Source organism: Lycium barbarum, chromosome 4, assembly GCF_019175385.1.
Source record: "Lycium barbarum isolate Lr01 chromosome 4, ASM1917538v2, whole genome shotgun sequence".
Taxonomy (NCBI): Eukaryota; Viridiplantae; Streptophyta; class Magnoliopsida; order Solanales; family Solanaceae; genus Lycium; species Lycium barbarum.
The window spans coordinates 146,377,543-146,509,322 of NC_083340.1; the positions used below are offsets into that span (position 1 = coordinate 146,377,543).

At 34.6% G+C, this 131,780-nt stretch overlaps 10 protein-coding genes, 3 long non-coding RNA genes and 1 pseudogene across 23 annotated transcripts in view; 8 read left to right on the forward strand and 6 right to left on the reverse strand.

Moving 5' to 3' along the window:
• LOC132636891 (diacylglycerol O-acyltransferase 1-like) overlaps positions 1-10,021 on the reverse strand; it is a 12,929-nt gene extending 2,908 nt beyond the window's left edge. Inside the window, exons 1-13 of one of the 7 annotated variants that reach the window (XM_060353958.1) lie at positions 9,787-10,021; positions 9,301-9,661; positions 7,236-7,271; positions 5,227-5,307; positions 4,375-4,448; positions 4,215-4,290; positions 3,908-3,975; positions 3,032-3,155; positions 2,764-2,850; positions 1,817-1,918; positions 1,598-1,734; positions 762-843; positions 623-643 (exon numbers count right to left, since the gene is read on the reverse strand). In XM_060353958.1, the coding sequence (XP_060209941.1) occupies positions 623-643; positions 762-843; positions 1,598-1,734; positions 1,817-1,918; positions 2,764-2,850; positions 3,032-3,155; positions 3,908-3,975; positions 4,215-4,290; positions 4,375-4,448; positions 5,227-5,307; positions 7,236-7,271; positions 9,301-9,621 (1,209 nt within the window). In that variant the 5' untranslated portion in view covers positions 9,622-9,661; positions 9,787-10,021. The other 6 variants (XM_060353959.1, XM_060353957.1, XM_060353960.1 and 3 more) reach the window with 6 other exon arrangements.
• Positions 10,022-13,233: 3,212 nt separating this feature from the next.
• On the reverse strand, positions 13,234-15,517 carry LOC132638804 (uncharacterized). The gene is made up of 3 exons (XR_009581895.1): positions 15,315-15,517; positions 14,268-14,392; positions 13,234-13,563 (listed from the first exon to the last, which is right to left on the reverse strand). It is a non-coding gene; the product is annotated as an uncharacterized LOC132638804 (long non-coding RNA).
• Positions 15,518-18,868: 3,351 nt separating this feature from the next.
• On the forward strand, positions 18,869-25,296 carry LOC132636893 (lycopene epsilon cyclase, chloroplastic). Its single transcript, XM_060353965.1, has 11 exons — positions 18,869-19,350; positions 21,253-21,424; positions 22,247-22,382; positions 22,479-22,589; positions 22,682-22,784; positions 23,149-23,292; positions 23,365-23,472; positions 23,559-23,655; positions 23,742-23,867; positions 23,958-24,090; positions 24,889-25,296. Exons 1-11 carry the CDS (start codon positions 19,075-19,077, stop codon positions 25,052-25,054), a joined length of 1,572 nt encoding a protein of 523 aa, XP_060209948.1. The 5' UTR covers positions 18,869-19,074; the 3' UTR covers positions 25,055-25,296.
• A 13,740-nt stretch (positions 25,297-39,036) lies between these two features.
• LOC132638805 (uncharacterized) lies at positions 39,037-40,465 on the forward strand. Its single transcript, XR_009581896.1, has 2 exons — positions 39,037-39,281; positions 40,218-40,465. It is a non-coding gene; the product is annotated as an uncharacterized LOC132638805 (long non-coding RNA).
• Positions 40,466-44,008: 3,543 nt separating this feature from the next.
• LOC132638806 (uncharacterized) lies at positions 44,009-45,570 on the forward strand. Its single transcript, XR_009581897.1, has 2 exons — positions 44,009-44,386; positions 45,323-45,570. It is a non-coding gene; the product is annotated as an uncharacterized LOC132638806 (long non-coding RNA).
• A 1,134-nt stretch (positions 45,571-46,704) lies between these two features.
• On the forward strand, positions 46,705-53,249 carry LOC132636894 (U-box domain-containing protein 34-like; annotated as a pseudogene).
• A 4,391-nt stretch (positions 53,250-57,640) lies between these two features.
• LOC132637999 (serine/threonine-protein phosphatase 7 long form homolog) lies at positions 57,641-58,276 on the reverse strand. The gene is made up of 2 exons (XM_060354998.1): positions 58,134-58,276; positions 57,641-58,043 (listed from the first exon to the last, which is right to left on the reverse strand). The coding sequence occupies exons 1-2, from the start codon at positions 58,274-58,276 to the stop codon at positions 57,641-57,643; spliced, it is 546 nt and encodes a 181-aa protein (XP_060210981.1).
• Positions 58,277-64,569: 6,293 nt separating this feature from the next.
• On the forward strand, positions 64,570-66,291 carry LOC132636895 (protein ANTAGONIST OF LIKE HETEROCHROMATIN PROTEIN 1-like). Its single transcript, XM_060353966.1, has one exon. The coding sequence runs from the start codon at positions 64,703-64,705 to the stop codon at positions 66,065-66,067; it is 1,365 nt and encodes a 454-aa protein (XP_060209949.1). The 5' UTR covers positions 64,570-64,702; the 3' UTR covers positions 66,068-66,291.
• Positions 66,292-78,789: 12,498 nt separating this feature from the next.
• Positions 78,790-79,152, reverse strand: LOC132638000 (uncharacterized). Its single transcript, XM_060354999.1, has one exon. The coding sequence runs from the start codon at positions 79,150-79,152 to the stop codon at positions 78,790-78,792; it is 363 nt and encodes a 120-aa protein (XP_060210982.1).
• Positions 79,153-82,622: 3,470 nt separating this feature from the next.
• On the forward strand, positions 82,623-90,364 carry LOC132636896 (uncharacterized). 2 transcript variants are annotated; one of them, XR_009581484.1, is made up of 13 exons: positions 82,623-83,056; positions 84,059-84,233; positions 84,928-85,011; positions 85,112-85,353; positions 85,439-85,652; positions 86,424-86,503; positions 86,734-86,818; positions 87,432-87,563; positions 87,636-87,749; positions 88,697-88,741; positions 89,172-89,256; positions 89,729-89,881; positions 90,101-90,364. XR_009581484.1 is itself a non-coding variant. In XM_060353967.1 (12 exons), the coding sequence occupies exons 1-12, from the start codon at positions 82,827-82,829 to the stop codon at positions 89,818-89,820; spliced, it is 1,578 nt and encodes a 525-aa protein (XP_060209950.1). In that variant the 5' UTR covers positions 82,623-82,826; the 3' UTR covers positions 89,821-90,094. The 2 variants fall into 2 exon arrangements, 1 of the variants encoding a protein (XP_060209950.1); XM_060353967.1 differs by lacking the exon at positions 90,101-90,364 and having other exon boundaries at positions 89,729-90,094.
• Positions 90,365-91,111: 747 nt separating this feature from the next.
• LOC132636897 (mitogen-activated protein kinase kinase SIPKK) lies at positions 91,112-98,119 on the reverse strand. Its single transcript, XM_060353968.1, has 9 exons — positions 97,671-98,119; positions 96,864-96,948; positions 96,073-96,207; positions 94,898-95,122; positions 94,633-94,815; positions 93,713-93,936; positions 92,988-93,033; positions 92,793-92,894; positions 91,112-91,521 (listed from the first exon to the last, which is right to left on the reverse strand). Exons 1-8 carry the CDS (start codon positions 97,745-97,747, stop codon positions 92,796-92,798), a joined length of 1,074 nt encoding a protein of 357 aa, XP_060209951.1. The 5' UTR covers positions 97,748-98,119; the 3' UTR covers positions 91,112-91,521; positions 92,793-92,795.
• Positions 98,120-105,358: 7,239 nt separating this feature from the next.
• Positions 105,359-108,614, forward strand: LOC132636898 (WD repeat-containing protein VIP3). The gene is made up of 2 exons (XM_060353969.1): positions 105,359-105,753; positions 107,742-108,614. The coding sequence occupies exons 1-2, from the start codon at positions 105,415-105,417 to the stop codon at positions 108,372-108,374; spliced, it is 972 nt and encodes a 323-aa protein (XP_060209952.1). The 5' UTR covers positions 105,359-105,414; the 3' UTR covers positions 108,375-108,614.
• A 4,603-nt stretch (positions 108,615-113,217) lies between these two features.
• On the forward strand, positions 113,218-120,427 carry LOC132636899 (long chain acyl-CoA synthetase 8-like). Of its 2 annotated transcripts, none has more exons than XM_060353970.1 (12): positions 113,218-113,361; positions 114,473-115,042; positions 115,147-115,227; positions 115,314-115,583; positions 116,686-116,817; positions 116,909-117,082; positions 117,170-117,399; positions 117,514-117,631; positions 119,076-119,207; positions 119,290-119,424; positions 119,594-119,800; positions 120,078-120,427. In XM_060353970.1, the coding sequence occupies exons 2-12, from the start codon at positions 114,533-114,535 to the stop codon at positions 120,240-120,242; spliced, it is 2,154 nt and encodes a 717-aa protein (XP_060209953.1). In that variant the 5' UTR covers positions 113,218-113,361; positions 114,473-114,532; the 3' UTR covers positions 120,243-120,427. The 2 variants fall into 2 exon arrangements, with proteins under 2 accessions (XP_060209953.1, XP_060209954.1); XM_060353971.1 differs by lacking the exon at positions 113,218-113,361 and adding an exon at positions 113,383-113,524.
• A 770-nt stretch (positions 120,428-121,197) lies between these two features.
• LOC132636900 (nuclear transcription factor Y subunit A-7-like) lies at positions 121,198-126,549 on the reverse strand. 3 transcript variants are annotated; one of them, XM_060353972.1, is made up of 6 exons: positions 126,403-126,549; positions 123,957-124,186; positions 123,563-123,648; positions 123,414-123,485; positions 122,858-123,019; positions 121,198-121,776 (listed from the first exon to the last, which is right to left on the reverse strand). In XM_060353972.1, the coding sequence occupies exons 2-6, from the start codon at positions 124,084-124,086 to the stop codon at positions 121,504-121,506; spliced, it is 723 nt and encodes a 240-aa protein (XP_060209955.1). In that variant the 5' UTR covers positions 124,087-124,186; positions 126,403-126,549; the 3' UTR covers positions 121,198-121,503. The 3 variants fall into 3 exon arrangements, with proteins under 3 accessions (XP_060209955.1, XP_060209956.1, XP_060209957.1); XM_060353973.1 differs by lacking the exon at positions 126,403-126,549 and adding an exon at positions 126,179-126,327; XM_060353974.1 differs by lacking the exon at positions 126,403-126,549 and adding an exon at positions 125,838-126,086.
• Between the last annotated feature and the right edge of the window lie 5,231 nt (positions 126,550-131,780).

Here is a 131,780-nt window from a genome sequence, read left to right on the forward strand (position 1 = left end):
AACTAATCTAATACCTACAAGGTTAAGCATTTTCTTCAAAACAATTATTTTTATAAATAAACAAACTACATTGAAAAACTATTTAATAATTTATTCATCAGATTTGAAAAAAGAATAATACGTAATAGAGTATGCTACTACATACGAGATGCAATGACTAGTCATTTCTTAAAGGTGCTTGCTGCCACATATGTGCATAGCCCCCACCACCACCCCACCCCCACCCCCAATCCCCGCCAGATTCTCTTGTCTCGGGAGATTTTTCAGGGCTGCCACTTTCATCCTTCAGAGCATTGAATGTCAGACCGTTCAAGCCTCCTCAAGAGCTAGCCAGACAACTAGAAACAAGGAAGACTTCTCTTATAATAGTTTCACATATGCCCAAAATCAAGCAAGACACTATAACATCCACTTGTCTTAAGAAAAATTTACCCCAATGCCAACCTAAGCAATCTAAACATGACGAAAATAGAGTTTATAATGCCATTTATTACAAGACTGAAACATCACTAGTCTTCTGAAAGTTCCACTTCTAGGTAACAAAGAGTCGAAGACAAACACATATGTTTTGCATGCATAAAAAATCAGGCAATGACATCAAAAGAAGGTAAGAGTTACGTACCATATTCCAGAGTCTCCAGTACTGATAACAGCAGCCACAGTGGTGCAACCACAAAAAAGAAATAAATGAGAAATCCTAGCTCTGAAATTGTTGGGATGCAGAAGCAAAAAGAACAAAGCAGTGTGATAGTTTAATCTACCTCATCAATAGTTTTTGCGTTCCACCAATCTTTGTAGAACTCTCGATCTCCAAATCGCAGAAGTTCCGCAAGTATATTTAGCCTACAAAGATATGTATTATGTAAATAGAGCTCATTCTGTTGCAGCAAGTTCTGAAGTATATTTAACTTACAAAGAGATGTATTATGTAAATAGAACTCTTTTTTACAAAATGAGTTCCTTGTTTTAAAGAAAAAAAGAACTCATTTCTTTTGCAGTGCTAGGATACATAATCCATATATGAAAATGGTCCATAATTTAGTAGTTATTCAGATATAACAGAATAAGCTGTGGCATTTCATCCTGAAATGTGAAGCTTCTCATAATCTAACACGAGATTCATTACTAGGAGTACAGAAACAGATAAACTCTTATCCCAATGAAGTCTTTATGGACTTCACAGATTCGTTATTGAGCCAAAATGGACTCTACAGATTCACCGTGGTGATATCATGAACTGGATGGATGGATTTCTCTATTTCACTATAGAGCATGAAAGGCTCACTCCCACCCCATTTTGCACGTTCTGGTCCTTCATTGTTCTCCCCCTCTACTTAGTACTCGTGGCAGTTAGATAATTCATTTGCACTTTAAATGGTTAATAAGTGACACAGAACCGTTTAGTTAAACATATTTGAAATGAAAAACTGGAAAGCGTGATGACAAATACACAGCAAGAATGTTCCTAACACTACTATAAAGTGTAAATAGTTAATTCCTCGCAAATAAGATTGAAACATCAAAAGATATGGCAAGAAAATTAATAATCTACAAATAAAATTCATAAGCATACGAAACTTATATCAAATGGACATACCAAAGATGAAAGAGGCAGTAGAACATGCAGAGCCAGACATATAAAGTTGGAAGTGAAAGCCTCAATACCCTCTCGATGGCGTATAAAAGGTCTCCTTTCAATGGATGTTGTGAGCTTCGCACAATTGGGTTAATATACTGCATTACGATGCAAAGGTTAATATAATTTACTTTGCCAGGAGTGAAGGCACATTGAACTGTCCAGCCAAAGAGAAGTTACCTGTTCAATCATAAATCCCATTAATCCTGTAAAAATTACCAGCTTGATGAGTTGGCGCGCCAGCCAACCCTTCCGAATGCATGCAGAGCGAGGATAGCTAAGCTTCAATAACAGAATAAGCATATTCAAAAACTAATGAGTTACTCAAACAAACATTAAGAGAGAGTAGGTAAAAAAGTTCACAACTTTTCATTGTTAGATTACTGATGATAATTGATTTCCTATTACTGTGAACAGAATGGGACTATAATCCACCGGGAAAAGACCGGAGGGGCCTCAATTGTAGTATTCACTAACTGTTGCCCCAATGCATCTGTGCAGACCACATTCAAGGATTACACGGTATGAAATACAAGTACTTGCAAACATAAGCAGATCGGTATATAAAAAGAAGTACACCATTCTGCTTATGTTCGCAATTACTTGTATTTCATACAATAACATCTCCACAAGAATATCTGCACGTGACTGAAAAATGTGTCCAAGGGCCATAGCAGTATTGATGCTCTAGTTTAATCTTTTGAGCATATTTAAAGTTTTAAATACATCCAATTGCTTCACCATTTAACATGCATCAGAATATTTCAGGCCAGGACATGCTCCAGAGTACAAACTTGAAAGAGAAAAAGGGTCTAAAGCGTAGTCTCCCTAATTTTAGCACATAGACATTTCTGGAAAAAGTTAACACATGCTCGGCAATAAAATCACACGAAAAGTAGTAGTATCAAAAGACCTAAAATCTCTTTAAATTCGTGCAGACTCGACAGAAAATAAAACATAATGGAATGTTATCAAACATCAAACTAAATTGCTCGACAGAGTTATCTAAATGAAATCTTGGTGAATCTAGAGAAGCACAAGATGCTGAACTGTAATGCACTTGCAGTAAGTCCTCTGCCAGGGATGAAATCACTGACAACAACTTCAGAAGGGTCAACTGATCCTACCTGATAGCATAAAGTTGGAGCAACCATGAAGTAAGCCAAACTCTTGAAACTAACATTGTAAGAGTAGTTGATTTCTGAATTTTCACCCTGAAAACATTTAAAAACTTATCTGAGATACTTCATACTTGCGACATCATCTCAGATGCGCAAAATACCAGCAAGAGTACCAAAGTTTAATAGAAAAGTTAGTATCTAGAAAAATTTCAGGAGAATCCTTAATCAAGATCAGACTTCCTGGATCCACGACAAAGAAATAAACTAGTCATACCTTATCCACAGACTTTGCAAGCTGTCTCATATCATGACTTGTATGTGCATAAGAAACCAGTTTCATCCACACGATGCAAGCAAACAGCATCAGTGTGTTACCAGATAGGAAAGCAGAATCACACCTGTGAAATTTAAAATACCTTTAATTCACTAGTTTTTCAATGTATATTAGCAAGAAATTAGAGTTTGAAAACATATTTGAAGATTCTCTCCTCATAGTGGCTATCAGACCCAGTGTAATCAAAGGCAAAAGGTTAGAAAAGCACCAAGTGTCTATCAGACTTTTGGCAATCGTCAGCTATAGTGAAGAAAAGAGCAATGAAGAAAAAATAAAAATATGTCCATGTAACACACAATTGATAATTCTACATAAAACAATCCTTATAAGTTATATGGACGAAATAATTAAAAAGCTGCAATTCGTCGAAAGTAAAAACCATGTCAATTAAGTTAAAAAATGATTTAAAATCTCTGAATTAGCAGTGATTTCACTTGTTCCCTTGCTATATGGACATCGTGGCATGCAACAAATTCCTAATTCAGATCAATGGTTAATTTTCTTTTACAACCTTTCTAATATTCTAACCTAAATCATCGATAAAGTTTCTTTAACAATCCACATATGCAACAGGTTAATATTTAAAAATGATCTCTTAACAGAAAATCCAACTTAGAAATCAAATTAGTTCATAAGCAACGACTCGTATAACCCAGACAATAGTGCACCTTTTGACATCTAACATTCACCAGTTTTTCCATAACATGCCTCAATTTTACAACACACACAGACACATGCCGCCTGGGAAGGCTGGCTTAGCACATTCTTAGGAGTATGTGTTCATCAAAGTTTCATGACAACAGCATGAGAACAAACCTGAGGATGACCCAAACCGGATACAAAATGGTAGCTGTGGTTATAATTATGTGAAGAGTGACAACTACCTACAAGATCAATTAGAAAAGTTACTTGCTATACTTGAAGTCAAACAACAACAAAAGGTAACATCAGTTCAAAGAGTGCGAACACCAGAAAGGACAAGTCAGTAGTCACAAGAGCCAGAATTATTCTGGTGTAAACCTTCTTGAGGACTCTGACTTCCATGTCTGAGCAGTCACTTTCCATTGATATGAAGGATTAACATAAGAGGAAGGGAAGAAAATAAGAGGTTACTCTGACTTACATGTTCAGTCAAATACTTCTTCTGTGCCAGCTTCTCGACAAGAAAAGCAGCGAGAGGGAAAATTGGGAGACTAAGACTGCAAGCATGTCAAAATATTTAATATTTTATTTCGGCAGAGTCAGCATTAAATCCAGATTAGAAAAAGCCTTAAGAACACTACCAGCACAAGAGAAGTGGCCAATCTCTTACGGACGTTGAACTACTCCAGAAGCCTGACCCAATTAACCAGCCATACTGCAATAGTAGTCAAGAGATTGTCATGTGCAACATGAATACCAAGAACCCTCTGATATAGCCATATCTTATAACCCTATTGCTGCTAAAACGTCATATAGGGATTAGAGACAGCAATGGGGCAAGTTGGGCAGGTTCAGACGGGATGAAACTTCCACCGTCACTGCCCACTACGCCCTACTTGCTTTTTCCCATGATAATGTGCCTTCTCACTTTGTCCCTCTCCACCTCCCCCACCAACATTTCTGGCATTTTCAATTTTTATGTGATTCTAATTAGCAATTGACATGTTCTCATTCCATCAGATTCTTCCGAAACCCATTCTCCCCACTTCCCTTTCCATATTTTCATGGTAACTATTTGGATTTTGAGACTACAATCATCCAGCAACATCATAGCACTTTGGGAAGAAGGTGAAGCTGAAAATTTATCAAAGTTCATTTTCCCCAGTAGATTTAAGAGTGGAAATTCTCCAAGACTTCCACGAACATAGAATCCTGAAATTGTGATATGGGTTCCTCACTAATGTTTAATCAAATACATATTCATCAACATGCAATGACAACTCAAAACGTAGGGCCTCAGAGAACATACCCTATGATTTCTTTCAATTCTTTTTTTTAATAAAAACATTAGGATATTAACTTTGTTCGGCCAGCCACATTGCCACCCCTAAGAGGGATACTTTTGACGTGACTAAATATGAACCATACATTGGGAAGGTTTCCACTGTCTAGCCAAATGGAACAGAGGACTGACATTAGAGAAAGAAATGTACCTTCATCAAATTTTCGATAATCAGCCTGCCGTTTACAGCAATAAGCACCACTACACAGAGATTGAGTAGGCCAGCATGACTCTACAACAAGATGCACGAACTAATTAGAATAAACAGCTCTACAACAACTTATTTATGGAAAACCCAACTAACTACGCTAGATATCACTTGCAAGACACCTGAAATGCAACTCCAAATAACACGAATTTGAGATTCTACACCAGAAGTTGTTAACTTCAACTGTCTTAGTTAGTTTATGAAATATTAGCGAATACTGATAATGCAATAATACAGTATATGCCAACTCCATTCATGCTGAGTCACCTACTGCTTTTCCACCCATAAAATAAGCAAAGTACATAGGCATACAACATTATAACTTCAAGTGGCAGCAAAAGCTCTTGTTTGTGATCAAACCAAATGTCGCATCAGGTCATCGTCTATTCCACATGCTTTGTCCTCAAATAGCGACAGACTCTCTTTGTAAATGACATCTTCCTACATCATGCAGGGTCGTACCCTCTTAACAATATTTCGTTGCTCTCTGATGAGGGTAACAATAACTGCTTTTAAGACGCTCACTGGCAGCGATTGGCACGCCTTTTTCGTAATCCTAGAGTAATCTTTTTGACACACAACAGAACTTGGACAAAGAAACCAGAACAAAATTCGGTTCTTGAGATTTTAATTTGAAGGACTTGCTTATGAGATCAAATTAGCAAGCCTGCTGATACCAGTATAAATCTCCAACTAATATGGAGGTAGTTATTGCTTGAAGTACATGTGTAAGAAAAAAATAATTATTTCCATTCATGCACACTTTATCCTTTCTAGTAGAAATTTTCATCCTTGCAAAAGTTTCTTCTGAACAAATTGGCTTCTGTCGTACACCCAACGGCAACTCATACTACCATACTACTCATTTTTCACTTGATTACTCAGCATTATGGTACTCAGATACTTACTGGAACCTAACACATGTTTTATTTAGAATGTGGGAAGGTACTCTTAAACACAACAGGAATGTATGCTGAAAAGAAGAACCATCTTTTTCTGAATCGCTAATCAACAACCAAGAGCATAGCTAAAAAGTTTTGAATCTTTGCTTAGCAAGTGTTGTAATGAACTAAATGAATAAAAATAATCTCATATTCAAAACTTACATCCCATTCTAACTTTGATATTATCTTATTTACCTTCTAACAGACTTCCTTAAGTTGAATTCAACCATAAAACAAATAAGCTAATCATTACACAAAACCAAGTTAAACAGTAAGGGGAGATTTGGGTTGGTGTATAAGAATAGTACTGGTACTAAATTTTAGTACAATGTTTGGTTGCAAATTTAAGTCTAGTACAACTAATAGATATTACTTATACAACCTATTCATTACTATTGTTATACATAGTAACTATGACATTAACAATACCAGTATAATTCCTATTCTCATCCACCCTATTCAGTACTCTCTCTGTCCCAATTTATGTGATATTTCATAAAGAGTCAATTTGACAAATTTTCAAAGCTAAATTGGATTAAGATCAACTCAATATTTTGAAATTAAAATTTGGATATTCAAAAACTATACAAAAAGTAGTACTATAATATACAAGTCTTTTCATGTCAATATGAAGGAAAATAGTTTTAAATTATTGGTCGAAATTTACATAGTTTGAATCTCAAAATACGAGAAGTATAGCACAAGGGAGTACTATTAAGAAATTATGCAATACATATTATTTAATACAACAAACTAGGAGAATGCTTGCATAGGCTTGTAACTTATATCTTACCATTTGGACATGATTTCATCTCATGAGATGAAATCATGTTTGGACATGCAATTTGAATTTCTTAAGTTGCAGTTTTTTTTTTTTTTATAAACATAAAAACCCCACAAGTTGTGAAAACCATCAAAATTTTTCCAATTCTTATACAATAACAACAACATACCCAGTGAATCCCACAACGTGGGGTCTGGGAAGGGTAGAGTGTACGCAGACCTTACCCGTACCTTAAGGAGGAAGGCTGTTTCCGGAAGACCCTTGGCTCAAGAAAAAGCATAGGAAAGGTCAGATACGGGTAAACAATTCAAAGCAATTATGAAAATGAAAACAACGAAAGTAAATAAGCCATGATAAACCATTCTGTGAAAACAGATACTCGCAGAAATCAAGGGACGAGATACTGTAAAAGAATACAAACACTCGTAAGAAAGGATAAATGCGACTACCTACTAGCTTTCTACCCTAATATGAGTCCTCCATACTCTCATATCTAAGGTCATATCCTCGGTAAGCAGGAAATGCGCCATGTCCTGTCTAATCACCTCTCCCCCATACTTCTTCGGCCTACCTTTACCTTTTCTGAAACCGTCGTTAGCCAGCCTCTCGCACCTTCGCACTGGGACATTTGCATCTCTCCGCATCACATGCCCAAACCATCTCAGCCTCGCTTCCCGCATCTTGTCCTCCACCGAGGCTACTCCAAGCTTGTCTCGAATAACTTCATTCCTAATCCTATCGCCCCTAGTGTGCCCAATTCTTATACAATCTTACCAAATGAGTAAATTATAGTTCATAATAAAATTAATATGCTACTAAAAGGCCTTTCTAAAAAATACAACATCAATTGATCAAACTTTAGTTCGAAAAATTTAACATGAATAGTAATGTAACTACTTTTTAATATAATCCTCCCACATGGTACGAACAATATATCTACCAACTTATGGTTGATAAACATGATTGGTAAACATATCTACCAACTTATGGGTCTCTTTTTTTACAAAATATAAACGTATGGGTCAAATTTTACATTTATATTTTTTGAAATCATGATTTCAAATCCCAAATCATGTCTTTTTGGATGATTTGGGATTTTATCTCATAAGATGAAATCAGAGATGAAATCGCATGTCCAAACGCCTACTTATAAGCAAAAGCCATAAGTTAGGATTCCTAACTTCTAAGGCTTTTGACTTATTTTTGTTATTTTGGCTTAAAAACTAGTGTCCATTTTTATTTTACCCAAACACTATAAAAGCCATAAGTTAGGATTCCCAACTTCTAAGGCTTTTGACTTATTTTTGTTATTTTGGCTTAAAAACTAGTGTCCATTTTTATTTTACCCAAACACTATAAAAGCCATAAGTTAGGATTCCCAACTTCTAAAGCTTTTGACTTATTTTTGTTATTTTGACTTAAAAACTAGTGCCCAAAAGCACTTTTTCTCTTAGCCAAACACTATAAAAGTGCTTAAAAGCTATTTTGGCGTAAAAGCACCTAAAAATAAGCCAATTATTACAAAAAAAAACAAGTCAAAACAGTACTCCCTCCGGATCAAAAAGAGTGTCTACATACTCTTTATTATTTTATTTAAGAAGAGTATCCACTTACCAAATCAAAAAGGAATTAAACTTACTTTTTCAAATTTTCCCTTACTAAGAATCCCAATACCTATTTAATTAGGGAGATTTTAATCAAATTACCAATATTTGTCTGGGAGTTAATATTTTCTCAAGGGGTGTGCAAATGGATAACTGACACTCTTGTTTGAACATGAGGAAATTATGTCAGCATAACTGATATCCTTATTCAATAATATTCTTATATAACCTACCAAACGACCAGAGCATACCTGTTTAAAAATAGCATACTCAGTACTATTCTTATACACCCTACCAAACGACCAGAGCATACCTGTTTAAAAATAACATACTCAGTACTATTCTTATACACCCTACCAAACGACCAGAGCATACATGTTTAAAAATAGCATACTCAGTACTATTCTTATACACCCTACCAAACGACCAGAGCATACCTGTTTAAAAATAGCATACTCAGTACTATTCTTATACACCCTACTAAACGACCAGAGCATACCCAATTAAAAATAGCATACTCAGTACTATTCTTATACACCCTACTAAACGACCAGAGCATACCTGTTTAAAAATAACATACTCAGTACTATTCTTATACACCCTACTAAACGACCAGAGCATACCTGTTTAAAAATAACATACTCAGTACTATTCTTATACACCGTACTAAACGACCAGAGCCCACCTGTTTAAAAATAGCAGCAGAGCTAAGAGGACTTTCTTTATTTCGTCGATGAGCTGGCGCTGACGCTCTATAAGCATACTTCAACGGCGTCGTTTCATTTGCTTTTTCAACCTTCTCCTTTCCATCTCCATTACTCACATCACTAGGCGTCGTATCCAATCCTACGCTTGCACGTGGATCATTGACGTCACTCGTTACATCATCCGAGCTACTAGAAGCTTCCTCTACAGCTTTAGCATCACTGCCACGTCGTCTTCGGAGATTGTTGTTGTTATCGTCGCTTGATGACGTCAGACTCTCCGGCAATCCATTCATCGCCATCAATCGATCGCCTTACGAAATCACTAGAAAAGTAATGAAACTTTCCACAAATTAATGAATTACTCTACTCCGAAATAGAATGGAATTAAACTTGAAATGAGAAAAAGAAAAGAAACAATAGCGATTTTTGCTTTTTCCTTTTCAGGATCAATAGGTCTTCCTCACCTGTTCTAGTGACATAGGCCCATCCGGTTAAGGCTGAATCTCAATGGATCGTGTCAGCAAGGCCACTCTGCCACTTACAATAAGTACCGAATTATTGTGTTTGTGTCAACAGGATATGCAGATAATTAACGTGGGCTGAAAAAGGCGGCTTTCAACAGGATATGGAGATAATTAACGTGTGCTGAAAAAGGCGGTTTTCTATTTTTTTTTTAGATATGAATATATTCTACTTCTGGTTCAATGTACGCGTTTTGTTACTATTTATATACTGTTAAAAGGAATATACGGAGGGATGGGTATGTTGAGAGCCGTTGGAAGTTTCATGTGGGGAACTCCAGAACAAAGTCACAAACCCCTTCTGGAAGAACTGAAGGGGTCGTTTTTGTCAATTAAATAAAGAATGCATAAAATGTAGTACTCCCTCTGTCCTTTGCCCTGTGCGGAATGGTTTATATTTACCTCTCGTTATAGTCCACTTATATTCTTACCATTAGAATAGTTATAATATTTATCCCTATATTTAACCTTTGTCCATTGTGGCCAATGTCGTGAGCCAGGCTTATCCACTGTGTTTCATTACATTGCCACGTAAGAGGCTATGTCAGCAATCTCAATTAAATGAGTCTTAAAATTAACGGAAAAGGTCCAAAAATACCTCTAACCTATTGAAAAAGGTTCATAAATATCCTCCTTCCACCTTTTGGTCTAAAAATACCCTTAAGGTTTGTTTTTGGCTCAAATATACCCCTCAACCTATTGAAAAAGGCTCATAAATACCCTCCTTCCACCTTTTGGTCTAAAAATACCCTTAAGGTTTATTTTTGGCTCAAATATACCCCTCAGATTTTTTTTTTAAATCTGGATTTTTTTTTTTAAAATCTGGAATTTTTTTTAAATCTGGATTTTTTTTAAAATTCCGTAATTTAAAAAAAATCCAATTTTTTTTAAAAATTCCGTAATTGGTCAATAATAAAATTCCATAATTTAAAAAAAAATCCAGATTTTTTTTAAAATTCAGTAATTGGTCAATAAAAAATCCAGATTTTAAAAAAAATTCTGTAATTGGTCAAAAATAAAATTACGTAATTGGTCAATAATAAAATTCCGTAATTTAAAAAAAAAATCCAGATTTAAAAAAAAAATCAGATTTAAAAAAATCTGAGGGGTATATTTGAGCCAAAAACAAACCTTAAGGGTATTTTTAGACCAAAAGGTGGAAGGAGGGTATTTATGAGCCTTTTTCAATAGGTTGAGGAGTATATTTGAGCCAAAAATAAATTTTAAGGGTATTTTTAGATCAAAAGGTGGAAGGAGAGTATTTATGAACCTTTTTCAATAGGTTAAGGGTATTTTTGGACATTTTCCGTAAAATTAAAAGACCAAATGATGCCTTCTTCTTCTTATTAAAATGCCATTAAAATGCCTTCTTCTTCATCATCTTCATTTCTTCACCGGAAAACCCACCGGAAAATCCCAAAAAAAGTAACAGCACACATATCTTCTTCTTCATTTTTTTATAAGATAAAAACACACACCATACATTGAAAAAAAGGACACACACAGATTAAAAAAAAAAATAGAGGGAGAGTGACGAACAGAGAAAAGAAAAAACAAAAATATACCATCTCTTCCTATTCTTTTAATCACCGGTAACCAACACCGCCAGGGCGTCATCTCCACCTCTCACCGCCACCATCCTAAACAGACCCATTTTTTTCGTCGTCACACCGCCCTAAACCACCACTGTTTAATGCCACCGTCCAAAACCCCCATAAATCAGCGTTGAAAAGTTGTTCCTTCTAATTTGAGACTCATATTGAATTGTGGGTGAGGTACGGGTTCAAGGTTTCTGGTCGGCGGCTCCGGTGCTCAGTTTAATTCTTCAATCTTCAACAGTAAAAGTTGTTCCAGCAAAGTGGCGGGGATCTTCAATCTTCAACAGTGAAATAAAGAACACTGACATTAAAACCGATAACTATTTCCGTTGGCGGCGCCGGAGAAGGTGCAAAGCTGTCGGAATCAAGCAGGCATTTTAATGGCATTTTAATCAGAAGAAGAGGGCATTTTAATGGTGAAGAAGAACGCATCATTTGGTCTTTTAATTTTAAGACTCATTTAATTGGGATTGCTGACGTGGCTTACGTGGCAATGTAATGAAATACAGTGGACAAGCCTGGCCCACTACATTGGCCACAGTGGATAAGGGTTAAATATAAGGGTAAATATTGCAACTATTCTAACGGTAGGAGTATAAGTGGACTGATAGTATAACGAGGGGTAAATATGAACCATTTCTCAAAGTAGAGGGGCAAATCAAGCCCTTTTCCCCCAAAAAAATTACTTTTTTTTTTGAAATTTTCGAAGTTGGAGTTGTGTTTGGTCATAATTTTTGTAAATAATATTTAGTTGTTGATATGTATTTTTTTTTAAAAAAACATAAAATATGATTTATACCTTTGATTTTTAAAAATAATTAATAAACATAATCAGTGCGAAAAATATAATAATTATATTTGAGATTAGCTTATAAAGTGCTCAAAACTTATGGTTTATTTCCATCAAAATGTTGCTACTGGGAGGCTTACTGGTGTACACAAAAATATAGCATATCTAAATATGATTTTATTGCAAAATTCCCACCTACTTCTTTTCTTTTAGAGACTTTTTAGCGCATGATGTTCAATATTGTTGGAGTGGAGAGCAATTGAGACTTTTATGGCCAAACACCATAAAGTGAAAAAAATGAAGAAAAAAAAAGTTTCTGGAAAAAAGTGAATAATTCTCATGGCCAAACGGGTTTTTAAAGATGTATTTTTTCGCCAAATTAATATGAGAAATGTAGTTTTTAAATATATAAATTTTTATATTTAAGTATGGAGTTAATCTAATTCCCTATAGCTTCAAAGTTTTTACTTTCAAAAAACAAAAGATATCACATAAATTGGGATAACAGGATTAAAGCGTTTGGTCCGTCCTTTGCCGTATAAGGAAAAAATAATGGCGTAACAACTCCTTAAATTTGTCAATAAATTATATTTAAACACTTAAATTATGATTTATTTTAATTGAGTACATGAACACATCATAAAGTATATGTAGCACCCCCCCCCCCCTTTGGAAGGACACTATTACGAACAAAAGTCAATTTTACACTTACACCGTTTAGAAGGAACTTATGCCAAAAGATATTCACAAATATATTTAATAGCGGAAAAAGGCCCATGCGAAAAAATTTGAAAGTACGGCATTTTTTTTATTTATTATTATTATTATTATTATTATTATTATTATTATTTTTCATTGCGCTCTCCGAAAAATTTCTTAGATGAAATACAATAACAGAGTATCATTTTAAAATGGTAATTCCCTTCTCAAATAGTCAACACATTTAAGAAGCTTCGTTTTGAAATTTTATTTCCAAATCAACACCATTACGGGTCCATAATATGCACAAAACTCAAACTAGTGATTTTCACAAAACTATTATCATCCTTTGTACATAATTACAAGACAAAATACAAATTCAGTATATGACATGACTTGGGTTAAAAAAAACACACCCTAAAATAGCAAAATCAGTCATCAAGTTTAAGTTACAAGCACATGGTCTTGTTTTCCACAAGCCTTCAAAATTTCATACGTAAGTGCCACACATGTATCATGTACAAGTCCCCAAAAATTTATAAAAACTAGATGCATATGCAGATGTGATCTTCACAAGGGCTCCCAAAAAGTCTACTCCAATTGGCCATCTTCATACCTCATCTCGCGCATTACCTACGATAGAAAACAACTATCGCTAAGCATGAAGCTTAGTGGTGTATAAACTTTGGGCTTGGAGCCATTAAATTCTCCAATTCCATTGTTCGCTGTAGGTGGCTCAATAAGGTAACAATAAGCCCAAGTGAACAAGTATATCAAAGTATCGAATACAAACCTTGAAGAGTTTCAAAATATCAATACTAATATTCTAAGGCTCAAGTATCAAGAAAGCTTATAATTCAATTCAAGAGAATTTGTCAAATTACCAATTTCGCCCAATATGTACGTCATGCCATCACACCAAGCACAATTAATATCAAGACGGGCCGAAGCCCCGAAATCAAGAAGGACCGAAGCCCATATCAAGAAGGGTCGTCACCCAATATCAAGAGAATCAAGAACCATGTTGAAAGTGGCTTTCCACTCGTACTCGAAAATGGACGAAAATCCATCGTCAAGACGAAATGTAAATCCAAAGTCAAGATGGGCAAGATCCGAATCGAGGGGCATGCCAATATCGATGACTAGTCACCATAACAAGAAGGACAAAGTCCCAACAAGAATGTAAAATGATCAAGCAATTCGTACAAGTGGGCGATTTAGCAAAAATCTTGCAATACTTGAGACAATATAAGATGAAGAGTAAAGAAATAACTCATCAAGATACTTCAAAATTCCAGAAAAATAAAGATATTTTAAGTTCAAGTTTATACACAAACCTTGGCGTTTTACCACATAACAAGTTCTACCACAACTCGAGGAGTTCAAATCATCTACGCCATAGACCGACCAAAGTCCACTTCGTCAAAAAAATTCCTCTTAGCTTGTACAAGAGCATATATACCTTAAATACACAATCAAATATATACTTAAGTTCAAAAGTTCCAGCACATCACAACTAAACACGAAATCAACGAAAATCAGCCCAAACCATCAAAACAGAAATTCTGGACAGCGCTACTGTCTTGTATTGTTGCTCAGTTTCGAAGGGGTAAATGGAAAACCTGGACTTTGTGTCCTCAATGAAAGTTGTATATATATGTCTTAGGGTCTCATAGAAATTCGAATCACCCCTACAGCAATTTTGTACAAAAAGATATGCTCAAAATACTAACAGCAGTCCATGTAGAATGTTCAAAACAGAAATCTGGACAGCACCTCCCCCTGCACTTCATCACCCCTTTTCGGGTATCTAAAGGCAAAACTGGGTTTTACAGCCTTGATGAAAGTTTTAGGTCTATGAAATATCTTTCCAGAACATCTTGAATTACTCAAAACGGAGCAGTATACAAGGAGTTATGCTAAAAACACTAACAGCAGTCCCAATCCAAAAACGGGTTTGCAAAACAAAAATCTGGGCAGCAACTCCCTTGATATTCCAGCCCACAAAACAATTCAAAACAACCACCAACCAGTCCCAAAATATTATCATAAACAGCCACAAAAAAAAATCATATCAACTGCCCCAAAACATTATCACAAAACAGCCATAAAAATCATACAAAACAGCCCAGTATACGCTTTGTATACGATATTTTCATACACTTTATTCTCCCAATTTCGAAAACAGCAACGTATCAAAAACATCAACAATCATTATGCATCATAACTCAACCAATTCCACCCATCTAAATCCAACAAAACAGCCCCCCAATCCATAAATTGCAATAAGGCAACAAACAAGTTTATAACGCTATTTCATCCGTTCTAATCCGTTAAATCTCTAAACAAACTTGTTAACAATGAAAAGGAGACCTCAATCTTACCTTAAGTATGCATCAACCAAGTCACCACTCTCCTTCTTAGCTGATTTTTGGCTCAAAATGAAGGCAGTGCAACGCACAACACTTTTCTCTTCACGAGCTTCGGAATTCGGGGCTCCGATTTTGGTCAAATCTTGTTTTTTTTTGTCTCTACTCTCTTCTCTCTCTTTCTCTAATATTTTGGAAGTTCCTAGATGTAAAATGATCAGCAATTTACTGAATTTTCCAGATATGTTAACATTAATGGGCCTCATGGGCCGAAATGTAAATGCTTGGGTTGGGTCTCAAGTTGCTGTTCCGCCAGCCCAACTTGCATCGTCCATATCTCCTTATCCAGATGTCACCTATAAGCCCATAATATATGGTTGGAAAGTTATTTCAATTATCTACAACTTTCATTTTATGAGTTTTCCCAAATTCCCAAATTCGGATGAGGTTACGACCTCCCGAAGTCAGGTCACCCGAAACATAACTAAATTTTTTATTTTTTTTCTTCTAAAAAATTTGAGGTGTTACTTTCAAAAAAGAAAATTTTGGGGTGTTACAGTATATGTCTATTAGATATTTTCGGTAGCAATTTTGAGAAAATCTTTCTGTGTGTTCTCAAGTGTCCATTACGTAGATAAATTAACCACTTAAAATGTGTCTCCTTCTTTATATCAACATAGAATTGTTTGTATAACTAATTTGAGGTTTGGTTTGCCATATTGGCCCTGTAAGGAAATATTTAATGTCAGAATTAAGTTGCGCGTACAACTAACTAGGGTGTTAACCGATCAATAACCCAACCGTAAAATATGTCTATTTATTTGTTAGCCGATTTATCGGATTAACGGTTGGGGAATAGTTTAAAATTTTCTAGTAAAGGCTTAACGATCCAGGGTGTGGTTTACTCATTTTCCTTATCATTTTAGCCGTTAACCTGCTAAGAATTATAACATTAATATCGGAAAAGGGCCTAAAATACCCTTGAACTATTGAATTTGGTGTAAAAATACCCTCCATCCACCTTTGGCGCCTAAAATACCCTTGATGTTAAACTTTGGGGCCTAAAATACTCTTATTTTTAATGGACCCATTTCATTTATTATGTGGCACCCTTTGATTGGTTGACAATTTAGTTAACTTAAACTAATTAATCTCCCCATCTAACCCGATCCAACAAATAAAACCCGACCCGCCCCAATTAAATCCCCATTCCACCATATAAAAAAAAACATACAAACCCAGCTCATTACAAACCATATATAAAAAAAAAACCACGAACCCATTCCATTACAAATCGTGAATTGTGGTGCTTCAATTATGATGGTTCATTTTTTATCTAAATTATTTATAATTTTCGGAATTTCACTCTGCATATCAACTGTATTCTTGGCCGGCCTTGTTATTTATGTGACTCTGATATATATATATATATATATATATATATATTATCTGATGATACCGCATCACCCAAAATTATGTGAATTTCCAGTTCCATGACTTTTATCTTCATCTTCTGTTACTGCTTATGATGAGTTGTGATATTGTGAAGCCAATTACCATACCCGTGTACCATATGGAGTAAGGTTTTAGTAAACGTTATGAATATGGACATTACTGAGCTTAACATGTCAAAATTTGAGTAGAAATTATGGTTTGTTCTCTTTGAGTTCACGATTTGTAATGAAATGGGTTCGTGAATTTTTTTGATATGGTTTGTAATGACTTGGGTTTGTATGTTTTTTTTTGATACGGTGAAATGGGGATTTAATTGGGGCGGGTCGAATTTTATTTGTTGGATCGGATTAAATGGGGGATTAATTAGTTTAAGTTAATTAAATTGTCAACCAATCAAAAGGTGCCACATAATAAATGAAATGGGTCCGTTAAAAATAAGGGTATTTTAGTCCCCAAAGGTTAACATCGGGGGTATTTTAGGCCCCAAAGGTTAACGTCAAGGGTATTTTAGGCTCCAAAGGTGGATGGAGGGTATTTTTGCAGCAAATTCAATAGTTCAAGGGTATTTTAGGCCCTTTTCCGCATTAATATTTATACCAGTATGTTTCTAAACTTCTAGTTGCATTCTGGTTTCTAGACTTGAAATATATGGTTGTTTTAAAGAAAGTGCAAAGGGTATGTGCTCGATGTCTAAGATTTTGTCAACTTTGATCTATGTTGCTTGATGCTCTAATACGCTCCACGAACTATTGACTTGCATCAAATTTTATTAATCAAGTATCGCAACATGTGTAAAGTTGATCAAATTGAGAATTTCTAGCGATTGATGTTCAAGTGTTCTTCTTGCTGCATATGCTTGCATGCACTATTACCTTTTTCTTACTCTCTTGTGAGACAAAATTTGATTACAGTTTTTAATGTTCCATTTCAGGTTAGAAGTATGTTGATATACTTTGTTGATTAACAAATAAATCAGTGATAACCGCTAAATCCAACCGATACCTTATTGGAGTTGGAGGTTAGTGGATTAGTATATTTAAAATCGTTAAGTCCAAATATCTAAAGGCAAACAACACATTCATGAGTAAGAAATTCACGAAAAATTATTTTTCATTAATAATTTTCACATAATAATCATCTCATTACTAAAGAAGATACACTTATGAATTAATATATGTAAATTCCCTTCATTATAAATTCATACGTAGAGCGGATTTAGAGTGTTAGGTGGGGGTTTGCGGGAACCCACCGACTTTTACGGGAATTTTATATTTGTATTGAGAAATATAGTAATAAGTACATCTATATAAATTATGATTTGAAAACCCATTAACAAAATGTGTTGTTGATCGAGTAGTAGAAATGAACTACTCCTATTAATTTTTTAATTTGAGATGGATACGAACCCACAAACTTCACATTCTAATCCGTCTCCGACTCAGCCAACATGTCAACCAATCACCCAAGGATTAAAAGTGACGGTCAACAATTGAACAACGTGCATTTAATGCATCAAGTTTATGACAGATATTTATGTAGGTCCCTAGATGTACGCAAATATACTCATTTATTATAAAAAAAAAATTAAAAATTAAATATGTCCTTGAAGTATTTAATTGAGTAAATATTTTCTTAGTTAATAATTTAGTTTACATTATTTTTAATTTAATTGGAGCCCTCCAATTAACCCTGTTAGCTAATTAATAAATGAAGAAGAACTAAATATGAGAAATTGAACACATGTGACATAACTTATGAAAGAACCGGGCCTTATATTTGGAACAATATTTCAAACTTCCAAAAAATTTCCAACTATTTGGTTAAAAATATTTAAAACTGAATTAAAAAAAAAATTAAAAAGCACTTTTTAAAAAAAAAAAACAAATGCCAGTGTTGACAAATTTGAATTTTTTCCTAGAGATCTTCAAAAAATCAGACACAAAAATTGAGACTAACAAAAAAATAATTCAAAAAAAAAAAAAAGCGTCCTGAACTATTGTCATAACGAAATAACTCCAGCAAATCACATCCATCCACGTCTCCTTTTGAGAAATGACAGTTGAACACATCATCAAAAAACTTCCCTCCTCCCTATCTATAACTTATTCTCTTTGTTTTCTACTCTTGTCCATCCAAAAAACAAGCAAAACTCACAAAATCCACTTTAAATTTAGTTTCAATTCTTGCAAAATTTCTTCAAGATTTTTCAATTTTCAAACACCCTTTAAACCAAAAGACTGAATGAAAATCTCATATTTTGAACAATCTTGAAAAAAAAAGGAGCTAGAGAAAGAGTGTATATATACACTTACACTAAAAAATGGAATGTGTTGGAGTTCAAAATTTTGCTGCAATGGCAGTTTTTACGTGTCCGAGATTCAAATCATTAGGAAGAAGGAGAATTATGCCAAGAAAAAAGCAAAATTTATGGCCTATAAATATGCAAGTGAAGTGTAGCAGTAGTAGTGGAAGTGTAGTTGTTAAAGAAGATTTTGCTGATGAAGAGGATTATATAAAAGGTGGTGGTTCACAACTTGTTTTTGTACAAATGCAGCAGAAAAAAGACATGGATCAGCAGTCTAAGCTTTCTGATAAGGTGATTTTCTTGATCCCCGTATTTAAAATAATTTAAGTTATATACACTGAAAGTGTAAATTTTCGTTTTAATTCTAACATGTGATAGGAGGTTAATTAACATTTTCACTAGGTTTCTAGGAAATTCTTATTAGATATTTACGTGTAATTAGCTTATAAGTGACCTGATTGTGTAAATGTCTTTTATACCATCAATGCGAAAGACTTAAACTTTATTTTAAAATGGATTTAACTTATATACATTTATTTACAGTACGTATCAGTGTATTTTAACATGTTGTAGCAGGCTACCTGCCTTATTCACCAAGCTATTACAATAACAACAACAACATACCCAGTATAATCCCACTAGGTGATGTCTCTGGAGGGTAGAGTGTACGCAGACCTTACCCCTACCTTGAAAGGTAGAGAGATTGTTTCTGATAGACCCTCGGCTCAAGAAAAGATGAGAGGCAAATAAAAGGCAACAGTAATAAAAGGCAGTAGCAATAAAAGGCAGTGACAACAACCAGATAATAAGATAAACAAAATGAAAGAAACAAGCAGGTAGCTCAAGAGAACTAAGAATTGGCAGATGTACAAAGCTAGTACTACTCCTGGTACAATAAAGAAATCCGCGCGGTCGACTAACCCTCTACCCTGATACTCGACCTCCACACCCTCCTATCAAGGTCATGTCCTTGGTAAGATGACGTTGCGCCATATCTTGCCTAATTACCTCTCCCCAAGACTTCTTAGACCTACCTCTCCCTCTCCTCAGACCCACCACCCCCAACCTCTCACAGCTCCTCACTGGAGCCTCTACGCATCTCCTCTGCATATGTTCGAACCAACGCAACCTCCCTTCATGCAACTTATCCTCCATAGGAGCGACACCCACCTTTTCCCGAATCACTTCATTCTTAATCTTATATCTCTTGGTGAGCCCACACATCCATCTCAGCATCCTCATTTGTGCAACCTTCGTCTTCTGGATATGAGCTTTCTTAACTGGCCAGCACTCCGCCGTATAAGGCTATTGATCCTACTTATTATGGATGGTTACTGTAGTTAATTTTTTAGGTGACCCATAGTGTAATTATTTTAGATTGTCTTGTATATATAGAAGTTAAAGTTTTTACTTAACATATATAATGATGGAGTAAAGCGAATCATCTTTGTTAAAGTACATCTTTGCATTTAATCCATATTTGGCATTTTCATGTACTATTACTGCTGATACAACTTACAAGTATTGGATTATGACCAAGATAAACAATTGGATTCCAGCGGAAACAGAAAATTTGAGAATAAATTTTGAGGAATCCTACAAATTCATGGCCATGTCATGTTAATAGATAGAATATATAGTTTCTTTTTATCAGGATCAGAGTTTAACTAACTTAGACTTATTCATGAAGAATAGATGGTAATTTGAACAAATGATAGGCTTCTAAGGAAAGGAATAGGAGTTGGGACTGAAGGAGTTGGTAATAGTCTTGGGTCTTGCTTCACAACTTGGAGGGTATTTTTATGACACATGTCTATGTTCTATATTAGTTTATTAAGATTCTATGTTACTTTCGTGGAGAATTCAGAAAGAAAAAAAAAAGCGTTGAACTTCTTAAAGCTTCAGACATATTATAAATGTAGGAGTTGTGAAGAGAGAAGTTAGTGGAAATGTTCTTACAGATAATGTCAAAAATATTCCATATTGTGAAGATTGCAGCTGATCACTAAACTATTTCCAAATTACCAAACATTGAAATTCCATGTGAGTTAGAGTTTTTATATAATATGAAAGAAATGAAGAAGCTGGAAAGTTACCATACAGCAACAACCATTGAGCAATTTGCTTTTACCTATCATGCTGTGGCGAATTATATTGCAATGTGCTTGTTCATCATACTATCTCAGCTTGCAGTTGCGACAAATATCAGCTGGAAAAACTGTACTGGACTTAGTGGTTATTGGCTGCGGTCCTGCTGGTCTTGCTCTTGCCGCGGAGTCAGCTAAATTAGGGTTGAACGTTGGGCTCGTTGGGCCTGATCTTCCTTTCACAAATAACTATGGTGTTTGGGAGGACGAGTTCAAAGGTATTAATCCTTATTTTGTTTTTTTATGAATAATCTTTTCGTCTACCTCCTTTCGAGAAACAGGACATGTTAATTTCTGGACCTTAATCAAGACTTTGCATGTTGGATTATCATTGGCTTATTACTGAGAGATTTCTTTCAAATTTAGTAATTTCATGTACCGTTTCTTGAATGGCCGTTATGGTAGAATATTCATGTGGGACTTTTGGATTTTACACATGTGATACGTGTTCCTTCTATTTCTTCACGTAAAGATCTTTGCATCGTAATGCCTATTATGTCGACTTGGACTTTCATAAGTGAAGCAAAACAAAGCATTCATAATAAAGGTGTTTACTGAGAAGCGCGTTGAGATACATTGGACTTTTACATTCTTCCTTTAGCAATTTATCAACTTGGGATTCCTAGAGATTGTTTATTCTCAGACATAATTTGATCCTTTATCTTAATCTGATTTAACATGATAGACCCTCACGTTTAACTATCGTTAATAGTAAATATTAAAAAGGGTTATAGAAAACAAAGTATGATTATAATCACAAGAAAATGTGTACACAAGTGAAATTTGAATATTTGTGATTTATTTTTGTAGTTCAGAGAGTGGAAAACATTATCATTGTTCCCGAGGTATCTCAAAACAAGTCACAGGGTATCAATTGTTCAAGGACAGGAAGATTTGATATTTGAGGAATCAATTTAAACTAATTATATGCATGAGCATTGGATCTGTCATTATCGGTTTTGAGGTTCATGATACTCAACTAGTCTTCCACTGCAAAATTGATGTTTAGGATATAGACTTATACCTTTTTTTTTTTTCAGATCTTGGGCTCCAAGCCTGCATTGAACATGTTTGGAGGGATACAATTGTATATCTTGACGATGATGATCCTATTCTTATTGGCCGTGCTTATGGAAGAGTTAGTCGCCATTTACTGCACGAGGAGTTACTCAAAAGGTTAAATTCACTTAACTTGTTCCATCAATTTATTAATTTACAATTGTTTCATCATTTTATTTTCTTTAAAGGTGTAATTCACATTAATCTTCCTAGGTGTGTGGAGGCAGGTGTTTTATATCTTAACTCGAAAGTGGATAGGATTGTTGAGGGCACAAGTGGCCACAGTCTTGTAGAGTGCGAGGGTGACATTGTGATTCCATGCAGGTATAGTTTGTCTGCTTGTACAAATTGTCACTTTTCAGACTTGAAATTTATAACTAGTTCCTTGTTTTGAAGTTTCTAACTTATGATAACAGGTTTGTCACTGTCGCGTCTGGAGCAGCCTCGGGGAAATTCTTGCAATATGAGTTGGGAGGTCCAAGAGTTTCTGTTCAAACAGCTTATGGAGTGGAGGTTGAGGTAGAGAAATATCATCTAAGCTAGAGCATTTCTGAAGTTTTTCATGTTATGCACCAGAAGAACATTAAATGGTACTATTAGTGTATTGCATTGTGTAACCATATCATCTAAAAACTTAAGTGTTGGAGAGATTGCACATTTATTTACTTAATAATGTTTCATCACGCCCCCTCACAAGTTCATGTGAACAAATTGTGCCTGCTTATTTTTTTGGCCTCCCCTCACAAATTTTTGCGATCTAACAAATTGGTGCTCGTCTCGGATATATGCATTCAATTTGACTATTTCGTTTCTGTTGTAAACTTAGAATCAGATTTACTATTCTGCATTTCCCAATTATCATTTTCTGTTTTCCAAATTTTAGGTCGATAACAATCCATATGACCCCAGCCTGATGGTTTTCATGGATTATAGAGACTATGTCACACACGACGCTCAATCTTTAGAAGCTAAATATCCAACATTTCTCTATGCCATGCCCATGTCTCCAACACGAGTCTTTTTCGAGGTTAGTTTATGATATCATGCTCCACACTTTACTACTTGGCGATGTGTAATTAATAAAAGTATCTATCTGCAGGAAACTTGTTTGGCTTCAAAAGATGCAATGCCATTTGATCTGTTAAAGAAAAAACTGATGTTACGATTGAACACACTAGGCGTAAGAATTAAAGAAATTTACGAGGAGGTAATCCAATCTATCTTTTAGTAGACGCAGTTATTGTTTTAAGTCTGGAGAATGACAGCCAATGACGTTAGTGAAATTATATGCAGGAATGGTCTTACATACCGGTTGGTGGATCCTTGCCAAATACAGAACAAAAAACACTTGCATTTGGTGCTGCTGCTAGCATGGTTCATCCAGCCACAGGTAATAAGAGAATAAAAGTACATTACTCTTAATGTGCTTTTCTTTAAATGCAATGCTTTTGAAACTTCCTCTACTGCATTAAACAGGTTATTCAGTTGTTAGATCACTGTCCGAAGCTCCAAAATGCGCCTCTGTACTTGCAAATATTTTACGACAAAATAATATCAAGGACATGCTTACCAGTCCAAGTACTCCAAGTATTTCAACTCAAGGTACATGTTATCCAACTTTAATGTTGTTGATTGCATCAATAGTATCTTAAACCTTTATGGACTCAGCAAGTAGCTCATCTTATTTTTCAGCTTGGAACACCCTTTGGCCACAAGAACGAAAACGACAAAGATCATTTTTCCTATTTGGATTAGCACTCATATTACAGCTGGATATTGAGGGAATAAGGTCATTTTTCCGCGCATTCTTCCGTGTGCCAAAATGGTATGGCTTGATCTTTGCTCCATCGCCCCGTTATCTTCGACTATGTTGCTCAGCTCTTCAAAATGTGACCTGGTGCATGCTGGATCCTCCAAAGTGCATTTTTGGAGGATCCGACATGGGTGCAGTAACATTTTTGGAGAGTCTGAGCAGCATAGATCTTCAATGATATGTTCAAGAATGAGTTTAAATTCTATACGCTAATAACTGATATACAAACCTGATAAGCTAATAGATAACTATATGTAACTGTTCAAGTTATGCCTCTTTCTGCTCCATCGACAAACAGAAGTAACTAATACTAAGTTAAATGGTTGAGAAACTCAACGCCACTATTCTTGAAAAACTTGGAGCTGGGCCTCCTTTTCGCACTATTACGGTTATGAAAATAATGGTCAAAAATTGAATTAATAGTCAGCTGCATTACACATTTCCACGCTAATAAGTTGGATCATCTGTAACATAGAAAATAAGGAAGGCAACATCCTACAACAGTTTAAAATGCACTAATAGTGTAAAAGTTCTTTAGACTGTCAGTGTATATAAGTTAAATCTTTTCGAATATGACACTTCCGGTTTGAATAGTGAGAATGTTGTAATTTCACTACTAATGAGAAATCAGATCACTCGAAAGATAAATAAGGTAACCATTCATAACAAGTTGGATCACTAACATAGCAAATAAGGAACGCAACATCCTACTAGCAGATTAAAATACACTAATAGCATAAAAATTCTTTAAACTGTCAGTGTATGTAAGTCGCATCTTTCAGTACTTAACGAGAAGTGTTATTCTTTCAGGATGTGGCAGGGATTTCTTGGTTCAAGTCTTTCCTCAGCAGACCTCATGTTATTTGCCTTCTACATGTTTATCATTGCACCAAATGACATGAGAAAAGGCCTAATCAGACATCTTTTATCTGATCCAACTGGTGCAACAATGATAAGAACTTATCTTACATTTTAAAGTAATTCTTCCAACAATAGTTCTTGAATCTGTTCTCTTTCAGAACAGAGGCCCCTCATCACTTGAGATTCAGAAGAGAAATCGCGACGAGGCCTTGTATATAACACTTTCACTAGGTTAATATGCTTAAATAAGTTGCACAGTTTCAATTTTATATCTGCTTCTTTTTGTCCAGATGTATCGATCCATTGAACTCTGTTTAGCATCAATAAATGAGTGATGGTTTTACTGATTGTGGATAAGTTTATATGTAACTCATAGACACATGTCTTGCATTCATTGCGCTTCCTATAAGCATTGAGTGTGGATAAGTTTTTTGTCAACATCGACTCTACAAGAATACTTATATTCCCTCAGTCACTAACTTCTTTAAGTTTGACCATTATACTGATGTTGAATATTCTAATTCTAGAAGGAGAGTGACATGTTCTAAACTACCATTTTATATCAACTTTAAACATCAAACTTTAAATATCTAACTTATGAAAAAAATATATTCTAGAGCTACATTGTATTGACGCACCAATTAATTTGTATGCATGAAGATGCTAATCATTGAATATTATATTACGGGATGCTTGCATTCTTGTTAATATTTGTATCCTTTTGGATAACCTTATTTTAAGTTTAGTTGCATTCCCAGGAATAAAATCTAGCAACAACCTAATAACAAGAGGAAGATGAAAAAAAAAAAAAAAAAAGAAGAAGAAAGGAAAAGAACAAAAAAAGAAAAAAAAGAGGCGGATGTAGCATTCGTTACCAGATTCATATTAACTCAGTACTTTTGCATATGTATAAAAATTTACTAAAATTGCAACAAATACTAGATATAAACGTATAACTTTAAAAATATAATGGGTTCAATACTAAAAACGTTAAATGTTAAACCCATAAAATGTAAATTCTGGATCCGCTAGTACCGTAATGAGGGTCAATGTTGTAAAGGCATATGAGGTCATAGTAATAATGCTCTCCAGTAGGTAAATATATGCTCAGATTTAATGGTCTTGTAAATGTAGTTTTGTTTAATTTAATGCTAGCATATATGCTTTCTGATTAATTTACTGCAAGTATTTGAGCTTTACTGTGAGCTTTTGGAACATAATACTGCTGACTATCTGTTTTTTTTTTATTTTTTATTGGTGGTCTTTCATATATGTCTGTCGAACTTTTACCCCTTGTCTTCCATATATTTATATTAAGGAGAAGAACTTAGTTTTTTCTAATTAATAAGGAGTTTTACCGCGTGTAAGGTCAGGTCACCAAAAAATATTTATATGTAGTACTCTTTAGAATATAGAATTTATAATCTTGAAAATAGGACGCTATCTACTACAATATGTAAATATGATCTAATTAATAACGTAAAATTTCCTTAATACTCAAACATGTTTTCTTGAGGCAATTGAGCCAACCTTTAGGGAAGCAGGGCTGTTTAAATTCTTGAAAGGACTTAAACACATATATACTGACATGCAAATAATTTTTACATATTAGTGTAATTTAACATGTTACGTAGCATATGATTTACTTTATTTTTCATCACTAAATATGCAGATATATTTCAGGAGACTGAATAGCATAAAAATTTGTTTACATAATGTCAATTTATAGAAATGAAACTCTCATGAAATGATTGAATCTGTAATCACTAATGAAAACATTTTGAATTAATCACTATAAATTAACACTTAAATGAGTTTGGTAAGTCTTCCCACCGTGCAATAAACTGAATCATGCCCCCTGAACAATTTTAAAAAGGGCAAAGGGTCAAATTTACCCTCCAAGTATGATTTGTAGTTTAAATTTGTCTTTCGTCAAATTTTGGGATCAAATTTGCCCTCTCTGTTAGGATATTTGATAAATTTACCCTTATATGAATGGAAGTATGACTTTGAGCCCGTTTGGATTGACTTATAAGTTGGCTTATAAGCTGTTTTCAGCTTTTTTGAGTGTTTGGCTGACCAGCTTAAAGTCATTTTATACTTAAAATAAGCTCAAAAAAATAATTGGACCCATTTGACTTAGTTTATCTAAAGCAGCTTATAAGCTGAAAACAGCTTATAAGCCAAAAAAAAAAAGTTGGACTACCCCAACTTATTTTTTTCAGCTTATAAGCTGCAAACAGCTTTAAGCTGTAAGCCAATCCAAACGGGCTCTTTGACTCCACAACACAAATAAATTGGCCACGTCAAATCCACGTAAACTCCCAATCCCAATTATTTTAACCCATAACCCGTTTCCCAATTATTTTTACTTGTAAGCTCCCACGTAAGCTCTTTGAGTGGGAATTTAATTTTAATTTTTAACAATGTATGCAAACTGTGAATTAGAAAATGATTTGCAATGCTTGAATCAATTAGGCGTCACATACTTGAAGAACTCAGAAATTTCATTAACGAGCTCCAACAACTCATCAACCTTAGATATTAGCCGAAGCAACAACATTGAATCCAACATGTTTCCTAATTGCTTGTCAAATTATTTATTACTTGGAGGGTAAATTTGACCCTTTGCCCTTTTAAAAAAATTAAATTTATTCCTAAACAATTTGAAAAGGTCCCAATATATACTCCTATGTGTGAGATCAAATGTTATGAGAAAATTTCTTGTCTGTTCATTTCATCATCTATGTTCCGGTACATATACAAAATCATAGGACAAAAGGAATAAAAAGAAAGATGCTTCTGTTCCCACTGACTGTCCCACTGTCCTATGTCACTATCACTAATTATTCCTTACAATGTATAAAAAGGCATAATAGGAAAATTATGTACCATATTTACTAGGTATAGGATCTGAATAAAATAAAGGCCTGCTTTGTGAGAGTGGGCTGTTGTGAGCTGAGTATTTGAGCTTTCTGAATAATGTGTTGTCTGTTGTGTGAAAAGGCCCAATACTTGCCAAAGACCCAATACCTTTTGAAAGCCCAATCCGTGAAAGAGGGTCAAAGCCTAAAGGCTTCATTTGTGTTTGTGTTGACATACATACAGCCAAACACAACTTCTTCTTCTTCTTCTCTTCTAGCTCATTAATGGAGTCATTATCTTCAACACCCCCCCTCAAGTTGGAGGGGTGGAATAAAACCCCCAACTTGTTAATCAAAGTACGATGCGGAAGACCAGGCAACGGTTTGGTGAAAACATCAGCCAATTGAGAAGAGGAAGGAACAAAATGGAGAGAAATCAACCCAGCTAAGAATTGCTGACGAACAAAGTGGCAATCGAGTTCCACGTGCTTCGTCCTTTCATGGAAGACGGGATTCTTGGCGATATGCAAGGAAGCTTGACTGTCGGAGTGTAGTGGTATTGGAAGCGACGGGGTAATGGTGAGATCTGACAAAAGGCGAACCAACCAAGTCAACTCCACGACTACACGAGACATAGACCGATATTCAGCTTCTGCACTGGAGAGGGAAATCAAAGATTGCTTCTTTGATTTCCAAGAAACCGGAGAACCACCGAGACTGATGAAAAACCCACTAACAGACCTTCGTGAGTCGAGGCAAGATCCCCAATCGGAATCGCAGAAGGCGGCAATGTCGAAAGAAGTTCCTGATTGGAAGAAAAGCCCCAAACTAGGAGTGCCAACAAGGTAACGTAAACAATGTATCGCAGCTTGATGATGTGGTACTCTTGGTGTCTGCATATACTGACTTAAGTGTTGCATAGCAAAACTTAAGTCAGGACGAGTGTGAGTAAGAAAATTTAGTTTCCCTATTAATCTGCGATAACTTGTAGGATCTGGTAGGAGCTTTCCAATATCTGAACGAAGCTTGGTTGAAGGCTCAAGAGGTGAAGGTGCTGATTTTTTATCAAGGCAGTCAAATTCAGAAAGTAATTCCAAGGTAAACTTTCTTTGTGTGACGATTAGGCCTTGTTTTTCTCTGATTAATTCCATACCCAAGAAAAAACTGGCCAGACCTAGATCCTTGATTTGAAACTTAGAGTTAAGAAATTTTTTGACAGAAGCAATCTCATCTTTATCATCACCTGTTATGAGAATATCGTCAACATAAACTGCAACGAGGCATACTCCATTAGTAGTCCTTTTGTAGAAAAGGGAATAATCATTAAAAGAATGAGAGAATCCCTTGAAAGTTAAGGCACCAGTTAGCCTTTCATACCATTGTCGCGAGGCTTGTTTAAGCCCATATAAAGACCTTTTTAGTCGACAAACCTTGTTAGAATCAGAAACAGGCAAACCTGCTGGTACTTGCATATACACCTCCTCTTGTAAATCCCCGTGAAGAAAAGCGTTGTTAACGTCTAATTGGAAAATGGACCAATTTTTCTTCACAGCAACTGCCAGGAGACATCGCACAGTGGTCATTTTGACGATAGGTGAGAATGTCTCGTTATAATCAATTCCCTCTCTTTGCACATCACCCCTGATTACCAAACGCGCCTTATACCTCTCAATTGTCCCATCTGCTCTGTATTTTATTTTATAAACCCATTTAGAAGGCAAAGCCTTTTTTTCTGGTGGGAGATCAACAATGTCCCAGGTTTGATTAGCTTCCAAAGCCTCAAACTCTTTTGCCATAGCTTCTTGCCAATAGGGGTATAAGGATGCTTTAAAGAAACTAGTGGGTTCAGGTGGTGTAAGGCAAACAAAATTGATGAGGGATTTATTTGATTTAGATGGAGCAGAGAAAGGCCAACTAGTAGGGGTAATGGGGGCTGTAAAACAAGAAGTTAGGTCAGTTAAAAAAACAGCATTACATATATAGTCAGCCAAATACTTAGGTTGTTTAGTCACTCTAGAAGATGTCCTGGTCTCAGAAACAGGGTTCAGGAGAGGAGCAGGATGAGGAAGGGGAATAGCATCATTAGAGGAAGGTGGACTAGGATCAGTCTGTGGTGCAGGTGAAGTAGGTGTTAAATCAGGTGAATAGAAATAATCAAAAGGAGTAGAAGTAGGAAAAATAGGAGGTGAATCAGGTGGGGAATCTGCAAAAGGGAAAATCCCTTCATGAAATTTGACATCTCTTGAAACAAAAACCTTATTTGTAGAGAGATTTAAAAGCTTGTATCCCTTTTGATTAAAAGGATAGCCAAGAAAAATGCATTTCACTGCCCTAGGGTCAAGTTTGGTTCGGAATTGAGATGGTGTGCTAGCAAAACATAGACATCCAAAAGTCCTTAGGGAGTCATAATTTGGCTTTCTGGAAAATAACATCTCATGAGGTGTTTTGAAGCCAAGAATTCTAGAGGGCAGCATGTTGATTAGATGTGTAGCAGTCAAAAGACACTCCCCCCAATACACCATAGGCAAATGTGATTGAAAAAGAAGGGCCCTACAAGTTTCTAATAAGTGCTTGTGTTTTCTCTCAACAATTCCATTTTGTTGAGGGGTGGCTACACAACTAGTTTGGTGAATAATACCTTGAGAGGATAGGAATTCTGAATTAACCAAACTGGATCGTAGTTCTTTGGCATTGTCTGTTCTAAGGATCGTAACCTTTTTATTAAACTGTCTTTCAACAAAAACTAAGAATTTCTGTAAAGTAGGAAAGGCATTACACTTAGTTTTTAGAAGGAAAGTCCATGTATCCCTACTAAAGTCATCAACAATTGTCAAAAAATACCTATTCCCATCATAAGTATCCACTTTATAGGGTCCCCAAGTGTCCACATGGATTAGGTCAAATATAGCTTTGGTGGAAATAGTGTTGTCTGGGAAAGGAAGTCTTGCTTGTCTTGCTTTTGCACACATATCACAAGGGAACAAAGTATGTAGAGAAGTCAAAGAAAATTTAGAGATATTTTTCATACTAGAAATGGGCAAATGTCCCAACCTCTGATGCCATAGGCTTATATTGGGAATGGAAAAACTAAAAACAGGATCAGACTGAGCATCATTGTTGCAAGAAAAGGAGACAGAACTAGACTTAATACTATCCCTGGAAAACTGTTCAGGAACTTGATTATGTTGGCTTGACTTGACTGGATTGACTGATTTAGGCTTGACTGGACTGGGCTTGAGTAGATAAAGCCCATCTCTAACCTCCCCAAGAACCACTGGCCTCTTCATTGAAGGGGCCTGGAAAATTGCACAACAAGAAAAGAAAAATAAGAAACAGTCAAATTGTGTGGTAAACTTGTGAACAGAAAGTAAGTTAAACCTGAAATCTGGTACAAAGAGTACATTATGCAAGACCAGATTTGGAAATATGGCAACACTCCCTTTATGAGTTACTTTCAACCTTTGAGAATTAGGCAAACTAACATATAACACCATAGACAAAGGGGTAATGTTTGTTAAAAGGTTTAAGTCATATGTCATGTGCTCAGAAGCACCAGAGTCTAATATCCAAGAAGATGAATCTATTTGTGATAAAAAGGAAAAAGAGGCAGGGTTAAAATGAGGTGTAATTATACCAGCACAGTTGGCAGAAGTATTGGCATCAGAGTTTTGATTGCTCTGTTGACCAAGTTTCACCTCTTGAAGCAGTTGAAAAATCTGGCCCATCATGTTTATATTTTCTGCATTAGATGTTTCAATAGCACTGAATCCCGAATCTTGCATATTGTTCTTATAGTTGTTGTGGTATTGCTTCCCTCCTTGTGCTGCATTATGACTAGAGTACTGATTGTTATGCTGAGTAGGATATTGATTTTTCTTTGATTTTGTGAATTTGAAATTTGTTGGATACCCTATCAGCTTATAACAATTTTCCTCAACATGATTTGTCATTTTACAATTAGTACAAAACAATCCTCCCTTCTGTTGATCATAGTTCCTGTCAAAATTCTGTTTGAATTTTGCAGCTGTTCCAAACCTCTGTTTCTGATTGTTGATGTTGAACTTCTGGTGATTTGTGACCAAGAAGGCAGCCTCAGAAGAATGAGCTGCAACATGTACCTCTCTCTGCTTCTCATCTTGCATGAGCAGAGAGTAGGCATGTCCAATAGAGGGAAGTGGATCTAGCATGAGAATGCTACTCTTAACCCCTGAATATGCATCATTAAGACCCATCAAAAACTGTATTAACCTCCCATCTTGATGAGATTTAACAGTTTTTGCATTTCCTCCACAAGTACAGTTACAGGAACAGTGATCAAAAGTATTTAGTGCATCTAACTCATCCCATATTTTCTTTACTTTAGTGAAATAACCAGCTATGTCATTAGAACCTTGGATAGCATCATTAAGTTCTTTTTGTAACTGGTATAATTTTGCACCATTACACTGTCCAAACCTAGTTGATAGATCTTTCCATATTTGTCTTGCAGTTTTGGAATAAAGGACAGACTGTGCAATGTCTTTTGAAAGTGAGTTAAGGATCCATGATATGACCATATCATTGCACCTACACCAAGATTGATGCTGTGCAGATGATGAATCAGGTTCAGTGAGGTTACCATCTATCATTCCAAGTTTATTCTTGGCTGATAAAGCTATGATGATGGCCCTACTCCAACCTGCATACCCCTTTCCATCAAAAACTGAGTTCACCAATTGCATACCTGGCGAATCAAATGGATGTAAGTAATAGGGGTTTGAAATATCAGCAGCTGTATTAGTCACAAACTGCTCTGAAGTGTTACCTTCATTTGTTTGATTTGCATTCCCAGTCATTGTAAAGGCTGAGAATTACAAGTGATAAAATAGTGAGAAAAAGCAAAGGAAAATGTTCCTTAATGCCCTGATACCATGAAGGAAATTGAGATCAAATGTTATGAGAAAATTTCTTGTCTGTTCATTTCATCATCTATGTTCCGGTACATATACAAAATCAGAGGACAAAAGGAATAAAAAGAAAGATGCTTCTGTTCCCACTGACTGTCCCACTGTCCTATGTCACTATCACTAATTATTCCTTACAGTGTATAAAAGGGCATAATAGGAAAATTAGGTACCATATTTACTAGGTATAGGATCTGAATAAAATAAAGGCCTGCTTTGTGAGAGTGGGCTGTTGTGAGCTGAGTATTTGAGCTTTCTGAATAATGTGTTGTCTGTTGTGTGAAAAGGCCCAATACTTGTCAAAGACCCAATACCTTTTGAAAGCCCAATCCGTGAAAGAGGGTCAAAGCCTAAAGGCTTCATTTGTGTTTGTGTTGACATACCTACAGCCAAACACAACTTCTTCTTCTTCTTCTTCTTCTTCTTCTTCTTCTTCTTCTTCTTCTTCTTCTCTTCTAGCTCATTAATGGAGTCATTATCTTCAACAAAACGAAGAATATGTTTAAATTTTATTAGTGAAATTCCTAATTGGCCAGCAGCCGCATTTGAAAGGGAATTAAGAGCCCGTTTGGACTGGCTTATAAGTTGCTTATAAGCTGTTTTCAGCTTTTTTGAGTGTTTGACTGGCCAGCTTAAAGTCATTTTGTGCTTAAAATAAGCTGAACAAAATAATTGGGCCCATTTGACTTAGATTATCTAAAGCAGCTTATAAGCTGAATAAGCAAAAAAAAAATAAGTTATACTACCCAACTTATTTTTTTTAGCTTACAGCTTATAGGCATAAGCCCATCCTAACAGACTTTAAACCTCATCAAGTGATTCCAAAGTCGTTAGTGCTGTTAAAAGGAGAAGGGATAAAAGGATTTAAAAAAATTACTTTAGCATTAGTGATGTGGTCAGTAAACAATACTGAAGCATTAATCTAGTTCGTCATTACTGATTGATTCCCTTATTCTGGACTAGTATGATTGGAGTGTAAATAAATAAAAAGGTTAAAGAAGAATTAGACATATACGTACACAAGTCGAATAACTAAAATCAATGCATATATTCTCTTAATTGACTGTTTAACAGTACATGTTATTGTTGGGATCGAAATAATCAGGGCGTCATGCGGAAGCTAATAATTTACAAACCTTGAATGATGATAAATCGAACAACAAAGAAAATATACTAAAACGCATAAATTATAATATGATTTGGTCAAGTGACTTACATATTAAAAAACTTAATTTAAAAGAAAGCATTAAAACTGTGGAGAGAATAATCTCCCCATAAACAAGACTCTCTAAACGACTATATTGTGGATGCTATTATATTCTGTTGTATGAGAGGGATTCTTTAATTTATAGAGGTCTAAATCTTTTCTTCCAAGACAAGGATTAGTTAAATATGGAAGAGAATTATATTTTTCTTTCAGGAAAAGTAAAAGCAATTATGGTAATACTTTGACTTTCATTCAACGGAAAAGTAAAACTCAAATTTGGTAAGAAAATCAGGGCAAAACCCCTGACAGTTATATACTGTATACAACGTTAGTGTAAGATTTCTTACACCAAAGAGGTCACCTTGTCATTAAGCTGTCTTATTTTAAAATTACAAATTCCACATTTTAAAGAGATTTACCTGTAGATATACGCTAATGGGATTTATACTTTATACTATTTAATTAATCCACTACTGAAAATAAGGAGGGAAAGGGAATATGAAAAGTAACAGAGGAAGCACCAATTTTAGCCTTCTATAAATTAAAGCTCAGCTCCAAGCTGGAACACATCATTCATCATATTTAGAAGCAAAAAATAGCTTAGTGTCCAGCCAGAGCCCTAATAGGTTGCAAGGAAAGAAGAATAGCTTTGACACAACGGTAAAAGTTATCATAGTAAGATTTGAATCATAGGTTCAATTGTCAAAATAGTCCTTTAACTTGTAGAAATAAAAGTTAAAACTATGGTCGGGCTGGCTTTTTTCAGACCTGAACATAACGGAAGCTTAGTGCGTCCGGTCCATCTTTGTGGTTTCCATCTTGTTTACAGGTAACAAAACAAATTCACTTCACTTAGTGGGAAGGTAGCTAGTGACAGAAGAGAGTGAGCACACAGGGTTCTTGCATGAAAATTCCATGTTTGAAGCCCTGCGTGCTCGCCCTCTATCTGTCACACGACAACCCCTCCTCCCAAAAAAAAAAAAAAAAACAAAGCTCACACATCTGTCTTTTGTGTTCTACATACATCTTGTAACTTATATATACTGACAATGCAAATAAGTGTTACAATTAGTATAAGTATTTTTAACCAGTAACAGATAACTGCCTTGTTTTTAATGTTGATGTTTTCCACTTATTATGAATTGTTGTTACTTGTAATTCTCTTTTAGATAACATGCTAGTGTAAAAATTCTTTTACATCATCGGTACTATATAGAATTTAATTAGTAGTGCATGCATGTGAAGTTGCAACTCTTATATTTAAACTCCAATCTATTTAATCACTTGCAGTGAATTATGATCACGGATAATGAGATATATTAGTTATCTTCACATATAGCTACCACAAGAGAGATGTGTCATGTATGTGAGCTGTTCAAGCTTGAAACATTCTTTTCAGCTTCTTTTTAATTTAATTAAAACATTTAAGAGAAGCATTTTCCATGTCTTTGCAATATTTTCATCAATCCAGTATTATATTGCTATTGTATGTGGGATACGAATAGGATATCTTCTCTTTGCTTTGATGATTATTCATTGGCTTAATACCTAGATAGCCCCTTAAATTTGGCATGTTTTATAAGATAAACATATAAATTTATGAAGTGACCAAATAGACACTTAAACTTATTCAAAATGTATTTTTAACACATTTGCTATCCTGGCAATTCACGTGTCTTGTATTTTGTAATGAGCGCGTGAAACTTTTGCAAAATTGGTGAGTCAGCAAAATAACAGTAATGTTTTTTGGCGTACTTGTTTCTTTTTTTTTTTTTGGGCGTAATTGTTTCCTTAGTTTCTAACCTTTACACATAAGGTAAGATCTCATCCAGTATAATGATATACTTTCTACACTATTAACTCAACTTGATTAGATTTTGGTAAAATAAAATGTAATTTAATATAATAGCTTATTAAATCTTTTTCTAAATTTTCTCAATTTTTTTTTATAGTATTTCGTCTTTAAAAGGTACTCACGTAGGAAATAGAAGTTCAAAATATTTTTGATTTTCTTAGGAATAGAATTTAAATATGATGTTGAAAAGAGTGAAAAGTTGCTCTTTTTTTTTCTTATATGCTTGAATTTTTTGCTTTTTCTTAGACGTTTGATGTTATTATTAATGAATAAAGCAGATATGTTATATGTGCACCACTCGAAAAAAATATCAGTATACTTTGTCTTCAAATATCATGATTTTCTCTCGATTTTGTTGAAGTTTTGATGAGTTTTGACTTTACATTTAGAGGGATGTGGTTAAAACTCAAGGAATTTGATAATGAAAAGGAGGAGGAATGCAGCAGTTCACTGTTCGAGAGAATGAAGAAATCGTGGGAATGAACAAATTAGGTGTACAATGGCTTTCGACTATTATTTGCCTACATGGAAATAAATTACACGTGGTTAGCCTATATTTTCTTACATGGACTATTATTTATTTATTTGCTACATAAATGACACTTGGACCTCACGCACAGGGTCTTCAATATAAATGTATTTAAAAAATACACTTTTGACAAGTTTAAATGTCTATTTGGTCACTTCGTAAGTTTATATGTTTATCTTACAAAACATGTCAAGTTTAGGGGGCCATCTATGTATTAAGCCTTATTCATTTGTCATAGATAAAGAGATAGCTTTAAAAGTCTATATATTTTTTCCTTCTTTCTCTTATGAGAAATATAAGGGGAGACATTTCACTTTCAATATGTTTTATATGCCTTAATTTGTGAGTTCATTATTTTGTATTTGTGTGGTTACATATGTACTAGGGTTAATTACTTTATGGTCAAACAACTAATACATGAGCTAGAACAAGAATCTCTTGCATATTACATACCATCAACTATTTATTGAAGACTTGCATTCTCCAGTAATACAAACACTAGGTTAACTTAAATTTTGATCATTTTTTATTCTCACTTTATTGATTGCGTGATCACACTGTTAAATGCTTCCATTTCATTGTTCAATGGACTTTTCCACTATACTACAACCCAACAATGACCACAACAAAATAAACCCTATTTTTTTTTTTTCATAAATTATCGTCTGTATAATTATTGCATAACCTGTTCACAATCATTGTATATACATTATATGTTGATTATACACTTATTATATACTGGAGACGGTTATAACAATTACTGCTAAGGAGGTGAATTCTTTTTAATCGCCTGACTAAAAATATTAAGATCCTTTTATTTTATTAGTTGACACCGAAATGATTCGAGCCCCCTTGATTTTCCTTATTTTCCTAAGTTTAGCACAAATAGTCTTCGGCCCACTTCAACAATTTGAAATAATTTTATTGTAACTAAAGATATTAAGATCCTTTTTTTTTAATTGGTTGACAGTGAAATGATTGAATCCCCTTGATTTTCCTCTTCTTAAATAACATTCTTACTGGAAAATAATAACAAAGAAATAGAGGGAAAATTCTAAACAACCCAACTGGTTTATTGAAAATCTGGACCAAGTGGGCCCAGAATCATCTCACCGACCATTGCACGTCTTGGGCCGTGTATAACGACCCGGTCCTCTTGTGGCCCAATGTCAACTGAAAATTGACCCCCAAAGTACAAGTCAAATGTACTTATTTCTGAGAAAATAACAAAATGATTCCTTATGTTTGAGGATAAGTTTAAAATAGTCCCTGAGTAATTTTTGTTATATCCCATATTTTTATACATTGGGACGTTTTAAACTAAAAGTGACAAGTTAAAGACAAGACTATTTTAAGATACGAAGTAGAGATTTTAACTTCCGGTTTCGTTTCAAGTCATAATTTAACTACAATTTCGTTTGGCATTGATATATTAATGGAAAAATTTGGGATTAAACTAACTATAAGTGGGATTGGGAACAAAAAAAAATCTGCCCACATTTTTCTCCATGTGTAGCCGTGCACTATAGTGCCTTGGTCAAGGAATCTTGACCCAATTTAGTGTGATCCACATGTCCAAGGCATGGAGGGGACAAAGAGACAAAAAATCTGTCCACTCCACATTTTCACAACTCATTACAACATTCCAAAGTGTAGAACACTTAGAGAGAGAAAGAGAGACTCACGGCTAGAGCTAGCCGAAAATGGTGAAGAAAAATTGATCCAAAAATTTCAGTTTCTCAAGCAATTTAACTCCATTGAAGGTATATTAACATGTAGCATCCATTGATATAGCAAGAACAAGTGTTAAAAAAAAATTCCAAGAGGTGAAAGTGAAGGCTAGTCGATTGAAGTGTAGTTACAAGGTAAGAGTTGATAATTTTTTTCATGTGTTGTATGATGATTTGAATGCATAGTTCATGCATGTTGTTGTTGGATTGTTGTTGTAGTTGAAGTAAAGAGTTAGCCGTGAGTAAGGTGAAGTCATGATTGATTTCATTTTGCATGTATTGTTGATGAATTGAATATGTATCAACATAGGCAAATGAACAAAGATTTGTAGAAGTTTGGTTGTGATGTTGTATGTTGGATATTGGACTGTTTTTCTTGAAATGAAAATGAGCCGTGCGTTGAAGGTTCTAATGAAGTCATGCTTTATCTTCTTGAACATGTATTGGAAATGGATTGAATGTATTGTAGTTGGATAAACGGATGAAAATCACGAAATTGTGGAAAGGGTGTTGTAGCCGTGTAGTAGGGACTGTTTTGGGGAGAATTAGGGACTGTTTTGAGTCACATTTGGGTTGTTGTTGTTATGGACATTGTGGTGTATTGTATGCATGTTGAATATGTGAATTGAGGTGTTAAAGAAATGAATTATGTTGAGGGGTAAAGGCAGTCCAAAACCGTGGACAGTTTTGATGTTAGAAGTGAATTTGTGTGTGTTGAATGTTGATTCTTGTTGCAAACGTTTAGTGAAAGTAAAGTGCATTGATTCAAGTTGAAATTGAGATGAATTGTGGGCTGTTGTAAGAATGAAAATGATGCTAAAACAGTTCCAAAAATCATGAAAGTAATGTCATTAAACGTGTTGTTGTTGTTGCAAATTAAAACTGGAAAATTGCTAAGTGAGAATGGAAATGCTATGTGTGTTGTTTAGCCATGTGTATGAAACAGTTTTGAATGGTGCATGGACTGCCCAAGTTCCCTAAGTCATGTTTAAACAAGTCTTGATTAATATATGAAAGAACGATTAGCAATGTTAGCTTGTAACGCTAGTTGGTTTGAATGCGAACGAAACGTCGTTTAATTGTTAGAAAGGAACTGTGAGTGTCACAATACGTATTGAATGCCCTTGTAGACTAATTGTAGTTCTTCACATCTTGATATAGGATAAGTGTTTTTGGGCAGCAAGTACAAGTTAGAATACAACTAAACGCAAAAGGTATGTAAAGCCTATTCCTTCTTCTTTTGGCATGTCCTAGACGTAAGTGTGAAACGATATGAACCTTGGGGTAAATTCTATTCTCTAGTTTCATGTATGACTTATGATTCTATATTTCATTAAGGTTATTGTCATGTGCCTACAATATGATTGACTAATGAATAATGCATGAAAGTTCCTATACTTAAAGAATTGCACAACTAGAGACATACTTGACTTTCAAAAGCTATACCATGTTGAAGCGATATACGTACATGAAATCTGAAACGTTTCTTGTAATAGTTAGTATGAGACTTAAGATGAACTGAATATGAATATTATTTTTACACTTTAGAGCTGGTTAGTTGCTTATCCATTGAGTCTCAAAAAAGATGAATTGCATATATGTGGTTGCCTATTATTCTGCTCGTGCTTACCGCTATATCCTTCACTGAGTCCCGGGCCAGGGTACGTTTTCGTGCGCACATTTACTATATTAATCACCGAGTCCCTCACTAGAGGGCCGGGACACGTTATATATATATATATATATATATGATGATGATGATGATATGATGATATGGAGATGATGGTGGCCAGGAGGGCATATTCCTTATTACCGAGTCCCTTAGGAAAGGGCCGGGACACGTCTATGTTTATGTTATGATGCTATGATTTTAAATTACCGAGTCCCTCATTAAAGGGCCGGGACACGTTATATATGTTATATACAGAATGATTATGCAGCTTTGATTACAAAACTCTATAATGACAATGACATGAGAATGATACATATGAATTATGTTCAAAGGCAAGTTTTATGAAATTCTGTTGTTGCATTGTGTCGTATACACCGTGTCTCAATATAAGTCTATTAATGTGTTTCAAGCTTTACATGCTCAGTACATATTCCGTACTGACCCCCCTTTCTTCGGGGGGCTGCGTTCATGCCCGCAGGTACAGACGCTCGTTTCGGAGATCCGCCAGCTTAGGACACTATTTCAGCTATTTTGGACTGCTCCTTTGTTCCGGAGCTAGCTTGTGGTATAACTCCCTTATGTTGTATTCGTATGTGTTTATTTGGGTATGGCGGGGCCCTGTCCCGCCACATAATACGGTCATTACTCTTAGAGGTCTGTGGACATCGGTGTGGGTCTGTTTGTAGTTGTTGATGCGTTTTATGTCTATGACTTATGTTTGGGGCGTACCCATTCGTAATGGCAGCCTTGTCGGCTTGCATATATATGTATGTTTGGTATTTTGTATATCGTGGCAGCCTTGTCGGCTTGCGTAGTAATATATATATCTATGTGGTTATTTAAAAGTGCAACTCCTCAGGAGACAGGTGCCTAAGACACACAAAACTTTGACAGATTTAAAATAACTCCCTATCTTTTTATATACAAATGAGATCATGACATGATAATTGTAAATGCCTATAGTTAACAGATAATATGAGTGTCCAATTCGGGCACGAGTCACGGCCCACGGGGTTGGGTCGTGACAAATGTGGTATCAGAGCGAGTTAATCCTCGGAGTGTCTACAGACCGTGTCTAGTAGAGTCTTGTTTATCGGTGTGTGGTGCACCACATCGATAAACATGAGGCTACAGGACATTTAGGGAGTCTCCTTTCTTTGAATCTTAGATCGTGCGATAGAGCTGTGCTATTAGGATGATTCTGTTCTGATCCGCTGTTGTTTTTCTTTCAGTGATGCCTCCAAAAAAGGCGACGGCCGCCCAGAAGAAAAAGGGCGTGGTAGGAGAGACCAGCCGGGCTCAAAGGGGTACTCAGACCCTCGCTCAGATGATGCGTGATATTGCGTCCCGGCCAGCAGACTCTGCTACGTCTTCATCATCAGAGGAGTCTGGAGCAGCTTCACCATTAGCTCCAGAGGCTCCAGCTCCCGCGCCTCCAGCACCTCAGCCAGGGGCGGAGGATAGGACATTGAGGGAGGCTGTACAGTTATTGACTACTTTGGTAGCGTGACAGGTTCGCAGACGCGGGGAGAGAGATGATGATGATGATGACAGGCGTGATAGCCTGAGGGTTCGTGATTTTCTGACATGCCGTCCCCAGAGTTTTTCGGGTCTAAGCCCGAGGAGGACCCCCACGACTTCATTCGGGGAGTGCGGCGCTCATTGGATTTGGTCAGGGCTTCAGAGACCGAGTCCGTTGAGTTAGCCTCACACAGATTACGAGATGTTGCTGCCAATTGATATAAGTCTTGGGAGCTGTCCAGAGGTGAGGGGGCTTCCCCAGCTACTTGGGATGAGTTTGTGACTGCTTTTCTCCGCCACTTTCTGCCCCCGGAGTTACGGCGGGCACGGGTTGATAAATTTTTACAGTTGCGGCAGAACGGCCGGAGTGTTCGCGAGTATAACCTGGAGTTTGATTCTTTGGCTCGATATGCCCCTGCTATAGTAGCGGATATGGCTGACCGTATGCACCGGTATGTGATAGGATTGGACCGCTACTTGATTGACGGTTGCATGGCGATGGCGTCACAGACAGATATGGATATCGCCCGGTTACAGGCCCATGCCCAGGGTATGGAGGACCGATACAGGGCCGATTATGCTGGTAGGGATCAGTCGGGCAGAGATCGTGATAGGAGACCGCCCAAGCGGGCCAGGTCATCTGGGTATTCTGGTGAGTTTCGGGGCGGGCAGCCCCAACAGCAGCATAATAGCTACCCTTCTCAGCCGGCACGGAGTGAACCTCCACGATTCACTGGTAGGAGGTTTGATAGCACAGGGTATTCAGAAGCTGGTCAAAGCTCCATGACTTCAGGTTTCCAGATGCACAAGGATTCAGGCCAGACGAGGCCATCTATACCACAGTGCCCTCGATGTGGCAGGCGCCATCTGGGGGAATGCCGCCGCATTAGTGGTGCTTGTTTCTCTTGCGGCCGTCAAGGCCATACTATGAGGGAGTGTCGATTTGGGGGTGGTGCAGATGGTGCAGCTCAGCCTACGGGGTCAGTTGCTGGTTCTTCTTCTTCAGTTGCCATGCGTCCTATGGGACAAGGTATTCCGACACCAGCAGGCCATGGCAGAGGCCGTGGAGGGGCTTCTAGTTCTGGCGGTCCTTCAAACCGCTTATATGCTTTAGCTAGCAGACAGGATCAGGAAGCGTCGCCGAATGTTGTTACAGGTATATTATCGATTTCCTCCCAAGATGTATATGCATTGATAGATCCAGGCTCCACACTGTCATATATTTTTCCCTTTGTTGTTAGTAAAAATAGGGATAAATTATGTCGAGTTTATAGTAAAAAGGAGTAGTAGTATGATTAAGATGAGAATACAGAGGAAAATGAATTGTGACGGATGCAAATGTATTGGTAAGACAGGCTGTGAGGTTGTGAAGGATAAGATTGACCAGGAACGGTGAAAGGTTAAGTATGCTTAGGCAACACTAATGTAACATTCGAGGACGAATGTTCTAAAGGGGGGAAGAATGTTATATCCCATATTTTCATACATTGGGACGTTTTAAACTAAAAGTGACAAGTTAAAGACAAGACTATTTTAAGATACGAAGTAGAGATTTTAACTTCCGGTTTCGTTTCAAGTCATAATTTAACTACAATTTCGTTTGGCATTGATATATTAATGGAGAAATTTGGGATTAAACTAACTATAAGTGGGATTGGGAACAAAAAAAAATCTACCCACATTTTTCTCCATGTGTAGCCGTGCACTATAGTGCCTTGGTCAAGGAATCTTGACCCAATTTAGTGTGATCCACATGTCCAAGGCATGGAGGGGACAAAGAGACAAAAAATCTGTCCACTCCACATTTTCACAACTCATTACAACATTCCAAAGTGTAGAACACTTAGAGAGAGAAAGAGAGACTCACGGCTAGAGCTAGCCGAAAATGGTGAAGAAAAATTGATCCAAAAATTTCAGTTTCTCAAGAAATTTAACTCCATTGAAGGTATATTAACGTGTAGCATCCATTGATATAGCAAGAACAAGTGTTAAAAAAAAATTCCAAGAGGTGAAAGTGAAGGCTAGCCGATTGAAGTGTAGTTACAAGGTAAGAGTTGATAATTTTCTTCATGTGTTGTATGACGATTTGAATGCATAGTTCATGCATGTTGTTGTTGGATTGTTGTTGTAGTTGAAGTAAAGAGTTAGCCGTGAGTGAGGTGAAGTCATGATTGATTTCATTTTGCATGTATTGTTGATGAATTGAATATGTATCAACATAGGCAAATGAACAAAGATTTGTAGAAGTTTGGTTGTGATGTTGTATGTTGGATATTGGACTGTTTTTCTTGAAATGAAAATGAGCCGTGCGTTGAAGGTTCTAATGAAGTCATGCTTTATCTTCTTGAGCATGTATTGGAAATGGATTGAATGTATTGTAGTTGGATAAACGGATGAAAATCACGAAATTGTGGAAAGGGTGTTGTAGCCGTGTAGTAGGGACTGTTTTGGGGAGAATTAGGGACTGTTTTGTGTCACATTTGGGTTGTTGTTGTTATGGACATTGTGGTGTATTGTATGCATGTTGAATATGTGAATTGAGGTGTTAAAGAAATGAATTATGTTGAGGGGTAAAGGCAGTCCAAAACCGTGGACAGTTTTGATGTTAGAAGTGAATTTGTGTGTGTTGAATGTTGATTCTTGTTGCAAACGTTTAGTGAAAGTAAAGTGCATTGATTCAAGTTGAAATTGAGATGAATTGTGGGCTGTTGTAAGAATGAAAATGATGCTAAAACAGTTCCAAAAATCATGAAAGTAATGTCATTAAACGTGTTGTTGTTGTTGCAAGTTAAAACTGGAAAATTGCTAAGTGAGAATGGAAATGCTATGTGTGTTGTTTAGCCATGTGTATGAAACAGTTTTGAATGGTGCATGGACTGCCCAAGTTCCCTAAGTCATGTTTAAACAAGTCTTGATTAATATATGAAAGAACGATTAGCAATGTTAGCTTGTAACGCTAGTTGGTTTGAATGCGAACGAAACGTCGTTTAATTGTTAGAAAGGAACTGTGAGTGTCACAATACGTATTGAATGCCCTTGTAGACTAATTGTAGTTCTTCACATCTTGATATAGGATAAGTGTTTTTGGGCAGCAAGTACAAGTTAGAATACAACTAAACGCAAAAGGTATGTAAAGCCTATTCCTTCTTCTTTTGGCATGTCCTAGACGTAAGTGTGAAACGATATGAACCTTGGGGTAAATTCTATTCTCTAGTTTCATGTATGACTTATGATTCTATATTTCATTAAGGTTATTGTCATGTGCCTACAATATGATTGACTAATGAATAATGCATGAAAGTTCCTATACTTAAAGAATTGCACAACTAGAGACATACTTGACTTTCAAAAGCTATACCATGTTGAAGCGATATACGTACATGAAATCTGAAACGTTTCTTGTAATAGTTAGTATGAGACTTAAGATGAACTGAATATGAATATTATTTTTACACTTTAGAGCTGGTTAGTTGCTTATCCATTGAGTCTCAAAAAAGATGAATTGCATATATGTGGTTGCCTATTATTCTGCTCGTGCTTACCGCTATATCCTTCACTGAGTCCCGGGCCAGGGTACGTTTTCGTGCGCACATTTACTATATTAATGACCGAGTCCCTCACTAGAGGGCCGGGACACGTTATATATATATATATATGATGATGATGATGATGATGATATGATGATATGGAGATGATGGTGGCCAGGAGGGCATATTCCTTATTACCGAGTCCCTCAGGAAAGGGCCGGGACACGTCTATGTTTATGTTATGATGCTATGATTTTAAATTACCGAGGCCCTCATTAAAGGGCCGGGACACGTTATATATGTTATATACAGAATGATTATGCAGGTTTGATTACAAAACTCTATAATGACAATGACATGAGAATGATACAGATGAATTATGTTCAAAGGCAAGTTTTATGAAATTCTGTTGTTGCATTGTGTCGTATACACCGTGTCTCAATATAAGTCTATTAATGTGTTTCAAGCTTTACATGCTCAGTACATATTCCGTACTGACCCCCCTTTCTTCGGGGGGCTGCGTTCATGCCCGCAGGTACAGACGCTCGTTTCGGAGATCCGCCAGCTTAGGACACTATTTCAGCTATTTTGGACTGCTCCTTTGTTCCGGAGCTAGCTTGTGGTATAACTCCCTTATGTTGTATTCGTATGTGTTTATTTGGGTATGGCGGGGCCCTGTCCCGCCACATAATACGGTCATTACTCTTAGAGGTCTGTGGACATCGGTGTGGGTCTGTTTGTAGTTGTTGATGCGTTTTATGTCTATGACTTATGTTTGGGGCGTACCCATTCGTAATGGCAGCCTTATCGGCTTGCATATATATGTATGTTTGGTATTTTGTATATCGTGGCAGCCTTGTCGGCTTGCGTAGTAATATATATATCTATGTGGTTATTTAAAAGTGCAACTCCTCAGGAGACAGGTGCCTAAGACACACAAAACTTTGACAGATTTAAAATAACTCCCTATCTTTTTATATACAAATGAGATCATGACATGCTAATTGTAAATGACTATAGTTAACAGATAATATGAGTGTCCAATTCGGGCACGAGTCACGGCCCACGGGGTTGGGTCGTGACAATTTTGATCCTTTAAGTTCATCAAAAGTTAACAGTTTTGGTCACTGTCAAATATTTACTGAACTGTGTCTGTTAGATTTGATGAAAATAGTGACCAAAAAATAAGATTTAATCATAGATGTCAAAAAAGTCCTATCAAATCCTAAATATACAACACACAAATTAAAAATTGCACTAGACGCTAAAAATTATTTTAAAAAAAAATATAGCTAAAATTATCTCAAAAGATACACTGCCTGGTGCATAAAGCATCCTTCATTGGCAGGATCAGGAAAAGGACCGTACCTCAAAGAATGTGATGTAGACAATCTAAACGCAAGCAATAGTGGCTACATCCACGGTTCGAACCCGTAACCTATAGGTCACGCAAAGACAAATCGCTGCTTAAAGGCTCCCCTTCTAAAGCTAAAAATAAATTTTAAAATAGCATAAATTATAAAAATTATACCTGCAAATATGAGTCCTCTAATATCCTTTTTCTCATAGGTACCCTTCATGTAAAAACTAACTGATACGGACACTAAAAATATTAATTTTTGGCAACTTTAAAGGACTAAAATTGTTCCTTGCATACTTAAGGGACTTATGCTTCTTTGGCTGTGTCCATTTTACCACTTTAATGCCGTTATTTTTCTTTCTATCCTCCCAGACTCCACTGATGAAATTATATCAGGTATGTTATTGTTGTCATTTGCATACTTAAGGGACTATTTTAAACATACCCATCAAACATAAGTGACCATTTTTGTCATGTTTTCTCTACTATTTCTTCCATACATTTTATTCTTACTCCATCATTCTTGATTGATCATATACGTAGTATTATATTTCTTCTGTGTTCCAAATATGAAAATGAACGTTGACGGAGATACTGGTGGTTCTTCGCCATCAGAGACAGTCAACGTGGCGGTAGCAGTTAAGAATGCTGAAGGGAGAGGCAGTCAACGTGCAGTAAAATGGGCTGTGGAGAAGTTGTTGCATAAAGCTCATCGGTTTGTATTCATTCATGTTATGCCTACAATCATCACAATTCCAACTCCATGTAAGTTCTCTTGCATTCTACTATTATGTTAAAATTAGTATATGTTAGTTATGGACTTATGGTCTACTGTGAGAAATATATGTAAGGATAAGTGTGTGAAACTTATTAGCGTGTGTTGGTATGAAGGAAAATGTTATCTTGAAAACATTTCTAGGAAAATAAGTGAGTTTCTTACTTATTTTTTTGTGTTTGGTACGTAAGCAAGAAAATATTATCCTGATAGCATTTGTAAATAATCTACACAAATACTGTGGGAGGTGGAGGTGGAGGTGGAGGTGGAAGTGGAGGTGGGGGTAGGGGGTAGGGGTGGGGGTGGGTGGGGTGGGGTGGTGAGGGTGAAGATGAGATGTGTTGGAGGGTGGGGTGGACAGTGCGGAACTAGGATATGCCTACAATCACCACAATTCCAACTCCATGTAAGTTCTCTTACATTTACTCTCTGAAAGAAATATATATTTCTTCATCCGTCCCATTTGACATTATTTCCTTTTTAGTATGTCAAAAAAGAACGATACATTTCTATATTTACTAACAATTTAACTTTAAACAACCCATTGAGATGATTTATAACCATACGGATATATATTTCTTATAAGACCGTAAGTTTCAAAAGTATTCCTTTCATTTTTAAAGTCCGTGCCCAGTCAAAACACCTTCGTATAAATTGAGACGGAGGGAGTAGTATTATAGTCTATTGTGAGAAATATATGTAAGGATAAGCGTGTGAAACTTAGAGCACTAGGCATTTGGACATGAATTGAGAGATATTTGAAGAAAAAGTGGTAATTGAAGTTAAGTTAAAAAATGATATTTGGAAGTTGAAGTTGTGTTAGGACATGCATTTCAATGTTAAAATTTTGTGGGTTCAAATTCTTTTTTTCAAGTTCGGAGTGAAAAATTGACATAATGAATAACCAAATAGGTTTTTGAAAAAAAAAAAAAAGCAAAATTTTTAATATCCAAACGGGTAAATAAGAGAACCTCTAATTCTCCTTAAAATATGACAAATTTATTTAACTCTATTTGCCCGAAAAGAGGGAATGGATGGCGGATTGATATAGCCGATCCCAACTAATTGTGGATTGAGGTTAGTTGATTGATTGATAGATTGATTATAGTGTATTGGGAATGGAAATTCAAAAATTTGTTCTTCTTAATTATTCAAGGAGAAAGATATCACTTTTTTTTTTCATCATCTTTCCTTGAGCAGAGTATCTATCGGAAACAACTTTTCTATCTTTGCAAGGTAGGGGTAAGGTCTGCGTACACTCTACCCTCCCCAGGCCCCACCTAGTAGGGTTAGACTGGGTTTGTTGCTGATGTGGTTGTCGCTTTTTCATGGAAGTGAGCTGAGTGATTGGATTTGTATGAGGTAGTTGAGGTTGAATTCCTCTTTTCCAGTAGTAGTTTGAGTTTGACTGTACAATTTGGTAATTTATTTAGAGGTGGTATCATATATGATAACTATTGGCAAGTTGCAATTATTTTAGTTTTGTCTGTTTGGTGATAATATCTGTATCTGATCAATATTATAGCAGGAGAGTATATTCCTGTTGATGGGCTTGAGGCCAACGTCGTGAAACTATATAGGGAGGATAAGAGGGCTAGATGTGAAGAAATCTTTATCCCATTCAAGATTTTATGCAAAAAAAGAAATGTAAGCGTTTTTTTGTTTTTTAAATGACATGTTTCTCCTCCTTTATGTTTTGGTTTATTGAAGTAAATTAATTCTCAAGTGTATTTTTGTTTGAACTTCCTTTAGGTTGAGACTTTGGTGCTAGAAGGGAATAATCCTGCAACAGTGCTCCTAAAATATGTAAATGACTCTGGGATTAAAAGTTTAGTCTTGGGCTCTTTCTCTCCAAATTATTTTGCCAGGTACTTAGGGACTAGGGTCAAGATGACTTGGATTTTGGTTTATCGCTATTCACTCATTGTATTTGCTTTCCATGCCAGGAGTATTAGTATTATTCTTATGTTTGCTTAGTGCTACCTGATTGTTTCTTTCGCTTCGTTTATCTTATTATCTTGCTGTTGTTACTGCTTCGTTTTTCATCTTTTCTTGAGCTATTGGAAACAGTAGGTAGGGCTAAGGTTTGCGTACACACTACCCTCCTCAGACCCACTTGTGGGATTACACTGGGTTTGTTGTTGTTGTTGTTTGTACTCATTATATTTGCTGGTTGGAGTTTTCCACTGGTCATGATTTCAAGGGCTTGTTCTTCTAATATTAAATTTCATCAAGAGTTACCCAAAATTGTAGTCCATGTTTATTCTAATCACTTAATGTCCATTTAGCACTCATGTTTTCTTTAGAGTATGTTGTTGTTTTCTTTCGTGTATAGGTTCTCTAATCTATGGCTGCAACATGACCTGTTTTGATGATGATTTTTTTGGTAGAAGAAAGTAATTTCTCCATAATTTGGTGGAGACGTTTGATTTCCATTCGCTAGTTGTGCTAAACCTTTAGATCGAATTTTACTAGGAAGCTGAAGGGATCAAGCGTGCCATCAATTATTCTAAAGCATGCTCTCTGTTGTGATGTTTATGTGGTGTCCTCAACTAAGCTTATGACAAATTCCTTAAATCCCTTCTTGGCTTCTGGTACATTGAAAATCTTTTGGACTCTCAATCATTTATCCTTCTCTCTAAAGTTCTCTCTCTTTTCTGACTTCTAATAAGTGCTTGTATACTGTGAAACAGAAGGTGATCTTCGTACAATCAATAAACAACAATCCAGTGCATCTTCTGCCTCCACAGAAAGTGTCTTTCATAACAGATCGTCGTCACTTGCAGTTAATCATATGAGTTCTCCAGAATTTGTCCATGGGAACTCTTCCAACAATGTCAATCCTCAACACCAAACTAATCGAAATCTGGAAGATGTTACCACAGGTCTGGAGGCAGTGAAGGGATGTCATTCTTCCACTTGCTCAGAGCAGGTGACTTTATAGCTTTTCTCTAATGCTTTTCTTCAAGTTCCTCTTAAAACTTGCATTCGTTTATATTTAAAATGTCAATTTAGAGTAGTATAACATTATTTAGTACAATCAAAACTCTATATATGTTGATGTTGATGTGGTACTTTTATCATAGCATTTATGTTTATGTACAGTTAGACATTCAGGATGAAGTGGAGAGGTTGCGCCTAGAATTACAAGATACTTTAGCAATGTACAATCAAGCATGTGAGGACCTGACCCATGCCCAAAACAAGGTAAAGCTCTTTATCTGCTTATGTTACCTCAAATCATTTGGTAATCTTGAAGTGCTCGTCTGGCATATCGAAAACAACAAAATATATGCTACTGATTAGAATCACGATCTCGATAATCTATTTTAGTTCCATTTAGTTAATGGCTTTACAGCATTAGTGAGATATAGCTCTGACATTACCTTGCACACTGTCTTTCAGGTCCAGTTATTTTCTTCGCAATACCTTGAAGAGTCTGGAAAAGTGAATGACGCCAAGAAAAGAGAAGAAAGTCTAAGGAAAATTGCTGCTGAAGAGAAGGAGAAGCATATGGAAGCTGAGAAGGAGGTTGAGATAGCAAGAAAATTGCTTTCCCAAGAGGTTTATGACAGGCAGATAGCAGAGTTGAAGGCTCTTCAGCAGTCCTTAGAGAAAAAGAAAATTGTCGATGCACTATTATCATCTGATGGCAGGTATAGACGGTTTACTAGAGAAGAGATTGAGGTTGCAACCGATTACTTTTCCGAGTCTAAGATGATTGGTGAAGGGGCATATGGGAAAGTTTACAAAGGCGATCTTGATCATACCCCTGTTGCCATCAAAGTTCTTTGTTCTGATGCATCAGAAAAGAAAGAGGAATTTCTACAAGAGGTGTTTCTTCAAGATTTTGCGGTTTTCTCTTTCATTTCAAGTTGTGCAATCTTAGACATGCCTCCTTGCACTGAAAAGTTAGGCATAGGGTGTGTTTGGTATGAAGGAAAATGTTTTTCATGAAAAATGATTTTTTGGAAAATGTTTTTCAGGAAAATTAGTGAGTTTCTTACTTATTTTCTTGTGTTTGGTACGTAAGCAAAAAATATTATCCTAAAAGCATTTGTATATAATCTAGACAAATACTATGGGAGGTGGGGTGATGGGGATGGGGACTATGGGGGTGGGGTGAAGATGAGGTGTGTTGGAGGGTGGGGAGGACACAATCAATGTCGCATTCCACTTGTGGAACCTGTTTTCCCTACTTTCACTAGGCAAGTCATTTTTCCTCATTTTTAAGAACTTGTTTTCCCATAGAAAATGTTTTCCAAACATTTTGAACATCCGAACATGGAAAAATTGGAAAACATTTTCCTCCATACCATCACACTGGCACATGCTATACTATTTGTCCTGCTAATTCTCTTCATGTTAAATAACTCTGGTTATTGACAAGCATTCTTACAAACACTCCACAGCATATATCATGTGTTTGTCTTGTGCACAACTATTTGTTTAAAAAATATACGGATTGTCTACCAGATATAGTTGGTTGCAAGCAAGTCTAATGTTAGTCGTTTATCGAAGATTTTTTCAACTACTGTTGATATGATAGTAGTCATTTGTAGGTGGAAGTTCTAAGTCAGTTACATCACCCACACATTGTTTTACTGCTTGGAGCCTGTCCTGAAAATGGTTGCCTTGTTTATGAGTATATGGAGAACGGAAACCTTGAAGATTACATTTTGGAACGGAACAGCAAATTGTTTCCCTGGTTTTCTCGATTCAGGATACTTTTCGAAGTGTCATGTGCTCTTGCATTCCTGCACAACTCAAAGCCTGAGCCTATTATTCATCGAGATATGAAACCAGGAAACATATTGTTGGACAAAAATCTTGTTTGCAAAATAGGAGATGTAGGTCTAGCAAAGATTATATCAGATGTTGTCCCAGAAAGTATTACAGAATATAGGAACTCTATTCTTGCTGGCACCCTTGGTTACATGGATCCAGAGTATCAACGAACTGGCACACTCAGACCAAAGTCTGATCTGTATGCATTTGGAATAATAATACTTCAATTATTGGCTGCTCGTCGTCCTAATGGCCTTATAACGAAATTTGAAAATGCTGTGAATAGTAATTCATTGGTGGATATACTTGATAAGTCAGTGCCTGATTGGCCATTGATTGAAGCAGAGGAGCTAGCTAGGATGGCGCTAAAATGCTGCAAGCTTAGATGCCGAGAAAGACCTGACCTCGAGACTGAAGTTCTTCCACTGTTGAAAAGACTTGCTGAATTTGCGGACATGCATACCAATGTAGAGAGGAACCCTATCCAGGCACCTAGTCCGTACTTATGCCCAATTGTTCAGGTGAGAACAGGAATTCCGGAGGATGACCTATAGCTTGTTTGGCCAAGATTCTGGGAATTCAAAAGTGCTTATTTTAGAGAATTGAGGTGTTTGGCCAAGCTTTTAGGGGAGAAATAAGTGTTTTTGAGTTTTTCATAAGCTAAAAAAAATAGCTTTTCTCCAAAGCACTCTTAGAACCTTAGTCAAACACAAATTCCTGCTCTAATAATGGGTAAAAGTGTTTTTTTAAATTGATTAGTCAAACACAAACTGCTCTTTGAAAGTACTTTTGTGAAAAGTACTTCAAAAAGTTTTTTTTAAAATAAGCAGATTTTAGAAGCTTGGTTAAACAGGTCATTCCAGTGCAGTGTTTGTGCATGCATCTCATAGCTTTCTGATCTTGTATCATGCAACATCTCTGCAGAAAGTAATGGAAGATCCACAGATAGCAGCTGATGGATTTACGTATGAGCGTAGAGCAATAAAGTTATGGCTCACCAGACATAGTGTATCACCAGTAACAAAACAGAGACTGCAGAACAAGTTGATTACACCAAACCACACACTGCGACTTGCTATACAAGAGTGGAGATCACATTCAACATCGTTCAGATAGAGAAAAACTCGTGACTAGTGTGGGGGGAAAGGTCTGTTTAAGATATAGTTCAAGAAAGTTCAGTTGTCTCATTTCCTTACTTATTTCTAATTCATCACTTCAAGATTGGTTCTGAAAATCGCGTAACATCATCTTCAATCAATCTCCACCGTATTCTCAGTGTGAAGGGTCAAAACGTTCATGACGATATCAAGCCACGAGAAAAGAAGGAAAGGTAATAGGATTGTTTTGTACACAAGTGCCTTTAGAACATAATCAAGTGTGTTATGTTCATATACATTACCCGAGTGTACATTAGCAACTGTAATCTTTTGAAGTATTGTATAGCTCCTGATGTTAAGAAAACCTGTAGAAAATGTGAATAAAATGTAACATAATTCTGAGAATGACACAGTACATTCTAATTCATGATATCTTCTACTGGTCGAGTCTGAAATATATCCTAGCTTTCAGTAAGGATAAGCAGAAAGTTGTTAACTTGTGAATGTAGCTGAATATGTTGATCTTAACAACTGGGGATAGCTGTTAGTATCTGTTATGGTCATGAGAAACCGAAAAAAGAATTAGTCCTGAGAGACACCTTGACATTGCCATACTAAATGATCTTGAAGCATTAGATGCACAGAATTATTTTTAGCTAAACTTAGTGATGTGCTGCATGAAAATGGTTAAATATTGATGGGAACGAAAGTTTGGTGGAAAGTGAAATTGGAGGAAGGAAAATGAGACTCCTTGATCAACGGCGAAGTCAGGAATTTCATTAACGGTGTTTAAGATTTAACATATATGCATAAAAAAGTAATTTTCTATATACTGTATAATTCTTGGATAAATAGTGTCAACTGACAACACCCTTCACTCTATGTGGTTGTGCCCCACTCTATCTTAGTCGAATAAATGATTCTTCACAGGAAAAAATTACTACCTGCACCTGGAAAGGAAGACCCTATGAAGCTTCATTGTTTCTTAGGTGCTTTGCCACTTTCCCCGGGAAACTTTAGATGGAAAGCGAGGAAGGCCTCCTTCTAAAGAGGACCCGAGCCATAAGTGAAATACCACTCTGGATAGGTTAGAATTTTAATCTTGTGTCAGGACCTACGTCTCAAGGGATGTTCTTAGGTGAACAATTTCTATGGCGCGTATGCCTCTCAAAAAGTAACCGTTTCTAGGGGTCGTACACCTCCCAAGAAGTAATGGAAGCTTGTAGAGGGCAATCAATTATTTAATTTGTCAATAATTTCTTAGAAAGATCTGTGCACATCTTACCAGGAGGAAGAAAAATACATGGTAATTGATAACAAGAAACGTTAATTCGAAGTTCGAAATCAGATATTATATATATTAAACTCTTTATTCCAATCATCCAATGTTGATGTGCTTGTACTTCTTTATGGAGTTAATGGGATTTTTACTCATGATGTGACGAGTTGATACTCATTGAATTTTGTTCCCTCCTATAGAAGATTAGTCACTATTTGCAAGTAACTGTAAATTTGTACTAATGCTCATTTAGCCATTAAAAGCTTACTCGCACCCGTTATGCAATACATAAACATATCTATTTACTATGGTTAAATCATTTTTAATAAGAAAAAATATAGACTAATTAACGATGGTTAAGTGAGGATAATCTAAGTGCAAATAAAATGTCATGCATTTATTGATTTAATGTAAACATCCGGTACGAATAAATTCTAGCCTTTCAACCTACTCAAAAAAAGGGATAGTTGGTTAGGGAGATTGAATGAAGAAAAGGAGATGGTTAAATAGAATATTAATTTTGAATCAATCTTCAGTGGTAAATACAGGCTTTAATCATATAATCCAAGGCAATTAAATTTTGTATTCCAATCCAATGAAGTCAACTTCTTTTACACTCTTATTAGCTGACAGTTAAAACCCACATTTTTCCCAATCCAAGGCAATTAAATGTTGTATTCCAATGAATCCATGAAGTCAACTTTATTTAATCTTTATTACTCTTATTAGTTGACAGTCAAAAACCACATTTTCCCAATTAATTGGCGTCTCAAATAGTGCTCAAAAAAATTAGTTTGTACGTGCATATGCCATTCATGAGAACAGTATTTTAAATTGTATTCCCTCCGTCCCAAAATATTTATCATATTTCGCTTCTCGAGAATTATTTTAATATTTTCAAAAAAAATAAAATGGATGAGCATGAAAAGAGCTAAAACGACACTTATTTTGGAACGGACGGAGTAACTTATTATGATTAAATCATTTAATGAGGAAAAAATATATATATTAATTCATTATGATTAAGTGAGAAAAATCTAAGTGCAAATAAAATATCATTCATTAATTGATTTGATGTAAACATTCGGTTCGAATAAATTTTAACCCGTTCAACTTACTCAAAAGAGGGATGGTTGAATGATGAATAGGAGATGGTTAAATAGAGTAGTGGAGTATTAATTTTGCATCAATCTGCAGTGTAAAAAAATCTACATGCTTATAATCCCAGGCAATTTAATGTTGTATTCCAATGAATCCATGAAGTCAACATTTTTTAATACTTACTACTCTTATTAGTTGACAGTTAAAAACCACATTTTACCAATTAATTGGCGTCACAAATAGTTGTGCTCAACAAAATTTGTTTGTACGTGACACAAGCCAATTGAATCCGGAGCCAAAATGGCATGTTTTTTGAGCTAATACCTCAAAATAGGATGCCTTTTTTTTTTATATACCAAAATGGGTATTTCGTTGGTTATCCAACGAAATACCCGCAAACAACACTGTTCCGGTCCGGTATTTGTTGCATTTCGCTACACTTGTAGCAAAATGTAACAAATATTTTTTTTTTTTTTTTTGCATTTCGTTGGTATATGAACGAAATATGATTTTTTTTTTATTTCGTTCATATAAAAACCAAATAGGAATTTTTTTTTTTGTATTTCGTTGGTATATGAACGAAATAGGATAATTTTTTTTTTGTATTTCGTTTATAAAAAAAGTAAATATGATTTTTTTTAATTTCGTTTATATAAAAACGAAATAGGAAAATATAATTTATTTATTTTTTGCATTTCGTTGGTATATGAACGAAATAGGATAATTTTTTTTTTTTTGCATTTCGTTTATATTCCAACGAAATAGGAAATTATAATTTATTTTTTTTCGTTTATATAAAAACGAAATAGGAATATATATGTATTTCATTTATATACCAATGAAATAGGATAAAAAAAAAAATTGTATTTCATTTATATAAAAACGAAATAGGAATTTTTTTTTTTCGTTTATATACCAACGAAATGTTTTGTTCCATTTCGAAGGTATTTAACGAAACCCCCCCCCCCCCCCCTTTTTTACCGTTTATCTGCTCTCCATATCGCTATGGTTTTAATTTTATTTTTTTGTTCATTTATGTTGGTTATCAGTTTCAGACGAGCATTGAATAGTTGCCAAAATAATATCTTTTACATTTCGTGACTTAATTTGCGAAATTTTTCACTTTTCTCCGTTTATAAATATTGTCTTATCTTTACCTATGGTATATCCTTTGTCTTTCAATTTTTTTTTATCCATCTCATATCTTTCATCTATTGTTTTTCTCTTATCTGTTTCATATCCTTCAACTTTTATTTTTTCTCTCATATATTTCATAAAAGATGACGGAAACTCATGTTAAAGTGTATTTATTTTGGGGCGGTGAAGTTGTGTATGAAGCAGGTTCGGTTAGATACAGCCGTGGTCCTGAAATAGGGCAAAGGTTTCCAATTTCCCTAGGCAAAATACTAATTATGCTAAAATAAGAAAAGCTAATAAAAAATATCACTACCAGTAGCAAGTTGTAGCAAATTAGACATAACAAATTAAAACAAAATCAACCCATTATCACAGTACGAGTTAGCAAAAAATGAACAAATCTATAAAAACTCTATTGTTGTTATATTTTTCACATTTCTTATCAAAAAAATTCAAAAGGAAAAATACCTGATCATCAGTTAGGGTGTCTAAAACATCCCTACAAACTACTAGCAAAGCTCGTGCCTCGCTTTCACGAACTCCATGACGAGTCCACTTCTGGGCAAATACAATATCTCGTTCGTTTACTCTTGGAGGACGAAGTAATTGCTGCATCGGGATTATTCGCTCCCAAGCCCAAACCTGTATAAGTAAATTTAATTATGTAAATATTTTTTTAATTAAATAAAATAACCCGAAAATACACATGAAAATTGTGTTGTTATGGTTGGGTTCCGATAATGCGCTAATATTGTCATGCAAGTCATTCGACAATATTATAATTTTTAATGATTTATTATACAAATTATAACACTAGGAAATCTAAAATATTATTTAAAACGTAGCAGAGAAGTTGACTATTTAAACGTGTATCAAGCAATACTTTTAAATTGTTAGCATCATAATTCAAGGAAATATGGTTAGCTGACATTTAGATATATACACAAATATTAATAATCCAGATTGCATTATATATAGTGGTGCATTTAGTGTTTATAATAAAGCTCAACTTTCGGTTCCTAATTTCATTTTTCAAAATTTGGGTAATGGTGGTTATAAGAATGTTGTTTGATCTCTTATTTCTACTGAAGTAGAGCAATATAATATTGAAATTCATGTATCTGTAACAAAGCAATAAATCTACAAACATCACGGCTATTAGCCGTCGAAGCACGGCATAGACAATTGTACAAGTATGATAATGCTGCTGCTCCCCAAGCTTTCCCGCCGATTGCATCAAGGTCTATTATGTCAAGCAAAAAGTGTAAACTAAGCTTTGAACCAGTATCATCAGGGAATATAGTGCCACCAATCAATCAAAGCAGGTACAACCTGACCCTCTTTTGTAACTCAGCCTTATCAGTGTGTTCATCAATAATATCATTCTTGGCAATCAAGGTTTCCAAATGATTAGATAATTGTGTTATTACCAACAAACTATTACCTATAATTTCTTCTTCTCCGGGCAACCAACCAGTAAGGTCGTACATCAATTCCCGCCACGTTGATTTAGTTATATTTTTAACATTTCTCTGCACCAATGGGTGGCCATCCACGAGAATGCCATATAACACCTCGACATCCTGCAGTGTGATGGCACATTCGTCAGTCCGCATATGAAATGTATGCGTCTCTGAACGCCATCTCTCAATAAGTGCAGTGATGATTTCTTCATCATACTGCACATTACCTACTGCTAAAACTCCCCCAAATCCACACCTCTCAAAGTAATTAAGGATGCGATTATGTAAAGGGCATTGCCTCACGTGATTCTAAAATTCATGATTCGCACAACATATAGTTAAACACGCGTTCTGTCCAGTCAATTGTCCATCCCACACAGCCTGGGATCGATGCTGTTGTTGGAGTATTAATAAACTATAGTTTTCTGGACCTGGATGTACAGTGACTTTGGGGCGATCCATATCTATAACATTGCAACACCAAGCCATTGCTGTTAGAATAATTGACAACACATTACACAATTGTTTACTATATATTCAATAGGAAAGTCAACAAAGGTCAAACTATAAGATATATTATCACGTGAGAAAAGGAAAAAAATTAATAAGAGTACAACTGTCAAAAAATAATTGCAGCTCCCTATGTGGTCAACGAAATGTAATTAAACTTTTGGTTAAGCTCATAGTTAATTGTCATAATAGTATTCATCTTACATATAACTACTTCTTTTCTATTTAAAACAAACCATATGATTGGAGAGGGGATGCAAGGACAGTTTATTTTTTATCGGATCGGAACAGTATTTCGTTAGTTATCCAACGAAATATCCATTTTGGTATTAAAAAAAAAAGGACATGTTATTTTTGTCTATTAGCTTCAAAAATAAGTCCAACTTCCTCACAATTTCTTGATCTTATACTTTTAATTTGAAAAGTAAAAATTCTTCATGTTTATCAATAGAAAATATTCTCCAACGACTAGTCACAATTTGAACATAGAAAATGACCCAACAAATGATACAAATATCTTTATGTTATATTTAACAATCTTACTTTCCTCACAATTTCTTCATCTTTTTTTTTTAACTGTTGTTCTATGAAAATGACTAACTGAAAGAACATTTTATAATATAAATTTAGACCTTTTTAATCAGTAGCTTCAACGATCTTTTCAGTATTTTAATTGTAGTTCGTTGACCAATAAACTTTACTAACATTTTTTAAAGCTTTTTTTAATTGAAGCAACGACTGAAATTACCAACTATTGATTAATTAAACTTGTAACTTTTGTTTTATTTATTATAGTCTACTACACTAAGTATAAGATATAAATAAATCAAAAAAATAAATGTGAACTAATTTATAATGACTAAATCAAAAAATATATGTAAAAACTTATAAAATTAATAAATTACCTCAATTTGAAGAAGATTATGGAGCAAAAATTGAGGAATCCTTGTGATAGGATTAGTAGAAAAAGAAGAAAAGAATGAAGAACGGAAGAAGAGGAAGAATGGAGGTAGAGGAAGAACAGAGAATGGAGAAGGGAGAATGGAGAAGGGAAAATGGAGAATGGAAAATGGAGAGGATAAGGTAAAATAATTTAGGGTAAAAGTGGAGAGCAGAAAAAGGGTATGAACGAAATAAAAAAAAAAATCCTATTTCGTTGGAATATAAACGAAATGCAAAAAAAAAAAAAAAAAAAAATTATAATTTCCTATTTCGTTGGATATAAATGAAATGCAAAAAAAAAAAAATTATAATTTCCTATTTCGTTGGAATATAAACGAAATGCAAAAAAAAAAAAAAAAGAATTATCCTATTTTGTTCATATACCAACGAAATGCAAAAAAAAAAAAAAAATAATAATAATAATAAAATATATATATATATATATATATATATATATATATATATATATATATATAATCCTATTTCGTTTTTATATAAACGAAATAAAAAAAAATATTTTCATATTTTGTTTTTTATAAACGAAATAAAAAAAATTTATCCTATTTCGTTCATATACCAACGAAATGCAAAAAAAAAAAAAAAACCGATTTTGTTTTTATATGAACGAAATAAAAAAAAAATCATATTTCGTTTTTTAATAAACGAAATACAAAAAAATAATAATCATATTTTGTTCATATACCAACGAAATGCAAAAAAAAAAAAAATTGTTACAAATACCAGACCAGTGTTGCTTGCGGGTATTTCGTTGGATAGTCAACGAAATACCCATTTTGGTATATAAAAAAAAGGCATCCTATTTTGGGGTATTAGCTCTAAAAACATGTCATTTTGGCTCTGGATTCCAAGCGAATTCATGAGAATAGTATTTTAAACTGTACTCTTCCGTCCTGAGATATTTTTCATGTGTCGTTTTTCGAAAATTAAATTATATGAACTTTAACCAACATTTTAAGATACTCATAGTATTTTTTTCCCCGTATATTTTGAAAGATTGGTGCACATCTTACCAGAAGGAAGAGAAAAATGAAATACATGATAATTGACAACATGAAACTTAAGTGTAAGAGCCCGTTTGGCTTAGCTTAAAAAAATGGCTTATAAGCTGATTTGATCAAAAAATAACTTATAAGTCGAAAAAATTAAGTTGGGCTACCCCAACTTTTTTTTTTTTTGACTTATTCTAAGCATTTTTTTTTATTTTATAAACTGGTTTGTCAAACACTTAAAAAATCAAAAAACAGCTTATAAGCTGGTTTGACAACTTATAAGCTAATCCAAACGTGCTCTAAGTTAGAAATCAGATGTAATATACGTTAAACTCTTTAGTCCATCCAATGTTGATATGTTTGTACAATTGGAAAAACTTTATGGCGTGTGAGATATGCCATGTCATACTTGTGTGAGGGTCTCTATTAATGGACAAGTGCACATTTATGGGTCCCACTCCATTTTAACTTTTTCTTCTCTCTTCACCCACTTTCTTGAATTCACCCTCGTACCCCTCCAGCCATAACTTATTACTCCACTTACTAATCTCTCTTTGCCTAAGCTTGACAAAAATAATGTTAATTTTTTAGTTTGTTTACACAAGCCTTTTAATTATATTAATTTAAATAGCAAAACAAGACACAGTGGAAAAGATAACTTAATGTCTGGAAATTAGTTTTTCCGTATTTAATTAATTAATTAAAGTCATTCACAAGAAGAAGATAATGATAAAAATAAGAATGTCGAATTTTAATTATTAAGTTACATCTGTACAACAATAAACATTCATTAAAGTAACTTTTCCGTTATTTCACTAACACAGTGCACAAAAATAACATTATACCAAGTAGGAGTATATAAAGGAAATCGATAACTCATAACCAAATTGATAAATTGAGCTAGTTGAAATAATAATAATTTATTGGTTTTGATAATGAGGAAAAAAAATTAATCGTAATTTGATTTAAACTTGAAAAAACAAACCAACCTAACATTATATATATTCAGTTTTTAAAATTACTATATATTAAATATTTATTATAATCTACTTTGTAAAAATCTTTTTTTTTTTTACTTTGTCATAGTTTTTGTTTCTTAACATTTTTAACACCATATTTGACCTTGCAATTTTATCCCTGTGCGCGCGCGCGTCTCTCTCTCTCATATATTAATTTAAATGAATCCATTACACCTATGATATTTTTGTTATCCTTGACAAAAATTTATTCATTTTTAATCAAGTTTCTTATGGTATTGTAAATTTAGTTCTGTGTGTAATTGATTAACATGAACTGGAGTAGATATGATTGTATGAAATAGTATGGCAGTTGCATCATATTTCACAAAAAGCAAATTAATTTTGTTATAAAATATTTCACATCGAATCAACAAAAAATAAAAAAAAACCCAAAAAGCAATAAAACTCGATTTTATAGATTTAATTTATTTATAGATATAAAACACCGACACAATTGATTTGATTTAATAAATAAAAAAATTCAAATCAATCAGATCTATTTACACGTACCAAGCATCATATGAACAATATAAATATATACATGAATATAGAAAGAATTGGGTGAAGAAAAAAAATTATGACAGAAAACTAATTTAGAAAATAAAACAATGAGAGTAAAATACATAGAGAAGATGATTGCTGATGGTGAAAGCTGAGGTTGGAGAGAGAATTAGCACTAGGAATGAGAAGGGGTCATAGAAGTGGGACCTATATATATTTTTTAATAAAAAATTACCCTCACATGTCAAGTAATATTTATGTCTCACCCACCATAAAATTTTTCGTACAATTGTACTCCTGTCTCCTTTATGGAGTTAATGGGATTTTGACACATGGTGTGAAGAGTTGATACTCATTGAATTTTATTCCTACCTATAGAAGAAGATTACTATCATTGGGAACTATTTGCAAGTAATTGTAAATTTGTAATTTATGCACATTCAGCCGATAAAAGCTTACTCGCACCCTTTCATTATACCATATATTTAACTTGTTATGGTTAAATCATTCAATAAGAAAAAATATATATTCCATCCGTTCACTTTTACTTGTCCACTATTGACTTTGCACACCCCTTAAGAAATAATAAATGAAGTACATAATTTACCATAATACCCGGTTGATGTATAGTTTTATTGAACTTGAAAAATGATTTAAAATGAGTAATTAATGTTATGGGTAAAACAGGAAAAAAGAAATTGTCTTCTCTTGATATGCTAAAAGTGACAAGTAAAAGTGAAAATCTATTTTTAGAATACTGGACAAGTAAAAGTGAACGGATGGAGTACTAATTAACTATGATTAAGTGGGAAAATCTAAGTACAAGTAAAATGTCATGCATCTTTTGATTTGATGTAAGCATCGCGTACGAATACTTAAATGTTTACCTTTCGACTTATTAAAAAAGGGAAGTTGGTGAGAAAGATTGAATGAGAGGAAAGGAGATGGTTAAATAGATTATTAATTTTGCATCAATCTGCAGAAGTAAAAAAATCTACATGAAATCTACATGATTAATCATATAATCCAAGGCAATTAAATGTTGTATTCCAATGAATCCATGAAGTAAACATTATTAAATCTTTACTACTCTTATTAGTTGGCAGTTAAAAACCACATTTTCCTAATTAATTGGCGTCTTAAATAGTGCTCAACAGAATTTGTTTGTACGGGACACATACCAATTCATGAGAACAACATTTTAAACTGTACTCCCTCCGTCTTAAAATATTTGTCATGTTTCGCTTTTTGAAAATTAAATTATACTTATGAACTTTAATCAACATTTTAAGATATTTATAATAGTAATTTTCATATATTTTGAATATCTACATTTTAATTTTAATGTCAACTTCTAATAATTTTTAATGACAACTTCTAATAAATCCTTTTCAACTTCAACCAAATATGTCCAACAGTCTACTTGCACTTAAAATACTCTTTAAGATTTAATTTGCTTTGCAAAAGCTCCCTTGTTTTAATAATTATATATTCAACATCAAGTTTGGTTAACGTAATCCATTTTCGTTAATCAACGAAAATCCCCTCGTCTTTCCCATTTTCGAAACGTGGCCTTTAATCGTTTTATTTTTCCTAACCGCGTATTTGTCTTTTAATATTAAGCCTTATTTAAAATTAGCACTTTTAGTCCCTTTAGTATCCATATATTGTGATTTTTTCCCTCATAATTTTTGCTTAAATATATTTAATTTTCAATTACTTGACATATACAGTTTTTATCCTCTCATTGTCAAATCTTCACAAATTGCATAATTTATTAAGTGTTAAATCATTTAATTATCAATGTACTATGTTAATCATAGTCTATTGTTACTCTATGAGCCCATTTGGATTAGCTGGAAAAAAGTGACTTTTAAGCATAAGTGCTTAAAGTACTTTTTAAGTACTGAAAGTTATTTTATAAATAAATAATTACGTGTTTGGATAAAAGTGCGTAAAGGATTTTTAGAAGTAAGGATAGTATTGGAATTAACAAAAAATATAAGGGATAAAAGGTAAAGTTGTTGATCAAACCAAAATGGCTTTTAATCCAAAAAATAAAAAGTTGGGGTTGAGCAACTTCTTGATTTTGACTTATTTTAAGTATTTTTTAATTTAATTTAAGCTGTTTTCTATTTTACCAAACACCCAAATAAGTTTAAATTGGCTTATAAGTTGGTTTGACCAACTTATAAGCCAATCCAAACGGGTTCTATATCTTAACTTCTTAAGGTACTCCCTCCATTTTAATTTAGTATCTTAATTGGACTGTGCACAGAATTTAAGAAAATAACTGATTGAATATTATGATTTTAAATTAATATTCTCCTTGAATTTTGTGATCTCAAACAAGCCATGTCGAATGTTGGAATATATATAAATATTCTTTTTGAAACAAACTAAAAACATAAAAGTAAGAACATAAATTGAAACAAAAAAGTGTAATATAGTTCTAAAAATAATCCAAATATTACATGTTTACCTTATAAAGGGATCGAAAATACACATTTTTAGTTAATTAAATATTAAATATGCTTAGTCAAATAGTACAAATTATAAATGAGGGACGAAAAGTGTAATTATCTATTAATTTTATTCCAAATTTGTTAAAGAAGAAAACACCGACCAACCCCCGCCCCCACCACTCCCCACCCCCACCCCCCGAGGAATCTTCCTCTTCACCGCGTTATTTCCTTAACAACCCCCCCCCCCCCCCCCCACACCCCCCCATTTTCACCGTGTATTACTAAAATCTAGTACATGTGTATGTATATATATGTATGTAAAGCTCCACTTTCATTTCATCATGTCATACTTTCTTCTGTGTTCACACAATCTTCCTTTTCCATTGAATATTTTTCCTCTCTTTCATACTTCAAACTTCCAATACTTTCACACCTAAAAAAAAATCTTTCATTTCTTTCATTTTATTAATGGAAATATCTTCTTTCTCATTTCCTTCACAAGAAGACTTTAATTTCCCTCCTAATCCCAATTTCTTCACTTTCCTTCATCAAGAACTTGAAAACATGCCCAAAAAAATAAAAACCGACGATTTTGATCACACCCCAGTTGACGAAATCCTAAATAAATATCTTGGTCTCGAAAATTCAGTTGACAATCACGCTATTTTTGATTTTGAAAATCAAGAAAGTGACTCAAAAATGAATGATCAAGCATCTGTGTCTAGCACCAAAAAACGTGCTAGAGAAAATGTTGTTGAGATGCCTTTACAACAAAGGAGATTATGGGTTAAAAACAGGTCAAATGCATGGTGGGAACAATGCAACGGTCCTGATTTCCCTGAAGACGAATTCAAGAAAGCTTTTCGTATGAGCAAATCCACATTTAACGTAATCTGTAGAGAACTCGAATCAGTAATAACTAAAAAAGATACAATGTTACGTTTGGCTATACCTGTTAACCAACGTGTAGCTGTATGCATTTGGAGATTAGCTACAGGTGCACCACTTCGTGAAGTTTCTAAGCGATTTGGGCTTGGTATATCTACTTGTCATAAGATCGTGCTTGAGGTTTGCACAGCTATAAAAGGAGTACTAATGGGGAAGTTTGTACAATGGCCTGATGAGTTAAAGATGGAGGAGATTAAAAGAGAGTTCGAGGTTGTTTCTGGAATTCAAACTATTTGTGGATCAATGTACACTACACATGTACCAATTATCGCGCCAAAGGAAAATATTACAGCTTATTTCAACAAAAGGCATACTGATAGGAATCAAAAGACATCTTATTCGGTTACAGTACAAGGGGTTGTTGATCATAAAGGGATTTTTACTGATATTTGTATTGGATGGCCTGGATCAATGACAAATGATCAAGTCTTGGAAAAATCAGCACTTTTTGAAAGAGCGAATCGAGGAAATTTGAAGGATATTTGGGTTGTTGGGAATTCAGGATTTCCATTAACAGATTGGATTTTGGTTCCATTTACTCACCAGAATCTAACTTGGACTCAACATGCTTTTAATGAGAAAGTTAGTGATGTTCAAAAAGTTGCTAAAGAAGCATTTATGAGATTGAAAGCTAGATGGAGTTGTTTACAAAAAAGAACAGAAATGAAACTTCAAGATTTGCCTGTTGTTTTTGGAGCTTGTTGTGTATTGCATAATATTTGTGAGATGAGAGGTGAAGAATTAAGTGAAGAATTAAGGTTTGATTTGTTTGATGATGAAATAGTACCAGAAAATATTGTGAGATCAGTGAATGCTATGCAGGTTAGAGATCAGATTGCTCACAAGCTCTTGCATCATAATCATGCAGGCACCAGCTTCCTATAGAAAATTCAAGGTTTTGTTTACATTTTTAGAGATTATATCAATTATGATTTTGGGGGGTTAATTTTTTTCATGGCTTATTGTATTAAGTCATGTTATAGAATAATTTATTTTTAATCTTCATAGAAAATTTGGTTTTGCTTTTCAAGTATTGGATTGTTTTGGACATGGATTGGACTCATTTCTTTATCAGAGAAATTTTGCAATAGCAATTGGAAATTTCCTTCTACTTTTTTTTTTTTTTAAATTACCTTGGAGTTATCGATTTCCCTAAAATAATGTTGCGCTTGTATGGGATCATTAAAAAATGTACTACTTTTGAAGGATCCGGCACACACTCATAGGCACTAATGACCATAATCTTAAATCAAACACATGTGCAAGTGGAAATGTGACATCATTTGTACAAATTTTGCATATGTCACTATTTATTGAACCCACCTAACTTTTACATTAATCTTGTGAGTTAGCACTACTGAATATTTTCATTGACCTCATTAATAGCCTTAAGGCCCATGGGGGACTAGGGGAGCAATGAGGTTGACTTGTTACAAGTTTATTTTACTCCTCTGTGGGTTTCAGAACGGGACACCTGCAATCAACAATGTATTGACTACATGACTTGTGGAAAATACTCTCATAATCTGAAATTATCAGGTAATCGCTTGTAAAAAATGTTAGAAAACAGGATTTTCACTAATTAAAAGGATTCAAAATATAAAGAAGTAAACAATACAAAAGATTCAAGAAAATTTAATATATAATATATATTTGTATTATAAGGATTCATCATGAATTGACTAGTTTTACGTTAGCCGCCGACCTATAAAAAAAAAGTTAATCTATCACAGGATAGCTTCATACCTGCTTGTTAAGTACATAACTGGTGATTGATCGACATGCTTGGTTTTTCATATATACCTTATATTGCTAGTTTGGGTGTGTTTGCTTGAATTTGTGATTGATGTTCATTCCTCTTGTATACCATTCCATATGAAAATTCATTTTAGTTTTATTTGCAACTTATAACCATTTATGAGATTGAAAGAAAGATGAATCTGTTTACAGAAAAGAACAGAAAGTGAAACTTCAAGATTTGCCTGTTGTTCTTGGAACTTGTTGTGTATTGCATAATATTTGTGAAATGAGAGCTGAAGAATTAAGGTTTGATTTGTTTGATGATGAAATGGTTCCAGAAAATATTGTGAGATCAGTGAATGCTTTGCAGGCCAGAGATCAAACTGCTCACAAGCTCTTGCACCATAATCATGCAGGCACCAGCTTCCTATAGAAATTCAAGATTTTGTTTACATTCTAAGAGATTGAATCAATTCTGATTTTGGGGGGGTTAATTTTTTTCATGGCTTATTGAAGTCATGTTATGGAATAATTTATTTTTTATCTTCATAGAAGATTTGGTTTTGTTTTTCAAGTATTGGCTTGTTTTGGACATGTATTGGACTCAATTCTGTAATCAAAGATATTTTGCATAAACAATTGAAGTTTCCCTTGCAGAGTTACCTTTTCTTTTTCTTTCTTTTTTATGATAACCCTTGCAGAATTCTACCGTTATGTTGCTCGAAGTCTTTTAAAATGTTGCCGCACTCATATCGGATCATTCAAAAATGCAGTATTTTTGAAGGATCTGGCACATACCTATAAGTACTAATGAATATAATCTTAAGTCAAACTCAAGTGCAAGTATAATTGTGACATCATTTGTTCAAAATTTTGCATATGTCAGTGTTTATTAAAAAGAAAAAAAAAATGAACCCAACAAAATTTTTAATTGATCTTGTAAGTTACAGTAGTACTTAACATTTTTATTGATCTCATTTAAATTTAATTGCCTTAGGGCCCATTGTGGGACTAGGGGAGCAAACGAGGTTGACTTGCTTCAAAGTTTAGTTTACTTACTCTTGTGGATTTCAGAAAAGCATACCTGCAACCAACAGTATGTCGTCGACTGTATGACTTGTGAAAGTATTCTCTGACTCTACAATTATAGGAAATTACTTGGATCCAGATTTTTATCAAAAGGAATTTAAAAATATAAAAAAATAAACATATAAAAAAAAATCGAGATGCAACGTATATATATATCAAAAGAAAAACTGGTAAATTTATAGTTATATAGTACCTTTTAGTGATAGTTAGGATGGAACGTGTGACTGCTTGAATTTGTTGACTGATGTTTATATCCTCTTTGTAACAATTCTATATGAAAATTCATTTTAGTTTTATTTGCACCAAAACTATTTATTCTTGATTGCCATTGGTTCCAACTCTATGCCCAATAAAAAATGACGTTCACCCGAGGCTGATTCAGGATTTAAACTTATATTTCTTAACTGATTTCAGAGGTGAATCCGAAATTTCAAGAGGATGGGTTCACCATTGTTTCATCTAAGTATATTTTCTTTTTTGCCTTTTGGGACTTGGGTAGTTAGAAATAAAGAAAAAAAAATATAGTAATTAGATGTAATATAAGAAAGAAAAACGTTTTTGCCTTTTGGGTAATAAGAACTAAAGAAGAAAAAGAGTTTAGAAATAAAATAAAAAACGAAAGTTAATGGTTGCTTTAGAAATAAAATTAAAAAAAAACAAAAAAGCACAACAAGCAAGGTTTGATCCTCGATCTTAAGGAATTAAACTAAGCCCCTAACCAATACTGCACTCGACTTAGTTTAACCATGTATTCCTCAAGTTAATATTAGATATATTTTCAGAATTATACATATAATATATCGAGTTTAGTCGAGTAATCATGTATTTACGTGACTCAATTTTTGTACATAAATTTGCCTCTGACTGATTTCATTGCGCTCTTATAATTATGAGTTTAGAAATCACATACATATACACATTGCGTATAAAAATTATAGGGTTTTGTTGATCCTTTGAATATATATTGCATCAGCCCTAATGTCAGCCAGCGACAACCCAAATAAGATGTACAATAAGTTTAACTTACAACAGCAAGTAATCAATAATATAAGTAGATAATTTCCATAACTAACTAAAATACATTAATCTTAAGAAAAAATGGTTAACTAGTTTTGTGTGGAAGAATTACTGGTAATCTATTTTTCACAGGTTTTCATACGTAATGGTTGTGTCATGATGATATAACAACGAGTATTGTCATTTTCCTCAATAATTTGTTGACTTAGACTAGATCGACAGATACAATTTGGTCTAAGTTGACTGGATTATGATAATCCAACAGGATAACAAACTGTATTGACAGTCAAAAGAAATAATTTTAAGGATTGCACCGCCATTGACTGCCTCAAATCTTCCCCCCAAAATGTCAAATTACCTTGAATTTGGTGCCAAGTACATAAATCTAAAAATTCCCCATAAATAAACACAAGAAGGCAAAGTTCCAAATTTGCCACTAAATCATGTGATTGATTTTAAATTTCCATCGTTAATAGTTGGGGTCAGATTTACCATTCCAATTACAAAAATGGACTTGCTTTATCCTGGTAACTAACGGTCAACTATTAAAGACTAATTTTTACTAGTAACACATATTTCAACGGTAAATTTGAATTATTTCGTATAGTTTAAGGATAAATTTGAATACTTTTCAAACCCTTACACCTCAAATTGTAAGCCGCCTCAATGCCTCCTAATTTGATATTAAACCGTTTGAAATTGTGCGATGAATAATTACTGTAGTGAAATTGTAGTTTGAAGCATTTTGATGAATATCTCGATTAAGAGAGTTTGGCTGATCAAAGTTTGCTGAAACTTTAGGAATACGAAAGAGCTGAGGTTTCTCTAGATGTTTTGACGGTTCGTAAAAGTTATCACAACGGTAGAGCTTCCACTGTCACAGGTGAGCTCCACATCGAAATTATCCTAATTGGTTGTTCAAATTTGCCCTTAACTATAACGATCTTTATTTTTCCCCTAAATTGTGCATTGACGATACAAATTACCTTTTGATAGTTGACACTTTGTCAATAAGAATAAATCTAACTCATTTTTGTAACGTTAAGGATAGATATGATCTCAACTATTACAACAACAACAACATACCTAGTAAATTCCCACAATGTGGGGTCTGGGGAGGGTAGAGTGTATGCAGACCTTACCCTCACCTTGAGGCTGTTTCCGAAAGTCCCTCGGCTTAAAAGAGAACAAGACAAAAAGTTAGATAAGGACAAGCATAACAAAACAATATGAAAACGAGAAGCAACAAAAGCGAGATAGTCATGATAAACAGTAGCTACCATAAATAAATAAGATACTCGAAATACAAGACCCAACAATATAAGCAGAAATCAGATGGCAATAAACGAATGAGCAAACTACAACTACTAGGACGAAAGAAGTAAGCGAGACTACTTCCTAACCTTCTATCCTAATCTGAGTCCTCCACAACCTCGTATCTAAGGTCATGTCCTTGATAAGCTGAAACTGCGCCATGTCCTGTCTAACCACCTCTCCCCAATACTTCTTTGGTCTACCTCTACCTCTCCTGAAACCGTCCATAGCCAACCTTTCACACCTCCGCACTGAAGCATCTGTGTCTCTCCTCTTGACATGTTCAAACCATCTCAGTCTCGCTTCCCGCATCTTGTCCTCCACCGATGTCACTCCCACCTTGCCCCGGATATCTTCATTCCTAATCCTATCCTTTCTAGTTTGGCCACACATCCACCGCAGCATTCACATTTCCGCGACTTTCACCTTCTGAACGTGAGAGTTCTTGACTGGCTAACACTCCGCCCTGTACAGCAAAGTCGGTCTAACCACCACTTTGTAGAACTTGCCTTTAAGTTTTGGTGGCACTTTCTTGTCACACAACACTCCAGAAGCGAGCCTCCATTTCATCCATCCTGTACCAATGCGATGTGAAACATCATCGTCGATCTCCCCATCACGCGTATTCCACTGCATTGTTCGCCGTGCCTCGATGTGAGGGGGCAGGTATACATGTACATGGGTTGTGGAGTATGCTGTGCCATGTACACACATTCTGATATATGATAATATGATATGATATGGCCATCTGATATGTTTGATATGTGCACATTCTGATATGATATGATATGATATGATATGTTACGGAGCTATTCCCTACTCTAGAGTATGCTGTGTTGTGGCGCCAGTGACGGGGTGGCGACCACGTTCTGTTTACCGTGTCCCATAATGGGGCCGGATATAGCATATGTTCTGACATGCATTCCCTATGTTTTGCAAGTAAGCATTTTGATATTTCGGTTATTGCACTTACTTTTCTGTACTCCCTGCTCAGATTATGATTCTGTTTATTGTATCTCATGCTTTACATACTCAGTACCTATTCCGTACTGACCCCCTTTCTTCGGGGGCTGCGTTTCATACCGCGCAGGTACACCCATACGATGCGAAGTTATTATAGAGGATGTTCCAGCAGAGTTGGCAAGCTCCATTTGCTTCTGGAGTGTTGCCAAGTCAGAGTTTGTATGTGTGCTTCTTCTGGATTGATGTTAGAGACTTTGCAGACAGAGTCGTGGGTATAGTATGTCAGTTATGTATGCGGCTTCATCAGCCGATACGTCATTCTGTATTATGTGTTAAATTCTGTATGATCATAGATTCTGTTTGATTTGGAAAGCATCAAACAAGCATATTTTGAGAGTTTATTATATATTTTATTTTTATCTGATTTAAAAAGTCTACTCAGATTACGTGTGTCCCAAAGTTCTGTGGGTTCGCTCGGCTTCGGATGTGGGGCCGGGTGCCCATCACACCCTAGTGGAATTGGGGTGTGACAAAGTGGTATCAGAGCAGGTTTGTCCTAGGGGTTGTCTGCAAAGTCGTGTCCGGTAAAGTCCTGTTTATGATGTGAAGCGCGCCACATTTATAAACAGGAGGCTACGGGGCATCTAGGGATTGTTGACCCTTTTTGCTATCTTAGATCGTGCGATAGAGCCGAGTCATAGGAAAATGAAATCCCTTATATGAGCTTTACGTACGACGGGAGAAGGTAAGGGATGACACGGAAGGTTACGAAGGTATTGTTGACATTTGTGGCGTGCAGATTCTGAATAATAAGAACGGTAAAGAAGACTCGATTAAATTTTTCAAAATATGGTAAGCCAACCAGGTATATCTAACAGGAAGAAGCATGGAATGGAAACACTGTAAATAGACGATAAGTGGGATGTGACATTTTAGAAAAGCTACAGATTTGGGCACGACGTAAAGAACGATTGTATGACAGATGATTAACAGTCCGAAGAGTTAAAAAGGGATAAAAATTTGAAGTTAGTAAGAACAAGGTTTGTTGGATGATTCAGAGAAAGTTAATAATCAGTTTTGCTGTAGATTAGTAGGTGCGGATGGTAAGAGGAAATCTGTACATATGGATACCTGAGTACTTATAGGTAGTGGCGACGAAGGTATGTCCGCCACCATTAGTAATCCGGAAGCCCAGGACAGGCAACAATGATACACATAAGCGAAAAGGGTAAAATGGTAATTGTACAAAGAAGGACGTAATACGAAAATGCTTCGGAACCTGTAAGACCTCGACTGACCTCAAATCATGTAATAAAGGTCGTACGAGAAAGCGGACGCGATTATATCAGTATTAAGGCATTGAATTCCATCAAGTTTCGAGGTTAAGCGTGCTAAGGTGGGAGGATGGGTGACCCCCTGGGAAGGATGCAAGAATCCTATATATTCAGACATAAGAGACAGATGAAACGCTAGGATAGTTTGAGTGAAATTAGAGTATATGGGATGGTTGGAGACCATGAAAGGCCACACAGCACGCGACAGACTAGACTAGAAGAGAGACAGAAAGTACGCCACAGCTTTGGAATTATGATAGGATTGAATAGCGTTTGGAGGTATTTTGTGGGATAGTTGGTAATAATTATATATGTATGTATGAATAAGTACGACATCCCATATGTGATCGTATCGGCGGACATGTGAGTCCCAGCAACTGGCACTATGGTGTAGAAGGTATTAATTGAGTAAGGGCACCGAAGTTTAAATGACAACAGGAATAAATGGTGCAAGTGCTATAAGGCAAGCTGTTATTACTCTCACTACAGGCTAAGACTGGAAAGGTTATAAAACAACTATATTTGAAAAATGAAAGAGAGTGAGTAGATGGAAGACAAAGAGACCAAAATGTCAGAAAAAGGTAAGAAATTCCGGTAAGGGAAGCCCGAGAGAAGTTATCGGCAAAGTACGAGATTATTTGAATAAAAATTCGAAGATAGGCTTATGAAAAGGATAAGATGCGGTCATATGGAGCAAAAGAGGAACGTGTGAGGTTCGAGAACCAATTTCAAAAAAAAAGTGGGACTAAAGAAATAGTGACTACGACAAGGAATGTGAAGTAAGAAAAAGAACGATAAAGCCGTGTGACGATGACAGTAGATTTGGCATATAAAGGGACAATATGCAGTCGCGTTAATGTGATTACCTCGAATGTAAAAGTGTTTGCCTGGAAGGATGATCTAGAAATGAAACAGATTTGCGAGCCTAAGTGAAAATTTCGTAAACTTCAGAATCGATGCCACAAATGGCAAAATCAGAAAAGTATTCGAGGATGGAAGGCACCTTAAGAGAACACCAAAAGCCGATGGATATTTATATCATGATAAGCGAGGCTGCAATACTGTAGATTAGATAAAAACAAGGAACAGCTTGTGGCCATATCGGATCGTCAAGTGGAGATTACGTACCAAAGATGTGGCTTTTGTTAAGGTATTGTGACGAAACAATAACAGAGTAGAGATGACTTGGGAAGGACAAGGATACTAACTTGGTATGGTGGGTTAGAAAACCAATGACACGGAATAAGGATTCACGTAAAGACCGAGAAGTTTGATTATAAAGGAAAATATGGTAGAAGATAAGGAATGGGCATGAAGAGAAGGATAACTAGAAGAGGGACCCCCCCCCCCCCCCCCCCCGGGAAGTGTTATAAGATCCCATAAGGGCAGCTGAACATTCGAGGACGAATGTTTTAAAGGAGGGGAGGATGTTATATCCCGCATTTTCAGAGCATGAGCGTGACACGTGCTTCCTAAAAAAAATTGACAATCATGTTGTTGCTACATAATTTAAACTCACGTTGATAGTGTTGTATCCCGTATTTTTGAACGTCGAATTATTTGTAAGCTGAGGTGGGGCCCACACGTCAAGATTTTTTTTGGAACATATGACAAGTTATATGAATCACATATGTAAAGTTAAACACAACTCACGAAGGACTCTTGGGCCAAATCAAAGTGGAAGCCCTCCAAACGAATATTTTTAAGAAAACGTTTTCGGGTGACCTGACTTTGAGGGGCAAAAACGGTATTATAAGTTTGGAATTTGGAAAAATACCAAGAAATAGAAGTTGTAGATAATTGAATTAGCTTTCCAACCATAGGTCGTGGGTTACCAGGTGACGTCGGTACAAGGAGATATGGACGTTTTAAGGTCGAAAGGTCAGTGGGCTAGGCCCAACTCGGGGCCAACCGGGTTAGGCCCGTGACAAAAAAAAGAAGAGAAGAAGAGGCCCAATAGGGGTCATTCGGCCATGGTCCATAAAAAGGACCCAAGCCCAAGTGAATTCATCCATGTGATGAATTAATAAAAGGACCATTTAATTAACATATTATCCATAGAACTTTCAAGACAAATTGAGAAGGAGAAAAACAAGAGCAAGAACACCAAAAATAAAGGGCCATTCGGCCAAGACCCTCCAAATTTGACCCCTTAAAATCTTGTCCCCAAAATTATTTTCTTGTGGTATTCCTACTAATTCAAGGGTCCTCTACAACGTGGTGTAGTTATTTCGGAAGATAAGTCGTTTGTTTCGTAGATTTGGCACTTTGGTCAAGTGAAGAAGTTAGGAAGAAAAGGTAAGAATTAATTCCTTTTTATGTGTTATGAAGGTTTTATTTATGTTGTGGAATGTAGAAAGGAGAAGAATTCATGAAAATATGAAAGTTGCATGATGAATATATATATATATATATATATATATATATATATATAGCCGTGGGTATGTATGTGTGTAGAAGGATAAACCAATTTTATTTGTTATGTTAATTGTGTTGTTGAAGCCTTGTAATGGAAATGGAAGGAAATGGTTCAAGTTGGTATGGAAAATTGTTGAAAATGATTATAGGAAATTATGTGATTTTAATGTAGTTTTTATGTAATTATGGAAGTGAAGTCTAAATGTGAATTATTATGTTGGTTGGTGGATTTGGAGGGATGTAAGTCCATATTAGCATGAAAGATTGGTTGTTAAGTTGTTATGGGAAGTTTTGTGATTTTATGGTAGATTTATGTAATTATGAAAATGAAATTGTTAAGGTGCAAATTATGATTATTGTTGATGAAATTGGAAGATGAAAATGTGTTATGAATATTTATGTCGAAAATTAGAAGTTTCGGATGAATTATGGTTTTGGTGGAATTTTTGTATATTTTGTAAATATTTTGTAGAATGATATGAAATGCTTCCGAATTGTATTGGAATGATCTTGATTAGTAAATGGATATGAAAACATTGATATTAGTTTGGAAGTGCGAAGTTAGATTGGGAGTTGTCGCACTATGTTGGAAAGAAGATTATTTATGCTAGAATGTGTTTTGTAGTGATTGTTGATGTTGTGGGTATTGTTGTTGGTTATTTTGGCCGAGTTAAAATCTCGGGGATGTTAAATTTATAGGGGAGATGCTGCCCAAATTTCTGTAGAAAAGTGTTAATTTAAGATCCAGGTCCTAAAGTCTTATAGTTAACATTTGGTAATTGCGACCAATTGTAGATTTTGGAGGAAACGGGAATTGAGTTTGGAGAGGCGCAAGGAGCGAATAAGGTATGTAAAGCTTTACCTTTCCTTCTCTTGGCATGTCTTAGGTTTGATAGGTTTGGATACGAGCCTCGGGGACGACTCTACTCTTAGGAATCCGCATTTAAATTTGCCCCTTTTTCATTCAGTAGAATTGAATTAAATATTTTATGAATAGTGAAAAAATTGCCTAAACACCTAGAACTTGCGCAACTAGGACCCGACTACTTTAAAACTCTCACAAGTGACGTCATGAAGTGTAACGTACGTAAATTGTGTACGCCACCTCAGTTGACCCGAGGTGGGCCCACTAATCCCGATTTATCTCCTATTGTATTATTGTCTCATTTTCGAGCGATATTAAAGGAAACATTTTAACTATCCTTCTAACTACTAAATGACAATTATTTTAAATATTCATTTAAGTCTTATAAACTATTTTGGAACATGAAAACGATCCCAGAAAGATTGTTTCTACGTAACTCACTATGACATCCGAAATACACCTACTATGATTATTGTCCGATTTCATTATTACGATTTGTCATTCGACATGTCCTATCGAGTCTTTGTAAATGTATTGTATTTTACATTGCATTTAGTTTCTCACTACTCCACTCGTGGACGCCTCAATGTTTCCCTCACTGAGCCCGGGCCAGGATATGTTATCACGCGTATTCCACTGCATTGTTCGCCGTGCCTCGATGTGAGGGGGCAGGTATACATGTACATGGGTTGTGGAGTATGCTGTGCCATGTACACACATTCTGATATATGATAATATGATATGATATGGCCATCTGATATGTTTGATATGTGCACATTCTGATATGATATGATATGTTACGAAGTTATTCCCTACTCTGGAGTATGATGTGTTGTGGCGCCAGTGACGGGGTGGCGACCACGTTCTGTTCACCGTGTCCCATAATGGGGCAGGATATGGCATATGTTCTGACATGCATTCCCTATGTTTTGTGAGTAAGCATTTTGATATTCCGGTTATTGCACTTACTTTTCTGTACTCCCTGCTCAGATTATGATTCTGTTTATCGTATCTCATGCTTTACATACTCAGTACCTATTCCGTACTGACCCCCTTTCTTCGGGGGCTGCGTTTCATGCCGCGCAGGTACACCCATACGATGCGAAGTTATTATAGAGGATGTTCCAGCAGAGTTGGCAAGCTCCATTTGCTTCTGGAGTGCTGCCAAGTCAGAGTTTGTATGTGTGCTTCTTCTGGATTGATGTTAGAGACTTTGCAGACAGAGTCGTGGGTATAGTATGTCAGTTATGTATGCGGCTTCATCAGCCGATACGTCATTCTGTATTATGTGTTAAATTCTGTATGATCATAGATTCTGTTTGATTTGGAAAGCATCGAACAAACATATTTTGAGAGTTTATTATATATTTTATTTTTATCTGATTTAAAAAGTCTACTCAGATTACGTGTGTCCCAAAGGTCTGTGGGTTCGCTCGGCTTCAGATGTGGGGCCGGGTGCCCATCACACCCTAGTGGAATTGGGGTGTGACACAACCCCATCAGAACAGAGAAGTGCTTCGAGTCTCCTCCTACTGTCCTTACCCTGGTCTTGACTCCATCATACATGTATTTTATCGCTCTAATGTGCACCACAGGTACACGTTTAGCCTCCAAGCATCTCCAAAGAACCTCTCTCGGCACTTTGTCGTAAGCCTTTTCTAGGTCGATGATTACCATGTGCAAGTCCCTCTTCCGCTCCCTATACTGCTCCGCCAATCTCCTTACAATATGAATGGCTTCTGTAGTCTAGCGTCCCGACATGAATCCAAACTGGTTCTCTGAAATAGATACACCTCGCCTCACCCTCATCTCCACCACCCTTTCCCACACTTTCATAGTGTGACTTAGCAGCTTGATACCTCTATAGTCGTTGTAGCTTTAAATGTCGCCCTTGTTCTTATACAAGGGAATCATTGTACTCCACGTCCATTCTTCGGGCATCTTTGCCGTCTTGAAAATGACATTGAACAACCCAGTCAGCCACTCCAAGCCTACCCTGCCCGCACTCTTCCAAAATTTCCCCGGGATCTCGTCAGGTCCTGTCGCTCTTCCCCTGCGCATCCTATGAACAACTCTCTTAACCTCCTCAACCTTTATACTCTTACAATATCCAAAGTCGCGACGCCTATCGGAGTACTCCAAATCTCCCAACACAATGTCTCTGTCCCCTTCTTCGTTCAAGAGTTTATGAAAGTATGATTACCATCTCCTTCTGATGTGGGCTTCCTCCACCAGCACTTTTCCATCCTCGTCCTTGATGTACTTCACTTGATCCAAATCGCGTGCCTTCCTCTCTCTCGCCTTGGCAAGCCTGAACAACTTCTTATCCCCACCTCGATCCTCTAGTTCTGCATAAAGGCGTTCGAAGGCTGCCGTTTTTACCATCGAGACCGCCAACTTCGCCTCCTTTCTCGCCATCTAATACTTATCCTTGTTCATCCGCTTCTCTTCATCATCCTTACTGTCTACCAACTTCGTATACGCCTGCTTCTTTGCTTCCACCTTCCCTTGTACTTCTCCATTCCACCACCAATCCCCTCGGTGCCGACCACGGCGACCTCTTCAGACCTCCAGTACATCTTTAGCTGCTTCCTTAATACAACTGGTCGTCCTATCCCACATACTGCTCGCATCCACCCTACTATCTCATGCTCCCATAGCCATCAACTTCTCCCCCATTTCTAGGGCACTAGACAACGTCAAACTCCTCCACCTAGTCCTCGGTCGGTCATCCACGACCCTCGCTTTCTTCACCCCTTTATCTTCAAATCCATCACCAATAACTTAGGTTGGGTCAAAAGATTCTCACTCGGAATTACCTTGCAGTCCTTACAGAGACCTTTATCATCTTTTCTAAGGAGCAAAATTTATATCTGCGTCGCTGCCACCGAGCTACTAAAGGTTACCAAGTGCTCCTCCTTCTTTGAAAAACTCGAGTTGGCTATCACCAATCCAAAGGCCTTTGCGAAATCCAGGAGTGAGACTCCTTCTTCATTCCTGTCCCCGAAGCCAAACCCCTCATGCACATCGTCATAACCCCTCGAAACAGAACCAATATGCCCATTGAAATCTCCTCCTACAAATAACTTCTTAGAAGGCAGTATACTTCCCACCACTTCGTCCAAGTCCTCCCAAAAGCGCCTCTTTTCCTTCTCGCCCAATCCCGCTTGCGGCGCGTAAGCACTAATGATGTTCAAGGAGAACCCTCCAATGACTAACTTAATCGCCATCATCCTGTTATTGACCCTCCTAACCTCTATCACCTGATCTCTCAACTCACTATCTACTAAGATCCCTACCCCATTCCTATACCTCGACTTACCCGAGAACCAAAGCTTATACCCGTCCACATCCTTAGCGTTAGGTCCTATCCATTTAGTCTCTTGCACACAAGCAATATTAATCCTCCTATTCCTAAGCGTCTTAACTAACTCTATAAACTTCCCCGATCAAGTCCCAATATTTCAAGACCCTACTCTGAACCTAGAAACTCCCTTAACCCCCTTCGGCCCCCCAAACCCTAGCCCCCGTCCCCAACCGAGAACATGACCCTAGTCTACCATCCCTTACCAAAGCCACTAAAGCAAATAGACGCTAGTCAAAGGTCAATCTAAAACAAACAAAGGATTAATACTAAAGCACAAGTTAGCAAGAGTCTAAAGGCAGTGCAAATAAGTAATCAAGTACGCGGAGCAGGCAAAAGTTTATAAGGCTAATAGACAGGGAATGGATATGGGCTACCGGAGGTACCAACTCCAAGTAAATATGACCAGTTCACCACCGAAAAATCCCTATTTGCCGCCGGAAAGTACTGTTCACTAGCCGGAATTACTATTCACCACCAGTACCTGTCGAAAACTTGGTTACCTATGATGAAACTGACCGGAGACCTCCTGGGGAAGGAAACTGACAAGGCTCACAATGTAAGTGGGTCCCACCAGTGCCACGTAAGCAATAATGAAAAATTATACACCATTTAAAAAGCTAACTGCCTTCAATTAACAATTTCCATTTTCTATTTTTTTTTTCCTTCAAAGTTCCCTCCGTTCAACTCCGTCTTCATTCTCCTAATACAATCTACGTATCAAAACAAAAAAGTTTAAATAATTTCCCTCTCTTTCGGTTTTTAATATTTTTAGAGTTTAGTGTGGAATTTTTTATGTTGTGTATTTTAGGATTTGATTAAACTTTCTCATTATTTCCGCCAAATGTAACAAATACTCCCTCTGTCCCAATTTATGTGATCACATTTATTTGTTTTGATCGTGAATTCGGACATACTATCTTTATATTTTTTTTAAAATAATGTACATATTTAGAAACTATATAAAAAGAAATATAAGTCACAATGATTAACAATTTTAAATAATTAAAAGACATATGAATAAATCGCGGTAAATTTTTTCTCGAAATTTGAATTGTGTCACATAAATTGAGACAGAGAGTGTATATATATTGTATAAAATATTTGACAAAGACTAAAGAGATTATTTGAACCTACCCGCGAATATAAGGGACTATTTTTGTCTAATTTCCAATTACTTGTTTTTTCTCAAAGTTCTCTCCGTCCAATTCTGTCTTCATTCTCCGATACAATCTTCATATCAATAAAATAAAAGTTCAATAATTTCCCCTTCTTTCGGTTTTTAATATTTTTAGTATTTATGCTAGTTTTTTGTGTTGAATATTTTAGAATTTGATGAGACTTTTTTGGTGTTAGTGATTAAATTTTTTTCACTATTTTCGTCAAATATAACGAATATAAATTGTTAAATATTTGACATACACTAAGGGGTGTAGACAAAATTATCCCAGGATTATAATCTCGGGACTAATTTATCCCATCTAGGAGATGGGATAAAATAATCTCAGGATTAATGGGATAAGATGAGATATCCATGTTTAAGTTTGAGATGCCCTTTATACTTTGTTTTGTACAAGATATAAATTTATCCCAGAATAAATTTATACCTTATACCAAATATGATATAAAATTAATCCCACAATTAGTGATGGGGATATATCCTAGCTAATACCGTGTACCCAAACGACCCCTAAAAGTATTACTCCCTCCTTCCCAAAAAGATTGTCCTGTTTTGACTTGGCACAAAATTTAAGAAATAAAGGAAGACTTTTGAAATGTGTGATCCAAAATAAGCTTTAGATATTTGTGTGGCTGTAAAAATCATCTCATAAAGTTAAATTGTTTCTAAATATAGAAAACAAATAATCTTTTTGGGACAGATTAAAAAGGAAAGGAGGACAATCTTTTTGGGACAGAGATAATATAAAGGACCAAAACTGTGCAGTGAAAATAAGAGACAATTTTTGGTCCTGTGCAGTACATAAGAGACAATTTTTATTGAAAACCTTCAGAGCACAACGGGGCCCACAATGTAAGTGGGACCCAGCTGAAAATACAGTGCCACGTTGGCAATAAACAATAAATTAACGAGTGAAAAATAGGACCAATTTCACATAGTTCAGGGACAAGTACGAATACTTTCCTCTTATTCTGACGTGGCATCTCCACCATCTTAGTAGGCGTTTGGCCATGAAAACCAAATATTTTCACTTTATTTGGTATTTTGAAGTTAGAGTTGAAGTTATGTTTGGTTATAGTTTTGTAAAGAATATTTGATTGTTTGAATGTATTGAAAATGAAAACAAGTTTTTTAGTGTTTTACAAAATCATTGTATTTGAAATTTCCATGACCAAACATTAATTTTCAAATAAAGTGAAAACGTTTTCTGGAAAAAAGTGAAAAAATTTCATGGCCAAACGGGCCCTTAATAACTCAATTGTTTGACTACCTAAATTTCCACGTTATTCATAAGAGTTTGAATCCTCACATTATATAATTCCCTTCACCATTTCCTCTTTCCTTACCCCCAATTTCAAAAAATAAAATAAAAACAGAATATAAGTGGGACCTACCAGTGCCACGTTGGCAATAAACAAAAATTATAAACCATTTAAAAAGCGCTAACTAACAGCCTTCTTTAACACTTCCCATTTGCTGTTATTTTTTCCTCAAAGTTCCCTCTGTCCAATTCTGTCTTCATTCTCCGTATACAATCTTCCCATCAAACAAAAAAAAAAAAAAAGTTCAATAATTTCCCAATCTTCTACTTCGCCAATTCGCTCAATCGTCATTCGACGATTGATAGAATATTAATAGAATTTAGAGCATAAGATAGTAAAGAGAAGTTTCCACCATAGAAATAGTAAAAATAGTTTAAGTAAAAGAAACAATAGTAGTAATATAATTTAGAGCATAAAATAGTAGTACTTAATAGAATGATAGATATAAATATCATTCATTTTTGTATCGACAAGGGCATATATGATTTCAACTTGGCATAATACATAGATAAACATCTTAAATTAGCCTCACTTTGTCTCTATTGTATCTCGTGGACACCCGATATTGACATGACACATAAATTTGAGAGGTGTCTCAATGATTATTCTGTAAGGTGGAGTGTTCAACCGACAAAGTGGACACCAATACAGGTGTCTTGAATGATTCAACGACAGTAAAGCAAGTTTAAGAGCATTTATGTATTCCGCCTTTCAACTATTAATTAACAAATGAAAAATATGAACAATTTCACAATATAAGTGGGACCCAGCCGAAAATACAGTGCCACGTTGGCAATAAACAATAAATTATAAACCATTTAAAAAGCGCTAACTAACAGCCTTCTTTTAACACTTCCCATTTACTGTTATTTTTTTCTCTCAAAGTTCCCTCCGTCCAATTCTGTCTTCATTCTCCTTATACAATCTTCCCATCAAACAAAAAAAAAAAATCAAAAAAAAGTTGAATAATTTGCCCTTCATCTTCTTCTTCGCCAATTCGATCAATCATACGATTGATCGAATTTTAATTAGAATTAAATGGCGAAGAACAGAGATGAGGAAGAAGAAGGACAACAACAACAACAACATAATAATAATAATAATAATAATAATAATAAAGTGGTTGTAGCATTGAAAGAGGAAGAAGAGGAAGAATTGGAGGAACAATTAGGCTCTAGTTTAACTCTTGAACGTGTCGCTGCTGCTAAGAAATTGATTGAAGATCATTATAAATCTCACATGAAACTCATCCAGGATCGTAAACAAAGGTTTAATTTAATTTAATTTAATTTAATTTCCTCATCATCATCATCATCATCATCATCATATATATCTTACTTTTTATTATATGATTTTGAAATTTTAATGTTTATGTAACGTGATTTTTTAGAATACTTCAGATTTTGAATTGAAAATGTGTGCATTCTGTAGAAAACTTTAGAAATAGCATATGAAACTCATCAAGGATCGTAAACAAAGGTTTAATTTAATTTCCTCATCATCATCATCATATATTATTTTTTATTATATGATTTTGAAATTTTAATGTTTATGTAAATGCGTTTGTGAAGCATTTATTTTTAATGCGACGTGATTATAAATTGCACATGAAACTTATCCAGGATCGCCTCGTCATTTCTCTTAGATTATATTATATGATTTTGAAATTTTAGTGTTTATGTAAATGCGTTTGTACGATATTTATTAGGAATGCTAAATGTGATTTTTTAGAATACTTGAAAATGTGTGCATTCTGTAGAAAACTTTAGATTTTGATCGAAGATCATTATAAATCGCAGGATTATGAACTTTCATTTCGGATTTCATGTTTGTATGGCATTTATTTGGAATGCAACCTGTGATTTTGTTAGAATATTTTAGATTTTGAATTGGAAATTTGTGCAACATGTAGCTTGATAATCTCAATATGGTATGGCAGTGGCGGAGCCAGGATTTTTTCATTAGCGGATTCAAAAATATAAAAAAATAAGAAATGAGGAAGCCAAGGGGGTTCAACATCTACAATTTATACATAAAAAATAATTTTAACCTTGTGTATACATGGTAATTTTCCGCCGAAGGGGGTTCGGGTAAACACCCTGGCCACCACTTGGCTCCGCTCCTGTGGCATGGAGGTTGATAGCTAGGTAAAAGTGATAAGTAGTAATATGAACTTTTTTATTTTTGAACCAAAAATACATAGGCACAGCATCGGAATTTTGACAATTCTTTTGTGTATCCCCTCATGTATTATTGTGTATAAACTGTAGGCGTTTACTGCTAGAAAAGAAATTGGAAAGCTCTGGTGTACCAAAGGAGGAACAAATGGACTTTCTAAAGGAATTGGAAAGAAAAGAGACAGAGTATATCCGACTGAAGCGTCACAAGATTTCTGTTGATGATTTTGAGCTTTTGACGATCATCGGTAGAGGAGCTTTTGGAGAGGTTTGAGATTCTGTAATCTCTTTAGATTGAAAAATATTTCATTCTTCAGGGATTGAGTTTTCCCCGCTATGTTTGTGTTATCTGGACCGTTCAACTTGTTTAAGACTGAATTGTAAAATATGAAATTATCACAACTTCTATAGAGTTGGTTTCTATGCCATCCATTTCAATGATCAACTGCTTCATATGCTTAACCAGGAGGAGCATGTTCAATGAATTCCTTCCATTCTCATGCAACATCCATAATCAGTCTGTACCATCTCAAGATGCATCATAAAAAAATATTTAGACATTAAATAATTGGGGCCACTCATGATGCTTTTGCTTTTGTATCTCTCCCTATTCTAATGTAGCTCTGTGTTATAATAATTGATGTTTTTGGAGCATCCTAAGTAAGTTTGAAAATCTTAATTGCTTCCCAAGGCTACTGTAGTATTCAGGAAGATAAATTTCGTTGGTCCTTTTATTGGACACTAAGGCAGCCTGGTGCATTAAACTCCAGCTATGCATGGGGTCCAGGGAAGGGATGGGCCATATTGCGTCTATTTGTACGTAACGTTACCTTATATTTCTGCAAGAGGTTATTTCCACGGCTTGAACCCGTGACCTCGTGGTCACATGAAATGTGTTTCCTGTTTACCGGCACTTGCTCCTGATAATGAGGTTCTGATTCTTATTCAAATCTATTTTGCAGGTCAGGTTGTGCCGGGATAAAATATCTGGAAATATATATGCAATGAAAAAGTTGAAGAAGTCTGAAATGCTAAGTAGGGGGCAGGTGGGACCAGATCCTTCATAACAAGTTTAAGGGGCCAACAGGAATTTGCTTTCTGTTTTAAGAAGTGGTCTGAGTTTCTTACCATCTCTTTATGTTGCAGGTCGAACATGTTAGGGCCGAAAGGAATTTGCTTGCTGAAGTAGCAAGCCACTTTATTGTTAAACTTTTTTATTCTTTTCAAGATGCTGATTACTTGTATCTAGTAATGGAATATTTGCCTGGTGGTGATATGATGACGTTGCTGATGAGGGAGGAGACGTTAACTGAGACAGTCGCAAGATTTTACATTGCTCAAAGTGTTTTGGCCATAGAGTCTATTCATAAGCATAACTACATTCACAGGTAGTTAATCCTATACACTGGAGTCTTACAAAAGATTTGAAATGATTTCAAGGGTTTATGTCTTTTACATAATGTTTTTTTGCAGGGATATTAAGCCTGACAATCTTCTTTTGGACAAAAATGGACACATGAGGCTGTCTGATTTTGGTCTATGCAAGCCCCTTGACTGTTCTAATTTATCTCCTATAAATGAAAATGAAGTGATGGATGGTGAGGACTCAAGCGGATCTGCTAACAAGGGAACTGGTTGGAATTCCCTTGAACAACTGCAGCATTGGCAAATAAACAGAAGAAAATTAGTAAGTCGGACATTATTAACAGAAACACAGCTTATCTCATGAATTATAAACTTAATCAGAATCCTTATTTTTGTTGATTTTTCAAGGATCATAGATGTGCAGTAGAAAAATTAATAATCGGAAGAAAAGTACTAGTAATATCTAGAACAAGAACAATTGGTTTCGGGAGAATAATGTAGTTCTCTCCGTAAGTTTCGGACCTGGAGTATCGAATTAATCATATGCAGAACTATCTACCACCATTATTCCAGCTTTAGATAGTGTGAACTTTGTAATGTAATAAGGGAAACACAGCTCCAATAATTGGGTTGCTAAATGACATATCAATCAAGTCTATTGTGAACTTTAACCTTCCACTTAAGATTGAGAAATAATATAAAATCAGTTTTGCTTTCCTGTTATTTTGTTGAATTTAGCACCGATACGTTGCTGCTTAAAAGTGTTACGTTTTGTTAAAACAAAAACCTTTTACCCAGTGTGGACCATCTGAAAAAATTGAATTACTTAGATGAACGTTGTTAAGACTGAAAGATAGAGCAGAATAACTAATGTTGTGTCTTACTCTTATTTATATTCTGAAGTAACAGATCTTGGTCAATAACTGTTAAGACAAGACTACCCTTTTCTATTACTCATCTTCACATGAGTAATGGAAACAAACTAGAAACATCATTTACTATTCCAAGAAATGACCTTTTGCTGCGATCTTAATTCCATGACATATTTGTTAATTAGTTACCATAACCTTTAATATTACCTGTTGTATGGCAGGCATTTTCAACAGTTGGCACTCCTGACTATATTGCTCCTGAGGTCTTACTGAAGAAAGGCTATGGAGTGGAATGTGATTGGTTAGTTTTCTTACTCTTTGTGATTAACGTGGATTTTTAATTAGCTGGTGTTTTAAATTTTTTGATATCTTTCCTTTTCAAAGTTTAAACATGACTGTTTCATGCACTTGTTGCTGAACATAGCTCACATGTTTCAATTATGTTTTTTCTTTTAGGTATGATCCCATTGAATAGACAAAGTAAATTTAGTAGACTTAATCCATTTTCCTCTTTTCTCTTGCTTCATTCAGGTGGTCACTTGGCGCCATCATGTACGAGATGCTCATTGGTTATCCCCCTTTCTACTCTGAAGATCCGATAACGACATGTAGAAAGGTATAGTGATCCGCAAGAGTGTGTGCCAATTCTTTTAGGAGCATTGATACTACATAATTTACAACTTTGGAAAGGATATCTACTTTCTCATGTTCAACATTGATGATGGCACTGGGATTATTTATCCTGTGTATTTAGTTAACAATCAAATTATCTTGTGAATACTTTGAAATACTTGTGCAGGGCTGGAAAAATGGTTAAAAGAACAAGTAACCATCCAATCCAACCCATTAGACATGGGTTGGATAACCAACTTCTTAAAAATGGATATCCAGATAGATAATAAGAATATCCATATTATCAATACCCATTTGTCTGCTTGTTATTTTTCATGAGTTCTTGCTTTCTGGGAGTCTAAGCTTATTTTGGCTTTTAGCTTGTATTCTTAGCTGGCTATTCCTGAAACCATTGTTTATTCGGTTATCCATATTATCCGTTGGTTAACCCACTTTTTATTGTTTAACGCATTTTCGACCCAACCATATGCGATCCGACCCGCCCGTTTGCCACTCCTAATCCCTGTGCAACCTGTCCGATCCAATGGTAGTTCAGTTAGGATGCTTATGTAGTATGATTTAAATTCTACGCCTTGACACTTGTTCTGGTTCTACAGATTGTTCATTGGAGAAATCACGTAAAATTTCCGGAGGAAGCAAGATTGACTCCTGAAGCCAAAGACCTGATCTGTAGGTTGCTTTGTGAAGCTGAAAGTCGTCTTGGTTGTCGAGGTGCAGATCAAATAAAGGTTGGTGTAACAAGGAAAGTCTCATTTTGAATCAATTATAGAATCTTATGTTTTATTCATGAATATAATCAGGCTCACCCCTGGTTCAAAGACATAAAGTGGGATAAACTTTATGACATGGAGGCAGCATTTAAGCCAGAAGTCAATAATGATCTAGACACACAAAATTTCATGAAGTTTGATGAGGTGAATTACCATCTATATCTTATTCCATTTCTGTCTTCTTTTTCCAAATTTTAGAGTAAGTTTGTGAGAAGTGATATTTCATCTTCGTAACCTAATCGTGACAGTATGTCCACATGGTTCACTACTACACAAGCTACATTATTGTTTATGCTGTGATCAATAGTTAACCTTGGTGATCTTATGACCTTTGGTATTTTGGTAGCGGATACAGAGTGTAATATGTGGGTTCACGGGACCCAATAGCTTTTGCCTAGACCGTATATATGTATTAAAATATCCACTAAATAACTATAAATATTTGATTGTGAACCCAATAATTATTGTACACTAACTTGCGGTTGTTGTGGGAGAACCCATAAACTTCAAATCGTGGATCTGCATCTGCAATGGAACATGTTATCAACTTTTTCATACTTAAATCCTACTCTTTTTCATTTGAGTGGAAGGATATTACGGAGAGAAGGCAGGGCTAGCTAATCCTTTTTTCTCATGTTTCCCTTTTCTGATGACAGTTCCATATTGATCTGATTCAATTTTAGTTGTTATTCTTCTACAAAAGGCTTAAACTCTATGATTTGATTAGTACAAGTTTATATGGTTATTCAACCATGACGAGACAAAATTCCACTAAGAGTATGTTTCCACCTAAGTGTTGGAGGTAAAAAAAAAAAAAAGTAGTCCAGAAGAAGTGAAAAAGTAAAAGAGGAGAAATAAAAGCAAAATGAGAATGAAAAGCAGAATTGAAGGATCAAAGCTAATTCTTATCACCAAATGCAGAGGACCATTTTCTGGATAAAACTGCTAAAATTAACACCTTTTATTTTCATTTGAATATCCTTAAGCTTTGGTTTGGATGATCAATTTGATGTTCATGTTTAACTGCTGTTGATAACAATGCTTAGTTGAGAATTCTTTCGCAACTAATGTACATTTGCAACTCACTGCAGGCAAATCAAGCACCTGCAAAAAACAGTTCAGGACCCCAAAGAAAGGTGAGTTTTCTTTTGCCATGATGAGTTAAGTAGTCTTATTTGAGCAAATCTGAAAGTTTTAACATTTTATTTTGGTTTCTATTATGTATGTGAGAAATTTTACATGAAATTTTTCTTAGAATTTTGAGTTTATGGGATGTCTAACAGTTTTACAAGATGAGTCAGGAATCTAAGTTTCAGATATGTGCTATTGAATTTAGACTCATAATAGCGTAGATGACTAGTGCTTATGTATGACTCATGATGATATATCTTTTGCATCTCTATGTTCCATACTGAATGAAATCATGTTTTGCTGTGCGTCTTGCTATAATCGTCTTTGACATTTTCTTCTCCAGCTGACTTTTCTAATTCTCCTTTCCCGCACACCTTTTCTTCCCATGCCATGCTTAAGTAAAAAAAATTTCTGTTGTAATATTTATTTTGGCAGAAGCGTCTGATTCCCGAAGATTTAAGTTTTGTTGGCTATACCTACAAGAATTTTGAGGCTGTCAAGGGATTGCGACATTCTTCAGGTATTGACTTCGATATACTCTCTGACTAATAGTTCTATAATTTTATTTTTGAAGTGAGCTCATGTTGCATGCTCTATCATCTATTATGTCACTGCTAATTCTAATGCATGTTGTGACATGTTTAAGTACTTGGCTGGTAAATTATTTATATATAGTACTCACATGTATTGATATATGTCTTAATGTCTTCATTGAACTAAAGTTATAAGTAGGTTTAACTTTCTGTGTACCAGCTTCAATTTCTCGAGGATGATTGGTCATGGCCTCAACTCGACATTTATGTACTTGCTGGATACAGAAAACTTTGATATCTTGCTGATGGTTTTAACTTTCATGTATAATGTTGTGTATGTGCTGGTTTCTTGAATGAGCTGTCTATAGTAGGTTTAAACTGTTTGGAGCCCTAGTTTGATTGCTCTCCTCTCCTAGCAAGTATATTAAAATGTTGTTAACTGCCATTATATCCTTGTAGGAGATTCTGCAGTGGATTTCTCAGGCAAGTGTTCAATCGATGAGAACGAAATGCTTGTCCATGCTGCATCAGCAGATACTGTATCTCTGTGATGAACGCCAAGTTTTGCGATAAAACTGACTGATCAACATGCCATTTTTATGGTTTCTGGAGGTAATACATTGTGTCTTCAATTCGAGTTCCGACCTTTGCTCCTTTGTCCACAAAGCAGATTGCCATTTACAACACTTTTAACTGTAAAAGTGACAATATAGGATCTCTGGGTAGGTTTCTTGCAGCTATCAATAGGAGTTTTTTTTTTTTTCAAACTTGAAAAGTTGTGTACAAACATTAAGAGATCATTTAACTAGAGACCCCTTTTCTTATCCCCAGATTTTGTAGATTCACTCACACAGCTGGACCAAGAAAATGGGGAATTCAAATAGTTTGCTTCCGCCTAAATCAGTGATTGTATTTTTTCCGGTAGCTAGAGGTGTCAAATGAGCGAGTTAGTTTTGAATGGGTTGAATCTATGAATGTATCAACCACAACATACCCAGTGTATTTCCACAGGAATCTATGAATGGACCGTGACCAAAATTTCGATACGCCTAAAGTTTGATTGGGAAAAAATGGATAAGAGTTATACCCCAACCTGCCCAACTTAAAAGTGTCTCTCCATTTGATTGTTTCATTTCTATCAATAATTCAATCTAGCTATAAGTTGATGTTGATTAGAGGTGATAAACAAACTTGAGTCCTACTCCTAAGGATAAAAAATCACAAAACGACATAATCAAGTAAATCATTATTGTATTTTTCCGGCAACTAGAGGTGTCAAATGAGGGAGCTGGATTAGAATGGGTTGAATCAATGAATGCACCATGACCGAACAGTTCGATACAACTCGAGTTTCACGGGATAAAACATGAATTATAACCCCAGCTTACCCAACTTAAAAGTGTTTATCCATTTGTTTGCTTCATTTATTTCAATAATTCAATTTAGCTATGAGTTGCTAAAAATGGTCAACTTGAAATCTCAAAGGAAGTTCCAGAAGAAAATGTAGCGCTGGATATTCCCAATTAGTCACATTGTGGATGTAACTTGCAAGTCATGATAAAGTAAAAGGGAAATATTGCATACTTTTAGCCTTCCATTTTATGAAAGCTAGCTCCATACAGGATTAGCTATATCTATATTACTTTCAATAATATTGGTGGAATGTATTACCATGATAACCATTATGACTAAAAAATATTCTAGTTGAATGATTGATTTAATATGCTTCACGAGAACTTTTAGTGTTCTGATATCCTTAAATACTGCCCTTAATTTCCATATTCTACATGCAAAAATTTCCATATTCTACATGCAAAACTTCAATATAGAAAACAAAATTGATTCATTAAAAGGTCTCTAAATTGATCATTAGGAGAAATGAGAGCTCAATAATTTTACAATCAATTCAACACTAACAATAAACAAGTTTATGTGCCACAAGATAGAGGTCAAATTGTAAACCAAAACACTTGCACCAAGGATTAATGTCAAAATGACGCATATGAAGAGGGATATCTGGACTACTTGTTCCCCTTGAATATAATATATTAACAGAAAATGTCATAGTTACACTCCCAACGCTACCTAACACAAGCTTGAGACGTACAATTATGGCTGCATCTGCTTCACTTGGTTCTCGACACCTCCTTAAAAGGCTTTTAATTTTTGGAACGTCACAAACTCACAATTAGAAAAGCTACTTGGCCAAAGTTCTGGTTCATGACCATCACTTGCAAGGCATTCTAGAAAACCTGTGAGAATAAGAAGTCAAATAAGTTTTAGGAATGGCACACCTAAAAGCCATTTTGGGCAATAGGATACAATTGCAATCTTGGAAATATCAGACTGGATAAAGAACTGCACATACATTACAAGGCTCGTCACAATATAATCACTGAAATCACACCAGTAGAAAAGATTCTGAAGCTCTTTCAGTTACATATATAAGTGAAATGAAACAAATCAAAAAAAAAAAAATGAGCACAAGTACAATAAACGAGGACGATTAATCATGACTTTAAAGTAAGATCTGAGTAGTAACAGAAAATCCAGTGAAGGGGACAAACAAACAAATATTTATAGAAAAAAAATTCACCATTTTCTTTCATGATAAATTGTCAAAAGCCAGACACTGGCAAGGAGTTTGTATGAGTAACAATATACAGTTTATGAGAGAATATTGAGAGGCTAAACCAAACTTGTGAAACGATGAAGCAGCATCATATTTAAAGATTCCAGTTTCAAAAACAATAAAGGAGTTTCTGGAATAGGGATTTTAAGAATTCATTTCTAATTTTTTCCTTCTAGGCATTTTGCTCTCTAATGCCAGTGTACATATTCATTTACTACAAGAATGTGTTGGATGAAAACAAATTTATAATCGAGCCAAAACAAGCTATACAGTATTTGCCCCTCATGAAAAAACAAAACCAAGTAGAATAGAGGGATTGAAGTTGCCGATTCTACAGAACAAGTACATCTATAGATTGAGGGGGGGGGGGGGGGGGGGGGGGGGAAGAAGAAGCAAATGCAGGGCTTAGATATCAGTGGCAGCACTGATACAGTTCTCTTTTTCTTTTCCTGTTCATAAATTATTGCATACAGTAATAGTTATCTGCAACAGTTACGATGTTGAATAGATTGTTGATATAGATGCTGAGGCTCTTGAGATGAATCTGAGAGGGTGATCCTTTTCTGACTTATCTTTTTTCTTTTACCCTCTCTCCCCAGAAAGAAGTTGAGCTATTGCTTTTTACTTTTCACTATGATTTCATTTATTACGTATGAAAGGTGGTCTATGATTTTACGAATTGGTTTCTTTGCGATCACTATTCCTTACCCATGTTTCCAGACCAAGAGAAAAGAAAATTTGCACCAAAGACCCTCAAATATATAGTAGAGTATACTTATAAAAGACACATAAGAATTTCCTGCCTTAAATTAATTTCTTTTGTAAAAGCTACAAAAGGAGTAAACTACCGAGGATGTGAAAATGAATCAACAAAGTTTTATGCAAACATACCAATTATAGCTCATTGAGTGTTGCCAATGGAGGTCCTGCGGATGTGAAGTAAGATCCAAGATCAACATCCAGGTCATCGTACATGGTGATGAAAGGGTGACTCTGTATTTCATGAATCCCAAAACAGCCACTAAATTAGTAATTGATCAATACACAAACCTCGAGAAAGACAAAAAAAAAGTGATTTTCACCTACCATGAGTTCATTTGCTGACAATCTGTCATTCCGGTCCTTCTGGACACTGAAACAAGTTATTGTGTAATGAGCCACCAAACCAGAAAAACAACATCTAGCAGACACTCATATGGCAATCGGATTAATAGTTCTAGACAGGAGAAAATGACAAAAATGGTTTTTATCTTTGGTGGTAGGTTCAAAATAGTCTCTTAAGTATCACTTCAGCAGTTTTGGTCCTTTAAGTTTGCCAAAAGTGAGCACTTTTGATCTCTGTCAGATATTTGCCATAGTTTGATTGTTAAATTTAATTTGAAACTGTGAAAATGAAAATATTTAATGGGAACTCAGATTTGGAAGTACATATTTTGTAGTTTATGTTATGTTTGGTCTATTTCACGAGTCTAGTGCAACTTTTTGAGGTGCAATTTCTATTATTTTTGGTCTATTTTTGTGTCAGGTGTAGTCTTTTGAGTTGCGGTTTCTGGAATTTTGATGGGAATTTCTTGTGTTTTTGGTTAAAAAGAATTTCTGCAGTTTTGGTTAAATTTAACAATCAGAGTATGGTAAATATTTGACGGAAACCAAAAGTGCTCCGTTTTGGCAGACTTAAAGGACCAAAACTGCACATTTGGTACTTAAGGGACCATTTTGATCATTTTCTCTACATAACTACATTGCCAGCTCAAATCTAATGAGGATTGTAGATTTGGAAGTAAGCTGAATCTGAAACTATAGGTGCTTACCATGCAGATATGAATGAGCAGAAGTGAGGAGAAAATTGGTCAGGAGGTGCACAAGGTGCTGGTTGGTCAACTATAGTTTCCATAAGTTCATAAACATTAACCCATCCTTCATCTCCCTCGGGTGGGGTATATGGGAAATGACCTGTTGCACACTCGAGCAAAACTAAACCCAAGCTCCAAATGTCACTTTTGTAACCATAGGCACCTCCTGAAATTCTCTCTGGCTGTAGCAGACAACAGAACATCAGCAACTTGGAGGTTTTTACCATATGCAAGATTGTACTAATAAAGTTGTAGAAAAATATTTCTGTCTTATTTATGACTAAGAATTAGAGAAAATGACAAAAATTGTCCCTTATGTTTGAGAGTAGGTTCACAATAGTCCCTTAAGTATGCACTTAACAGTTTTGGTCCTTCAAGTTTGCCAAAAGTTTAACATTTTTACACTCCGTCAAATTTTACAGAACTTTGTCTGTTAGATTTGACAGTAAATATGAAAAAAAGATTTCATTATAAAACATGAAAAGAATCCCATCAAATCCTAAAATATGCAACACCAAAAACTACATTGTACACTAAAAAAATAATTTAGAGGAAAAAAAAAAAAAAAGCAAAAATTACAACTTGGAAAGCTGCACCAAACTCTAAAAATAAAAAATAGCAGAAACTACAAAAATTGTACCTCTTAATGTGAATTTCCGCTAATTTCCTTTTTTCATAGTTCCCGTCAAATCTAACATAGTTCGGTAAATATTTGACGGAGACAAAGTGTAGCTTTTGGCAAACATAAAAGACCGAACTTATTAAGTGCACACGTAAAGGACTATTTTGCACCTACCCTCGAACATAAGGGATCATTTTTGTCATTTTCTCGTAAGAATTGCCTACTCGCTTTTACAAATCAGAATGCAGATACTCACAGACATATAGTTGTACGTGCCGACAAAGGTATTAGCCAGTCCAGATGTGCTTGCCAGTACTGCACTCACACCAAAGTCGGTGATTTTGACATCACCTCTGTGATTGATTAGCAAATTCGAAGGTTTCAAATCCCTGTGAATAATATGCTTCTCATGATGAAGATACCACAAGCCTTTGAGAACCTAATTGGTAAAGGAACAAGGTTGATAACATTAGTACTTGAACAAATTCTTTCTTGCGGAATTCAAATTGTTCACTGGCTACCTGTTTGCAGATGGCAGCAAGATACCGTTCGGGTATCGTATTGACTTTTTTCAGAAAATCTGCTAGGGAGCCACCGTCCATATACTCCAAAATGATTGAGATAGCACCATTATCAAAGAATGACTGATAGCATACGACAACATATGGACACTGGGATGACTGATTAATTCTCAGTTCTTGAGCTATATGCTTGCGCATGGACTCTTCAATATTCATCTGAATAACCTGGATGAAAGAAAACTGCTGGTCATAATGGGAAACAAGAAAGTATAGTTGGTAAAATAAGGAGGCAGTGATATGCACATGAAAAATCAGACACCAGAGAAACTTAATGCATTTATTCATTTAAGGTGTGTTCGGTATGGAGGAAAACATTTTCTTCCAATTTTCCCATGTTCGGTTGGTCAAAATTTTTGGAAAACATTTTTTCCTAGGAAAACAAGTCCTTAAAAATGAAAAAGTGACTTCCCTAGTGGAAGTAGGGAAAACAAGTTCCATACGTGGCATTCCACATTGATTGTGTTCTCCCCACCCTCCAAGACACCTCATCTTCACCCACCGCCGTAGCCCCCATCCCCAACACCCCACACCCGTACCCCCCACCCCCACCACCCATAGCATTTTTTCAGATTATATATAAGTGCTTTTAGGATAATATTTTTTGTTTACCTACCGAACACAAGAAAATAAGTAAAAAACCGACTTATTTTCCTGGAAAACATTTTCCTTCATACCAAACACACCCTTAGAGGACAAATCTTTTAAGGTAGTCCGAACACAGTAAGTTGAAAAACAGTTCAGCCAGTAGATTGATGGAGGTCGCAGGTGACATTTATTTAAAATATTTAAGTGAATAAAACTCTGATAATTAAAGATCTGTTGACATCTGCTGAAGGATTGTCCAGTAGACAAACCCCTCCATCAGCATTGCAAAGAACTAATCATCCTTCTTCCCCTGCTTATGCAATCAAGAATTCAAGGCTTGAGTGTGAAAGAAGGGCTCCCTTTGTCCCAATTTACGTGGCACCATTCGGATTTCAAGAGTCAATCTTTTTAAAAGGACTATCTCACCAAATTATTGAAACATATCAAACTGATATGTAAACAATCTGCTGCTAGTCAAAGGAATCACCAACAACCAAGATAAGCAGAATAGAGATGGAAGCCATATATACCTTGAGAGCGAAAAACTGCCCAGTCCATTTATGCTGAACCAGCCGCACAATACCACCATTTCCCTTTCCAATAACTTTAACTGCTTCAAAATCAGCTAAGCATAACTGGTTGTCTGATGGCTGTATAACTGTAGGCTGAAGAAAAAATTGCAAATGCCTGAATAAATACGCCATGATAGTTGGAATTGATTGCAAAAGTACATACAAATGAAGATGTAAAACACAAAATGTCCGGTCTGGATTACTACACTCAATTCCAAGCAAGTTGGTGTCGGCTAAATGATTGACTATCCTTGTCACTCCATTTAAGCCCGTCACAGTCCAATACTATTAAAAAAAGGGTAGTTGCTCTAGCACTAGAAGTTCTCTGCATTTTATACCGGCATATAAATACCTAACAAGACTAAAAGACTCCTATCAAATGTTGGACTTAAAGTAAACATACTAATGTGATTAAAACTGAGTCCCAACTGATTGGTATTGCTTATATAAAATATATTTCCAGGTCTAGATTTAAATGCTTAAGTTACAATTTGGACCCTTCATATAAGATGAGTTCCCAATGACAGCTTTAATATCAGGATTCCAACGAGCAGCTCAATATATTCAGATCCCTCTAATTTAGCTTGCATTTCAATTTCTTTATAAGCTGGTTACGAATACGCATTCAAAAATTTGAATTCTTTGTGCATTTAAAGCTGTTAGCTAAACATTTGAGTAATTCAAACCTAAAAATTCCTATGGCAAGTTAAATAGTAAGATGCGATAAAAAGCAATTCAATCAAACCCACAGCTGCAACTTCACTCTGCGAGACAATTCGAACTCCATCTCTATTCACCAAAAGATCCCCATCCTTAAATGTCCCCGATTCAGTCCTATACAAAACAATCCCAAAAAAGGAAAATCATCAAAATACATAAGCATAGCAAAAGAGACACAAAAATAAGAGATATAAGAAGTGGATCTTAGGTTAGTAGACACACAATACCACTGCACAATTTCTTTTTAATTTTTAGTTGATATGAATTTAGCATAATAATATATTCTTGGAGACATACACACACACACACACACACACACATATATATATATATATAAGCATAGCAAAAGAGACACAAAAATAAGAGATATAAGAAGTGGATCTTAGGTTAAAAGACACACAATACCACTGCACAAACTTTTGTTTTTTATTAGTTGATATGAATTTAGCATAAAAATATATTCTTGGAGACATTTACACACACACACACATATAAGCATAGATAAACAGACACAAAAATAAGAGATATAATAAGTGGATCTTAGGTTAGTCGAAACACAATACCACTGCACAAACTTTTGTTTTTAGCAGTTGATATGAATTTAGCATAAAAATATAATCTTGGAGATATTCACACACACACACACATGTATAAGCATAGCAAAAGAGACACAAAAAGAAGAGATATAAGAAGTGGATCTTAGGATAGTAGACACACAATACCACTGCACAATTTATTTATTTTAGTTGATATGAATTTAGGATAAAAATATAATCTTGGAGACATTTACACACACACACACACAAAAAACACACATATATGGAGAGAGATATTACAGGAATTTGGAGAGATTAACTTCATCAGGAGGTGGAAGAGAAAGTTTAAGATTAGGAGCAAAAGATCCTTTCTTCATAGCTAAATCTTTGTAAAATCACAGTAAAAATTGCTTCTTTTAGCAACTTGGGGTTCTTGAATTCTTCTTAAAGTTCACTCTTTTATAGAAATCTTGAAGGAAAAATGCTTCTTTTGGCAACTTGGGGTTCTTGAATTCTACTGAAAAGTTCACTCTTTTATGGAAATCTTGAACAACCAAAATGGAAGTTGCTTCCAGGCAACTGGGGTTTTGGTAATTCTTCTTAAAGTTTGGTTTTTCTTTATGGAAATTTTGATGGTTCAAAGTTGAAATTGCTTCCAGGCAACTTGCTATTTTTGTATTCTAGTTAAAGACCACTCTTTTATGTTTTTTTTTTTTTTTTTTTTTTTTTTTTTGAAAAAATGGGAGCTTTGGGCATGTGTGTAGGTGGGTCAACTGGAAAGACTCGTGCAGCAAGTCTTGCAAATAATAGCAGAAATTATGAGGTTGTTGTATACTTGTATCTGTCAGCTTGACTATGAATAAAAAATTATACAAGAGATATACAAATGGTGATTTAAAGAAAAAGAAAATAGTACTCCATCCAAGTGTGTTTGGTACGGAGGAAAACTATTTTTTTTATATTTGATTGGTAAAAAAAATTTAAAATTAAGCGAACAAGTTATTTAAAGATTTAGAAAATAGCGAAAATAAATCGCATAGGTGACATTTCATAGTACAATTGTGTAATACTCACCAACCAACACACCCCATCTCCACTACTACTTCATCCTTAGGCACTCATGCCAACCCCGACTTTTTGCTATAAATGCTTTTCGAATAATATTTTCTGCTAAAAATATTGTCGTAGTAAACATTTTTCTTTCAATTTACGTGACATTATTTTCTTTTTAGCCAATTCAAAAAAACATAAATTTATATATTATAATAGTTTAAGTTTAAAATACCAATTTTATCTTTAATGAGATAATTTATAGTTGGATATCTATGATTTATTTGAAAAAATAATTGTATCAATTTGATCTTTTCACTAATACTTTCATTCTCCCTGCTATGATACTGATAAAGAGCCCTATTCCTTCTACGACACGGTTGTTGAGACAGACGTTGTAGTCATGGAAAAAAAAAAGTTATGTGTGAAGGCAGTGACACCCTTTTGTCAAAAAATTATATTGTGTAAATACGTAAAAAGAATTTTTTTTTTATGTATATATATTATATGTTGAACCCCCTTAATTTTATCGTATATTTACTTTTTTTATATTTTAATATCTCTTAGTAAAAATATTAGTTTCGCAACTGTGTAAAGTATGTTGAGATAGCTTCTTCCTTCTCCGTGCGTTATACCGTCACATAAATCGAAAGGGATAGATAGATTTGAAGTAAATAGATGATGGGGGATCTCTGTGTTTGTGAGAGAGAGAGAGAGTGAGTGGGGAAATGAGTGGGAAGCAAGAAGAAAATTGATTAAAGCACTAGTCTGAATAATAGGATTACTCTTGCTGACTTTTATTCTGTTGTGTTGTGTGGACAATCTCCTTTCATTTTCCTTTTTCCCATTTTTGCCTCTTTCTTCCCCTTTTCCTCTTTTTACTTCATTGTTCATTTGTAAGTCTTGTTTGAACATTCTATTCCGGATATACATATATTGATTAGAAAAGCTTTTTAAGGGGGGTGGGGGCAGTCACCAAAAAAACAAAAACTATTTGGATAATTATTTTTAAAACACTTTAACACAAGTTACTTTCACCAAAAGAGAGTGACCGTTTGGACAAAAGAAGAAATATTCTCAAAAAAATATTTAAAAATATTGTTTGATTATATATCGGAATGTTTTTGGTTCGTTTTTGTAAGATGAATTTTTCAAGTTTGAATGAAATATTTAATTCTATTCACAAAAGTTCAAATTTTTTCAAGTGTAATGCATGTTCAAGTACAATTTCAACTTCAACTTCAACTTCAAAAACATTTTTTTCAAGTTTCACTCAAATATACATGCAAACTCTTATTTCGTCTAATAATTTTAAGAAAATTCAATATGGCTGTCAAATGTCATGTCAGCTAAATGGACAAAGCTTACTTGTTCCTCCCATATTTATACCAACTTAATGTGCATATTTACATACATAAGTTATTGTCAATTATAGTTAATTAATGCTCCATCTCAACTCATCTATATAGTTAATCATGATAAGTTAATAGTAGTATAATTTAGTGTAAATACGAGGGTGAATAATATTTTTCGACCTAATTAAACTGAGTCTTGAAAGCTTGTCATATTGTGAAACAGCTTTCCCTATCTTTCTATTTTGTCCAAAACACCACACTTTGTTCATGCCGGCTATTGCGCAAAGGACCACATTGAATCTCAACACCGACTCAATTGACTTCACCAATCTGCACATATAATATTAAAAAACTAAAAAAAAAAAAAATTGAAATTGATTATTCGCTAATTTGTGTTGGAAATCTTATGAAAAATACTTTAAAATTCTCGTAGCTTGAAGGGTGTCAAAGACACTGCCCTTAAAAGTATTTCATGAAAACAGTATATTTCCAGAACTCAACAAGCTCTTCTAGCATAAAACTAAGAGAATAAGCTACAAAGATTTATTTTGGTAGAAAATCCAGCAAAAGAGAATGTTTTTGTATTCTTGGTATTTCTCACAAAAGGAAGGGTGTGTGTATAAATAGGTCAAGGAGATTAATAAGGTTAAAATGGGTGAATAAACAATATTGTCATAATTCTGATAATGGCTAGTAACGGCAGGAAATAAAAGCTCAGTTATATGGTTACTATGACGCATTAACTTATGGTGGATGAATGTAGATATTTCATTCACATTAATCTCTAGAGAATCTGGAGATATTCTTAGTCAATGATGACACTTCCCTCTTGGGATATATTCTTATATTTTTTTTCTAATAATTTGCTCGTAGCTAACAGATTTTTATGATAATTCACCGTTAAATAGAATAGATTTTAATGTTTAGCTACAAAATTTGTTCGTCTAATTCCTATTTTTTCAGTAGCATGTACTTTCTACAAAGATCTTCTTCTCTCTCCATTGACAACAAAGATAACGAGGCATTGACCATTTTGGCACAAATCTGATGTGCCCATGATGTTGAGTACTTGAATTGTGGTGCTGCTATTTGTTTTGATTGGACACAATTTTCACATCCAAGTCAAGATCAATCTGTTGGTCTAAAAATCTCCAACTGCAAATGCTCATCCCCACAAAAACTTCTACCAAATTATAGAAATTCATCTTATCTCTACACTGAACTTGGTTTTTCCAACATTGTGCGTGCAATGATCATGGAGCAATAGTTTAGAAATTCCTCTTGTTTGTAGTTTGTACACAACTTGCTCCATGCTATTATTTAATAAGAAAAAAGAAAGAGCGCTACGGCTTTGGTACAGTGATAAGAGAGTAACAAATGACAGGTGTATTAGGCGCACAACACCACCATCAAGAGTTGTGGTGGGATGAATATTATCATTCACCTTTAACTGCAGATTTCAGGTTTGAGTTTTGAGAATGGAAAAATCCTAATAGGGATTGCTTTCTCCTTTAATGAGACTTATGAGGTGTGAATTTCGAATTAGGGCTCAATACAAGTGTCGTGGACCGAGTAGAAACTAGGGGGAAAAAATAGGCGCCCATTACAAATTCGAATCTTATCGCACACAAAATCTTACGGGCCTTCAAAAATTTATCGATTAAAAAAAAAAGTGTATATAAGACTTATATATACCTGAAAGATAGTAACATTGCACAGGTGAATTGCGATTCATTTCTTGGACAATCATCTTTAGAATTAAAACTTATGTTTCATTTTATATGAAGTGTTTGACTTGAATTGAAAGCGAAAAACTTTGACATATATATGCTAAATGTATCATACTTTAGTATTTTGTGATCTTCAATAATACACCATGCAAAATTCAATAAGGCTGTTGATAATGGCAAAATAAGAATATGAAAGGAGTAACATATTCCGAATTTTCATTTTCCTTCATTATCTTCTTTTAAATTTTCAAAATATATGGAAAATATAGGTAAAAAATGGAGTAACATTTTAGACGATTTGAATTTCTTATGAAAAAGTTATAATTTTTGTACTTCTACTCGGAAAATTTGATCTCATAGCTCATTATAAATGTCATTTTAGCTATATACTTTTTTCAAATGAAATCAACAAAAAGAATAACACAAAGAGATCATTTCATCTATTTTTCTCTCACGGGTAGACGGGTACAAAGCAAACCGACAACCGCACTATATCAATAATTTGAGTCAAACTGAGAAAAAAACTCAGCTAGTAATTTGGTTTGACTTGGTTTGGTATGGAAAATAAAAACCCGATCATAATTGATTTGGTTTGATTTTAACTAAAAAAATTCAAACCAAACAAAACCAACCCGACGTTACACGTATACACTTTTAAAAAATATTTTATACATAAAACATTTACTTGTGATGTAATTTATAATTTTTAAAAAAAAAAATTCCACATATTATTTCAAGCTTAAACTTAAAATTTGAATGGTACAATAAATTTTATTGCCCATACATGTTAGTAACTCAAATAAAGTTCAAATCAAAATTAATCACATACTAATGCTAACAAAAAACAATTCAATTCTAACGCTAGGAATAACAACAATATCTATTTCTTAGTTTTGCATTGGTTTAGACAGTGTAAAATACATAATTTAATTTATTTTTTCTTAATATTTAGTCGTAATTTTAACATGACTTAGTACCTTTAGATTTTGATCATTTTCATTATGGTTTAGCGATTTGATTATAATTTTTGTTGAATATTTTAATACAATGTCATGATCCATCTCACATTTTGTGTTATTTTGTTAAGAAATACCAGATAGTTGCATCTTACTAGGACTAAAGAAATATTTGAAGCACAAGTTATAACTTATATGTTTTGTATAAAGACTTTACCGGGAGAAAACTGAAAAACTCGAGAAAACCCAAAGTCGAAAACCCCGACTTTTATTGATTTGGTTCTATTTATAAATTTCAAAACCCGACATAATTGATTTGATTTGGCATTTGAAAAATACGAACCAATCCGATCCATACTTAAACTCACGAGGATCACATGTTAAAGTCCGAAAACTAATTGAAATATCGAAATATAAGGGACGCAATTGGAAAAAGATATACAAAATTCTACAGTCTCAATCTCCGTTAGTGAAACTCAAAACAGAGACCTTCAAAAAAAATTTCTTAGTTTTGAATAAGCATGTATTTGCACATGCTGTTTTTTAACTTTTATATCAAAATATGCTCTCGAAATCTATGGCCAAACAGAAGCTGTACTATTTTTGTAACCTCTTCCATTTTTTATTTACTTCTACAGTCTGAATGCATGCAGCTATTTGATGTGTACTTTAAAAAAAAAAAAAAACTTTTTATTGTTTAGTGCAGTTTTTTGTTTTGCATATTTTTAGTGTGTAGAGTCTGCTGCATATTTTTATATCTTTTTTATATTTTGTTTCTCTACATTTCTTGTCTAGTAGTATTTTATTTATTTATTATTATTTCATAACATCGCATTATTTTAAATTATTACAAAAAAAAATCTATCATCTTTAAAAAATTCTGCTTTACATACTACTTATACAATTTTCCTCTCATGAGGTTCACATTTTATTAGAATCGGAAACCTAACGACAATGTGAAAACACGAAGGACCCAATTGCAAATACCTAACGACAATATCAAAATATTGAAGGACCCAATTGCAAGACTATGAGCCTGTTTGGATGGGCTTAAAAAAAGCAGTTTATAAGTTGTTTTCAGCTTATAAGTTGCTTTAGATAAGCTAAGTCAAACAGGCTCAATTAATTTTTGGGCTTACTTTAAGCACACAATGTAGGGGTGGGCACAGTTTGGGCCAACCCGAAATCCAAACCGAAATTCGAACTTTTTAAATATTTAGTTTGGATATTTGGATTATGGATTGGACTTCGGATTTTATTTTTAAAATTTATGGATTTCGGATTGGATATGGATTTAGTACTACGAATTTTTGGATATCCGAAAATCTGAAATTTTTATACCTTATATCTAGCCCAACGTATATCATATGTGCTCAATACTAATAAGTTTAGTTTCTAAAGGTCCAATAGCTTAGTACCTAAGGCCCTACCCATTAATATATTAAGTCCAATATATAATTCTCTACTAAATCAAATATAATATAGGGTTTCTTACTTCTCAAGTCTCAAAAGTCTCACGTTAATGTCACCAATGGCAGAGTTCTTTGTTATTTTTCCAGATGACTACTTAGATTTTATTTTGTTCATTTTCGCTTTTTCAGAATGCTTTTATTTGGTATGGATTTATTATGTTGGACATGACTTGGATTTGTTAATCCTAATTTGAACTGGAAGAATTTTTTTACTGAGCAATTATGATTTAGATTTACCTCTGTGGAACTAACACATGAATTTCGTTTCTAATAAGTTTGCCTTAAGTCTCAAGAGTCAAATCCGAAACTCCGAAATATCCAAATCGAATAATCTGAAACCGAACTTAAAATATCCAATCCAATCCGAACTTATTTGGATTGGATTTGGATTGTAATTTCTTCAATCCGAAAACTAAATATTCAAACCGAAAATTTTATATCCAATCCGATGACCCGAATGCCCACTTCTAACAAAATGGCTTTAATTTAGCCAGCCAAACACTCAAAAAAGCTGAAAACAGCTTATAGGCAACTTATAAGACAATCCAAACGGGCTCTATAGATACGAAAAATTTGTACCATCTCTGTCACGATTAACGAAACTCATAATTCACAACCCACAAAGACCTTCAATTTCCCCTAGGGTTTTAATCCACCACGAATGAGTAATTTTACAAAAAAATATACTGTTATAAAAATAATTGTTGTTATATGTAAAAAAAATTGTTATAAAAAAAAATATAACATAAAAAGTCGATTCTGAAAAAAATTAATAGTTATAGTGAGGTGTTGCTACATAAAAATGCTGTTATAGAGAGTAAATGTAACACAATATCAAAACATAAAGGATCCAATTGCAAAAACGTATACTCCCTCCATCCTCATTTATATGACACTTTTCACTTTTCTAGAGTCAATTTGACTAAATTTTTAAAGTTAAACTGGATTAGATTAATCCAATATTTTAATATTAAAATTTATATATTTGAAAACTACATGAGAAAGTATTATAAGTTGCAACTTTTTTCATATCAATTTGGCCCCCGTTTGGCCATAAGAATTATTCAATTTACTCTGAATTTTTTTTTTTTACTTTTTTCCGGAATCAGCGTGTGGCCATGAGAATTCCAAATACAACTTGAAGTTGTATTCCGGAATACCAAAAACTCAAAAAAATGGTTTGAATCTCGAAAAATAAAAAGTGTGACATAAATTGGGACAGAGGGATTGTATAATGTCTACCCTCTCTAGAGGTAAATGTAACACGATATCAAAACAAGAAGGGCCCAATTGCAAACCATCTCCATTGTAACGAAACTTCACAAATCACAACAGAAAACACGAAGGACCGAATTACAAAATACCTAATAACAATATCAAAACATTAAAGGACCCAATTGCAAAACTATATATACAAATTTGTACCAATCTCTTTCACCATTAACACAGACCTTCAAATTTTTTCTAGGGTTTAATCCGCCATGAAATTAGCTCCACTAGAAACCCTACAAAATGCACACGAAGACTCAATTTGGTCAACAGCATGGATCCGATCAACTGAACAATTACCGCCGTTACTTTTAACCGGCGGTTTAGATGAAACCGTAAAATTATGGGATCCGAGTAACTTTACTTGTATTCAAACTTATACAGGTCATTGTCTTGGTGTTGTATCTGTTACGGCTCATCCTACTCGTAGAATTGCTGCATCTGCGAGTATAGATAGTTTTATTAGGGTTTTTGAAGTTGATACTAATAAAACTATTGCTACACTTGAAGCGCCGCCATCTGAAGTGTGGCAATTGCAATTTAGTCCCAATGTAAGTAAGGAAAATGAAAATTTAGCATTGAATTGAATTGCTTGTTCACTTTGTTTGTATAGTTGTTACATAGTGCTTCATACTGTATCGTATTGTATTATACTGTACTGTTTTGATGAGTACAGTGTTTGGATAGTTGTTACATAACGTATCGTATTATGCTGTATTGTACTGTATTGTCTTGATGAATATAATGTTTGGATAGATTATATTGTTTCTCGTCGTTATATAATGCCACACATCAGCAATTTGAAGGATAAACATACTAGAAAAGTAGGGTATGAGCTGGAGCTAGTATAAAAAGGTAGAATAAATGATAAAAACAAAAAATAGATTGCATTTGGATGAATTGTTGTTTGAATTGAAATTTACACTTCGTATGGTTGTTACGTATTGTTTCATAATGTATCATATCATATTATATTGTATTATATTATATTGCACTGTCCTACATTGTATCGTTCTGTTGGATAGATTTTATCGGTTTCTGTGGTTACATAATGTCACACATCAGCAAGTTGAAGGATAAACCTAGATGAAAAGCTATAAGAAAAGTAGGATATGGCGTAGAGCTACTAGAAAAAGGTAGGGTAAAGTTACTGTCTTTATTGGGTTAGAGACTTGTATACTAGTGCTAAGACAGCCTTTAGTTTTGTAAAACTTAAAACTTTTGTTCTAAGAGACAGATTATTAACCAGTATTGAAATGACATGGTCTGGTCCAGGTCTGAGCGGAATGGGTATCAATGATTTAAATAGGCTATTCCAACTAGTCTAGGATTGACGCTTAGTTGATTATATTGATTGATGTTTATTGGTAGTTAATCATCTAGTGGTTTCTCTTTTTCTTAGCTTTGTGATTGGCCTGTTGGACAAATATGAGTTGGTTCTTCTAGTGCTAAGCAATCTGTTAATGTTTGTCCTAGGAATTGTATAGGTTAGGGAAACATGGATGTAACTTGCATTGCTAGAGAAAATCCAGATTAGGAGCTCGATGAAAATATCCTCCTTGTTCTTCTATCTTTCTGCCCTGCTCCCTCAAAAGTTACTTAAAGTCAGTATAATTACATGAGTTTCCCTTATTTTAAATGGTTTAGATAGGAATAACTGCTTTTATTTATTTAGTTGATGAGCTGTGATGCCAAAGGTACTCATATATTTCAATGCGAAGACATCTGAACTTTTTTTTTTTATATGAAATGGCTCTTTGAAATATTTGTTGGTAGAAGGCCCTAAGATCCTTCCTGATTAGAAGTATTCAGATCCCTAAATTCTCTTTTTGACTGATTTCTGATTGCGAGGAGTAAGGCAGACCTAGCTCTTGAAATGTTGATGAAAACAGCACACACCTATTTGATGAAGTGGTGAATATTATTAAGAACAAGGCTCTATATCAACCAGTGCCTCGTCCTGTCTCTGTCATAAATGTGTCTTGAAAAGGTCTTAGTGGTTTTGAATACTTAGTAGCTGCTATATGAAGTTTTGGTGCTCTCCTCATACTCATCTTCATGGTTTGTTCATGTAATTGGACATAAGATGTTGGAACCACAACAGCAACAGAGAAGTGCGTTGCTTACTTATTGAGGCAACAAAGAACCTTTTTTAATTAACCTATCAAATCAATCATCTAAGTTCGAGTCCTAAATGAGTTTGGGTCAATTAGCCTATCAAATAAAAGACGATAAAGAACCAGAAGTTTTGTTTGATTATGTTCTACATGGTCTCTTCTGCAATTGGTTCTTTTTCTTTATTAAGAGTTAATTGGGTTATTTAGATGTTCCCTTGTCATTCTGATATGTATCTTCTTGTTTGACTTTGAAATCTATCTCATTATACATCACACTTGCTTCCGTCAGTATGTATGTTACTTGATCTATTTTCTTTTGGTAATCAAGGTTTGTGAGCAATGTTCTTTCTATGATTTAACTTTTTGGCACACATCTTTATGGGAAGTTTTAGGCAGTCCCTTATGGTTCTTGCATTTTCCAGGGTAGCACTCTGGCAGCAGCTGGAGGTGGTAGTTCATCAGTCAAGCTATGGGATACTACTAACTGGGAACTTGTTCTCACATTGTCAATTCCTCGTCAAGGAGCCCCACAACCATCTGATAAAAGCAGCAACAAGAAATTTGTCCTTTCAGTTGCATGGAATCCTGATGGTAGGCTTCTTGCTTGTGGATCAGTTGATGGGACTATTTCTGTTTTTGATGTAGCTCGTGCCAAATTCCTCCACTTCTTAGAAGGCCATTCCATGCCTGTTCGGTCCCTTGTGTTTTCACCTTCACTTCATGATTCAAGAATACTCTTCTCAGCATCAGATGATGGTCATGTGCATGTGTATGATGCTGAGGGGAAAACATTACTCACATCTTTGTCAGGTCATGCAAGTTGGGTTTTGAGTGTTGACGTCTCCCCAGACGGGGCAGCAATTGCAACAGGGTCAAGTGACAAGACGGTTAGGCTGTGGGATCTTAAAATGAGAGCAGCTACGCAGACTTTAACCAACCATACAGATCAGGTTTGGGCTGTGGCTTTTGGACCAACATCAAGGACTGATGTTCGGTCTTGTATGCTTGCAAGTGTGTCTGATGACAAGAGTTTATCGTTCTATCAGTACTCTTAATTTTTCCATGCTTGTATGTCTGTAGGATGTATCGAGAAAATATTTGGCTTCTTTTTAGTGGCATGCCATCATCCTTGCGTGTGTGTTTCAGAGTCACATATATATACAATGCTATTTATTCGATCTCTAGAAAACACATGAATTTGGTACCCAGTGGGGTGACCTCTTGTGAAGCGGAGCATGCTCACTTTCGTGATGTTCTTCGTTGTATAACTAGTGATGGAGCCGATGATTATTTCTTGTTTGGTGCTTCCGTTGAGTTTTATGCGTTTCAGTTTTACTCCCTTCGTTCACTTTTACTTGTTCACTATTCATTTTATAGATTTCATTTTTACTTGTCAATTTTCACATATCAAGGTAAGATAAAAATTCCCCTGTTTTACCCTTAGCATTTATTACTCATTTCAAATCATTTTCCCAACTCCAATACAATTATATACCATTTAATAGGGGTATTGTGGTAAAATACCTATTTTAATCATTGTTTCTTAAACAGCGTGAAAAGTCAAAACGTGACAAGTAAAAATGAACAGAGGGAGTAGTAGTTAATACATGCCAGAAGTTTTCGAAGAAAAGCTACTGAATTAGAAGCATTCATTTCATTCACAATCCTCGAGTTACACCTCAGATGAATATAAAGGAGAGACTATTGTGTCTTGGTAGACAGAGATTCAATTTCAATTTCGTTGTATAGTCACTATAGGTGTCATTTTAGGTCTTTGGTGGTTGAAGTATGTGGCAAAATACAGCTGAAAATTGTATAAGATTTCATGTTTAAGATGTGAAGGGGTGGAGGACGTGGTATTTTTGTACTTGTTTTTCTTTCCTCTTTGTAGCAGACGACTAACACGGCCTAAATTACTACTTCTAAAATTGAAGAAGAAAGGGCAAATCAAATATAGAATGCAATTAATAGATGCCAAGGATAATCAAGAAACTTGATATAACCAATTAAGCATTCAATAAATGATTTAATTCAAAAAGGAAGTTAGAAACAATGAAGAACTCATACAGGAACTACTTATAATGAGATAATCCAAGAGAGGTTGATCGAAGATAAAACGGAAAAGGCTCAAATATGCCATCGAACTATCAGAAATGTTGCTTATCAATAGTTTTGGGTTCATTAATGCCATTGAATTATTAGAAATGACTCATTTATGCCACTCATCAATAGTTTGACTCATTTATGCCATCACCGATACCAAAATCACTCATCCAGGCCATTTTTAAGCCGGTGTTAGAATACCAGATATGACACATGGCGTCCAATTAGAGGTCTACGTTGTTTAATTAAACCAACCCAATTTTAAATCCCAAATTAATAAAAAATTCTTCCATACACCAGACCCACTCACAACTATTATCTAGTTGGAGGCCACGTGTCATTTCTGGTATTGTAATATCAGCGTTAGTGAAAAATAATATGGATTAGTCATTTTTGGTAACGACGATGGCATAAATGAGCCAAACAATTGATGAGTGACATAAATGAGCCATTTCGATTAGTTTGATGGCACTAATGAGCCAAACTATTGACGAGTGGTATAAGTGAGTCATTTCCGATAGTTCGATGGCATATTTGAGCCTTTTCTGAAGGTAATCACCCATTTTGACTTTTTTATCCCATATTATAGGATGGATCTACATACAGACTTTCATCGATATGAGATAAACCCTAAACAACTTACACGACTCTTGATTATTGTTCAACGTCCGAGAGTTGCTAAATTGCCACACTAATTTGACCCAAAATTGGCCACACTTATGTAAAAATCACCATAATCTCTATTGTACAATTTTAAATTAAGATAAACTTTGAGAAGAAAAGATATTAATGTCAAAAAGATAAAAATGACATTAAGTAAGCATAAATTATTAAATTTGACCTAAATAGTCATATGAATTTATCTCATTTGAACTATTGTGACCAAAATAATATGGCAAAAAGACCTTATTGATACCTCAATGAGTTTCTAGAAGTAGAATGCAAGACGATCTAATTATTTTTTGGGGAAAAGGAAAAATTATTGTCACTAGGAATTTAATACTAGTAGAACTTATCATTTAAAGCCTCTCATCTTCATTTAATAGAATTGAATTGGGAAGTGGTAGCTTTTAATTCTCATTGAGTTTCGGAAAGAAAAGATTATAAATACAAATACAAAAACTAAATAAATAAAAAGAAGGGCAGCTAACTATTTTGTTGTCAGTCAGCTCCATTAATATTCTCCAGCTAAATTTTAATTTCTCCTCCTATGTTTTACTAATTCCTAAAAGATTGAACCTTGGAAAGTGAACCTGGTGTTTAATTTGGGAAGGGAAAAAATAAAAATGAAAACTAGTTCTAGATTCATACAGTTCTTCATTGGATAGGTTTTGAAAAAAAAATGAAATTATCATTTAAAACAAATCATAAATATTATTATATAATTAAACGTCATCTAACTTAAGGTAAAATAAGAAGTATAAAATTAAAGCTCAGCTGTTCATTATCATAAAACGTTCTCATAAACTCAAGTAAATTCAAAGCATACATAAAAGTTAAACGTTGAGTCATAACGAAAGTCAAAGACTCAGATACATGGCATAGACCAATCATAACTCATGAAACAAAATCTTTTTTTTATTATTATTTTGCGCGGATTGCCCTTCATTTGGGGTGGTCTTTAATTTTTGTCCTTCAAATTGGTGGTCTTTAAATTTTGCCCCTCGCCTAACACCATGAGGTTGTGGGTTCGAACTCCAGCTCAATAAAAAAAAAAAAATCGCAAGGCAGAATTTTGCAAAACTGTCATGCAAATTCTGCTTATTTGGACCTTAAGGCAGAATTTGCATGGGCAACAACAACAACAACAAGCCCAGTATAATCCACTGAGTGGGGTCTGGGGAGGGTAGAGTGTACGCAGACCTAACTCCCACCTTGAAAGGTAGGGCGGTTGTTTCCGAAAGACCCTCGGCTCAAGAGAGGAGAAAAAGAGAGGAAAAGGCAAAATTTCTGTCCATGCAAATAATGTCTTGAGGCAGAAATTCTGCCTTAAAGTAAAATTTAAAGACCACCATTTTGAGAGGTAAAAATTAAAGACCACCTCCTCCGGTGAAGGGCAATCCTGCACATTGCCCAAACAAAATCAAGGAACATATAATGGACAATCAAAATTCACAAGGTGCAACTCCATAATTAAAGCACAAAAATAAAAACAAAAATAAAAACACAAATTCTGCCACCAAGAGTAGATGTGGTTAACTCACCTCAATTGAAATCAACTTAAGTGTTAAATAATTTAAGAGATTCCGCCTTGACGTTAATAAAATCTCACATTCAAACTAAATACACAACTTATCTGCTGATTTTCGTGTTCAATCTTAATTGAGAATTCCAAACTAAGCACGCAATTTTCTCTACTAGTTACGTATCCAATCTTTAATTGAACATCTCCAAATTTGTACTTCCATCGTCCCATATTACTTGTCCACTTCCGCCCTTTAAGAACTCATAAATAAAAATGTATTTTTACTATATCACCTTTATCTCTCTCCAATTAATTGCACTCTAAAAATTTTGGTTACTTTAAAAACAATTAATTTTGGTAAAGTAGGAAAAACTTAATTAATTCTATCTTATTTTATAAATGAATAAGTATTTTGGACCTGATATTTACAGTAACGTGGACTATTAATATGGGACGAAGGGAGTATTTCTATATTGAAATTATCCCATTTGGAATAAAAAAAATTGAGAGCTAAGTCCCCAAAATAACCAAAAGTTTCGAAATCACAGATTGATAGCCATGTGTCTGTAACTTGTGGTGCAATGATTCAACTTGGTATTGATTATAGCCAAACAATTACAAAGGTGTCATCAAGTCACTAAATTGAAAAACACCTCCTCATTATGTTGGTGTTGACAATTCGGAAGCATATATTTACTATGATCTCTTTTATTTTTATATATTATCTTATCAAAATATGATTATTCTTTTAAAGAATTATGTTTGAGTCACTTTAAGAATAAATCATTAGTACATCTTACATTTTAAGAATCAGATGAGATATAATATGTACACGAACATGATCATTCTCCTTGGCTAAAAAATTCCTTTCAAATTAAAGTTGGGTTATTTGATGCGTCTATAAAATGAGATTAGTGTTCAATGTTAATTATTAAATATGAGATATACAAAAAAAAGCATGATTCCTCTTTCAATTTCTACAACATCATGACTACTTAGATAATCAAACATGTCTTGTTTCAACAATTTTTCATATCTTTTTTTAATTATTTGTAATTATAAAAAGAAATATATTATTATTGATGATAAAACTTATAAATATGAAAGTACTGTTCAAACTTTTGATGTATAGATATTCAATAAGATTGTAAATTAAATAATTTGACCCTCACCCTTGAAGTCTCATTGTTTACTACTCCCCCTGTCCCAATTTATGTGATACAATTCGAATTTCGAGGGTCAAACTTTTTTATTTTGACCATAGATTCAGACACACAATCTTTAAGTTTTTTGAAAAATCATTTACATTTCTAGAAATTACGTAAAAAGTAGTATAAGTCATAATAATTAACAACTTAAAATATTAAAGGGCACACAAATAAATTGCGGCTAAAGATTTTTTTGTTTGACTCTCGAAATCCAAACTGCATCACATAAATTGAGATAGAGGAATTATTTCTTTTGGTCCTAATACATAAAAAAGAACACAATAAAGGGAAAGACTGTTAAAAAATTCTTGGAGTGAATTTGCAATACCAAAAAGTATTGGCATTGAAACACAAATATACAAAGTTATGAGCTATTTTTTTACCCTATATATATTCTTCTGGAAACTGAAAAGTTTTCATCAACTTTCCTCATTTATATCATTGCATGACTTTTACTATAGAAAACCAACAGCAGTACAGAACCAAACGGGGAAAAGAAAAAGCTTTTTTTGATCAACTTTTATACGTCCATAAAGTCTTGTTAAGGTACCCTTTTCTTGAATTTTACAGTTTCACTGTTACATGATCTTTCTTTAATTAATTTTCAAGATTGATCCAAAACTTTAAACCAATAGTTGTGTGAACTTATATGTGGATGTGAACTTAGTGTACTTTCTTTGCAATTTGGTGATTTGTTTTCATTTTAACTGTAAGTGTTTGAGCTGTTTTTTAGAAGTGATGATGTAGTTTTTTTTTTTTTTTTTGAGATAACGGTAGTGTGGTGTCCGGGCCAGTTTGTGTGCACTTTGACTAATTTCATTGGTATTTGTTACTAACACAGGTAGTTGATAACTCTGTTCATTAAGGCTTGGACAAATAGGAAAAAATCACGTAGTGTTTTTGTAGGAGTATGTGTTATAGTGTATTGATGATATTTCAATGTTTCATTTTGATATTAACAGGTTGGGTTTTAAGCTTTTGGGGGAGTTCTTCTTCCTATACTTTCAGTTATGTTTAATTATATAGGAACGCGTATTCTTCCGTGATTTTCAAATAGTTAGAATTTCAAGCAGAGGTTTTGGGAGTACTCAGGTCATAGTGGAAGCTTTGATTTTGTGTGACTGCTAATGACAGAAACATTCATGTTAAAGGTTGATGGTGATTGTGTTTTTCCCACGTCCCATCCCTGAGGTAGTATTTTCACCATGGGAGTTCATCTATTAGACAAACATAAAAATAAAATAAAAATATTACCCTATAGATACAGTGTGATTTTTCGACGAAAGGAGTGTGGATGAATCCCCTTCTGCCCCTCTAGCTTTTCCCCTGCTCCCATCCTCTCCTTAGTGGTTTTTATGTCTGTGAAAACTGAAAAATATAGCCTATAGAGGAAAAGGGCTTAAACTAGTGAGGCTGAAGATACTGTGTATGACAGTGAGGTTCGAACACTTAGTTTACTCATTTTCGCATTTGAAAGTATTCATGATGCTTACCTTATGAAATTTTACTTATAAGGCACAAATCTTAGTTAATTTTGTAGTTTAGCTCATTGGCCATTCACTTGATGTATTTTTGGGCAGAGTATGCCATAGTAGTTGCACTTATCGGTAGCATCCAGAGAATGATTTATGGTACTGATTTATATATTATGTCTTAGGTATCTCTTTGTTCTATTTTGAAGAGTATTGTGTGAGCATAGAACCGTGCATCATATAAAATGGAAGCTTCTGAAGGAAGTAGTTATGTCTCTTTCTTCAAAGACAAGGGGTCATTTGGGGTTGTCGGTGCTGCTGTAATTGCGATTATAATACCTTTATTCCTCTCCTTGGTTCTTATGGGGAAGAAAAAGGCAAAACAGAGAGGAGTTCCAGTTAACGTTGGTGGTGAGGCAGGTCTTGCAATGCGAAATGCTAAGTCAGCCAAATTAATTGAAGTTCCTTGGGAAGGGGCTACAACTATGGCAGCTCTATTTGAGAAGTCTTGTAGAAAACATTCGAGTAAGCGCTGTCTTGGAACTAGAAAATTAGTTAGTAGGGACTTCATAACAGCAAAGGATGGAAGAAAGTTTGAGCAACTTCACTTGAGCGAGTATAACTGGGAGAGTTATGCGCAAACATTTGATCGGGCTTGCAACTTTGCCTCTGGACTTGTTAATTTGGGTCACGATGTGGAGACTCGTGCTGCTATATTCTCTGAAACTCGTGCAGAGTGGATCATTGCCTTTCAGGTATTCGAGTTAATCCCATTTTATATTAAAATAGTTCATGTTTGTTTGTTATGTGATTACTAGAGTAGTACAACAAGTTTTATAGTTGAAATTATTGTTCTCAGGGATGCTTCCGCCAGAATATAGCTGTTGTTACTATTTATGCTTCTTTGGGAGATGATGCCCTTATACACTCGTTGAATGAGGTGGGGCATTTAAATATTTTTTTCTCTTGGATTACATAAAGTGCCAGCAAATGTGATGGATTGAATTCCATTGTGATCATTGACAGACTCAAGCGTCCACATTGATTTGTGACGCCAAGCAACTTGAAAAATTGGCTGCAATTGGTTCTAACCTGAAAACCATCTCCAATGTCATATATTTTGAAGATGACAAGACTGCAATAGATTCAAGCACTACAAATACTGACAGCTGGAGGGTGACATCTTTCTCGGAAGTTGAAAAACTGGGTAAAAGTAATCCTATTCAATCAATACTGCCTATAAAGAGAGATATTGCAGTGATCATGTATACAAGTGGCAGCACAGGCATGCCTAAGGTATAATGAAACTTGCTTTTAATTTTTCCTTCTGATATGATATTTAACTTGGATTCCTCAATAGGATAGAGTATCAGAGCTTTCCACGTGGCCAGATCTTGTGTATCATTTAATGGTTACAGGCCTGAAGTATTATAACAAACATGACTCATCAATCTTGACTCCCGGGGTAAAAGCTTGGTGATGAATGAGTAAAATTGAGATTCCATATAGATATATAGACAGCTATGTTTCTGATCACCTTTGCAGGAGACAAAAAGTTGTCTCATTATTGCCTATTCTAGAAAAACCACCTATCGTATCCATCTCTGACCAATGATTCTTAAGGCATATTGACAAAATTCCTTTACTAGATTTGACTTGACTCCACCCTAAAAGCGATAATGCACTATGTTCCTACCAAAAGAAGGCTGGAAAAAAGAGGGCTCCTTTCTTTTCTACCTTTTTTTAGGACATAAATCTTATTCGATTTTGTAATAGTGGATTCTATAACTGCATTCTGCCTTTTCGAAGACAAAGTAGTCATTGCACACACTTGGCATTTTACCTTAGGAAAAGCTCAGCTCTTGTCCCTGGACAACATTTCTTTTCCAATTCATCTATTACACCAAAGAAGCTTCAATCTGGTGAACAAAAAGAAAATGAGTACTCCCTTTGTCCTAATTGATATGATAGTCTTTCCTTTTGGTCAGTCCCATAAAGAATGAAATCTTTCTATATTTAGTAACAATTTAACTTGAAAATTTCTATTTTACCCTCAATGAGATGATTTATAGTCACACGAATATCTATTGCTTTAGACCACAAATTCCAAAAGTCTTTGTTTTTTTCTTAAACTCCATGCCCAGTCAAACACCATCGCATAAATTGGGATGGAGGGAGTATTAACTTTTGTCATGATGTAATCTCATGAGTCTTATACTTTAGGTATTTGTCTCATCCAATGCAATGTTTTTTCCTTTGTGAAAAGAAAAGTGTGTTACTTGTTCTCTTTGGCTTTCAGTTTAAACAAACTTAATTTTCTTTTATGTTATCCTCTTTGTTGGTTAAAAAAATTAGCTTGAATTAATCTCACTTAAGCTCTTTCTTTTTTATGTTTTAGGGTGTCATGATAACTCATGGCAACATTGTAGCAACTGCGGCTGCAGTTATGACTGTTATTCCAAAACTTGGAAGCAGTGATGTCTATTTGGCATACTTACCTTTAGCTCATGTTTTTGAGTTAGCGGCTGAGGTATTCTTCAGAGTTTTTACATCGTTTGTTTCATTTAGTCTTTATCTAGCAATGAAGCTTGTTGTAGTTCTGAGTGATTCTGGTCCTGCAGACTGTTATGTTGACTGCTGGTGCTTCAATTGGTTATGGCTCGGCTCTGACATTGACAGATACATCTAATAAAATCATGAAAGGGACCCACGGAGATGCCGCGGTTTTAAAACCTACTTTAATGGCAGCAGTTCCAGCCATTCTGGATCGTGTTAAGGATGGTGTTATAAAGAAGGTTTAAGTTGGACCTTCGGGGCATTTTAGTTGGAGTATAAGGCCTCATATGAGGTACTAATCTCGTGATAATGTTTTTCTATTCTAGGTGGAGGAGAAGGGAGGATCTGCAAAGAAACTCTTCAATATTGCCTTTAACCGTCGATTGGCCGCTATGGAAGGTAGCTGGTTTGGAGCATGGGGTCTAGAGAAACAATTGTGGGAGGTGATTATTTTTAAAAAGATACGTTCAGTACTCGGAGGAGATATCCGTTTCATGCTTTGCGGTGGTGCTCCTCTGTCAGGAGATACACAAAGATTTATCAACATTTGTATGGGGTAACTTTTCTTCTGTCTTGACATCAAGAAATTCTTCTGCATACACTTTACTTTTCAATACTCCTCTCTGGATGGACTGTTTTATTCTAGAATTTTGATGATCATTTTCGACAGAGCGCCTATTGGTCAGGGATATGGCTTGACAGAGACATTTGCAGGAGCTGCCTTTTCCGAGGCAGATGATCCTTCTGTTGGTCGTGTTGGTCCACCTCTTCCTTGTTGCTATATAAAGGTATGGTGGATACTTCTTTGAATAAAGCTTGATAATATTTCAAATGTGGATAATCTGGGTTTATCCCATTCAGAAAATGTCTACGGAATTCTTTTGAGGCCATCGCTACACTCAATCATTTATTAAAAAGATCTATGTTCCAAACATTGAGCTAAGTTTTCTTGAATAGTTACGTTTTGTGGAATTCATGCAGTGGGCAAAATGACCTGTCTCCTAGGAAATTAGCGTTCAAGTAATTAGAAGAGTAATCCCAAGAGGTCAATTAATTTCTGATACATTAGAGGATATAGCTTCCTGTGGAAATCGACGTGTTGTATAAACTGCATTAGCAAGTGTCATTTACTCAACAAAAACATGAGTCTTCTCGCCCTTCTATTTTCATCCTAAAAGCTAAGGATAACATCATTAATGTTCCCTGAGGTTTGTCCCCTATGGTGCAAATAGAAAGCTGCTAGCTAATGAGCTGTGTTAGAAGTTACTGAAAAGCAAGTGTCCCATAAGTAGTTCTTCCGTTAATTAATTGTCTCATTAGAACAAATTCAAACAATTAAGAGGTAAAGCAAGAGGAGAATTTGGGAGAAAACAACTAATGATGCTCCCGGTGCTACCTTTGCCACCCGGAAAATATAGTTAGTCATTCCTCATGTATTCACAATGATTCCGTTCCTACTTCTTACATCTCACATCATAGACTTCCCATCTTCCAATCTAGAATGAACAACTGAACATCCTTGTACATCCAACCACTACTCCTAAAGACATTGCTAACTCTTTTCCTTAGTTTTCACATTGAGTGGACCGCGTTTATTTTTGATAAATTAAATGGTCCCAGTTCTCCTCAGATCATTGTTATCAGCCTTCTTTGAGTGACGTTTTCAAGCTGCTATAGTCTTTGAGACAGCTGTACATAAACCTTTGTTTGATATAGAAGTATATACTTAAATGTCTGTCTGTGCATGTGCATATATGACCATTCAGTTGCCTATAAACATTGTTGCTAAATAACTTGGTTAAGGCACCACTTAGTTTGTAGATATTTGAGGAGTGATAGAAGGGAAAAAGTGCCTACTGACCTATTTGAATTTTTGTTTGGTTTTGTCGTTCCAATGTCTATGACGTATGAGCTTGCACATTTGTAATTTTTATTAGGATTGAATTCACACTGCAATCTGATGAAGTTTGGTTTCCAAGAGGTATTCAAGTTTAAATGCAGCAAGAGTAATTTTCTCTTCTGGAGACTTTCTCGTAATCCAATCAGAAGGAAATGGACAAAATAGACAAAGCTAATATATCCAGAAACTAAAGAATAAGTGTTGGATACTGTTATTCCCTATTTATTCCTTTTCTTTCAAACTTTATTAACTTGATAAGTTTAGGAATTTTCTGTTTTTTATGACGGTGTATGCTGGTTTTTTCATAAAATGTGCTGTGTTTAACAATACAGCTTATTTCTTGGGAAGAAGGAGGTTACACGAATGCTGATAAACCGATGCCTCGGGGAGAAATAATTGTTGGTGGGAACAGTGTTACTGCTGGTTACTTCAACAATGGCGACAAAACTAATGAGGTGTACAAGGTAGTTCTGAGCCTCTTCTTGTAAATGGACTGAATTTGTTTGTACCGCAAGCCTGTTGATGATGTTAATACCTCTAATGCAGGTTGATGAGAGTGGCATGCGCTGGTTCTACACTGGTGACATTGGAAGGTTTCATCCTGATGGATGCCTTGAAATCATTGACAGAAAGAAAGATATTGTTAAACTTCAGCATGGGGAGTATATCTCACTTGGAAAGGTATTTACTTCTGTTTATATATTTTTGTATAGATCGGTATTCACCATTTTCTTTTTTCCTTCATCATGGCATTTGCTTGAAATTTATATTTAATGGTTTGCTTGGGGCTACAATGAACATGATCTGCTTAAATTTATGGGAATTGTATGACAATTGATGCTCATTGCAGGTTGAGGCTGCACTTATATCAAGCAATTATGTCGATAACATAATGGTCTATGCAGACCCCTTCCATAATTATTGTGTAGCACTGGTTGTTCCTTCACAAAAGGTGCTTGAGAAATGGGCGCAAGAAAATGGCATCGAGCATAGAGCTTTCTCTGATCTGTGCAACAAAGTCGAAGCAGTGAATGAAGTCCAGCAATCCCTTTCAAAGGTTTGTCGCCTTTTCATCCGAATTATCATCATGATGATCCGTATTGAAAATTAACCTGGCAAGTATATAGGCTTGTGACAGCTCGGTGTTAGCTCTACATAGGATAACTCGGTGCTATCAGAGAAAAGTGAATCGAGTAATGGAGCATATCTTTGCCGATACAGATTTACTCCGTTGAAGCTAAAGACCATCTCTAATTTTCACGGCATTAATTTGCGTGTTGGAAAGTTTTCAACTATAGAGTGCTGACTGTGTAGTTAATGTGACTCAAATGCAGGTAGGCAAAGCTGCAAAATTGGACAAGTTTGAGATTCCTGCAAAGATCAAGTTGATACCCGAGCCATGGACGCCTGAGTCCGGATTAGTTACTGCAGCTCTCAAATTGAAGCGCGAACCCTTGAAAGCGAAATTTAAGGATGAGCTTCTGAAGTTGTATCAATGAATTATTATCTTAATATTGACTGATTTAGCCTCTATGTAGCAGGAGAAATATGTAGTTTATAGGCAGTTGAAGAGTGGTAATGTGTTAGAAAAACATCAGTTTTCCTCGTGAAGTGAAATCACACGTCTTATTTCCCTGTTGTATTAGACTTCAATCATTTATGCTAAGGTCAGTTACTACTTCATTACATTGATGTTCTCCATATGCTTGTTCTTCTGAGTGATGTTATGTACATAGTGGTAGTGTATTTTCTTTATCAACTCGCAAAGATAGCCTCGCTAATTGAAAACTCTCCGACTAAACTCCACTCATATGTGGCTGAACTTTGGGCGTATATGCCTGAACTTCAGGCATATATGACTATACTCTGGACATCTCCTGTCTCTCAAATATCCATATTCCTCTAGTATGAACTATCGAAGACATTGATAATATTCCAAACTCAAGAGTGGGTTACTATGGTTTCCTGTATGCGATTTCTTGTGGATTAAGATGAGTGAATGGTATATCCAACCAGTAGAGAAAATTGTCAAAAATTTCTGTGAGGGATTGATTCAAGTGCCTATTGGTTTTATTGATGCAAGGAGAATAGCTGCCTAGCTGGACCATCAAGATTTGCTATTATATAGAAGTGGCTTTGTTATGTTTTTTCGGACATGCTTGGACATCTTCACCCTCCAGAGGAAAAATGGTGAAAATGTAGAAAAGCATGTGAAAAAGAACATTGATCTTTGAATTAATGAAAGGCAATGACAGAAGAAGAATCCAAGAAGTAATGTCTGACATTTGTGAAACACCAACTACAAGTTTAAATATTTCGAAAAAAAAAGAGAGTAAATATAGCTTAAATAGCATTGCCAAAACTGACTGTCGGGTGTCAGTTTTTACGTGCTAAGTAGTTCCAAAACACAAAAGATAGATTCAATTCAAGAAAGTCCACTGAACACATTGCATATCAAGTACACAACCAGCAACACCATTACGTTTCTTTTCTTTTTCGGTTAATCATTAACAACTTCCACTGCATACACAATTCCACGCTAGGTACAAAACGTGCAGCAAAACAGAGAACTAATTCAGAACAAAAAAACTTTTTTTCTTCAATCTAAGGTTCGACAAATCTAGGATTAACAACCAAATTCACTGTTATAACACAAACCAGGCGATGCTTGCAAAAACCAGAGACTTAATAGGAAAGGGTAAGTTAAGCCAAGGATGAATTGCCTGCCGGTGACCGTCTTTGCCAGTTAAGAACTTATAATCACCGGACAATCGGAGCACGTTGCTGAGTTCCATTGCCTTGCATGGTAATAGCCATATGAGAGGATACCCTAAAGGCCCTGTGATCAGGCTGCTGCTGGAAGCTGAAAGCAGAAGTTGAACCGTCATGTTCAACTGAGTCTCGAGAAGAGGTTGAGTTAGCGGGGTAACTATTTGGATCAGATTGATGCACTTTCTTTGAGCTAAGAAAGCGTCCTCCGGAACCTCTAACTCTATTCACTGCATGAAGATGCCTTGACTCGTGAAGATATGGCTGCACGCAATAAAAATCCAGAAGAAGAATAAGTCCAAATTTCATCTTGAAGAATAAAGTAAAAGTTGAGAAGTCTAAAGCCTATTATTGGGGAATAGTAAAAGTCAAGAAGTATAAGTTATACACCAGCTTGAGTAGCTCATAATATTCTCTCCCCCAATGAAAATGCAGAGTCGATAGTACTTTTTTTCCTTTCGTTAGATCCTTATAACCAACTTATTTTCATGTTTCATCCCACCATAAATGATCAAAATGATGAACCTTTCCCTACTTGAATACAAAATTAGATACTACTCCCTCCGTCCCATTTTAACTGTCGCTTTAGCTCTTCTCACGCCCATTAAGAAAAATAATAAATATAAGGTATAGTTTACTAGGTTACCACTATTTATTAGATTTTTTGAGAATCGAGCAATATTAAAAAGGACTATTTTAATGTTAAGAGTATAGTTGAAAACAATTGCCAATTTTGATCTTGAATTCTAAAGTGACTTATTTTGGGACAATATTTTTAAGCTAAAGTGACAGTTAAAATGGGACGGAGTACTCTAAGAATAAAGTAGGAGCATGAGAAAGTTTCATTTGTCAAGACAACAATGACAAAAAAATTGTACACCATAAACGAAGAACCATTGTAAATAGAGACTTGGGAAATCATGACTTCTACAGTAATATTAGAACACTAAATGATATTGTATAATGCCTGATCACGTATTTATTATTCCTAAACATGCACGAGAAAAAACTGCACCTCAGAACTTCATAGGATTTAATTGCAATATGCTTTTCGCTTTCCTGTATTACAGTTATTGGATTTTTTTATGCAGATATACATATAGTTTGCTTTTTTCTTGAGGAAAAATCCTTTCTTAAGTTGTTACTACGAAAATATTGTTATGCACATGTTAGAAACAAAGGATAAGACAGTTCAGAGTTTCCATCATCTTGCTACTTCAAATCTATCTATCATCTTTTTCTTCAATTTGTGTTGGTCATAGTGCAGTTCATTGAATGAAATCAGACAGAAATGTGAGTTTAATGAACTACTAAAACTGGGGAAGAACAGAAAGTACCCAAATACCTTTCTATTTTTGACAAGTTTGTTCTGAGCTTCAAGTTTTGCACGTATCTGTCTACGCCTCATGATCCCATGGTACTGTTTTGCATTTACATAAATTGGTCCATCCTCTGCAAGATCTACAGGAAGTGGGACCCGAGCAGGTGCTATGCCAATCATTTGAGGCTGCATTGTCCAAATAAAAGAAAAATTTCAAAGAAAAAAGAGAAAGGAAAAGAAAAAGAAAATAGAAAGAAAAACGAGTAGTATGAGAGAACTGAAAAGGGCCAAATTGCCCGTAAAAAATAGCCCAACGGAGGACAAAAGTGTCCCTCGGCGAAGAGTACTGGGGCAATTTTGGTCCTTTTCCTTAAATAAACAGACCGAGTTCTATTCAGTGTTTAAAGTGTGACTCATGAAAATGAAATATCGTGCGTCCGTGTATCACAGAAGTTACATAGTCCACATACCAAATCCGTAAAATTTTGAGATCAAGCAAACATGTCACCATTTGGAGATAAAGAGAGGAAACTTCAAAGCAAGCAATACAATAAACAAAAAACGGAAGCAGAGTACTCACAAAAGCCTGAGGTCCATAAGCAGTATATAAGCCACCGATATAGGGATCAGCATAACCAAAAGGAGAGAAACCCTGCAACGTAAAAAAATTGATAAATTAGATTTTGCCAAAAGCAAAGGAAAAAAGTCTCTAGAAAAGAAACAACGTACAGTTGAATGGGCCACTTCATTTTGCGAAGAAAAGAGAGCAGGCTTTATTTGAACTTGCATATCTCTTCCATATCTTTCATCATGAACTGAAAAGCAAGATGTAAGATAGCCATCATTATAAGCAAAAGAACTTTGTCAAGTAAAAAGCTAATCCTGTTGAGAGACATTCTGTCAAGCTACTTATGCATCAGAAAAAGAAAAGAAACTTGCCAAATAGACAGAAGAGTTTTCGATATTATATATTGGAGGAACAGCTTGGTGAGACTAAGAAAATGATTATCGTAATTTGAGTAGTACAGTTGTTGGTCAATTGATTAAACTGAACTAGTGAATATTAGATTATATACATAAAAGACTTGCAAAAAAAGCTTGACAATATTTAAAGTATCGGTACCATATTCTGAGGAAACACATTGAACTTGAGAATTTGTTTTCCCCGAGGCAGTCATTTTGTCTGGGGAGTTAAAAGTTGAATATGTCAACTGCAATGTCTCGCCTTGTAAGTCTGGATGCAAAGACTTCATCTCCTGACAGCAAGGAGATGGAAATTCCACTTCTGAGGAAATTTTTTTATGTGAAGTTTCTTGTTGATTGGAACTCCGCCATAATTAGCTAAACAGCAAACTGATACATAAAACAGATACTATAAGTTTGATCTAAGCATTTCTTTGGTAAAGTTGTAAAGGGCGATAAAAGACACAAGGACAAAAAGGCTTATGCAATGCTAAGCATTTCTGCAAGAACATTTAATTTTATTAGTACTGATGATGATTTACATGCAGTAACTAGCAACTCATCATATATTAACAAAAGACATTGACCTACTCAATATAGTCTACTCATCGATATAGACGCTAAAACCATATCAAAAAGGATTTGATCTGATAGAAAAATGACCAGCTAAACTGAAATCAACAAAAATACCATTTAAAATGTGAAAAATTAAGAGAAAACCCAGGTCACATATAGTATCAGAAAACTCTTCTCAATGGTCAATAAAAACAAAAGGGAAAGAAAACATTAGATCAGAACCAAGAACACAAGCATAAGAAAGAGTCAACCAAATATTCAGATCTTTAAACGCCACTTTGGAAATGTTACTATAATCAACAGAACTTCCACAGATATTAGAAGAAAAAACCCGGTTTTCTTTTACTACCCACAGACAGAAAATATACAGAGAACCAATAAAGATAGCAACTTTACTCATTATTCCCCTCATCAATATGCTTTCTATCTTAAAAGGACATACTTTTGACTTTAAAGTCCACATGCATCCAAGATTTTCACAATTATCTAACCAAACCAGTATATACACAATACCCAAACAGGAAAATGTAGAAATCAAAAGCAAAATGAAACTATAAGAAGAAGAAAATTACTTGGCATACACATAAACAAATCCAATACTGAAACATGAAAGAACAAAAGATCAGGAAAAAGTTAACCAAATATTCAGATCTTTATTGCATCAATAACACCACTTTGCAAATGTTGCTATTATCAACAGAGGATATTAGAAGAAAAAACCCAGCTTCCTATCACAACCCATAAACAGAAATATACAGAAAACCAATAAAGATTGCAACTTTACTCATTATTTCCCTTATATTATGCATAACAATCTTAAAAAGACATACCTTTGACTCTAAAGTTCACATGCATTCAAGATTTTCAATATGTAGAACATTTCTTATCTAAACCAAAGTAGCAAACAAGCATATACACATTACCCAGGAAGGGAAATTTAGATATCAATAGCAAGATGAAACTGTAACAAGACGAAAACTACTGGGCATACACATAAATAAATCCAATACTGAAACATGAAAGAACAAAAGATCGAGAAAAAGTCAACCAAAAATTCAGGTCTTTATTGCATCAACAACACCACTCTGCAAATATTAAAAGGAAAAAACCATTTTCCTATTACCCCATAAACAGAAAATATACAGAACACCATAGCAACTTTACCCATTATTTCCCTTATCAATATGCATAACAATCTTAAAAAGACATACCTTTGACTTTAAAGTACACATGCATAGATATATTTTCTAGAAAAAGTTTAGAAATCAATAGCAAAATGAAACAACAAAACAAAAAAGAAGAAAACTATTGGGCGCACACATATATAAATCCAATACTGAAACATGAAAGAACAAAAGTTAACCAAATATTCAGATCCTTATATTAGAAGAAAGACCAATAAACATGGCAACTTTACTCATTATTTCCCTTCTCAATATGCATAACAAACTTAAAAAAGACATACCTTTGACTTTAAAGTCCACATGCATTCAAAATTTTCACTATTATCTAACAAAACCATTATATACACAAAACCCCAAAAGGGAAATTTAGAAATCACTAGCAAAATGAAACTATTAAAAGAGTAAACTACTTGTCCTACACATATATAAATCCAATACTGAAACATGAAAGAACAAAAGATCAAGAAAAAGTCAAACCAAATATTCAGATATTTATATAAGGGAAAAAAAAAACAGTTTCCCATCACAGCACATACACACAAAATATACAGAAAACCAATAAAAATAGCAACTTTACTCATTATTTCCCTACAATATGCATAACAAGCTTAAAAAGACATACCTTTGACTTTAAAGTCCACATGCATAGATATATTTTCTATAAGAAGTTTAGAAATCAATAGCAAAATGAAACAACAAAACAAGTACTAAGAAGAAGAAAACTATTGGGCAAACACATAATAAATAAATCTAATACTGAAACATGAAACAACATAAGAAATAAAAAATAGAAAAAACAAAGGGGAAAAAAAAAAAAAAAAAAGAGTAGTGAATGGAGAGAAAGACCTGTGGATTCCACTAAAGTTAAGATAAGAACTAAACACAAGTGTTACTTGTTGGGATAAAATCAAGCATGTTTCCTTTCTTGAAACTCTATTTCTCTCTTTTTATAACTCTAAAAAAAATTTTATTTTTTTATTTTTTTTTTGCCTCGTAAGAAATGGCATAAGACTCTCTGTGCATCTTTCTTTCTGGCTATATGACGTGTACACCAAACAAAAAAAGTTAATTTTTTCCATTTTAATTTATTATTACTTTTTCCACTTTGGGACATCAAATGTTTGTACTTTTGTTCTCTCTCTTCTCTCTGCATTAATTTAAACAACACTTATCTGGGGATATTTCACAATGTTTAAAACTATCTTATTTTTATACAACTTTTAAAGTTCAAGAATTCAACTTTTTTAAGCTGTTCAAGTTTTCACTTTGCGTGATGTTTGCATAATATAAATTAAATCATATTATAAATTTTGTGTCGAGTTAAATAACCTCGTATAAAATAAAATAAAAAAAATGTAGACCTTTTAACTTTTTGAGAAATTAAATTAAAGCTAGTTAAATACTATTAAATGATGTGATATTGTTTATATTAAACTAACTTATCACTTCTTATCATAATTTATTACTAGCATTATTATTATTATTATATTAATATTATGTTGAATTTTGTGAGGTATAGTTGATTATTATTTTGTTGATTTTTTATTAATGTCCAGAGACAGCGTCATGATTTGAAATTATGGGTTCGAGATTTTGATTCTTAATGTTGTTGTGTTATAAATTATAATTAGTACATAGTCAACAAATTGTTTATAGCATTTTAATTAAGAAGTGAGAAATACTTAGTACTCCCTCCGTTCCAATTTATACGAAGGTTGATTAGTTTAGAGAGTCAAACATTCATTTCTTTGACTATGATTTTCTTAAACTCTTTTCATATATTATGAATTATTAATTATACAGACTTATAGTAACTATTATATAGATATGTAAATTTTATTACAAAATACTCAAAGAATCTATATTTAAAATTGAGTTAAAAAAATTGTTTAACTCCCCAAATTGATCAATCTTCGTATAAATTGGATGGATGGAGTTTTTTAATATAAAATGGAGAAAGTAATTGCTGTTTGAAGGAGTAAATCAGAAAAGAACTCCAACCAAAAAAAAAAAAAGGGAGATGTTACTTCATCCGTTTCTAAATAAATGGTATTTTAGAGTTTTCATTTTATTTCAAAATAAGTGAGGCTTTAAGATTCAAGAAAAAAAATATTTTTTTAAAATTATCCTTATTTACATAATCAAGAATCATTAAGTAGTTTCTTTAAACATTTAATTAAGATAAATTAATAAAAACACTCCAAAATTTTTAGAAGTAATATAAGTTAAAAATCACTTATTATTAATGGCATTACCAATTTTCAATATCTTTAACCAGTTTTATTATTTATTATAAGTTTTGTCTTTAGTACACTATCATCTTTTTAATGCTACTAGTCCATTTCTTCTTTAATAGGTCCCACTTAGTCCACTAAAAACAAAGGTAAATTTGCTTAGCTGTCATCATCAGCTTTGTACACTTCTCTGTAACTCTAGTATTAGCTCCTTATCATCACTGTTCATAGCCGCCCTTTACTGTTCAATGTACTATATCACGCGCTTGTGCTTGTTTTACCGGACATTATTCTTAAACAGCAATAATCTACTGCTTCCATCTACGTACGTGAGATGGACGCGCTAGTTTTGGGAGTGGGGTTTTGATAATGTAGATTTGATTATGTTCCAAACACTATTAATGGAGTCATTCTGGACTGATTTAGCTAGTTTTGGGAGTGGGGTTTTGATAATGTAGATTTGATTATGTTCCAAACACTATTAATGGAGTCATTCATTAACTGGACTGATTTACTAAAAAAGCCAACATATTTAAGTGACATAATTTAAATTTAATATTACTCCCTCCGGATCAAAAGAGTATTCACTTAGTCATTTGCACCCCTCTTAAGGAAATACTATTCCCTCCGTCTCATATTAGTTGGTCATTTTTTCTTTTACACGTCTTTTAAGAGATCATAAATAAAAAATTCATTTTACTATCTTTCTCCTATCTTTCTCCAATAAATACATTCTAATCAATATTGACTATTTTTAAAAATATTTAATACTAACGGTAAGACGGAAAAGATTTAATTAATTTTATCTGATTTTGTAAATGAATAAGTAATTTGGGGCATATATTTTTAGTAAGATCGCCAAGTAATATGGGACTGAGGGAGTAACTTTTAGACAAAAATAAGTAATTTGACTAAATTGTTTCTAATTAAACATGTATTGAATTTGATCACATAACACTTAATAGGAAAAATTCTGAAAAAATAAGATTAATTCTTGGAAAAAGGGTCAAAAATATCCCTCTACTTCTGGAAAGGGGTTAAAAATATTTTTCATTACAAATTTGGGTCAAAACTATCCCTCACGTCATTAAAGTTTTCATATATACTCGTGTCTTAACGGAAATCTCCAGCATAACCCGATTTCATTTTTAAACCAACTCCATTTCAATCCAAACCCATATGAGTTGCCCACTCATGTGCTTGGTGGGTCCAAATATAGGAATCGGGAATAAGTTGGTCGTATATGAATTTTTTATGTAACTGGGTCGGTTTTAAATAGAGCGGGTTTAAAAATAAAATCAAATTATTTTGGAGATTTCTGTTAAAACAGGGGTATAAGATACATGATATTTTCAAAATCAATGCTTAATTCGTACTTTTTCCATTCTATTTTTATGTGTCAGCATTTGATCAAGAATGTAATTGAGCACACAACTTATTATGAACTTAAATTTTCATGACATTATTTTGACTATAAATTACATTAATGTTATAAATGTGATATTTAAATTTAAATTATTTTTAAATCTAGAATGAGATATTCTATTTAGAATATATTAAAAAAGATCACATAAAATGAAATTAATCAAGGACAAAACCAAAAAAAAAAAGGTCAAATGCTTGGATAGCCGTATATATACCTTTTTCAATTAGAAATGTCTTAAAAATACTTTTATAAAGATGATATAACATGAAGTGACTTTAACCCTTATATACATTTTCGAAGGAAATTCAACTCTTCTTATCATTAAATAAATGATTTTTTGCCAAAAAATATTTATGATATGCAATGACAAGTTATACAAGAAATTAAACCGTTTTTAGCAAATAATTACAATAATCACACATTGAAGCTCGAATATCAACTGTATTCTACGGAACCTTAATATCTGGGTGCTTAAAATCTTCCCTAGGGATTACTAGAACCCTTACTTCGAACTTTGATTTTTAAAAGATTTTTCTCTTGTTTGAATAAACCCTTTAAAGTTGATTTTCCTAATTTCTCTTAATAAATTAGGTGGCTACTATAAAAAATTCAAAGAGTAAACTACTTGTCCTACACATATATATAAATCCAATACTGAAACATGAAAGAACAAAAGATCAAGAAAAAGTCAAACCAAATATTCAGATCTTTATATTAGGAAAAAAAAAAACAGTTTCCCATCACAGCACATACAGACAAAATATACAGAAAACCAATAAAAATAGCAACTTTACTCATTATTTCCCTACAATATGCATAACAAGCTTAAAAAGACATACCTTTGACTTTAAAGTCCACATGCATAGATATATTTTCTATAAGAAGTTTAGAAATCAATAGCAAATGAAACAACAAAACAAGTACTAAGAAGAAGAAAACTATTGGGCAAACACATAAATAAATCTAATACTGAAACATGAAACAACATAAGAAATAAAAAATAGAAAAAATAAAGGGAAAAAAAAAGTAGTGAATGGAGAGGATGACCTGTGGATCCCACTAAAGTTAAGATAAGAATTAAACACAATTACACAAGTGTTACTGGTTGGGATAAAATCAAGCATGTTTCCTTTCTTGATAACTCTCTTTCTCTCTTCTTTATAACTTTAACTAGATGATGAAAGCCCGTGCAAGTACGGATTCAACACAAAAAATAGTATCAAATTTTTTTTAATCTATCTAAAAGAGAATGATATATTTTTATGTTTAGAAATCATTTAACTTCAAACTTCTCTTTTTACCTTTAATGAAATGATTTAAATCCACACAAATATCTATAATTTATTTTTGATCACAAGTTCCAAAGATATTTCCTTTCTTTTTTAAATTTCGTGTCTAGTCAAACTATGTCACATAAATTAGGACAGAGAGAGTACCTTTTAATAATATAATTATGAAATTTTTATTATAAAAAGTATTATAATTCAATTAACTGAAAATATCAATAAATTATTTTATTTAGTCCGCTTATCTCATATATGACTTTTCTGGTTTGGTTCTCCAATTGAAAGATTTGAAATGCAGCTTCTGCTACTGAGTTTCATGTCATCATCCATTTCTACTCAACAACACTGAAAAACACTTTCATGTGTCAGCATCTACTGTAGTCTTAGATTTTTAAGTATAGACTAACTTCATTATTTTTAAAAAATATGTGTATACGTTTCTTGATCGTTTATATTTCGCCTTCTTGATGTTATTCCTCATTATTTGTGTAAGACGTATGTGTCTAAACTTATACCCAAAGGTATAAGTTTTAAATCTTTTGGTTTTATGACTTCTTTAACAGTTTATGTTTTCAATTTAAATTGTTATTTTTTTTTCTGAATTTCTCTTCTTTAAATTTTCTCTAAGCGTACCTTTACCATTTTCTGAACTTATTATCATTATTTAAATGTCCTTTTTTTTTGTTGCAATTTTCTCCTACTTATTCACGTGGACCTCACCTTATTATTTTATTTTTTTGGCAATTGTCTTCTACATCTTCACGTGGGTCCCACCCTTTTTTTTTTTGCAATTGTCTCCTAATTCTTCACGTAGACCCCACCTTAATTTTCTCCTAATTCTTCACGTAGACCCCACCTTAATTTTCTCCTAATTTTTCACGTGGACCCCACCTTAATTTTCTCCTACTTCTTCACGTGGACCCCACCGTATTTTTTTTCTGGCAATTGTCTTCTACATCTTCACGTGGGCCCCACCTTTTTTTTTTGCAATTGTCTCCTAATTTTTCACGTGGATCCCACCTTAATTTTTTTTTTATCTCTACTAATATAGAAGAGTGGGCCCGACCTTAATTTTTTTTTTTGAATTTCTACTATCACAGAAGAGTGAGCCCCACTTAATTTTGTTTTTTAATTTTCTACTATTATAGAAGAGTGGATCCCACTTTAATTTAATTTAATTTTATAATTTACTATACTATTATAGAAGACCGTTTATATTTCGTCTTCTTGATGTTATTCCTCATTATTTATATGAGACGTATGTGTCTAAACTTATAC

Coding starts and splice junctions, on each gene's coding strand:
- LOC132636897 (XM_060353968.1), bottom strand. CDS start 97,747: ATGAAGAAAGGATCTTTTGCTCCTAATCTTAAACTTTCTCTTCCACCT. Junction 96,949..97,670: donor GTTAATCTCTCCAAATTCCT/GTAATATCTCTC, acceptor TGTTTTGTATAG/GACTGAATCGGGGACATTTA. Junction 93,034..93,712: donor TGCTCATTCATATCTGCATG/GTAAGCACCTAT, acceptor AACTTGTTTCAG/TGTCCAGAAGGACCGGAATG.
- LOC132636898 (XM_060353969.1), top strand. CDS start 105,415: ATGAAATTAGCTCCACTAGAAACCCTACAAAATGCACACGAAGACTCA. Junction 105,754..107,741: donor AATTGCAATTTAGTCCCAAT/GTAAGTAAGGAA, acceptor TGCATTTTCCAG/GGTAGCACTCTGGCAGCAGC.
- LOC132636900 (XM_060353972.1), bottom strand. CDS start 124,086: ATGAAGTCTTTGCATCCAGACTTACAAGGCGAGACATTGCAGTTGACA. Junction 123,486..123,562: donor ATGAAGTGGCCCATTCAACT/GTACGTTGTTTC, acceptor TTTACGTTGCAG/GGTTTCTCTCCTTTTGGTTA. Junction 123,020..123,413: donor CTTATGGACCTCAGGCTTTT/GTGAGTACTCTG, acceptor TGGACAATGCAG/CCTCAAATGATTGGCATAGC.
- LOC132636896 (XM_060353967.1), top strand. CDS start 82,827: ATGGCGAAGAACAGAGATGAGGAAGAAGAAGGACAACAACAACAACAA. Junction 85,653..86,423: donor AAATAAACAGAAGAAAATTA/GTAAGTCGGACA, acceptor GTTGTATGGCAG/GCATTTTCAACAGTTGGCAC. Junction 86,504..86,733: donor TATGGAGTGGAATGTGATTG/GTTAGTTTTCTT, acceptor TGCTTCATTCAG/GTGGTCACTTGGCGCCATCA.
- LOC132636893 (XM_060353965.1), top strand. CDS start 19,075: ATGGAATGTGTTGGAGTTCAAAATTTTGCTGCAATGGCAGTTTTTACG. Junction 19,351..21,252: donor AGTCTAAGCTTTCTGATAAG/GTGATTTTCTTG, acceptor CTCAGCTTGCAG/TTGCGACAAATATCAGCTGG. Junction 23,868..23,957: donor TCCAAGTATTTCAACTCAAG/GTACATGTTATC, acceptor CTTATTTTTCAG/CTTGGAACACCCTTTGGCCA.
- LOC132637999 (XM_060354998.1), bottom strand. CDS start 58,276: ATGGCTTGGTGTTGCAATGTTATAGATATGGATCGCCCCAAAGTCACT. Junction 58,044..58,133: donor CAATTGACTGGACAGAACGC/GTGTTTAACTAT, acceptor TTACTTTGAGAG/GTGTGGATTTGGGGGAGTTT.
- LOC132638000 (XM_060354999.1), bottom strand. CDS start 79,152: ATGGCGATTAAGTTAGTCATTGGAGGGTTCTCCTTGAACATCATTAGT.
- LOC132636895 (XM_060353966.1), top strand. CDS start 64,703: ATGGAAATATCTTCTTTCTCATTTCCTTCACAAGAAGACTTTAATTTC.
- LOC132636899 (XM_060353970.1), top strand. CDS start 114,533: ATGGAAGCTTCTGAAGGAAGTAGTTATGTCTCTTTCTTCAAAGACAAG. Junction 116,818..116,908: donor TTTTTGAGTTAGCGGCTGAG/GTATTCTTCAGA, acceptor CTGGTCCTGCAG/ACTGTTATGTTGACTGCTGG. Junction 119,801..120,077: donor TCCAGCAATCCCTTTCAAAG/GTTTGTCGCCTT, acceptor ACTCAAATGCAG/GTAGGCAAAGCTGCAAAATT.